We start from the raw sequence: 144,179 nt of genomic DNA on the forward strand, positions 1-144,179 counted from the left end.
GCCTGCCCCCGCATGACACCATGCACCGTCGCAATGAATAGTCCAGACCTTTTCTGTGGATGGGTCCGGCTGTGTTACTGGCCCAGTCCAGTCGACGACGAAGTCTGCCAGGACTTGCGATTTGATAGCTGTCCTGGGCTCGAAGATGATGTGGTAGCCGGAGAGTTCGGCTGCCCACTTGGCGATCCTCACCGATGCCTCCGGGTTCCTGGATAGTTCGTCGAGTCCCCTGTCTGAGGTGACTCGGACCTTGAATGCTTCAAAATAATGGCGCAGCTTGCGCGAGGACATAACAACTGCGTAGGCAACCTTCTCCAGCTCTGTCATGTTGCATTTGGATGGTGTCAGGACTTCGGAGACATAGTAGACAGGGCACTGTCTGACTGCGCCCTCGACTGTCTGCTCCTGTACCAGTGCCGCGCTGACCGCGTGCGGCGAAGCCGCGACATAGAGCAGTAAGGGGAGCGAGGAGTCGGGGCTTGTGAGGATGGCCAGCTCCGCCAGGTACTGTTTTAATGAGGCGAAGGCCGCTGCTTGCTCCGGTCCCCAAGCGAAGTCCTTCGCGCCGCGGAGTGTTTTGAGGAAGGGGAGACTTCGCTCGGCGGACCTGGAGATGAATCTGTTGAGAGCGGCCATCCTGCCTGTCAGGCGCTGGACGTCCCTGGCGGACTGTGGAGGTGACATATCGATGATGGCCTGGATCTTGGTTGGGTTGGCCTCGATGCCGCGGCGGGACACCAGGTAGCCCAATATCTTGCCCTGGCGAACACCGAAAACACACTTTTCCGGGTTTAGGCGGAGTCGTGCATCTCGCATGTTCGCGAATGTCTCCGCCAGGTCGGCGAGGTGGTCCTCCTTATTCTTGCTGGCGACGACGATGTCGTCCACATATGTGAATATATTTCTGCCGACCTGCCCTTCGAGCACTGTTTTGGTGAGTCTGGAGAAGGTGGATCCGGCATTCTTGAGACCCTCCGGCATTCTGACAAAGCAATAAGTGCCGAAGGGTGTTATAAAGCTGGTGCTAGCCTTGTCTTCCTCCTTCATGTATATCTGGTGATAGCCGGAGAAGCAGTCGAGGAGGGACATGACCTCGCATCCGGCCGCGCTATCGACTATTTTGTCGATCCGTGGCAACGGGAAATTGTCCTTTGGGCAGGACTTATTGAGACTGGTGAAGTCTATGCACATGCGCCATTTTCCGCTTTTCTTCTGCACCATCACAACATTGGAGAGCCACGTGGGGTAAGCCACTGGCTCGATGAATTTAGCCTCCAGGAGGCGATGCACCTCCGCCTTGGCGGCTTCTGTCTTTTCGTCTGACATCTTGCGAAGCTTCTGCTTTTTGGGTCGCACCGAAGGGTCAATCCCCAAGCTGTGCTCAATTATGGCTCGGCTGACTCCGACCAGATCGAGGGCAGACCAGGCGAAGACATCTTTATTCTTGGCCAGGCAGCAGAGAAGTTTCTCTTCTTCAAGTGAGGTGAGGTCTTCGCTGATAGTTACTGTCTGCTTGGGCGTGGCCTGATCGAGGGGGACAGTCTTGGTCCCGTCTTGGCACTGCAACTGTGCCTTGTCGTGCTGCTTGTCGGTTGGGCTGGCCGGCGTAGGGACTTCGCGCTGGGTCGTGAGACAGTGTACATTTCTCTGACCGGGCACGAAGTCCCGCTCTATGTTGCGCGCCGTCTGCTGGTTGCCGTAGATTGTGATGGCGCCTAGCGGGCCCGGTATCTTCATACATAGGTACAACCCGTGGATGGCGGCTTCGAATTTGTTGATGGAGCCCCGGCCCATGATGGCGTTGTATGGATATACCATGTCGACAATGTCGAAGGTTACTTGCTCGCTTCGGGCATTGGGTGCTACACCGAAGGAGAGGGGCAACTCTATCTTGCCAACTGGAAAGGTGCCCTTGCCGCCGAAACCATACAACGGGTTGTCCGAAGGCTTCAGCAAGCTGTGGCTTATACCCATGCGGTCGAAGGCGTGGAGGAAGATGATGTCCGCCTGACTGCCGTTGTCGACTAGGACTTTGTGTAAGTCCCAGCCTGCCACGCTGCAGTTGATGACCATTGCGTCGATGTGGGGGGCGCTGCGCAGGTCGACGTCTCGCGCGTCGAAGGTTAGCGGTATGTGGGACCACTTCGTCTGCACGACTGGGCCAGTGACGGCGACATGGTTGATGCTGCGGTAGTGGTCCCGCTTCTGCCGCTTGGTGTCGAAGTCAGTGCTCGACCCCCCTGTTATCATGTGAATGACTCCGCGATATGGTTGATCGGCGAAGTCTTCCTGCTTTGGGGCATGGGGGATGTTTTGGTGTTGCTGGTGTGGTGGTGGTTGTGGAGGAGGTACGATTTGTACTTCCTGATGGTGTTGGTAAGCGTGGTGCGGTGGATGCGGAGCGGGGGCGTGGATATATGGTGGAGGGGGTGGCTGGTAATTATGCGCGACAATTCTGGGATTGTCGGCTGGCTGCGCCCGCGCCATTCTGTCTCTGGTGGCCTTCGTCTTGGGGCAGTCTTTGGTCTGGTGGGCGCAGTCTTCGCCGTGGAAAAGGCAATAGAACCGGCGCGGCGGCTGCTGCGCCCGCCCTCGACCCCTGCCGCGAGTTCCATTTCCGCGGCCCTGGGGGGGATATTCCTGGCGGCGAGGGGGGTCAGTAGCAGGCTGTTGGTTGACGATGTTGTGGACTTGCTGCTGACTGCGGCCGTCTCGACCGGAGTCTGGCTGCGGAGGCCTTGTCCACGTGCGGCTGGACTGCGGAGTCTGACTGTTGGGTTTCCGTTGAGACTCGACCTTGCGCTGGTGGAGCTCTTCGGATTTGGCATATTTTTCGAATAGCTGATACAGCTCCTGCAAGCTCTTGGGTGGATCTCTGATACAATGGCTGTAGAGGACGCCGGCCCGAAGGCCACTGATGGCGTAGTGGATAGCGATCTGGTCGTCGACAGAGGGCAGCTGCGACTTGAGTGTTAAGAACTTGCGGTAATACTCCCGCAGAGTCTCCTTTTCCAGCTGTTTGCAAAGCGAGAGCTCGGCCAAAGCGTCGGTGTCTGGACGGTACCCTTGGAAGTTGAGGAGGAACTTGTCCCTGAGACTTCTCCACGAATCAATGGACAGCGGAGGCAATCTGGTGAACCAGGTGAGTGCTGGGCCTTCTAGGGCGATGATGAAAGACTTCGCCATTGTGGCGTCGTCCCCTCCGGCTGATGCAACGGCGACTTGATAACTCATGATGTATTGCGCCGGGTCGGTGCTGCCGTTGTACTTGGGGTATGCCCCCGCTCGAAAGTTAGCTGGCCAAGGCGTCACTTGCAGGTGCGGCGCCAGGGGACTTCGCTCGTCGAGGTAGTTGACCCCTTGGAATGGCGCGCTGTGCTGGGAGACGTAGTCATGCTGGGGGAAACGCGGGTTCTCCGGCTGCGCCCGGTGCTGCAGGGGTGGGCCATGCTGCCGGCCGAGGTGGCCTTCGCGCGTGTCCTCCGGTTGAGCGCGCTGTTGGAAGGGTGGCTCTTGCTGTAGACCGAGGTGGCCTTCGCGCTGCATCAGCGCGATCTCGCGCTCGAGGTCTTGGGCTTTCTGCTCCTCGTCGCGTATCATTTGCCGCACTTTGGCTAATGCGGACACACGCTGGCGCTTGGCCTCCAGTATCTCTTTCTGCCTCTGGAGATTGCGGTTCCTGAGGCGCAGGGCGCGCAGCTGCAGCTGTTCTTCTGTCGAGACGCCGAGGACCTCACCGTCCTCGGTGAGGTCCGCGCCTTCCAGTGGGGCGAAGCCTGGGGGCAGCTGCGACTGTCCTTCGGTTCCGCAGGTGCGGAAGGTGTCGTCTTCGCCGGTGTGGGGAACGTTGTCTTCGGTGGGCTCTTGGTGGGTGGATTGGGTGAGGACGAGGGCCTTGCCCTTTCTTGCGGCCAGCAGTGCTGCCTTCGCAGCCTCGTCAGCCTTGGGGTTAGCTCTCTTGGGTGCCATCGCGGGTGGTTTTGTCGTAGCACGAACGGTGGGCGCCAAATGTTGGAACTTGCTCTCAGCAGCAAGAAGGCCAACAAGGGTGAACAGTGGTGACAACAGGGTTACGTGCACGGGGGCAATAGCTCTGTTAATCTAGCCTCTCACGGGCACTGTGCGGGGGTATTTATAGGTATCTGAGTGCCCAGCGTCTTGTGTTAAGGACGCATGTGCCCTCAGACACCTATTTTATCCCCAGAATATTCCCATAAAGCAGGGTTACAAGCTGTAATTACAAGTATTCCTTTACAAGTTAGGCCCGTAATACAAAGGCAGCCACGCGGGGCCCGTTACAATGGGCCAGATTACACGTGGGCCTTGGGGCTGGACGAGGACGCGCCGTGGGAGGACGTCGCCGCAAGCCTTCGTCATAGTGCCGAGTCTTGCGAAGGGTGTCCCTGCCCGCTTTGTCTCTGTCGGACCAGCGGCTGCAGCGAAGGCCTCGAGCGAAGGGTGGCGTCTTTGCCTTCGCCCCAACACATAGCCGCACTAAACACATAGCCATTCGGTATCATTTTCTTAGGGATCACCAACAAAAGGGAGATATCGAGATTTCTTACATTAATACTAAAGATCAATTAGCTGATATCTTTACCAAGCCTCTTGATGAACAAACTTTTAACAAACTTAGGCATGAGCTAAATATCCTTGATTCTAGGAACTTCTTTTGTTGACTTGCACATATAGATCATTTATATACCTTTGATCATGTCTCTTTCATATGCTATGACTAATGTGTTTTTCAAGTCTATTTCAAACCAAGTCATAGGTGTATTGAAAGGGAATTGGAGTCTTCGGCGAAGACAAAGGCTTCCACTCCGTAACTCATCCTTCGCCGTCGCTCTATGCCACTCTCCATCTTTGGGGGAGAGAGCAAAAGGACTTCGTCTTTGGTATAATCTTAACTCATTTATTTATGACCAAAGGGGAAGAAAGTACTTCGAGGGCTCTAATGATTCCGTTTTTGGCGATTCATGCCAAAGGGGGAGAAAGTATGAGCCCAAAGCAAAAGGACCGCACCACCACCAATTTCAAAAACTTAGTTTTTCAAAGAGTATTTTCAATTGGTATCTTATTATGCTCAAAAGGGGGAGAAAATAGTATTTCAAAAATGATATATCAAAACCCTCTTGAACACTAAGAGGAGGATCTCATTTAGGGGGAGTTTTGTTTAGTCAAAAGAAAAGCATTTGAAACAGGGGGAGAAAATTTCAAATCTTAAAAATGCTTTGCAAAATCCTATTCATTTACCTTTGACTATTTGCAAAAGAACTTTAAAAATGATTTACAAAAGAGTTTGCAAAAACAAAACATATGGTGCAAGCATGGTCCAAAATGTTAAAAATAAAGAGACGATCCATGCATATCTTGTAAGTATTAATATTGGCTCAATTCCAAGCAACCTTTGCACTGACATTATGCAAACTAGTTCAATTATGCACTTCTCTATTTGCTTTGGTTTGTGTTGGCATCAATCACCAAAAAGGGGGAGATTGAAAGGGAATTAGGCTTACACCTAGTTCCTAAATAATTTTGGTGGTTGAATTGCCCAACACAAATAACTGGACTAACTAGTTTGCTCTAGTGTATAAGTTATATATGTGTAAAAGGTTCACACTTAGCCAATAAAAAGATCAAGTATTGGATTCAACAAAGGAGCAAAGGGGCAACCGAAGGCACCTCTGGTCTGGGAGCACCGGACTGTCCGGTGTACACCGGACAGTGTCCGGTGCACCACCGGACAGTGTCCGGTGCACCAGAGGACTCCAACTCAAACTTGCCACCTTCGGGAATTTCCAAAGGCACTCCGCTATAATTCACCGGACTGTCCGGTGTACACCGGACAGTGTCCGGTGCTCCAAGGAAGAGCGGCCTCCGGAACTCGCCTGCCTCGGGAAAACGCAGCGGCTGCTCCGCTATAATTCACCGGACATGTCTGGTGTACACCGGACTGTCCGGTGAACCAGCAGAGCAACGGCTACTTCGCGCCAACGGTCACTGCAGGCGCATTTAATGCGCGCCAGAAGCGCGCAGGAGTCAGGCACGCCCATACTGGCGCACCGGACATTGAACAGTACATGTCCGGTGTGCACCGGACATCCAGGCGGGCCCAGAAGACAGAAGCTCCAACGGTCAGAATCCAACGGCATTGGTGACGTGGCTGGCGCACCGGACATGTCCGGTGTGCACCGGACTGTCCGGTGCACCATACGACAGACAGCCTCCACCAACGGTCATGTTTGGTGGTTGTGGCTATAAATACCCCAACCACCCCCACATTCATGGCATCCAAGTTTTCCAGCTTCCAACCACTATACAAGAGCTAGCATTCATTGCAAAGCACAACAAAAGAGATCAAATCCTCTCCCAACTCCACACAAAGCCTTAGTGACTAGAGAGAGTGATTTGTAGTGTTCATTTGAGCTCTTGCGCTTGGATCGCTTCTTTTCTTTCACATTCTTTCTTGAGATCAAACACTCACTTGTAATTGAGGCAAGGGACACCAATTATGTGGTGGTCCTTGCGGGAAGTTTTGATTCCCAAGTGATTTGAGAAGAGAAGCTCACTCGGTCCGAGGGACCGTTTGAGAGAGGGAAGGGTTGAAAGAGACCCGGCCTTTGTGGCCTCCTCAACGGGGAGTAGGTTTGCGAGAACCGAACCTCGGTAAAACAAATCCGCGTGTCACACTCTTCATTTGCTTGCGATTTGTTTTTAACCCTCTCTCGCGGACTCGTTTATATTTCTAATGCTAACCCGGCTTGTAGTTGTGTTTATATTTGTAAATTTCAGTTTTGCCCTATTCACCCCCCCCCCCTCTAGGCGACTATCAAAAACGCTTAAGCCCCCTCCTCATCTTAGGATTAGGGCAGGTGCATTCCGCCACCTGGCCGGAGATTTCCCTATCCGACATTTGGCGCGCCACGTAGGGGGCTAGGCTTTAGGTTTTTGCTTGTTTTCTCGCTCAGCATGATGGTGCAAATCATTGAGCACCGTGCCGAGACTTCAATGGATTTCCTGGTGGAGGAAGAAGTTGTTTCTTCCACGCCACAGGTTCCCAACCACCCAGTGCCGGGCACTGCCGCTGTGCACGCTGCACGGCAGCATACAACTATGCAGACATCCCGGACTCCGTCAAGGGCGGCTCCGGGAGCATTGTCAGCAGCCAGGGAGTTGCTGCGTCACCCTCCAAGCTCCACGGCCTCACCGGGGGCCATGCAGCAATGGCGGGACGACGTCGACCGACTGCTCGGCATGGCACATTCTACCTCGACCAGGTCGAGGCCACGGTCATCCCGGCGCCAACATGAGGCGTCGGCGTCTGTGCGCTCACCCTCAATAAGGGGCGCACAGACCAATGACCTCTGGGCAGAACTCAACCGCAGGCGTGCGGGGGAGGATGCCCGGATCTCTTTAGAGATGGTGCGTGAGCGCCGGCAAAACATCGAGGGTCGCAACCTCAATCAAGACTTCGCTGCGATAGCACCGCAGGCCCCAATGGGCACTCGGTCCCAAGCGGGTGTCCCCTTGGCCAACGTGGGTTGTGCCGCTCTCGCAGATCATCTCCGCGCGGCGTCATGGCCACCCAAGTTCCGGCCGCACCTGCTGAAAAAGTACGACGGTACGTCAAACCCGTCGGAATTCCTGCAGGTGTACGTCACCGCTATCACAGCAGCAGGTGGAAACACCGCAGTGATGGCGACATATTTTCATGTCGCCTTGTCTGGGCCTGCCTGGACTTGGCTTATGAACCTCACCCCAGGGTCAATCTACTCCTAGGAAGAGCTCTGCGCGCAGTTCATTGCGAACTTCGCCAGCGCTTACCAGCAACACGGTGTGGAGGCTCACCTCCACGCAGTGAGGCAGGAGCCCGGGGAGACTCTCCGTACGTTCATCTCCCGCTTCACCAAGGTGCGATATACTATACCTCGCATTTCCGATACTTCCATCATCACGGCCTTCCGTCAGGGAGTACGTGATGAGAAAATGTTGGAGAAGTTGGCCACGCATGACGTGGAGATTGTCTCCACACTCTTCGCTCTGGCCGACAAGTGCGCCAGAGCCACCGAGGACCGTGCATGGCACTCGGCCCCGCAGACCGGGGTTACCCAGACGGGTGGCTCAGGCACCGTCCCTCGGGACAGTAAAAAGAAAAAGAAGAAGGACCGCGACCACCAGAAGCCGTGGTCCATCGCTCTAGTCGTCGCAGCCGTGACTGGTGGCGGACCAACCACAACAAACGCCCACGGCCGCAGAGGGGTAACAGCGGCCCATGCCCCGTGCACCCCAACGGTCGCCACAGCGCCGCGGAGTGTCGCGAGATCATCGACCTCGCGAAACGCGTCAGCGAGCGGCGCGAGCAGTCTTCCAAAGACGGCTCCCCACCTCGTCGTCGACCTGACAAGGAAAGGATCAACGACTGCGAGGTGGTCGCGGCTGAACGAGACCTCGGGTATCAGTCACCTGAGGGGGACCTGAAGGATGTCTTCGCCGGAGACTCCTACTCTGGTGGCGACAACTAGATGGACCTCGGAGGGACCCCGTACTCCCCGGTCTACGGGGCCGAAGTCTACCTCCCCCCGGAAACCCTTCTAGACTCGCCACGGGTTCAGGCTTCTGACAAATCCATGCAGAAATGGCTACAGCACGAGGACGAGGACTCTGTCATCAAACACAGATGGGAACCCAGGGTCGAGACCTAGTCCTACAGCAAGTACCAAACCAAGAAGGGCTCCGCAACTCTCCCCCAGCTGGGAAGGACCCTTCAAGGTGACGGGAATACGCTGACCCGGGGATGACTATCTTGCTACGATTGAAGGAGTACCTCTTCCTGACCACTAGAGCATCTCTGTAAGTTCTATCCATAGGAGTAAGTCTGAGGGGTCGAATCCTTCTCCCTTTTGTAACTAGGTAATGCATACGTGTATGCCAGCCCGGTGAGGTCCACCCTCATAAGCCCGGCCTGTTGGTCTGCACCCATGCATGACAGGTTATAAAGAAAAGATTTACCCCCTCAGATGTGCCTCTATGATAGTTTTATCCTACTGCTCCATGGTCTTACCTTGCAGTTTTCTGGATGTTATTTTATCTAACCCACCCAAACAGTTTCCATCCCATCAGACATGATGGCATCCGAATTGAACAGCCAGGCTTGCAGTTTAGGACCTCTCTGCGAAAGTAGGAGGGCCCGACAGCCTGGGGGCGGTTCTAAAGAACGGGAGCCCGTTCCATGGGAAGGTCCGGAGCCTGTGTGGCCGCTTAGCATTGTCCCGTACCCAAAAGCCTGCACACTCCACCACCCCGTGACAGGTACCCAAGTATTTGGAGCTATAAGTCCTGTGGGTCCGGCAACCTGGGGTCCGGAACTAGAGAATGGACACTTGTGTCCTGGGGCGGTCCGGAGCCGTGTAGCCGCTCAGCCTGGTCCCGTACCGTGGGCCTGCACGCTCCACCACTCTGTGACAGGTGTCCTAGTATCTAGAACCACCGTCCAGGGGGTCCGGACACACAACTTGGCTTCCCAGACTAGACCCTACAGGTCCCGAGCATGTATCAAAGGATGGCTAGTGTCAGATGGCGGGTCCTGCGGGTGTACTACTAATGCTCCCTAGCCAAAGTTGTGTGCAGTGCCAGGTCCCAGTCGAGGCTACCTCCTGGGGGCCATTGCCAACTCTTTCTTAGGTATGCTGGTTTGCAGCCTCGACAAATCGAGCCTACATCCCAAGGAGGCCAGGTACCAAGGAGGAATCGGTTACACCACACACAACAGGGTCAAGTGGTACACAGATAAGTGCTAATACTGCTTGATAAATAGTACTCAAAAGTACCTTACAAAAAGCAAAAGTATTACATCCGCCTTCAAGCGGAGTCCTAGCTCCATCTCTACTCTACAGGTATGAACTACCTCCACACCAGTAGGGTCGCGTGGGTAGCTAGCTCCGAGCGGCTCACCAGCGGCGGTGACCACCTCTGCACCGACGGCTCGCCAGTGGCGGCGGCCACCTCTGCTCTGATCGGCTCGCCAGCGGCGGCGGCCCACCTCTGCTCCGACGGCTCGCCAGCGGTGGCGGCCACCTCTGCTTCGAGTGGCTCGCCAGCGGCGGTGGCCACCTCTGCTCCGAGCGGCTCGCCAGCGGAGGCGACCACCTCTACGCCGGGCAGCCTCCCCAGCGGTGGTGACCACCTTAGCGTGCGCGTCATGGCGAAGAGGCCCTCACCCCCGCCCTCCTATGGGGGTGAGGACAAGACCATCCAAGCCATGGAGCTGGGAGCACAGCGGTAGGCGGTGCTTGCGGTCTGGCCGGGACCGCGTAGCCGAAGTTTGCCTCCTTCACAAGGCTAGTGATCATCCTTTTCCTCCGAATGCTGGAGGAAGAGGTGGGTCACCAGCCCATGTGGGAGGCAGAGCCGCGGCTCAGCTCGCTCTCCACCACCGCAAGGCTGATGAACATCCTTGAAGCCAAGCACCAGTGGAAGAGCGCCGCTCCCACAAGGCCGCGCACCGCCAGCAGAGGAAAGACAAGACCGACAGCACCAACCCGCTAGGGAGGACAAAAGGCACGAACTCTCCAGTGGCAAGTTCACCAGGGAAGAGGGTGCCAGCACAAATCCTTCCGCCAAACGCCGGCGCATCCCATCCAAGCAGGCGGTATACCATGTCGAGCACTCACTCAGTTTGGGCACGCTCGGGAGGAACTTTGTCACACCCGGGTTTCGGAGCACCAAGACCCGGGCACGAACATAAACACCAGGTGTGCTGGGACCAAGTCTCACACATATGATGCATAGTGGCACAGGATCGAATGTCACATCTTTACTATATATAACAGGAGTTCTGTACAAAAATAATTAAATAATTACATCATATGAGGAAACGATCCAGCAACCCAAAGTTGACTGGGAGACGACGGCCTAGATTTCTCACGAACACGCCACAGCATCCTCCAAGCGCCTCATCCTGCGGTACCTGTTCTTGACCTGGGGGGTGTGAGACAGCAAGAGTGAGCTCACATACGTTCATTGCTCAACAAGTTGTGGGGAATAATGTGCATGAACTCGCCAAAGGTGGGAGCTCACGTGAAGTGTAAGGCTTACCAAAGAGGATGGTTAGAGCTGAGCATTGCTTTTAAAGTTGGTCAAAATTTTATTAGCAATTACTAAGTATAAGTAAATACCAACCCAATTAAGTAGTAGAACAAAAGTAACAATCTCACCTGCGATGCAATGCATATGACAAATTGAGTTTAAGTTCCATAATTTAATCATGTGAGTGTCCGAGCCGCTCATGACCGTGAGCACGGCTAGTATACCAGTTTTACACTCTGCAGAGGTTGTGCATCTTTACCCACAAGTCGTGTTACCCATTTGCCACGGAGTTGATCAGACCCCATACACCTCTACCAAGGAAGCGAGGCAGGGTACCACTACGAGGCCTTTACAAAGTTCCACTAGCTTCAGACTACCCACTACAGTTTATAGGAAGCTCCAGTGCAGGAATCCCTTGCAGGACCGCCATCGCAGCAAAATCCTCCCGAGGGCCTCCCTACACTGACCACTCCCCTACTGCCCTTGCCCCTTTCGGGTAAGGTAGCCCTCCACTAGCTTTCCTAGTTAATCAGCCAAGGGCGTCCCATTAAACCCTTGTGGTAGCACTGTTTTCCCGGGTGGTTCTCCATGTTCCCATTAACATAATGATCTTATCATGAACATAAAATAATGAACAGATAATAGAAAGTGTAATCATGAGTCATAAATATCTTTATACCCAAATCCACATAAAGCAATAGCATGTACTACCCAAAAATTTAGTAGTAAAAACAGTGGTGAAACAAGGTATAAAGATAGTCAAATCTAGGGTAACCTATTGGGTCCCAGCAAAATTAACCTATGCAGATCATTATGATTAATAAGAACATGAATGGGTAAAAGAAGTGATCAAGGGCACAACTTGCCTGGCACTTGAGAATCCAGGTACCAACTTGCTTTTCAGATGACACGTGTCCTTGCTCTAGTCGTAGCAATACAAACAAACATTGTATAGGCAAAATTAACATTACACCAAGCATGTAAATAAAATACACAGTAATAATCTAGACATTAATATAAGATCATAGGAACTGGAATCACTAAATTTGGAGGTATAGATTTTAAGTTATGGATTTTCTAAGGTTTTATGCATTTAATATAGGGTTAAGTGAGAAATAAATTTTAATGTGTATTTCATGTACAGACAGTGGTACTATTTAATGGAGAATACTATTACAAAAATATAGTAACTGGAATCATTAAATTTGGAGTTCATATGCATTGTCTACAATTTAAACAAGTTTTAACATTTATTTATGCACTAAAAATTGATTTCTGATATTAATTTCTGATTTTCAAAGTTCTCTGGATTGGGTCTCAAATTCTAGAAAGCGCAGGGGGTTCTGGGTAAAACTCCTGCGACTCAGGGAACAGTGTAAAGGATGGCGGGTTGATTCCGCGGAAGTTTGGGGTCTCTTTAGTAAATAGTACCCGCGAAGGGGTATGGATCAATACTGGCCGCCCGATCCGAAACGGACGCGTGAGATTAGATCAGGCGCAAAACGAATCGGTATGCGCTATTGGCCGTTAGATCGAGATCTGATGGCACCGATTTTATGAAACCCAAATCAACCACAACCGCCCGATCGAACATCGACGGCTGCGATTCAACTGAGCGAAGGGGTAACTCCTATCTAATCAGAGCCATTCGACAATAGATCAACGGCCCAGGTGCGTCTTCTTCCACCTCTGTCCAAGCCGAGCGACGGCGCCAGGAGCTCCCCACGACGGAGCTGTCGCCGGAGATAGTCATCCCGCGCCCCGAGACCTTCCCACACTGCCCGACTAGCGCTACACGAACTGGAGGGCATGGCGAATCCAGAGAAGCAAATCTCACCGAGTTTGGAGGTGTGGAATTCCCTGCCCACGGAGAGGCGCGACCGTGGCAGACGCCCCCGCTCCGGCGAGCAATTCGTTGCGAGCCGCCCGCCGCTTGCGTTTGGTGAGTCCACACACACCCTCCTGCAGACGTGGCGCAGCACTCGGCCTACTCGATTGGGTCCGAACGGCGTCGTGGGGATGAAGACGACGGTGGTGAGGCATGGTACGAGGGCAGGGTGGTGACGGTCCTCGATTTTATAGCCCCGAGGTAAGTCCGCGTGGGCGCCAGGATTTCAGCCGGGGAGGTTGGAGGTCAGGTCGCGAGCGGGAGCGAGGATTGCGGGCGCCGTTCGACCGAGTCAAGCGCGATTTCTGCGCGCTTCCGTGCGAGTCCGTAGCGCGGCTGGGGAAGAAGATCTACAGATGCTGCATGAGACGCTGACGGATGGGCCCCATGCGTAAGTGACACCAGCGAAGAGAATTGAGCTGGGCCGCGCGATGGAGGTTGGAAAGTGGGCCAAAACACGCTGATTCCAGCCCAACAGTCCCATTTCCTTTTCTTTTTCTTTTACATTTTCTGTTCTATTTTCCCTTTTTATTTTTGAATTCCAAATTTCAAATTCGAATTTTTGTGGCAAGTTTGTTCTCAGATCAAATATGAAATTTTGAATATTCTAGTATGGGATGAATCCATTGTTTATAAATTTATTTTTTTTCATCGTTTAGTATTTTTTCCCTTCCTTTATACTATTTCCAATTTTCTAAGATTTGACTTAGGTTTTAATCCCTAATTCCCATTCTTAAAGTAACCCTATTAACATTATCATTATTATTAAATGCACAAACAATTAACTCCAGCATGATGCATGATTTATTTTATAGGTGGTTGGCTAATCAATCATTTTAAAGATGGTTGTTCACATGTTTTAAGAAATAGAGACATATCACATAAGAGGATTAATTCCTTTTATATGATTTACAAACTTGGGTATTACAAATCCTACCCCCCTTAACAAGAATCTCGTCCTCGAGATTTGTAAGAAAAGGGATATAGAAAGTCAAATGTTTGGTTGCAGTTTAGCTTCGAGTTTTTTTTCAAATGGTTTTAAGCACAAATGTTTTCTATATATATATTTTTTTAAGTCATTTAAATAAGGAGATGATTAGGAACACATGGTTAGGCAGAAGTAGAGAAGGTTTCGGTAATAAGGATTAGGGCAAAGAAAGATTTCATTGTGGATGGTGGGTCTTGACTCATCTGGTGATTCCGTTTTGCCCTTTGAAGACTTGAGTTGGTGCTTATCCTTCCTTGATGAGGTTGATCATCTTTGGTCTTTAATCTTGGAGTTATCATCTGAGTTTATAGACAAGTAGATAGATGTGGCCATGTGGGTAGGATAGGTTTTCTGAGATAGTTCAAAATCTCGGGCGTTTTTAATTTATGTTGATCTATACGGATTATGTATGTTAAATAGTGGTATATGGCCGAGTTGGTCTAGGACACCAATTTTGGATTAAATCATTATCATAGGAGTAGGGTCTAGTGTATTTCACCTGTATTAACCAATCCATTAAGTAACTCACATTAGATTAGATCATATTAGATTAGATAGGGTCTAGATTAGATCAATATAATTAGGTTAGACTAGATAATATCTAATTACTTTGGATTAGATCATGGTTGTTGCACTAGTGCGGGATAAATATGCTTATTGGGGTAAGATGAATCCATAAGGATAAGGTAGAATCTTTTGAGGTCAGATAGATCTATTAGGATAAGATAAATCTTTTCAAGATAAGATGAGAATCTATATTTTTTTAGGATAAGATGGATCTATGAGTGTAGGATAGACTTTTTCAAGATAAGATGGATTTTGTTAGGCTAGATTCTTTGATGAGGGATAACCTAGTTCATTTAGATATTTTTATAACCGTTTTTTCTATATGTATATGCAGATGTGATTGTGGGCATTACTCCACAACTAATCACACTCAATCAAAGATCCAAATCAAACAAGTATCATAAGAACAAACATTCAAGCATACAAATACCTATAAAAATAGTTTTGTTTTTGTTCCTAAGAGTAGGTCTCTTATTCCTAAAGGTCATTTTAGGCACAGGATTTCAAAGTGTGAAATCCACATTTGTCTTTAGAATGAAAAGGTAAGAATAATCAGAGTAAAGCAGAAATAGATGAGAAAAGATTAAGAAAAGTTTAGAAAAGAATCAGAGTAGCAAGGGTAAGTAAAGAATGGTTGTCCAGTTCTATCTAGGTTTCGTCCTACAGTCAACATTCCTCTGATACCACTTCTGTCACACCCGGGTTTCGGAGCACCAAGACCCGGGCACGAACATAAACACCAGGTGTGCTGGGACCAAGTCTCACACATATGATGCATAGTGGCACAGGATCGAATGTCACATCTTTACTATATATAACAGGAGTTCTGTACAAAAATAATTAAATAATTACATCATATGAGGAAACGATCCAGCAACCCAAAGTTGACTGGGAGACGACGGCCTAGATTTCTCACGAACACGCCACAGCATCCTCCAAGCGCCTCATCCTGCGGTACCTGTTCTTGACCTGGGGGGGGTGTGAGACAGCAAGAGTGAGCTCACATACGTTCATTGCTCAACAAGTTGTGGGGAATAATGTGCATGAACTCGCCAAAGGTGGGAGCTCACGTGAAGTGTAAGGCTTACCAAAGAGGATGGTTAGAGCTGAGCATTGCTTTTAAAGTTGGTCAAAATTTTATTAGCAATTACTAAGTATAAGTAAATACCAACCCAATTAAGTAGTAGAAAAAAAGTAACAATCTCACCTGCGATGCAATGCATATGACAAATTGAGTTTAAGTTCCATAATTTAATCATGTGAGTGTCCGAGCCGCTCATGACCGTGAGCACGGCTAGTATACCAGTTTTACACTCTGCAGAGGTTGCGCATCTTTACCCACAAGTCGTGTTACCCATTTGCCACGGAGTTGATCAGACCCCATACACCTCTACCAAGGAAGCGAGGCAGGGTACCACTACGAGGCCTTTACAAAGTTCCACTAGCTTCAGACTACCCGCTACAGTTTATAGGAAGCTCCAGTGCAGGAATCCCTTGCAGGACCGCCATCGCAGCAAAATCCTCCCGAGGGCCTCCCTACACTGACCACTCCCCTACTGCCCTTGCCCCTTTCGGGTAAGGTAGCCCTCCACTAGCTTTCCTAGTTAATCAGCCAAGGGCGTCCCATTAAACCCTTGTGGTAGCACTGTTTTCTCGGGTGGTTCTCCATGTTCCCATTAACATAATGATCTTATCATGAACATAAAATAATGAACAGATAATAGAAAGTGTAATCATGAGTCATAAATATCTTTATACCCAAATCCACATAAAGCAATAGCATGTACTACCCAAAAATTTAGTAGTAAAAACAGTGGTGAAACAAGGTATAAAGATAGTCAAATCTAGGGTAACCTATTGGGTCCCAGCAAAATTAACCTATGCAGATCATTATGATTAATAAGAACATGAATGGGTAAAAGAAGTGATCAAGGGCACAACTTGCCTGGCACTTGAGAATCTAGGTACCAACTTGCTTTTCAGATGACACGTGTCCTTGCTCTAGTCGTAGCAATACAAACAAACATTGTATAGGCAAAATTAACATTACACCAAGCATGTAAATAAAATACACAGTAATAATCTAGACATTAATATAAGATCATAGGAACTGGAATCACTAAATTTGGAGGTATAGATTTTAAGTTATGGATTTTCTAAGGTTTTATGCATTTAATATAGGGTTAAGTGAGAAATAAATTTTAATGTGTATTTCATGTACAGACAGTGGTACTATTTAATGGAGAATACTATTACAAAAATATAGTAACTGGAATCATTAAATTTGGAGTTCATATGCATTGTCTACAATTTAAACAAGTTTTAACATTTATTTATGCACTAAAAATTGATTTCTGATATTAATTTCTGATTTTCAAAGTTCTCTGGATTGGGTCTCAAATTCCAGAAAGCGCAGGGGGTTCTGGGTAAAACTCCTGCGACTCAGGGAACAATGTAAAGGATGGCGGGTTGATTCCGCGGAAGTTTGGGGTCTCTTTAGTAAATAGTACCCGCGAAGGAGTATGGATCAATACTGGCCGCCCGATCCGAAACGGATGCGTGAGATTAGATCAGGCGCAAAACGAATCGGTATGCGCTATTGGCCGTTAGATCGAGATCTGATGGCACCGATTTTATGAAACCCAAATCAACCACAACCGCCCGATCAAACATCGACGGCTGCGATTCAACTGAGCGAAGGGGTAACTCCTATCTAATCAGAGCCATTCGACAATAGATCAACGGCCCAGGTGCGTCTTCTTCCACCTCTGTCCAAGCCGAGCGACGGCGCCAGGAGCTCCCCACGACGGAGCTGTCGCCGGAGATAGTCATCCCGCGCCCCGAGACCTTCCCACACTGCCCGACTAGCGCTACACGAACTGGAGGGCATGGCGAATCCAGAGAAGCAAATCTCACCGAGTTTGGAGGTGTGGAATTCCCTGCCCACGGAGAGGCGCGACCGTGGCAGACGCCCCCGCTCCGGCGAGCAATTCGTTGCGAGCCGCCCGCCGCTTGCGTTTGGTGAGTCCACACACACCCTCCTGCAGACGTGGCGCAGCACTCGGCCTACTCGATTGGGTCCGAACGGCGTCGTGGGGATGAAGACGACGGTGGTGAGGCATGGTACGAGGGCAGGGTGGTGACGGTCCTCGATTTTATAGCCCCGAGGTAAGTCCGCGTGGGCGCCAGGATTTCAGCCGGGGAGGTTGGAGGTCAGGTCGCGAGCGGGAGCGAGGATTGCGGGCGCCGTTCGACCGAGTCAAGCGCGATTTCTGCGCGCTTCCGTGCGAGTCCGTAGCGCGGCTGGGGAAGAAGATCTACAGATGTTGCATGAGACGCTGACGGATGGGCCCCATGCGTAAGTGACACCAGCGAAGAGAATTGAGCTGGGCCGCGCGATGGAGGTTGGAAAGTGGGCCAAAACACGCTGATTCCAGCCCAACAGTCCCATTTCCTTTTCTTTTTCTTTTACATTTTCTGTTCTGTTTTCCCTTTTTATTTTTGAATTCCAAATTTCAAATTCGAATTTTTGTGGCAAGTTTGTTCTCAGATCAAATATGAAATTTTGAATATTCTAGTATGGGATGAATCCATTGTTTATAAATTTATTTTTTTTCATCGTTTAGTATTTTTTCCCTTCCTTTATACTATTTCCAATTTTCTAAGATTTGACTTAGGTTTTAATCCCTAATTCCCATTCTTAAAGTAACCCTATTAATATTATCATTATTATTAAATGCACAAACAATTAACTCCAGCATGATGCATGATTTATTTTATAGGTGGTTGGCTAATCAATCATTTTAAAGATGGTTGTTCACATGTTTTAAGAAATAGAGACATATCACATAAGAGGATTAATTCCTTTTATATGATTTACAAACTTGGGTATTACAAACTTACAAGGCCATGGCAAACTACGACAATGCAAAGCAGAAACCTTGAAGGCAAAGGGGCGCAGAGAGCTTGGAGGCGAGAGGACGCCGCGAATGGGAGAGAAGCAAGGCATGGCTGCTACTCGAGGGATGAACCCACCTTTTAAAGGCAGACTCCCCCGCTCCCGCCTCGAAACATCACGAGAAGTCTCCCCCAATGCACACCGGGGGTATCCATCCTATGACACGGGGGCCCAGTCCCACACTTAATACTGCTGGCGCGCTGGTCTTCGAGTGCGAAGAAGGCGAACCGTCGCACAAGGAGCGGGCTACCGCCCCGCGGTAGTGCGCCCCTTCATCTTCGCCACGACCAACGGTCAAGAAGGCGAACCGCCGCACAAGGAGCGTGCTACCGCCCCGCGGTAGTGCGCCCCCTCGTCTTCGCCGCAACCAGCGGTCCAACCCCTAGCATGGGGGCCCAGGTCCACATGTCATACACCTGGCGCGCCGGTTTCTATGTGTGGGGAAGGCGAACCGACGCGTGAAGAGCGCGCCACCTCCTGCGGTAGTGCACCTCTTCACCCCCGCCGAAACCGACAGATCAGTCTCTGGCACGGGGGCCTAGGCCCATGAGTCATCCTCCTTGGGCGTCAGTCCCTGCGTACAGAGAAGTCGAACCGCCGCTCGTGCCAATACCGCGCCTCCTCGGGGCTGCCACAGAAGACAGTGAAGGTGAAATTTCAAAATCAACGCAGCGGTACCAAGGCACCCCACGTGTGGTCCAGTAAAACCATCAAGTGCGGAGGTCACGGACCAGTTAGCCGCGGGAATAGGCATGGCGGTTGACGTGACTGAAGGCGGACTGACAGTAATTATCTCAGCAAGCGCACGAAAGCAGCGCACCAATCGCCGATCAAGCTTTGGCCCCACATGCAGGCTCGTACCCTCCCCTGAGGCGGGCCCGGGGGCCACTGTCGGTACCCTGAATCAGGGGTACCCCTTACTGCAGCATTAAAGACACGGTGCCCGCGCAACCATCTCTAGTCGCGCGGTAAACAACACCCAACCTTTCCGCATGGGCAGCTCCGGGGTCGCCGCGTGGCAGGAAAAGGTGGTATACTCCAGGATACCTTCAGTAGGTCCGGACCTCCTCGAGAAAGCGCCAGACCCCTATACTCACGACCCGGATCTCCGAGTATGGTCCAGGGCTCCCATGCAAGCAAGCCGGCCCCCTTGGGTGAGGTCCGGACCCCTTTGAGCGGGGTCTAGGGCACCCACAGCGAGGTCTCGGGACAGGGGATACCCTGGCCTAAGCAAGGGACCGGTACTGACACATGTCCAGGCTTTATCCTATGCTCTTGCGCTCCCCGCTCAGGCGGAGACCTGATGCTGCCACGTGGCTTGTTGCCCGTGACGTAAGCCAGCGGGCGGAGCCTGACGTAAGGCCTCTAGGCCGCGCGGTCTCTGCATTTATTGCGGAGAGGACGCGCCGCCTGCCCACTCTGCTGACAGGTGATGTGCTGCCTCAACATTTATTGTGACCTGTTGTCGGCGTTTCGAGACAGGGGGGGTCCCTAAGCCGACGAGTGAGTGTGCTGCGTGCCCCAGCCCAGATGGGTCGAGCGCGTGGGCGAGCGCGAAGGGGGGAGAGGCGAGGTGGCCGGAGTCGGGCGTGAGAGAGGTGGAAGTCCCGCGGCCTTCGTGTTCGTCCCGCGCCCAGGTCGGGTGCGCTTGCAGTAGGGGGGTTACAAGCGTCCACGCGGGTGAGGGAAGCGAGCGGCCCCAAGAGAGCGCCTGTCCCGTCCTCGGTCCCGCGCGGCCAACCTTCTCTAAGAAGGCCCTGGTCCTCCCTTTTATAGTCGTAAGGAGAGGATCCAGGTGTACAATGGGGGGTGTAGCAGGGTGCTACGTGTCTAGCGAAGGGAGAGCTAGTGCCCTAGGTACATGCCAATGTGGCAGCCGGAGAGGTCTTGGCACCTTGCTGGCGTGATGTCGTGGCTGTCGGAGGTGCGACGGAGCCTGGCGGAGGGACAGCTGTTGGAGCGGTCGAGTCCCTGCTGACGTCGCCCTGCTTCCGTAAGAGAGCTGGGGGCCGCCGTCGCCACAGAGCTTGTGGAGCGCCATCATTGCCCATCCGGCGGAGCTGGCCGGATGGGACGCAGGTCTTGTTCTCCGTGACCCGAGTCGATTCGGGGTAAGATGATGATGACGCTTCCTGTTGACGTGGCGGGCCTGTGCCCTAGGCAGGGTGACGTGGGGGCTCCTCCGAAGCTGAGGTTGAGTCTGTCTTCTGTTGCCGAGGCCGAGTCCGAGCCATTGGGTCGGGCGAGGCGGAGGTCGTTCGGCCGAGGCCAGGGCGGAGTCCGAGCCCTGGGGTCGGGCGAGGCGGAGTTTCGTCGTCTTCCGGGTCTTAGCCCGAGTCCGAGCCCTGGGGTCGGGCGGAGCGGAGTTCGCCGTCTTCCGGGTCTTAGCCCGAGTCCGAGCCCTGGGGTCGGGCGGAGCGGAGTTCGCCGTCTTCCGGGTCTTAGCCCGAGTCCGAGCCCTGGGGTCGGGCGGAGCGGAGTTCGCCGTCTTCCGGGTCTTAGCCCGAGTCTGAGCCCTGGGGTCGGGCGGAGCGGAGTTCGCCGTCTTCCGGGTCTTAGCCCGAGTCCGAGCCCTGGGGTCGGGTGGAGCGGAGTTCGCCGTCTTCCGGGTCTTAGCCCGAGTCCGAGCCCTGGGGTCGGGCGGAGCGGAGTTCGCTATGGCGCCTTTGGCAAGGCCTGACTGCCTGTCAGACTCACTCTGTCGAGTGGCACTGCAGTCGGAGTGGCGCAGGCGGCGCTGTCCTTCTGTCAGACTAGTCAGTGGAGCGGTGGAGTGACGACGGTCACTTCGGCTCTGCCGGGGGGGCGCGTGTCAGGATAAAGGTGTCAGGCCACCTTTGCGTTAAATGCTCCTGCAACTCGGTCAGTCGGTGTGGCGATTTAGTCAGGGTTGCTTCTGAGCGAAGCCAAGGCCTCGGGCGAGCCGGAGGTGTGTCCGCCGTAAAAAGGGGGGCCTCGGGCGAGACGGAGGTCTCTTTAGGCCGACTGCCCTTGGCCGAGGCTAGGCTCGGGTGAAGCGTGATCGAGTCACTCGTGTGGACTGATCCCTGACTTAATCGTACCCATCAGGCCTTTGCAGCTTTATGCTGATGGGGGTTACCAGCTGAGAATTAGGCGTCTTGAGGGTACCCCTAATTATGGTCCCCGACAGTAGCCCCCGAGCCTCGAAGGGAGTGTTAGCACTCGCTTGGAGGCTTTCGTCGCACTTTTTTGCAAGGGGACCAGCCTTTCTCGGTTGCATTTCGTTCCGGTGGGTGCGCGCGAGCGCACCCGCCGGGTGTAGCCCCCGAGGCCTCGGAGGAGTGGTTACACTCCTTCGAGGTCTTAGTGCCTTGCGTAACGCTTCGGCTGGTTTGGTTGTTCCCTCATGCGAACTGGCCGTAGCCCGGGTGCACGGTCGGGGCCCAAGCTCTCGGGCTGGTATGTTGACGCTGTCAACGGTTTGGCCGGAGCCAGGTTTTGCGAGAGCAGCCCCCGAGCCCCCACACAGGGCAAGAGGACGATCAGGGATAGCCTCGACTTTTTACATACGCCCCTACGTCGCCTTTCCGCAAGGAGGAGGGGGGAGAGCGCCATGTTACCCTCGATGGGCACCGAACATGGTGTCTCCGGTGAGCTGCAAGCGGGTAATCCGAGTGGACGTCCGTGCCCCGTTCGTTGGGGGTCGGCTAGGGGCCCAGAGGCACGCCCAAAAGTACCTGCGGGTGATTTGCCGGACCCGGTCCCCTGGCGACGGGGTCCGAGGGCTCGATGCCTCCCTCCGATGGGATTCCGTTACAAGATCGTTCCCGCTGGTCTCAGAAATGTCCTAGGGTACCTCGGGAGCGCAGCCCGAGCCTCGGTTATGTATCGAACGTACCCCTGGTCATCCCTCGCTCGGTGTCTGAGGCGACTGTGAACCCTTCGGGGGCCAGCCTTCGAACCCCTGATCAGTAATGGGCGCGGAGCCCGAGTAGCCTGAGGCGGCCATGGAACCCTTCGGGGGGCTGGCCTTCAAACCCCTGACCAGTAGTGGGTGTCGGGCCCACGCGATCTGAGGCGACTGTTGAACCCTTCGGAGGGCCAGTCTTCGAACCCCTGATCAGTAGGGGGGGCTCGAAGCCCGGTTCCTTCGCGGAGAAGGATCCTTTTCGGGGTATCCCCCTTTCCCGGTCCCTGTTGCAAGAGATAGAGAAAGAGGAAAAAGGAAAAGGATACGAAATCGAACGACGTGGCGTACCTCTTTTTTGACGCGGTTATTACGGCGAAAGCGAAGCGTCGCGCGCTTCTCCCGCCAGAGGCGCCGCGTGTCCCGCCGCGGAGTTAATGCGACGGGGCGAGTGGTTGGCGGGGCGGCCGTTACGCGTGCGCGAGCCGTTCGAGGAACGGGTCACGGGTGCACCGTCTTCACGCCGTGGGAGGAGGCTCTCTTGCTGTCCCAGGATGGGACGTGAGCCTGGCTGACGACGTGACTGCTGCGCCTGCCCGCCTGCCACCGCCATTACTGTCGGCCCACTTTCGGTCGCTTTGACCAACGCGCCAGGCTGGCGCTGCTGGGTCGTGCGCTGGGTCGCCTCGAGTCGCGGCATAGGCTCCACAACCGAAGAGGTGCGATGGTGGCACAAGTGGCGGTGCGGTTGCTTGCATGCAGCAACTGGCGCGCCGGTTGCTTGACGCGTGGGCCTGGGCTTCCAGGCTGGTGCGTCGGAAGTCGGAGAAGCGCGTCCACCTGGCGCGGTTGCATGCCGCCTGCATGGCTGCCCGCCCCTTCCGCCCGTTGGTCTGGGCAAAAGTGGGGGGTCGCTTGTAACCGCTGGGCGGTCGTACGCACCACGCGCGGCGGTTTGGCTTCTTCTGCCCTGAGCCGGTTTGCATGACATGCGGGACCCAGCCCCCGAGTCGCAGGGGAGGGCCTTGGAGCGTGTTGGAGAAGACTCAGCCCGTAGCTTCTGGGGGCGCACATAGGGAGAGTTGCCTTTAAAAGGAGGGAGACTCCTTTCAGAAGGCAACCATGTATTCTTCCTCCCTTATGCGTCGTGTCTTTCCATCTTTCAAGCCCCCGGATGGGGGGTATCCGCCGCCTTTCCGCCTCCTCGTTGGAGGAACGCAACTCCATGGGAGTTGGTACCTCTCAGCCATCGTTCGGCTTCAAGGATTTTCATCATGCAGCCCGGCTGCTCCCCTCCACCGGCGGTCACCCGAGATGGTGACCTCCGGCTTGATGGTGGGGGAAAGCGAGCCGGGCTGCGGCCTCTGCCCCTCCCTCAGCCTCAAGGATTTTCATCACCAAGGATGGGGAGGGGAGAGCGCCGAGTTGGGGTCGGCCCCTGCGCGGGCGGTGGTCCGCTCCTTCACTCAGTGATTGGAGGAAGGGCGGCCGTCGTCCGTGGCGCTGGCAGCTGCAGCGTGCCTGGCTTTCGGGCGCGAGTGGCTTCGGAGCCGCTCGCGGTGCCGGCATCCGCCACGGTAGCTTGAAGAGGTTCTGCTGCCGGCGAGATAGCCGGGGCCGGCCACGGACTGACCTCCAACTCTACGGCCTTCTGCCCGTCCTTGCCTCACGAGTTTTGTCGTGGGCGGGGGCCTCCTGGCAGCAGCATCCGCCCTGAGGTCAGTGCTGCCGCTGTTCGACCCCCCGGAGCAGAAGTCGTCGTCGTCGCCGCTGCTGGAGCAGGTGACGGTGCGCCGTTCGTCGGCCTTCCGTTGCTCCGCAGGCCTTCCCCCTCGGAGTGGGTTGTTCGTACCTGCGGAGGGGGAACCGGAGTTCCGTTTGTGATGGCATCTCGAATGCCAGTGTGTTTGTTCATTGTGGCTGTCGAGGCCTGAACATGTATGTAATTTTGGCACGGAGCCGTGTTTTTTCCTCATTTTCGAGCGCTAAGTCTCGCCTGTTGATTTTCTGAACCGCTTCACCAAGCGTGAGTCGCCCCGTGTCAAGGTGACGAGTGAGGTATCCGTATCCCGGAGGCGTAGGAATCCCTCGGCTCGATCGGCCTTGTTGTCTGGGGCTCCTCTAGCTTAGTTAAAGAGACCCCTCGGCCGCCCTTCGATGAGCCGAGGCCAGGGGTAGCGATATCAGTATGAACAGAGGCGGAGTTGGCTCGAGAATGGGAACCTGGTTGGCCGGAGCCTAGCCGGGTTGTCCGTCAGCGGAGCCGACGCCAAAGTCGATCAGCCGAGGCCTCGGGTCGGGCTGGCGCCCTTGGAAGCCGGTTGGCCGAGGCCCCAGGGGTAACCGGCCGAGCCGCCTGCTCGGGCCGGATTCCCGGAGGAGTCCCTGGACCGCGTCGCCGTCCGAGGTTGGGTCGGACTTTGCTGAAGACGTCGTCGATGCCGAGGGTGCTACGGCTCCCTTCAGCGTGAAGACCCGAGCCTGCAGGATCAGATCGTCTTGTAGCGTGTGCCTTCTGCGGCCGCCGAGGCCAGAAAACACACCCTCGCCGTGCTTGCGAAGCTGCGTCTTTTTTTTTCCTTTGTTTCGAGCATCTGGACTCTGTCGGTAACAGGGATGTTTGTGTGAGCGAGAGTTGCTTCTCGCGGAAGGGACGAGTGAGGTATCCGTATCCCAGAGGCGTGGGAATCCCTCAGCTCGGTCGGCCTTGCCGCTTACGCGTACTTTCGCCCGTTCATGAGGCCCTGTCCCCGACTTAGTCGAGAAAGCTTGAAGGACTGCTTCGGCAGGAGAGCTTCCGAACGTGAAGACTTGTTCGGTCCACGGAGTCGCTTTATCCGAGCGCGAGTTACTTATCGCAGAAGGTGATGAGTGAGGTATCCGTATCCCGGAGGCGTAGGAGTCCCTCGGCTCGGTCAGCCTTGGCTGCTTACGTGTACTCCGTCGTTTCCAGGATCCGCTTTCCGAAGTAGTCAAGAAGCACGAAAGAAATCCTGCTAAAAAGAGATCCTTTTTCGAGGAAAAATTCGACGCAGAGGGGGTCTCCCCCTTTAGCCCCCGAGGGAGGGTCGGGCTTTGCCGAGGCTAGGCCGACCCTTCCTTGACGACTAAACTTTGCGTAGGTGCGAGGTATATGAACAACTTGGAAACATCTTAAGGGTAGAAGCGACGTAGCTGTTTGATGTTCCAAGCGTTGCCGTAGATCTCGCCTTGATTGTTGGCCAGCTTGTATGTCCCGGGCTTCAGAACTTTGGCGATGACGAATGGCCCTTCCCAGGGGGGCGTGAGCTTGTGCCTCCCTCGGGCGTCTTGCCGCAGCCGAAGCACCAGATCGCCCACCTGGAGGTCTCGGGACCGGACCCCTCGGGCGTGGTAGCGTCGCAGGGACTGCTGGTACCGCGCCGAGTGTAGTAAGGCCCTGTCCCGAGCCTCCTCCAGCTGGTCCAGCGATTCCTCTCGGCTAGCTTGGTTGCTTTGATCGGTGTAGGCCCTTGTCCTCGGGGAGCCGTATTCCAGGTCAGTGGGCAAGATAGCTTCAGCCCCGTAGACCAGGAAAACGGCGTGAAACCCGTGGCACGACTCGGCGTCGTCCTTAGGCTCCAGACCACCGAGGGGAGTTCCTTCATCCACCGCTTGCCGAACTTGTTGAGGTCGTTGTAGATCCGAGGCTTGAGCCCTTGTAGAATCATGCCGTTGGCACGCTCTACTTGCCCATTCGACATGGGATGAGCCACGGCAGCCCAATCCACCCGGATATGGTGATCCTCGCAAAAATCCAAGAATTTTTTGCCGGTGAACTGGGTACCGTTGTCGGTGATGATGGAGTTTGGGACCCCGAAGCGATGGATGATGTTGGTGAAGAACGCCACCGCCTGCTCGGACCTGATGCTGTTCAGAGGTCGGACCTCGATCCACTTGGAGAATTTGTCGATGGCGACCAGCAGGTGCGTGTAGCCCCCGGGCGCCTTCTGCAAGGGACCGACGAGGTCCAGACCCCATACAGCGAAGGGCCAGGTGATGGGTATCGTTTGCAGAGCCTGAGCGGGCAGGTGGGTCTGCTTCGCATAGAATTGGCACCCTTTGCAGGTGCGGACAATTCTAGTGGCGTCAACCACCGCTGTTGGCCAGTAGAAGCCTTGCCATAAAGCATTCCCGACAAGGGCTCGGGGCGCTGCGTGATGGCCGCAAGCCCCCGAGTGTATTTCTTGTAGCAGTTCCCGACCTTCGGCGATGGAGATGCATCGCTGGAGGATGCCCGAGGGGCTGCGATGGTAGAGCTCCTCTTCATCGCCCAGCAAGACGAACGACCTGGCGCGTCGCGCTACCCGCCGAGCCTCGACTTGGTCGGGGGGTAGCTCTCCTCGACGGAGATATTGCAGGTACGGGGCCTGCCAATCTCGATCAGGTGTGGCCCCGCTCTGCTCTTCCTCGACGTCCAGTGCCTCGCCCTCGGGGGCCGAGGGTACCTCGGGCTGTGCCGAGGGTACCTCGGGCTCGGGAGCGTCGTCGATCTTGACAGAGGGTTGATGCAGATCCCGGGAGAAGACGTCCGGGGGGACCGTCGTTCGCCCCAAGGCTATTTTAGCCAGCTCGTCTGCGGTTTCGTTGTAGCGCCGAGCGATGTGGTTGAGCTCGAGCCCGAAGAACTTGTCTTCCAGGCGCCGAACCTCGTCGCAGTAGGCCTCCATCTTCGGGTCGCGGCAGTGGGAGTTCTTCATGACTTGGTCGATGACGAGCTGCGAATCACCGCGGGCGTCGAGGCGTCTGACCCCTAGCTCGATGGCGATCCGCAACCCGTTGACCAGAGCTTCGTACTCGGCCACATTGTTGGACGCCGGGAAATGGAGGCGCAGCACGTAGCGCAGGTGCTTTCCAAGGGGCGAGATGAAGAGCAGGCCCGCGCCGGCTCCTGTCTTCATCAGCGACCCGTCGAAAAACATGGTCCAGAGCTCCGGTTGGATCGGAGCCGTCGGCAACTGGGTGTCGACCCATTCGGCCACGAAGTCCGCCAACACCTGGGACTTGATGGCCTTCCGAGGGGCGAACGAGATCGTTTCGCCCATGATTTCCACCGCCCACTTTGCGATCCTGCCCGAGGCCTCTCGGCACTGGATGATCTCCCCCAGGGGGAAGGATGACACCACAGTTACCGGATGAGACTCGAAGTAGTGTCGTAACTTCCGCCTTGTCAGGATCACAGCATATAGCAGCTTTTGAACTTGTGGGTAGCGGATCTTGGTCTCGGACAGTACTTCGCTGACGAAGTAGACCGGCCTCTGAACGGGCAATGCATGCCCTTCCTCTTGCCTCTCGACCACAATCGCGGCGCTAACCACCTGAGTGGTCGCGGCGACGTAGACCAAGAGGGCTTCTCCATCCGCCGGGGGCACCAAGACAGGCGCCTTCGTAAGGAGCGCCTTCAGGTTGCCGAGGGCTTCCTCGGCCTCAGGGGTCCAAGCGAAACACTCGGCCTTCCTTAAGAGGCGGTACAGAGGCAGACCTCTTTCGCCGAGGCGTGAGATGAAGCGGCTCAGGGCCGCGAGGCATCCCATGACCCTCTGTACACCTTTTAAGTCCTTGATGGGTCCCATGCTGGTGATGGCCGCGATCTTCTCCGGGTTGGCTTCAATGCCTCGCTCGGAGACGATGAACCCTAGGAGCATGCCTCGGGGCACCCCGAAGACACACTTCTCAGGATTGAGCTTGACTCCTTTCGCCTTGAGACATCGGAATGTCACTTCAAGGTCGGAGAGGAGGTCGGAAACCTTCCTTGTCTTGACTACGATGTCATCGACGTAGGCCTCGACTGTGCGACCGATGTGTTCGCCGAACACATGGTTCATGCACCGCTGGTACGTTGCGCCTGCATTCCTCAAACCGAACGGCATGGTGACATAGCAGTACATGCCGAACGGCGTGATGAAAGAAGTCGCGAGCTGGTCGGACTCTTTCATCCGGATCTGGTGATACCCTGAGTAGGCATCGAGGAAGGACAGGGTTTCGCACCCAGCGGTGGAATCCACGATTTGATCGATGCAAGGCAGAGGGTAGGGAACCTTCGGACATGCTTTGTTGAGACCAGTGTAGTCTACACACATCCGCCATTTCCCCCCTTTCTTCCTCACAAGCACAGGGTTGGCAAGCCATTCGGGATGGAATACCTCTTTGATGAACCCTGCTGCCTTTAGCTTGTGGATCTCTTCGCCGATCACTCTGCGCTTCTCCTCGTCGAATCGGCGCAGAGGCTGCCTGACGGGCCGGGCTCCGGCCCGAATATCCAGCGAGTGCTCGGCGACATCCCTCGGTATGCCGGGCATGTCCGAGGGACTCCACGCAAAGACGTCGGCGTTTGCGCGGAGAAAGCCGACGAGCACTGCTTCCTATTTGGGGTCGAGCCCGGAACCGATCCGAATCTGCTTGGTGGTGTTGCCACTGGGGTCAAGAGGGACGGCCTTAACCGTCTCCGCTGGCTCGAAGTTGCCGGCATGGCGCTTCACGTCTGGCACCTCCTTGGAGAGGTTCTCCAGGTCGGCGATGAGGGCCTCGGACTCGGCGAGGGCCTCGGCGTACTCCACGCACTCCACGTCGCATTCGAACGCGTGTTTGTACGTGGGGCCGACGGTGATGACCCCGTTGGGGCCCGGCATCTTGAGCTTCAGGTAGGTGTAGTTTGGGACGGCCATGAACTTCGCGTAGCATGGCCTCCCTAGTACGGCGTGGTAGGTTCCTCGGAACCCGACCACCTCGAACGTCAGGGTCTCCCTTCGGAAGTTGGAGGGCGTCTCGAAGCAGACGGGGAGGTCAAGTCGCCCGAGGGGCTGGACGCGCTTCCCAGGGATGATCCCGTGGAAGGGCGCAACGCCTGCTCGGACGGAGGACAGATCGACACGCAGGAGCTTGAGGGTCTCGGCGTAGATGATGTTGAGGCAGCTGCCCCCATCCATCAGGACCTTGGTGAGCCTGACATCGCCGACAACGGGGTCGACGACGAGCGGGTATTTCCCCGGGCTCGGCACATGGTCGGGGTGGTCGGCCTGGTCGAAGGTGATGGGCTTGTCGGACCAGTCTAGATAGACTGGTGCCGCCACCTTCACCGAGCAGATCTCCCCGCGCTCTTGCTTGCGATGCCGAGCCGAGGCATTCGCCGCATGCCCTCCATAGATCATAAAGCAGTCGCGGACCTCGGGGAACTCTCCTGCTTGGTGATCTTCGTTCTTGTCGTCGTCGCGGACCCTGCCACCCTCGGCGGGTGGCCCGGCCCTGTGGAAGTGACGCCGAAGCATAACGCACTCCTCGAGGGTGTGCTTGACGGGCCCCTGATGGTAGGGGCACGGCTCCTTGAGCATCTTGTCGAAGAGGTTTGCACCTCCGGGGGGCTTCCGAGGGTTCTTGTACTCGGCGGCGGCGACAAGGTCCGCGTCAGCGGCGTCGCGTTTCGATTGCGACTTCTTCTTGCCTTTCTTCTTGGCGCCGCGCGGAGCAGACGCCTCGGGAGCCTCTTCCGATGGGCGGCCCTGGGGCTGCTTGTCCTTTCGGAAGATGGCCTCGACCGCCTCCTGGCCAGAGGCGAACTTGGTGGCGATGTCCATCAGCTCGCTCGCCCTGGTGGGGGTCTTGCGACCCAGCTTGCTCACCAGGTCGCGGCAAGTGGTGCCGGCGAGGAACGCGCCGATGACATCCGAGTCGGTGATGTTGGGCAGCTCGGTGCGCTGCTTCGAGAATCGCCGGATGTAGTCCCGGAGCGACTCCCCCGGCAGTTGCCGGCAGCTTCGAAGGTCCCAGGAATTCCCGGGGCGCACGTATGTGCCCTGGAAATTGCCAGCGAAGGCTTGGAACAAGTCGTCCCAGTTGGAGATCTGCCCCGGAGGCAGGTGCTCCAACCAGGCGCGAGCAGTGTCGGAGAGGAACAGGGGGAGGTTACGGATGATGAGGTTGTCGTCGTCCGTCCCACCCAGTTGGCAAGCAAGGCGGTAGTCCGCGAGCCACAGTTCCGGTCTCGTTTCCCCCGAGTACTTCGTGATAGTAGTCGGGGGTCGGAACCGGGTCGGGAATGGCGCCCGTCGGATGGCCCGACTGAAGGCCTGCGGACCGGGTGGTTCGGGCGAGGGACTCCGATCCTCCCCGCTGTTGTAACGCCCCCCACGTCTGGGGTGGTAGCCTCGGCGCACCCTTTCGTCGAGGTGAGCCCGACGATCGCGTCGGTGGTGCTCGTTGCCGAGGTGGCCCGGGGCCGCAGGCGCGGTGTTGCGCGTGCGCCCGATGTAGACCGAGGCTTCCCGCATGAATCGGGAAGTCGCGGCATGAGGTTCCGAGGGATATCCTTGCCTTCGGGAGGCAGTGCTTTCGGCCCGCCGGGCCGCAGCGCCTTCCAGGAGATTCTTGAGCTCTCCCTGGATTCGCCGACCCTCGGTGGTTGATGGCTCCGGCATCGCGCGGAGGAGCATCGCTGCGGCTGCCAGGTTCTGACCAACCCCGCTGGATGCGGGCGGCGGCCTGACCCTGGCATCGTTGGCGACGTGGTGCTGGAGACCTTGGGGCAGGTGACGTATTTCTCCGGCCAGGGGTTGGCCCGCCCATACCTGCCCGACGTCCCGACGGATCGGCTCAAGCGCTCCTGTTCCCTCGTCGAGCCTGGCCTGCGCCTCGCGGACTTGCTCGAGTTGTGGGTCGTAACCCCCCGCCGGAGCGGGGACCACAGCTAGCTCCCGTGGGATGTCGGCGCGAGGCACCGGCCTAGGAGGATCACCGTCCTCCGGCATGCCGAGATGGTTGCCTTCGGAGGGATCCCCTAGCTCGATGTGGAAACATTCGCGGCTTGGGCCGCAGCTCTCGTCGCCAAGGCTGCGGCTTCCGTCGGAACAGTCGGAGAGGCAGTAGTCACATGCGGTCATGAAGTCCCGCATGGCACTGGGGTTGCCAAGTCCGGAGAAATCCCAACAGATGCTGGGATCGTCATCTTCCTCGGACCCAGAGGGCCCGTAGGTCGAGACGTCCGTCAGTCGGTCCCAAGGCGACCGCATATGAAACCCCAGTGGGGTTGCACTCGCCTCAATGAGAGCGTCCGCCAAAGCGAGGTCGTTTGGCGGGTTGAGGCCGAGTCGAAATGACGTAAGATGGGAGTTAGTTGGTACCTTTTGGTCGACGAGGAGCGGCGTAGTCACATCGGGGACTGGTTGCACCGTCATCTCAGGTACGAGGGCGACGTCCTGCAGGCTTTCCGCGAGCGCGCCGACGTCGTCTTCTCGCTTGGGGTCAGCGCGTCGCGGGGGGACGGCGCTTGCCTTCGTCTCGAACGCGAGGTCGACATCCGGCGTGCCATCCGTCGGGGCGTCGGGGGCGTTGATTCGCTCGTCGGCCAAAGAAGCGCGGCCTCCCGCTTGGCCTTGATGGCCTCGCCTCCTCCTCCGTTGGCGGGGGAGAGAACGGAGCGAGCTCGAACGTTGTTCTTCCACCACGCGGGGAAGGTGTCGTCGATTCCGCCGCCGGCGGGCGGGTTGTCGGCCGCCATTGTCGTTGTCGCGCGGCGGTGGAAGAAGTATCATGTCGTAGCTGCCGTCGAAGGACATGAACTCCAGAGTCCCGAAACGAAGCACCGCCCCGGGCCGGAGAGGTTGCTGGAGACTGCCCATCTGGAGCTTGACGGGGAGCTGTTCGTCAGCACGCAGCAGGCCCCTACCTGGCGCGCCAACTGTCGGCGTTTCGAGATAGGGGGGTCCCTAAGCCGACGAGTGAGTGTGCTGCGTGCCCCAGCCCAGATGGGTCGAGCGCGTGGGCGAGCGCGAAGGGGGGAGAGGCGAGGTGGCCGGAGTCGGGCGTGAGAGAGGTGGAAGTCCCGCGGCCTTCGTGTTCGTCCCGCGCCCAGGTCGGGTGCGCTTGCAGTAGGGGGGTTACAAGCGTCCACGCGGGTGAGGGAAGCGAGCGGCCCCAAGAGAGCGCCTGTCCCGTCCTCGGTCCCGCGCGGCCAACCTTCTCTAAGAAGGCCCTGGTCCTCCCTTTTATAGTCGTAAGGAGAGGATCCAGGTGTACAATGGGGGGTGTAGCAGGGTGCTACGTGTCTAGCGGAGGGAGAGCTAGTGCCCTAGGTACATGCCAATGTGGCAGCCGGAGAGGTCTTGGCACCTTGCTGGCGTGATGTCGTGGCTGTCGGAGGTGCGACGGAGCCTGGCGGAGGGACAGCTGTTGGAGCGGTCGAGTCCCTGCTGACGTCGCCCTGCTTCCGTAAGAGAGCTGGGGGCCGCCGTCGTCACAGAGCTTGTGGAGCGCCATCATTGCCCATCCGGCGGAGCTGGCCGGATGGGACGCAGGTCTTGTTCTCCGTGACCCGAGTCGATTCGGGGTAGGATGATGATGGCGCTTCCTGTTGACGTGGCGGGCCTGTGCCCTAGGCAGGGTGACGTGGGGGCTCCTCCGAAGCTGAGGTTGAGTCTGTCTTCTGTTGCCGAGGCCGAGTCCGAGCCATTGGGTCGGGCGAGGCGGAGGTCGTTCGGCCGAGGCCAGGGCGGAGTCCGAGCCCTGGGGTCGGGCGAGGCGGAGTTTCGTCGTCTTCCGGGTCTTAGCCCGAGTCCGAGCCCTGGGGTCGGGCGGAGCGGAGTTCGCCGTCTTCCAGGTCTTAGCCCGAGTCCGAGCCCTGGGGTCGGGCGGAGCGGAGTTCGCCGTCTTCCGGGTCTTAGCCCGAGTCCGAGCCCTGGGGTCGGGCGGAGCGGAGTTCGCCGTCTTCCGGGTCTTAGCCCGAGTCCGAGCCCTGGGGTCGGGCGGAGCGGAGTTCGCTATGGCGCCTTTGGCAAGGCCTGACTGCCTGTCAGACTCACTCTGTCGAGTGGCACTGCAGTCGGAGTGGCGCAGGCGGCGCTGTCCTTCTGTCAGACTAGTCAGTGGAGCGGTGGAGTGACGACGGTCACTTCGGCTCTGCCGGGGGGGCGCGTGTCAGGATAAAGGTGTCAGGCCACCTTTGCGTTAAATGCTCCTGCAACTCGGTCAGTCGGTGTGGCGATTTAGTCAGGGTTGCTTCTGAGCGAAGCCAAGGCCTCGGGCGAGCCGGAGGTGTGTCCGCCGTAAAAAGGGGGGCCTCGGGCGAGACAGAGGTCTCTTGAGGCCGGCTGCCCTTGGCCGAGGCTAGGCTCGGGTGAAGCGTGATCGAGTCACTCGTGTGGACTGATCCCTGACTTAATCGTACCCATCAGGCCTTTGCAGCTTTATGCTGATGGGGGTTACCAGCTGAGAATTAGGCGTCTTGAGGGTACCCCTAATTATGGTCCCCGACACCTGTCCACTCAGCTGGCAGGCGGTGTCCATGCCATCCTGCAGGCGGTGTGCTTGTCCAGTCCATTGCCAAACAATATGCCCGTGCTGCAAGGTGCACTGTGTCCATCATCACTTATGCATTGCCAGGGAAGCTTCCCCTACACGCCAATACCACGCAGATCGCGGATGTCAGGGTACAAGAAGATTGCTCCAGCGACTCCAAGTATTACATCCATTATATTCCTCGGCCCACATGTTGGGGCTCAGCACCCTTGTACGCGTCCTCCTTGAGCTATATAAGGGGAGGCATGCAACGTTAGGAGAAAAAAGAAAAAAAGCACACTTAGACTTAGCTCAGGCTCACAAGTTCAAACAAGCTCAATGCATTACACAGCGGAGTAGGGTGTTACGCTCCGGCGGCCCGAACCACTCTAAACTCTTGCGTGTTCTTGAGTTCATCGTTCATCTACCAACAGGCAAAACGTTTAAGCCCCCTCATCATCTTAGGATTAGGGCGGGTGCATTCCGCCACCCGGCCGGAGATTTCCCTCTCCGACAAGGCCGTTGCCCCTATTTTTGAGTATAGGTGTAGTTTTACCCCTATTTTAAGACTTACATGTTTTTATGACAATCCAAATTATTTTTTCACAGCAATTCAAATTATTTTTGCAACGATTCAAACTATTTTACAATAATTTGAAATATTTTCAAAACTTTTAAAAATATTTTGACAATTTTTTTTTGTCAAAAAATATTTAAATTGTTGGTAAAATAATTTGTTAAAATATTTTTTATTTTAGAAATAATTTGAATTATTACAAAATAATTTAAATTGTTGTCAAAATAATTTGGAATGTTGTGGAAATAATTTGAATTGTCATAAAAATATGTGAAGTCTAAAAAATAGGTCAAAACTACAATTATACTATAAAACAGAGGCAAGGATCCAATTATCGTTGTTTTTTTATCAATATTTAACACCGTTAAGTATAACTAACGATATAGATACACCAGTTTGATTTAAAAAAACAGTATAAAATCTATCAAATAGAAATCAATATATAGTTACACTCTAAAACAGAGGCTTTAATTACTAAAAATAAAAATCAACACTTGCTTGCTCCCTCTCTTCTCCCCTTCGTCCAGGCGCCGGATCTGACACCTCTCCCACCACCAAGCTTGGCTGCGCTGCCGCGCCTCGCAGATCCCGATCTCCCCATGCCTCCTCGCCCCCGCTGACCCCACTGCGGCTGCCGACAGCCACGATGGCGTCGCGCCCGCCCCTCCGCACTACCTCCGTCGCCTCCGTCTTTTCCTCCACCGACTCCTCCACTTCCACCGGCCCCCCCGGTGGCGTCCCGCAGTCCATCACCGCGCTCCTCAACAACCCGCTCCCCTCCTCCGCCGCCTCCTCGTACTCCTGGTTGTCGTGGCCGCCCACCACCATAACGCTACCCGATGCGGCTCCACCGCCGCCGTCGCACCCCTGCGAGATCACCCGCGCCGACTTCGCACCCTACCTTGCCGCCGTCTCCGACCCCTTCGCGCGCTTCGCCGACATCCGCCTCCATGCCCACGCCGAGCTTGCCGCCTCTTCTGACGCCGAGGGCGCCCCCGCGGCCTCCTCCGGCCTCGCCGCCTGTCTCCGTGAGGTGCCCGCGCTCTTCTTTAAGGAGGACTTCGCGCTCGAAGACGGGCCCACCTTCCAGGCCGCCTGCCCGCTCGACGACGATGCGCTGCAGGAGCGCCTCGGACAGCACCTCGACGTCGTTGAGGCCCACCTTGTGCGGGAGATAGCACTCCGGTCTGAGTCCTTCTATGAGGCGCAGGGCCGGCTGCGCGGGCTTGATGGGGAGATCGTCACGGCGGTAGGGAGGATCCGCGAGCTCAGAGAGGTGGTCCAGGTTCTCACGGGGGACCTCGTCGGGGCAGCGAGGCAGGTGCAAGAGCTCAATGCTACCCGAGGCAACCTTGTGGCGCTGCAGCAGAAGCTCACTGTCATCCTCTATGTTAGCCAGGCGCTTACCGCGCTGAAGCTGGTCAGTGCATTACCAGACAACTTTGTCGTTCCTTGCATCTTGCTTATTGATCAGTCTAATGTAGTTGTTCGAAATGGTTTGTATATATTCACTACGCCATATATTTTCACGGTCTATTACAAATGTCAAAATGTAAAATGTAGTCTGACATGGAATTACACTAGTATATTCTGGAACTTGTTATATGAGGAAAACTTACAGATGTTTTTTTTTTGGTTGATGGACCATTGCCACACCTCGCAACTAAAATGGAAAGAACATTTCCACTCTTTGCTAGTTTGCTTATTTGTGGGCACTGTAAATGCTTATTGGAAGCGTATCATGACTTTGTTCGGGGGAGTTGATCTTGTGCATGTGCTTCATAAGCCCATGACTGCTTGAATTCTCAATACAAAGGGGCCTAAACATCAATGCTGCTTGCAATTCCATTGCGACATTGGAACAATGTAAAACAGCGATGGACAAATGGATTCTTGGCCCTAGTGCAAACAATGATACTATGTCTGTTAGATGCCTATGTATGTGTCCTTGTCGTATTCGGTCTCATATAGAGTCATTGTTATACACAATCTGTATCCTGTATTGGTGTATATATTCGGGCCTAGTGCCCTCATATTGAATATTTGTGCTATTCATAACATGGTTATGAGCAAAAAAATAGGGTTAGAATTATTCGTCTCTTTCCCTAATTGTTCCTCTCTCATGTCGCTTGGTGGCTCTGTCCCATCGCCTTGCGGCTCTGCACATTTTTGTAGTTGGCTCCTTTGGCCTAGCGGCGCTTATCTTCGCGACCGCTCAACAGAGTTCACTTGTCGGCTGGCTTGTCTGCCCGCCTCTCGCCCGTGTAGGCCACCACCCACACCGACGACTTTGCTCACCTGTGTCTGTTGCCTCTGCTTAGTCAAGCGCTGTGTGAGGCCTCCTGCGTTGCTCCTTCATCTATGAACTCGTCACATTCACAATTCCATGACCGTTAAGTCCTTAAAAAAGAAGTTCATTGCCTGCTTGTCTGAGATGTTGCCGTCTTCCTCCAACGGTGGTGTTCCCATCGCTATCCGCTGCTATTTGATGGGACCAACTATCATGCTTGGGTTCCTCGCAAGCGCTGGCACATGTGTGGCCTGTGCCTCCAAGAGTTCCTCACTGGCGAGCTTCCATGCCCACCTTGTCTCACGGCTCCTGTGCACCCTCAAATACTAGAAAAGGCAACTGATGAAAGGCAAGGCGAAACCTCTTGCTGATTTTGATGACCCCATTGCATCATACAAGTCTCAGTTCAGTGCTTACAAGTTATGGTTGAATGAGGATGCTCCTGTTGGTTCTATTCTTGCTGCTAGTGTGGAGGATCGGTTTGATGCAGAAATTGTTCACTTTGATTGGTCTCATCAGATGTGGTCTTCTCTTTGTGATCGCTGAGTGTACTGGTCACTCTATTTACCTTGCTGCTATTCGTTAGGATCAATTGAACATCAGGGAGATTACACAGTGGATGAGTTCTACAACTAGATGTCTGCAATTTGGCTTTAGCTCGATGCTCTTGGTCCGCAGTTGTCCCCTAGCACCTGTGAGTTTTGCCTTGATCAGTTGATTGACCTTCAGTCTCATCGGATATATGACTTCTTGACTCAACTTTGCAATGAGTTTGAGCCTATTCGTGCCCAACTGCTCCCTCGCTATCCTTCTGTTTCATTGATGGATGCTCTTGCAGATGTTCGTAATGAGGAGACTTGTCTTCGTGCAGCTGTTTTACTGCCATCTTCAGTGTTGGCTGCTCGTTCTGTGTTCTCTTGACCTGCTATTACTCCATCACCTTTACCTTCGTCAACACACCCTCCTACACATGGCGGGGGGCGGTGGTCTTCACTACAACTACCATGGTAAAGATGGTCATGTAAAAGCTTTTTGCTACAAAAAGTAGAAGGTGCATAAGGCTCAGACTCGTTCTTCACAACCTACTAGTAGTGCCAGTTTTAGAGGTTCTTAGGGGAGTTTTGCTGATTGTCACTAAGGAGATGCTGATGCTCCATCGCATTGCTGCCTCTTTACTGCCAGGTGCTGCTAGTTATGTGACCGTCTTTGACTCTATCAGGTTCTGCTGCTGCTTCTTAGTCTTCTACTAAGGGACCATTCGAGTACTTGTGCGTGGATTCTTGATTCTAGTGCTTCTTTTCACATGACCTCATTACATCGATCTTTCTTCTATGTGTCCTTCCTCGTTCCCTTATTGCTCATACAATTGATGGACCCTCTCTCTTTGTTGCTGGGTAGGACACTCTTTTGTTGAAATTTTTTCATGTTCCTAACGTTTCCTGTGTTCCAAACCTAACTTTAGGCTTATGTCCGCTAGTCAACTTATTGATCATGATTGTCGTGTGTTATTCTTGATCTTGATTCTTGGTCTAAATATGTTGGACATGAACTAAAGAATGAACTAACCTAATGAATAAGTTAATGGGCATGAGCGCGAGTACTCGGACTGGAAATTGGTATCCTCATCACTCTGTTCCCCTCACTTTTGGGCTGATACTGTCTCTACTGCCACGTATCTCACTAAGATTTAGCTTTCTTTGACTCTTTAGGGTGGTGTTCCTTTTGGGCATCTTTGTGGTAAGGTGCCGACTACTCCAACCTTTGTCTTTTTGGCTATGTGTGCTATGTGCCTCTTGCACCTTGTGAGCGCACTAAATTTACTACTTAGTCAGTTGAGTGTGTTTTCCTTGGGTATAGTGCTGAGCACAAGGGATACTGTGGTTGAGATCTGATTGCTCGACAGATGTGGATGTCTCGAGATATGATTTTTGATGAGTCTCGTCTTTTTGCCCTGTCCTTCTACTGTTTTCCCAACATCTCTTGTCGACCCACTTTGTTTATATCTGATGCTACTATGGCCTGTATGTCGAGTTCCCGCTCGACGCCTCTTGTCTTGCCTTCTTTTGTCTTCTTCGGAGTCTTCGACTGTGGTTTTGGATTACACTGTGAAGCCTCCTATGACATTGGTCTATACACGACGTCGTCTTTCGTTCTGCTCCGCTATCTTATAGTGTGCTCAATCCTTCTAATGCTTAGGCTTCTCCTGCTAGTTCATCTTCTCCAATGGAATCATCTTCTCCTGCTAAGCCATCCTCACCTAGTGATTCTTCACCTAAGCCGCTTCTTCGTCGTAGTCATTAATCTCATCAACCTATTGATCTGTACATCAAGGTTTTGTTGGTACTGTTCTTCTTGAACCGACTTTTTATCGTGACACTATTCTTCATCCAGAATGGCAACTTGCAATACATCAACATAACCTTTTAGTCCCTAGCAAGTTGGGGTAGGTTAGAGTTGAAACCCAACAAGAAGTCACCAAAAAGAGAGAGAGAAAGGAGAGGGAAAAAAGCTTTTGAGAGCACTAAAAGGGAAAATGCCTAATCACGGTTCAGGCACGTGGATAGCTTCTTTCCAAACACATCTATCCAAACACAACTCCATTGTGATATTCCATTCCTTCAAGTCCCTTTTGATTGCCTCCTCCCATGTCAAGTTTGGCCGTCCTCTACCTCTCTTCACATTATTGTCTCGTCTTATGATGCCTCTGTGCACCGGTGCATCTGGGGGTTTCCGGTAGACAAGGTTATTATGGCGTCGCCTAGGCGTCCAGGCGAGGCTGGGTTTAGGGCGTCGCTCTCGCCATGCCTGAGATGAGTATGGCGTCGCCAAATGCGCCTAGGCGTCGCCATGGCGTCCAGTTTCCTCCACGGACGCCACAAAAACGTTTTAGGGTTGGCGCCTTGGCGGCTTTGCGCGCGTAGAGGGTTTTAGGGTTTGCACTTTGCAGCGCGCGAATATAGTCGTGCGGCCTTTCCTGCAGTGCCGCGCCGCCTCTCCTCCACTCGTCGCGCCGCCTCCCCTCCACTCGGCGCGCCGCCTCTCCTCCAGCTGGTGCGCCGCGCCGCCTCCTCCTCCAGCCGGTGCACCGCGCCGCCTCCTCCTCCAGCCAAGCGCCTCCTCCATCCGCCTGCTCCATCCGGTGCTTTCCTCTGCTCCATCCGGTCCGGTGCTTTCCTCTGCTCTTCCTCTTCCTCAGTTCCTATGCTCTGCTGCTGCCTGCTGCTCTTCCTCAGTTCCTTGTGCCGTGCTTCAATGCTTCACTGTTTATGCACTTAATCCACTAGTCTTTTAAGCTTTTGATTGATCTATGTCGCTATGTCATTATGGGACTGGACTGGTACTAATTATGCCACTAAGACTAGCATATGTTGCTGCTGCTATTTTATTCCCACCAATGTATTGTGGGTTTAATTTGATATACATGTCTGCTGCTGCTATTTTTTGCATATCCTCTCCTAGGCGATGCTCATATGGCGTCGCCTCGCCGCACGCCTAACTCGCCTAGGCGTTTGGAAGGGGGTCGGTCGCCACGTCTCGCCTTAACGCCTTAATAACCTTGCCGGTGGACATGCCCAAACCATCTCAACCGACGTTGTAAGCTTTTCTTCAATTGTCATGTATGTCATCATTTCCCACTCGGTCCAATCTTGTGTGTCCACATATCCAACACAACATACGCATCTCTGCGACACTTAGTTGTTGGATATGCCGTCTCTTAGTAGGCCAACACTCAACCCCATATAACATAGCAGACCTAATTGTCGTCCTGTAGAACTTGCCTTTGAACTTCTGTGGCACTCTCTTGTTACATAGGACTCCTGATACTTGACGCCATTTCATGCACCCCGCTTTGACCTTATGGCTACCATCTCTCTGTAGCATCAATCCCAAATAACCGAAGATGTCCTTCTTTGGTACTACTTGGCCTCCCAAGCTTACATCTCCATCCTCACTAATTGTAGTACCAAAGTCACATCTCATATACTCGGTTTTGGTCATGCTAATTCTAAATCCTTTTGACTCCAGGGTCTGATGCCATAACTCTAGCTTTCTATTTACTCTTTCCCGACTTTCATCTACTAGAACTACATCGTTAGCGAAAAACATACACCAAGGGATATTTCCTTGTATATCCCTCGTGACCTCATCTATCACTAAGGCAAATAGATAAGGGCTCAAAGCTGAAACTTGATGTAGTCCTATGTTAATCGGGAAAACATTTGTATCACCATCAGTTGTTCGTACGCTAGTCACAACCTTGTCATACATGTCCTTGATGAGCGTAACATACTTTGTTGGGACTTTATGCTTATCCAATGCCCACCACATGAGATTCCTAGGTATTTTATCATAGGCCTTTTCCCAGTCGATAAAAGCCATGTGCAAGTCCTTCTGCTCCTTATACCGCTCCATGACCTGTCTTATTAAGAAAATTGCTTCCATGGTTGACCTTCCAGGCATGAATCTAAATTGGTTCATGGTGATATGTGTCATTCCTCTCAGGCGATGCTCAACAACTCTCTCCCATAGCTTCATAGTGTGGCTCATGAGCTTAATCCCTCAATAGTTGGTACAACTTTGAATATCTTCCTTGTTCTTGAAGATTGGTACTAATGTACTCCTCCAATCATCGACCATCTTGTTTGATCGAAAAATATGGTTGAACAACTTGGTTAGCCAAACAATAGCAATATCCCCAAGGCATTTCCACACCTCTATTTTGATACCATCCGGGCCCATCGCCTTGCCCCTTTCATGCTTTTTAAAGCTTCTTTGACCTCTGATTCTTGGATCCGACGTACAAAGCATCTATTTAAATCATCAAAGGAGTTATCCAATTGGTTGTCCATAGTCTCATTCTCACCATTGAAAAGATTCTTGGATTCTTTCACCAAAAGTTGATCCATCTCATCCTTAATGCATTTAACTTGGTTGAGGTCTTTCGTCTTCCCTTCCCGAATCCTAGTCATCTTATAGACATCCTTCTTCATTCCTTTGTACTTAGTCTTCGATAAAGATCATCATAGGCTCGACCCTTTGCCTCACTCGCAGCTCGCTTTGCAGTTTTCTTTGCCACCTTATATCTCTCTATGTTGAACGTGCTCCTGTCATGGAACAAGCTCCTGTAACATTCTTTCTTTTCCTTTATTGCCTTTTGAACTTCCTCGGTCCACCACCAAGTATCTTTAGGTTCACCTCTGCTCCCTTTGGTCACTCCAAACACCTCTGACGCCACCTTCCTAATACAAGTTGCCATCACCCACATGATGTTTGCATCTTCTTCGAACCACGCGCCCTCCACAAAAACTCTTTCCCTAAAAACTTCGGATGTCTCCCCTTTGAGTTCCACCACTTCGTCCTCGCAATTTTGGCTTGTTTATCCCTATGGGAACAGATCCGAAAACGAAAGTTAGTCGCCACAAGATTATGTTGGGGCATAACACTCTCTCCAGGTATCACCTTACAATCCAAAAATGCTTGTTTATCTTCTCTCATCGTGAGAACGAAGTCAATCTGGCTCGAACGATGGCCACTGCTAAAAGTCACCAAATGAGAATCTCTCTTTCTGAAGAAAGCGTTGGCTATCACTACAGCGAAGTCCAAAATATCCTTTCCTTCTTGATTCCTACTACCATAACCTAAACCTCCATGAGCCAGCTCATAACCTGCATTTGTTGAACCTACATGACCATTGAGATCTCCTATGAAAAGCTTCTCATTGGTGGGTACTGCTCTGACCATGCCATCTAAGTCTTTCCAGAATTTCCTCTTCTTGCTATCACTGAGACCAACCTGAGGGGCATATGCACTTATAATATTCAAGACTACATTCCCCAAAACTAGTTTGACTAGGATAATCCTATCTCCCTGCCTTTTGACATCCACCACTCCATCCTTGAGGGTGTTATCAATTAGGATACCTACTCCATTTTTGTTTGCCATTGTTCCTGAGTACCAAAGCTTGAAACCAGTGTTCTCCACCTCCTTCGCTTTTTGCCCCTTCCATTTTGTCTCATGGACAAATAGGATATTAACACGCCTCCTGCTCGCTGCATCGACTAACTCAGCTTACCTGTAAGGGACCCTACGTTCCAACTATCTACACGGATCCTAGTCGGCTCAACTAGCTTCCTTACCCCTCGCACCCGTTGAGACAAATGCGAAGACCCTTGCACATTGTCACTACACCCGTGCGCCGATGTAGCATGCCACTAAGGAAGCGACAACCCAATCCTTGCTCACATGACACTGCATCCAGATCACGACATGGCGCGCCACCAAGGGGGTGGCGGCCCGGCCCTTGCCCATTTAACACCATACCTGGGTTCCGATATGGCGCGTCGCTAAGAGGGTTACGCCCCAACGGTTTTCTATTGGGTTTCATCTCCATTTGGGTGGCTAAGTTTTTATAGTTGGCTCGCCACGCCTAACACAACCCTTCTCCTTGTACCTGGACTTGGGTCCATGCTATGCTGCACCAACATATGCTGAGACAACATAAGTGGAGTTAGAATGGCAACTTGCAATGGTTGATGAAATTGCTGCGATTGACCGTATTGGCATGTGGGATCTTGTTCCCCATCCTCCTTATATCCGTCCTATTACATGTAAATAGGTTTATAAGGTCAAGACCCGTCCTGACAGTTCTCTTAAGCGTTATAAATCTTGTCTTATTGCTTGTGGTTTTCAACAGGAGCATGGTTATGATTTTGCTCCTGTGGCTCATATGACCTTGATTCACTATTGCTATAGTCTTTGTTCCTAAGTGGTCCATCTCTCAACTTGATGTCAAGAATGCTTTTCTTAATGGCGAGTTGCTTTTGCTTGAGGTCTATATGCAACCACCTCCTAGGTATTCTGTTCTTATGGTTGTGGCCTCAAGGAGGCTCCTCAGGCTTGGTTTCAGCATTTTTCTTTTGTGATCACTGCTACTGTTTTTTTGTCAGTGGTCATGACCATGCTCTTTTCTGTTAGTGTCATAATCTTGTGGGTGGACTCCTCTTCTTTATGTTGATAATATGATTACCGCTGGTGATGAACCTCAGTATATTGCTTTTGTGAAGGCACGCCTGAGTGAGCAATTTCTTATGTCTGATCTTGCTCTCTTCGTTGTTTTCTTGGGATTGAGGTCTCCACGCCTGAGGGCTTCTATTTGTCTCAAGTACATTCATGGTCTTCTTACCTTTGAGACTCCCATGGAGCTCAATGTTCATCTTACTGCCACTGATGGTGAGACTATCTCCAACAACTTACCCATTCCCATCCCCATATTCAAACTCCACTATGCAAATAGTGCAGTCTATAGTGCAAAACAATGTTTTGGTAACCATATGGGTAAGCTGCTGGACATGGTTTGAGCCTTTTATTGATCCTACCCGCTATCATCACCTAGTTGGGAGTCTTGTTTATCTTTGTGTCACTTGTCCTGATATTTCTTTTTTTTTGTGCATATTCTTAGTCAATTTGTTTCGCCCCCCACTCAACTCCACTATAGTCACCTACTTCGTGTCTTACGTTATCTTTGTGGGAATATCTCGCGTCGTTTGTTCTTTCCACACACAAGTTCTTTACAACTCCAAGCCTACTGTGATGCTACTTGGGTTTGTAATTCTTCTGATCGCTGCATATTGTGTTTTCTTGGTGGTGGTGGCTCTCTTATTGCTTAGAAGACTAAGAAGTAGACAACAATTTCTCATTCAAGTATAAAGGCTGAGTTGCATGCTGTGGCTCTTGTGTCGACAGAGGTGAATTGGTTACGGTGGTTGCTTGCAGATTTTGATGTTTCTGTTTCTATCCGACTCCCCTTTTGACTGACAGTAGAAGTGTTATTAGTATTGCTCGTGATCCGGTCAAACATGACATGAGCTTACTAAGCATATAGGTGTTGATGCCTATTACATGCGTGCACATGTTCAGGATGATGTGATTGTCTTTGCTATATGCCTTCAGAGCTTTAGTTGTTTGCTTTCTTCACTAAGGTGCAGACCAGAGCTCAACATAGTTTTTACCTCTCCAAACTCAGTGTATTTGTTCTACCTTGAGTTTGAAGGGGGGAGGGGTGTTAGATGTCTATGCATATGTCCTTGTTTTCAGTCTCATACATAGTCCTTTTTGTAAATGGTCTCTGTCTTGTATATGTTTGGGCCTAGTGTCCTCATATTGAATATGTGTGCTATTCATATCAATATCCTGCTACCAAAACTGAACACCATCATTATCATCCATGCTAGTAAAATCACCAGTATGTGAATACGAGATCTTATAGAAATGTTTTTGGACTAGCAATCCAAAACTGTTTAGACTTGGGCTGCAACAAGGAAAATTGTTTGGGTACTAAATCTTGTAATTATAATGTGACAAACCTATTTTGTTTCCTCTACTTTCGCTTGTTAATCTTGTTCTACATTTGCAGCTTGTTGCAGCTGCAGATTGTGCTGGTGCACTCGATGTCATCGATAACTTGCAAAATCTGCTAGTAAGTTACCCAACTCGTTTACTATGATCTGATACAATGTACTGTTGATACATCAACAATTGGGGATTTCCAATGAATCAAACTATCTAATTGTTTTAATTGCCATATGCCTACAAATACTCTATCTACCATGGTCACTAACTTAGAAACATGCAAAATATGTGCCTTGTACTATGACAATCTATAAACATTTCTTGTCAATCAGGATACTGATGAACTTGCTGGGCTTTATTGCTTTCGGCATATTCGAGATCAGCTGGGAACATCACTAGATTCCGTGAACAGGTATTTTCTGATTAAATAACATAAATTTGCATACTCAACAGGAAGCACAATTTTAACATAGAAGCTAGAAGTTTTAGATCAAATGCGTATCTGCAGGCTACTCTTGATGTGGAAACATAGGTGCGAGTTCTGACTGAAACGTTGGCAATATTCTCTAGCCACAGAGATAAGCTGGCTTGTTTTAGAAAGGGCCAATAAGTGTTCCCTTTTTGTATTTCGTCCCAATGTGAAAATAATGCATTCCACCCTTTTCCTTTCCTAGAACTGTAGTTTATTTGGCTCAACTTTTATATGTTCGATTGTTCAATAGATTTAGCATTTAAATATGTGCATCACGTTTATGCTATGCAATGTTGATTCATACAACAACAAGGCCTTTTAGTCCTAAGCAAGTTGGGTAGTCTAGAGTTGAGACCCAACACAAACCACAAGTTTCAGGCACATGGATAGTTGTTTTCCATGCACTCCTATTCAATTCTAAATCTTTGGGTATAACCTTTCATGTCTTGTTTTATTCATGTAAACTTTGTCCTTCCCCTACCTCTCTTTTCATTGTATCGCTCCTTAGGATCTCACTACGCACCAGCGTCTCTGGAGATCTCCCTCGGACATATCCAAACCATTTCAACAAGTGTTGGACTATTGGACAAAATTTTCTTTAATTGGTGCTACCCCTAGCTTATCACGTATATCATCGTTCCGGACTCAATTCCTTCTTATTATGGCCACAAATCCAACACAACACACACTTATCTGACAAACAGGTCGTCTAGGTTAACATTTTGCACCATACGTCATATGAGGTATAATCTAGTCCTATAAAACTTGCCTTTTAGCTTTTGTGGTACCCTTTTTGTCATGTAGAACACCAAACGCTTGACGCCACATGATCCACCCTGCGTTGATTCTATGGCTAACATCTTCATCAATATCCATGTTTCTCTGTAGCATTGATTCTAAATACCGAAGGATATTCTTCCTGGACACTATTTGACCTTCCAAACTAACATCTCCTTCATGTCATCTTGTGTAGTAGTGCTGAAGTCATATCTCATATATTTGGTTTTAGTTGTACTGAGTCTAAAACCTTTGACTCTAGAGTCTTCTGCCACAACTCCAGTTTTCTATTTACTCCTGTCTAGCTTTCGTCAACTAGCAGTACATCGTCCGAAAAAACATACACCAAGAGATATCCCTGTGACCTCGGTGAGGGCGTCACAACTCTAGTTTCCTATTTACTCCTGTCCGGCTTTCTTTTACTCGCACTACATCATCTGCAAAAAGCGTACACTAAGGGATATCCCCTTGTGACCCGGTGAGGGCTCAAAGCCGACTCTTGATGTAGTTCTATCCTAATCGGGAAGTCATCTGTGTTTTCATTACTTGTTCGATCACTAGTCAATTTAGTCATAACATTGTTGTACATGTTCTTGTAAGTGCAATCAACCCTAACTGAGGGTTTTGGTGATTAAATGACAAAACAAACAGAGATTCTAACAAGTTTGCTCCTAGCATGTACACAGTTATTCTACAGACAGGAGAAGCATAGATCTTATGAGTATAAAAATGTAAAGCACAGTGGATTTAAAATCTACATCATATGGCGTGCTCCAAGTGCTTGGAAATAACGACAATATTCATTTTATAATTCTTGAGTTATAGGAATCACCGTTCAATTAAGAGGGATCCGCAATAAGTTAAGTAAGTTATGCAATGAGCTCAATTCAAATTCCTTCAAAATCAACTTAGAGAACATTTTTCTAGATCATGAATGCCTTTTGAAAAACCACTCTTACTCCCCACAAAAGTTCCACCTTGGTTCACTTCAGAATTTTCAAAACTTGCTCTTCAGCTTCAAAAACCAGTTCAACCGGACCTAAAACCGGTTCAACCGGTTTCTGGACTGTTTCTCTGCCACCTTTGCTCTGACCAGTCGAACAGTCAGAGCTGTCAGAAAAGTCGTATGCAGATATTTTTTAGAAACCGGTTCAACCGAATTTTTTCCCGGCTCAACCGGTTTTGAATCCGGTCGAGTCTCCGGCTGAGTAGATCAGTGAACCGAGATCTTCCTGGTGGAAACCGGTTCAACCGGTTTATAAACTGGTTCAACCGGTTTTCGGCTCTTTTCTCCCAACGGCTGCCAGCTTTTGGGGGATCCTTTAAATACCCCCCACACTCTCTCTACTTCTGCTCTCTCCACGATTTCTTAGTTGACCAAACTCCAAACAAGGGCATTCAATTCACATTTCACACCTAAAATCGCATCTCCTTCAATCGCTTGAAGGATCCTTGGTGTGAGGTGAAGTTGATCTAACACGCTGTCAATTTCATCTTGATTCTCCCATTCTCTTTGTTCTTAAGCTCATTGCAAACTTAACCTTGTGCGGATTTGTTACTCTTGGAGCCTTGTGTTCCTTGACGGTTAGAGGTTGCTTGGGAGTCTCCAAATTTGTGGACGACCCCAAGAAGTTTGTATTACCCGCTCTTTGAGCAAATTTGAGAAAAGATTGCCTTGACCTTGATGGTCGGCTTGTGGAGGATTAGGGTTGGAAAAGACTCGGCCCTTTGTGGGCTCCTCAACGAGTAGGACACCTTTGTGGTGGTTGCCGAACCTCGGGTTAAATCGCGTGTTCTTGTGCGTTCTTGTTAAGTGCCTTAAATTGTTGGTTGGTTCATATTCATCTATTTGAGTGGATTTTCTGTAGGGCAAGTCATTAGCAAAATCTTTCACTTTGTAAACAAAATCAACTGAACCGGTTTGCACCAGTGCAACTTTAATTTGACCTATCTCGAAGTTTTTAGTGAAAAATTTCAGGTGTAGCCTATTCACCCCCCTCTAGGCTACTTTCAGTTCTTAATGAGTCTAACATACTTTATTGAAACTTTATGTTTGTCTAAAGCCCACCACATATAACATTCCTTGATATTTGTCATAAGCTTTATCCAAGTCAATGAAAACCATGTGTAGGTTCTTCTTCTGGTCCTTATACTACTCTATCACTTGTCTTTTTAAGAAAATGACTTCTATGGTCGATCTTCCTGACATGAAACCAAATTGGTTCGTAGAGATCCTCGTTATTCCTTTCAGACGATGCTCGATAACTCACTCTCTCATAGTTGCATGGTATGGTTCATCATCTTAATTCTCTGATAATTAGTACAACTTTGAGTATCTCCCTTATTCTTGTAGATCGATACTGATATGCTTCTCCACTCGTCAAACATTGTGTTCGATCAGAAGATATGGTTGAACCTTGAATGAACTGGTTAGCCATACTATAGCTATGCCCTTGAGGCATCTCCATGCCTCAATTGGGATACCATCAAACCCATCGCCTTACCGTTTCATCCTTCTTAATGCCTCTCTAACCTTAGCTTCTTGGATTCTATGCACAAAGCGCTTATTGCTATCATCAAGAGTCATCCAACTGAAAGGTCGTGTCTCCATTCTTATTGAACAATTTGTCAAAATACTCTTGCCATCTATGTTTGATCTCATCCTCTTTCACCAACAGGTAATTTGTTTCATTCTTAATGTACTTACCTTGGTTGAAGTTCCTTGTCTTTCTCTCACGGATCCTAGCCATCCTATATGGTCTTTCTCTCTTTCCTCCATACTCAAACGTTGGTAAAGATCCTCTTACGCTCTACTCTTTGCCACACTTACAACTCGTTTTGTGGTCTTCTTTGCTACCTTGTACTTATCTATGTTGTTCACACTCCTGTCATGGCACAAACATCTATAACATTCTTAAAAACTCGGCTGGGAGGGAAAGATCGCCCTCTCGGTACCGGTATGATATTAAGAAGAGACCGAAACATGGTCCCGACCGAGAAAATCCCCGAACCCTGGCCTCCATCAGTAGCGGGCCGGAGGGTGGCATGCAGGACGTAACCTGGGAGTGGGCGGGGCATAACGAGAGGATTTTTTAACCAAGCCTGAAATTCGCCCCTGAGGGGGATCGAACTCGGAAGCCTTAACCATTACGCCAGAGACCCTTTTGCACATCTATAACATTCTTTCTTGTTCTTAATAGCTCTTTGGACTATAACACTATTTCTTCTTAATAGCTCTTTGGACTTTCTCGTTCCACCACGAAATATTGCTTTGGTTGCTCCACACCTTTGAGGCCACCTTCCGAATGCAGGTTACAATCTTCTCCCACGTATTGATTCATACACCTTTCTTTTAAATGGAATAGGCTGACAACAAATTTGGTGAGTTATTGTGGTCAGATCTATCAAGTGAATTGGGTGACAGTATTGCTTCATAGTTATCCAGCAAATCAATTATCTACTGTACCTTGAAATACTAGAAAAACTCGGCCGAGGAGGGAACGACCGCCCTCCCGGTATTATATTAAGAAGAGACCGAAACATGGTCTCGGTCGAGAAAATCCCTGAACTATGGCCCCCATCACTAGCAGGCCGTCACCGCCTACTCTGCAACGACCCAGCTGGAGGGTGGCACGCAAGACGTAACTCGGGAGCGGGCAGGGCACAACGAGGGGATTTTTTTTTTAACCAAGCCAGAAATTCGCCCCCGAGGAGGATCGAACCCGGGATCTGGAGGTGCTACTTGGAAGCCTTAACCATTACGCTAGAGGCTCTTATTTTAATATAGTGATTAGTTTAATAGTGATTTTAATATTGAAATTAAATAGTGATTATTTTAATAAACTGTATTCTTATTATTAATATAGCACCTTGAATTCCGTTCTGTTTGGCCATTAGAAAAGTGATACCCTTCACTCATACCTTCTATCATTAGTTAATTGTTGTTTAACCTGGTAATATTCATCCTTGTAGCATTCTTTCAGCAGAATTTGTGCATGCTGCTGTTCCTGATGGAAAAGCTGTAGATGCTATGATTTTATCAACTGTGAAAAGAAAGGCTTCGAGCCCATTGAATGGGACAGACCATGAGGTGTGTGCATTTTGAATCTTGCAGTTGTATAACTCAAGTTGGCCTATGGCTGTCAGGTTTACTGGATTGCAGATGCACTGGTGTCTTGTATTTGCCACAATAATTTGTAGCGATATGATTGTCTAAATAGCCTGTTTGTCACTTTGTGTGTATCCAGTATCCTCTTTAGGTTGTATTTTTTGATAGTCGAAGTTGATAATACTGATTCTGTATTTAGTGATTCTGTCAGCATACTTATTTTTGTTAATTTTTTTTGATAACAACAGATTGATGACATAGCATGTGTTTTTACCCTTGAGAGGTTCGTTAAAACGGGAAACTGGATTAGCTAAAAGTTATTCTTTCTTTTCCTACTTACCTTGTAGTTTCTTGAAATGAAAGGATAAGTTGTCTTCAACATGTGTCAAGTAGAAGCAAATAAAATTACGTGGTATTAGATGTTATGACCGGCATCAGCGCCAAGTTATCATTAGATAAAAAAGATAGCTATTAGATAGGAGCTAGTTAGATAGGATAAGATAAGAAGCAAGCTTTTAGATAGGAGTTAGTAAGATAGGATAAGATAAGAAGCTATTAGATAGGAGTTAGTTAGATAAAATAAGATGAGAGGAGGGACTATAAAACAACTCTGCACACCTCTATTTGGAATCTATTTGGAATCAAGTAGAAGCAACTTATTTGTTGCCGGCTTCACTCATGGAGCTGGGAATAAGGATGGCAATGGGTACGCGTATGGGTAAATAACCGCGGATAATTATCCATTGGATATGGGTATGGTGGAATTTGGTATCCGCGGTTACGGTTATGGTTATAATAAGGTATCCGCGAATAAGTTTTTCGCGGGTATGGATATCCAGTATCCATACCCGTTACCCAATGGATATATGACATATGGGTCATCCGGATTTAATATATTATCATAATTTATCATTTTTCAATTTTTATCCATGACATGTTGTTTGGTGCTAAAATTATCATTTGATGCTGCTGGAATGATATTTTTTTGAAATGTGACAAAATTGTTGTTTGGTGTTGAATGCTAAAATTGTAGTGGGCGGGCGGGTAACAGATAGCGGATACCCGACGGGTACGAGTATGGATACAGATCCATACTCACGAACGTTTATGGATACGGGTACGGGTTAAGTTTTGTCTCGCGGGTATGGATTCACGAACTATATATTTGTGTACTACACACCCGATTGCCATCCCTACCTGGGAACCCTAGCGGCCACCCCCTTATTCCTCCTCTCCCTTGCAACCTAATCCCGTGAACAGTACTCTTATTCGCCGAACAGTGCAATATACAATGGAAAACAGTGTTTTGAGTGACCATATGAGTAAACTGCTGGACACTTATGCTCTTTCAAATTTTCAATGTTTCTACCTACTGCAGGGTAACATAGACGAGGAGGAAAGTTTTATTCTCAGGGACCGGCTCCTCCCCCTCATTATTTGCCTACTGAGAACGGTTAGTTCTATCATTGTCTTATATTCTACTTACGTTTTTGTTGCCAAGGCCCGGGGGCACTTGCAGATGAGCCCTTGCCTGACATGTTTATTCATATGAGGCATCTCTTTGCTACCTTTTTTTTTGAAATTACTCTGGTATACAGAATTCCTGTTCCTTGATATATGGATGACTATAAGCATTTTCTGACTTATTTTTATTTTCAAGATGTACATAAAAATATGTATTTTTTTGAAGAACATCCGGTCTATGTCTAGGAAAGTTTGAACTTTGTACAAGTTACATCATAAGAGGAGTCACGATCAGGTCTTACCTGCTCATTCCAGTCAAAAACCAATCTGTTAGAAAAAAAAATGAATATGTAGAAACATATATACAAACCAGAGTATTGAAATTAAATGAATGGCAATTGATGAGACCCACTTTTTATTACAAACCAGTCTATTGATTTTGATAATTTTTTATTGGGTTAGAGATTCAGATGATATACATGATAGCCTAGAGGTAGCACTATGGGTGGTAATGGATCATGATCCAAATGTTTTTCACGATTCGTTTGGGCCCTTAATTAATTTTAGTTAAAAAATGAATATAAATAGAGCCCGATCCTAATATGATATGATCCTTAAATTTTATAGTGTAAAATTTAGATCCCATTACCACCCCTAGATAGCACCAATTGAAGAAAAACTTTTCCAACATCGGTTGAGATGGTTTGGATATGTTCAATGGAGACGTCCAGAGGCACCAACGCATAGTGGGATTCTAAAACGCGATAGCAATGGAATGAGAGGCACGGGAAGACTAACATTGACTTGGGAAGTGATATTGTGATAGTAAAAGAATACTTGAAAGGTCGAATATACCCAAAGATTTAGTCTTGAATAGGAGTGCAATGGAAATCAGCTATCTACGTGCAAGGTTATTAAGGCGTTAAGGCGAGACGTGGTGACCGACCCCCTTCCAAACGCCTAGGCGAGTTAGGCGTGCGGCGAGGCGACACCATATGAGCATCGCCTAGGCGAGGATATGCAAAAAATAGCAGCAGCAGACATGTATATCAAATTAAACCCACAATACATTGGTGGGAATAAAATAGCAGCAGCAACATATGCTAGTCTTAGTGGCATAATTAGTACCAGTCCAGCCCCATAATGACTTAGCGACATAGATCAATCAAAAGCTTAAAAGACTAGTGGATTAAGTGCATAAACAGTGAAGCACTGAAGCATGGCACAAGGAACTGAGGAAGAGCAGCAGGCAGCAGCAGAGCAGAGGAACTGAGGAAGAGGAAGAGCAGAGGAAAGCACCGGACCGGATGGAGCAGAGGAAAGCACCGGATGGAGCAGGCGGATGGAGGAGGCGCTTGGCTGGATGAGGCGGCGGCGCGGTGCACCGGCTGGAGGCGGCGGCAGCGCGGCGCACCGGCTGGAGGAGAGGCGGCGCACCGAGTGGAGGAGAGGCGGCGCGACGAGTGGAGGAGAGGCGGCGCGGCACTACAGGAAAGGCCGCACGACTATATTCGCGCGCTGCAAAGTGCAAACCCTAAAACCCTCTACGCGCGCAAAGCCGCCAAGGCGCCAACCCTAAAACGTTTCTGTGGCATCCGTGGAGGAAACTGGACGCCATGGCGACGCCATACTCATCTCAGGCGTGGCGAGAGCGACGCCCTAAACCCAGCCTCGCCTGGACGCCTAGGCGACGCCATAATAACCTTGTCTACGTGTGAACCTTGACTTGTGGTTTTTGTTGGGTTTCAATTTTAACCCCCCACCAGCTTGATTGGGACTAAAAGGCTTTGTTGTTGTTGTTAGAGATTCAGATGGAGATTGATATGAAAAGTGAGTGTTCAAACACATGCATTTTGTTGGTTGCCATAACATAATATTTAGGATTACCACAATCTGACAATCAATATTTGGACCTGTCCATATCATTCTCATAGTTTGCCATAACTCTTTCGGACAATTATGGCACTTCCATTTTTTGTGGTGGACAAAATGCCTGCCACAACCGAGGCAAGCTTTTGCATGGAAACGATTCATGTCAGATACAACCCACTGATGAAAAACTCTAGTATGCCAGGAGTATGCAGCAAATCAAACAAATTTTTTTTCTCGAAAGCGCAGGAGAGCTGCGCATCATTATATTAAGAAAGGAAAGGTCCAAAATGGACCGAAATTACAACACCAAGACCAAACCCTCAAGCCTCCCCCACAAGGGGAAGCCTGACGGGCCCTACGAGACCCTATTTAAAGCGACAATAATTCCCAAACTGTCTAAATGCTTCGCTCCCGCCTTACTCCAACTAATCAACTCATCTAGAAACAACCTCTTTGTCAAATTAATGGAAGGGCTCACTCCATCAAAAACAACCCTATTACGAGAGAGCCACAAGCACCAAGCTCCAAGGATAATGACACTATTGAAACCCCTCCTCTTGCACCTATGGACTCTTTTAGAGACCCTCTCCCACCATGCAACAAAGGACTGATCAGCAGCAATAGGAGTGAAGTTACCAAACCCGATGGACGACAAAATGAGATGCCAAAAATCCCTAGAAAAACTGCAGTTGCATAGAATATGCTGGATTGTTTCCTGCTCCTGATCACATAAGGGGCAACTCGCCGGGTAATGTAACCCTCTCCTCTGAAGTCTGTCCGCAGTCCAACATTTATTCCTTATAGCCAGCCAAAGAAAAAATTTGCATTTAGGGGGGGCCCAAGTCTTCCACAATCGTTTCCAAGGCTCAAAGAAAATGGACCCCATGAAGAAGGCATTATAGCAAGACTTTGAGGAAAACTGCCCAGAAGTCGTGTGTCTCCAAACAAGCCTGTCCGCCTCCTGTGAAAGAGTCACCTGTCCAATCTCATCCCATAATTTTAAGTACTGCTGCAGCCCAAGCATAGAAAGATGACTCCCAATATCCCTAACCCAACGCCAGTTGTCCAAAGCTTGAGCAACCGTCCGGGTCGAGCTGACTCTACTGTCCACCAGACAGACAACCTCTGGAGCAATATCAAAGATAGCCTTCCCATTCAACCATTTATCAAACCAAAAGAGAGTGCTAGTTCCATCTCCGACCACATGAAAGACCGAAAGATTGAAAAACTGTCTCACCTGCTGTTGAATAGGAAGACTCATTCCCTGCCAAGGTCTGGACGGATCGGTTCTTTGCAGCCATAACCATTTCACCTGTAGAGCCCAACTTTTGAATTGTAAATTAGAAACTCCAAGACCACCATACTTTAGAGGCCTAGTTACTATCTCCCAAGGAACAAGACAGCTTCCACCATTAACATTCTTCCTTCCTTTCCATAGAAAACCTCTCCTGAGTTTATCAATGGACTTGATCACCCATTTAGGAACACTCATGGCCATAAGGATATAAACTGGAATTGCCGAAAGCACATGCCTCACTAATGCTGTCCTACCAGCCAGACTCAGCAAACGAGCCTTCCAGTTGGGAAGCCGGTCAGCAATCTTATTAACCCACACCATAAAATCCCTTTTCCTCAGCTTTTTATCAGAGATAGGCAGCCCCAAATAGCTGCACGGAAAGGATCCCGAACTGCATTGCAAGATATTGCAGCCAGCCTGACTCTCCAGCCCTCCACATCTAATTGGAATAGCAAAACTTTTACGCAGATTTGTTACCAGCCCCGTTGCTTCACCGAAGCAATCCAAAATCAATTTAACACAATTCAGATCATCCACCAAAGGTTTAACAAAAAGCACCACATCATCAGCGTAGATCGAGAGCCTATTCCGAATCCCAGCTACCTCCAATCCTTGTAACAGCCCCCTGCTTTCAGCTGCCCTGAACAGACTATTAAGAACATCCATGACCATCACAAACAGCATAGGAGAAAGGGGATCACCCTGACGAAGGCCTCGCCGATGAGCAATACGAGCACCAGGCGAGCCATTAAGAAGTACTTGCGTAGAAGACGTGAACATTAGGGAGGAAATAAGATTCCGCCAGATTGGACCAAAGCCAAGATGGACAAGAATTTCAATAATGAAGGCCCATGACACGGAATCGAATGCCCTTGAAATATCTAATTTTAAGAATAGACCCGCAATCTTCCTCTTGTGCAGCGACTTAATAGACTGCTGCACCAGCATAAAATTATCATGAATTGATCTTCCTCTCACAAAAGCGCTCTGGTTGGCTGCCACCAACTCATGAAGATGAGGGCCCAACCTGTTGGCCAGCAGCTTGGTGACCAACTTAGCAAAACTGTGGATGAGACTAATGGGCCTATAATCGCATGCAGTCATAGCATCGGACCTCTTAGGGAGAAGAATAATATAGGCTGAATTCAACAGTCCAAGATTATGAGCATTTCCTTGGTGCAGAAAATTCAGGGCAGCCAGCAGATCTTCCTTAATAATACTCCAGCAGGTCTTGTAAAACCTCCCTGTAAACCCATCAGGCCCAGGAGCCTTGTCAGAAGGCAGGTCAGCAATCGCATCCCTCACCTCCTTCTCCGAGAAAGGGCTATCCAGCTCACTGAGATCCGCTGCAGGCCTATGACAGCCCAATAAATCAATAGTAACAGACCTTGGAAAATCAGTGCCTAGAAGGTTGGTAAAGAAACCGTCCAGAACTCCTTGAATATCCTCATGATTTGTGTACACCCTTCCATCCTCCTCTAGATTTGAAATGAACTTCCTTTTTTTACGGTAGACAGCCTGTTGGTGAAAGAAATTAGTATTGGCATCTCCTTCTTTTAAAAATTGAATTCTGGACCGCAAACGTGCAATAGTTCTTTGCAAAGACGCCAATACCAGACAATGCTGTTTCAGCTGCCCCCAAAGCCAAAGCTCCTCCCTGGATAAGGATCTGTTATCTTGCGCCATCTCCAGCCTATGCAAAACCTCACGGGCAAGACCCAACCGGGCATTGACATTCCCCACCTCTTTGTGACCCCAGGACTGCAAACACTTAGCTAATCTTTTAAACTTCAAAGATATCTTCTCAAATGGACAAAAATTCTGCAGAGGTAGATTCCACGAAGCAGCCACTACCTCCAAAAACCCCGGGATTTTTGGCCAAAAACTCTCAAAGTGAAATCTTCTCCTCCCCACGCCCCCCTCTCTAAATCTAAGAGTTAGGGGACAATGATCCGAGACAGTAGTAGCATTACTGTGAAGAGAACAATCTGGAAAAAAATCCTCCCAGTCCGCAGTGCAGAAAACATGATCTAATTTCACAAGAGTAGGCACCTCCCTCTGATTTGACCAAGTGAATCTTCTGCCAATCAAAGGAATCTCTTTCAGCTCCACATAATTGACAAACCCCCTGAAGCGACCCATCAATAGCCTATTAATGTTGGAATTATTCTTATCTTCTTCCCGGATGATCATATTAAAATCCCCACACAAAAACCATGGCCCCACACATTCATCACGAACCGTTCTCAATTCATGAATAAACTCCTGCTTAAAACTATCCTGGTGAGGTCCATACACACCTGTGAACCACCAGGAGGAACCAGACTCATCTTGAAACTGGACTGAGACAGAGAAATTCTTCACAACCGAAGCCACAGAAACAAAAGACCCATCACGCCAAGCAATTAGAACTCCTCCTCTAGTCCCCTGGGCGGGACTATACACAAAATTACTGAAACCAGTCCCAAGAATAGACAGCATGTCAAAGTCTGAGATAGCACACAATTTGGTTTCCTGTAGACATACAATGGAAGGCTTGATATCAAGGACCAGAGATTTAACCGAGTCCCTCCTGGCACGATCATTTAGACCCCTCACATTCCAAATAAGAAAACAGCCATTCTCCATTGGAAACAAATCAGATCGCCCCCACCTGAGGGACCTCCCAACCAAACAAAGCTGCCAAAGCAGCCACATGTGCACTCGAAAGCCCAGAATCAAATAACTTTGCATAATTGCAGGCATCATCAAGAGAAATATTCTCCATTTCATCACAAAAACCCAGATGTCTACATACATGTGCAGCCGCATTGGAACCAAGTTCTGGAGGGAATTTGGCCACCCTCCTACTTCTCCGTGGCCGAAAATCACTTGGCATTACTTTTTTCCTGCTTTTGGTCCTTCGGTGGGGAGGGGGTGGTAACAAGCCATCAGAAGGCTTAGTAACCGCAGACTTGAACTCCTCCAAAGGTGGAACCAGTTCCACCACAGATTGCAGTAAAAGGTCGTCCTGGACCACCTGAGCCTGAGATAATCTTCTTCTGGAATAAACTTTGAACACGGGTGGCTTTGATCTCCATCTATCAGCCCGGGAAGACTGACAAGACTCAAACCTCCGCACCCTGGCAGAGACAACAGCAGGAGAACCAACAGCCACCAATTGGGAGACCCCGGAACCGTGCTGCCCAGCAGTGACTGCCTCCTCCACATTAGCAGAAACACCATCGGTCAGCAAATAGGAGAACCCGGAACCATGCTGCCCAGCAGTGACAACCTCCGCCAGTCCGGTCATAAGGTCCCCCACCAAAGGATTGTCCAAGCAAGGCCTAGCCGGCGAGATAACAACATGCGAAGACCAGCCCTCCTGACAACTGAACTCCAAATCCTCTGCCAGATCCAACGCTAACACTGGAGGGTGACCAGGCGCCTCCAGCTCTGCAACCGAAACTTCCGGGAGAGCCAGGGCATCAACTGATCCCAAAACTGGAGGGTGACCAGGCGCCTCCCGCTCCTCAACCGAAACAATCGGGAGAGCCGGAGCATCAACTGATCCCCCCTCCACCAAATCCTGATGAACAGCCACAACAGACATATCATCCACCAGCCCAGAACGACTGCGCTGACCCAGACGCAAGTGAATTGGAACCCGAACAGAGGACGCAGGGCGCCCCGGCCGTTCCAAATGATGCTCATGATCACTATCTTCGTCGACAAAGCCCGAAGGGGATGGCGCAGGAGGATCCACACCGGAAGCTGAACTCCCATCAGAATGAAGCACCACCACAGAAACAGGGAACACCAACGTGCTAGGAACCCAGCTCCCATCCTCTCCACAGACCATCGGCTCTTCAGCAAGGAGATCCACCACCGCCGGCAGCAGCACAGGTGACCGGCACCAGACCTTCAGTCTGAGAACAGACATGTCTTCCTCCATGACCAAGCCAGGCAAAAAACCTTGAATCAAACAGAAAGCACCAAGAACAGCCTCAGCAGTCTCAATCCCCCAGAGATGCGCAGGAATTCCACGAAGTTCGACGTCAACGGGCACAAGCGGCTTTCCACCTCCAGAAGCAAAAGCCTGGCGAGACCACCTTCGGATATGCAACCTGAGCGGAGGGACATGAAGAGATTGCCCCTCCCCAATCACCCGATCAGCCACGGCAACCGAGGGGAAGAAGACTAGGAAAGAATTAGGCGCAGCACGACGTATGCGGAGCGACCCTGCTTCAAGGCAAAACCTTGAGGCGATCGCGTCACGCACCTCCACGGCGCAGCCAGAAACCTCCCTGCCTACAACACTGACGATCAGTGCACGACGGAGTTCCTCCTCAGCCCGATCAACTCTTCCACAGCGCCCGACAAAGCTCACCGGCTTATCCAGGCCGAAGGCAGGCGGAGAAGGCAACTGCACCCCAGCGCCCGACCTCCTCTTCCTCTGTCCACGGCGAGTTCTCTTCCTCGCGCCTTCACCAGTCGTTGTAACAGGTCCAGACTCGCCAGCCACAGCCGTATCTCGATCGCAGACATTCTTCTCCGAAGGTCTCATAGCCACAGGTCGCCACACCAAAGTGCGTCCAGGGATGGGAGGGTCCGTCCGCCGGCGCGGGCACACGCCCACACGGTGCCCCGGCAACCGGCAGAAAAAACACCGCACGCGATTACGGCACACAGCCGCACGGTGCTCAGACGAGAAACAATTGAAGCATCTTCCGCGCAAATCCACCGGGACAGGTCTGGGGAGGGACTTCAAGGTGTTCGGACGCCGACGAACCACCGTCACCCAACCATCAACGTCCCTGGACGCAGCAGGCCTGGGAGAAAACAGAGCCTCCCTATAGGATTTCTTCCCCACGTCACCCTGAACTAGTGACGCAGCAGAGGAGGCACAAGCACCACCGTCTTCCAGCCAGCGCTGTTCCTTCGATCTTCCGCCGCGCACAACACCAAGGGGATAATCCTCCGACGCCGGGGAGGGAAGTTGAGTGGTCGCCGGTCTTGGAGTAAGAGCCGGCGAGAGGCCAGAGGAAGGAGGACACGGCGCGTAGCGCAGCACCTCCGGACGTCCGCCGCGCTGGACACCAGGGGAAGGGTCCTGCGACGCCGGCGAGGGGAGAGGGGTGGTCGCCGGACCCGGAATAGGAGCCGGCGAGGGGCCAGTGGGGGGTGGAAACGAGGCGTCGGGAGGGGGAAGGCCAGAGGGCGGGAGCGGGAGCATGACCGTCATTTGAACTTGCAAATCAAACAATTGCCACAGCTGGTTGGATTTTCTTGCCTAAAGTTTAACAAACTGCGTGGATGAACAAAGCATGCCTGATTTTATTTTTAACTTGTGAGATGAGAGACTAAATCATCCATGTAACAGTATATATCATCTCAAAAGTTATTTGGGCAGAAAATGAAGCTGTCATTATAATATTTTATGTCCTACTTTACATCACTGATGTAATTAGCAGAAACTAGTTAATGTAGTACACATAAGCAAAAGTGATATTTATCGGTAATAAAATTTACATATAAGTGCAGTTTGAATTATTAGAAATCACAAAACTGAACAGTTGAGTTCAGGTCGTACCTTTTAAGTTGTTTTATATGATACTATATATTGCTAGAACTTTAGTATCGAGGCCACTAATACCACTATACTCGGGGTGTGTTTGTTTTTGGGATAGGAGGGATGGGATGTATCCATTCAGGACGCGATGGTTGCATCTCTGCATTTTGGTTGAGGGATGGAGATGTCCATGTTTTGCGTTTGGTATGCCTGACAGGGAGGGAGAGGATGTAGGACCGTTTTAGATCTGTTAGACAAATAGTTAGGTTGGCCCTAGATTTTATCCTCCTAGACCATCTTCTTCTTCATTAGCCACTGAGTTGGCATCCAGACTTCCTGATCGGCGCCCACCTCCGGTCGCCATCCATGGCTTTGGTGCTGGCCAACGTAGCCATGGCTGCAGGCTGCAGCCACCCCTGACATGACGCTGCCGCCTCCTCCCTGCCTGCCTGCACATCGATGTGGCCACCCCCAACACGACGCCACCGCCACTGGACACATCCGCTAGTCCCGGGCCTGACCCAACTACCACCCTCCTGCTTGTTGTGTTTGTTGATCACCCACTTGAGGCGGCCACCACTGTCTCATCCACCACCAACACTGGCCCTCGCTCAGCCATCTCCCCAGCGCGCTTGCACATTGCGGCCCTTACCTAGGCGCCCATGCCTCTGCCCATCAATGCCCGCCCTCGCACAGGCGTGGCCGTGGCCATCCACCGCCTGAGGCCCAACCATGACCTTTGCTGCGTGGCCGCCCCTGCTCCTACCAGCGCCTGGAAGAGAGAAGTGGTAAGCAGTGGGGGAACGACATCTGGGAGGACAAGTGCGTACCTCTCTTTTGGGGAGGTGGGGGTATCTTTGAATCTAGATGAATATTCCTCTCCTGGGATGACTCCATCCCTGGTGTCTCAAGTGGGATATCCCACTTCATCCCTGTCCCACCACAGAACTAAATACAACCTTAATATTTATTATGTAGAAGCAATAATGGCATGGTGATTTTTTTTTAAATTTTCAGGACAAATTTCCTGCAGTTCTCAGAATTTACCGGGATACACTTATAACTGTTATGAAAGCTTCAATCAAAGCAACAGTAGCGGAATTACTCCCTGTTTTAACTGCCAGACCAATAGATTCTGATTCAGTAACTGGAGGCAGAGCTACCGATGCTGACGGTATTAGTTGTACCCAGTCACTATCTCTTTTTTGAATTTTCTATTTTTTATGTTAACCTTCCTTTGCCTTTTGACTTTTTAACATATACTGCAGCTGGAGGCCAGTCCTTGGCAAATAAGTTGCGGAGTCTTTCATCTGAAGGATTTGTTCAACTTTTATCTGCCATTTTCAGGATAGTACAGGTAAATTAGCTCTTAATAAGATTTTTTTTTTCTCGAAAGCGTAGGAGAACTGCGCGATAATATATTAAAGAAGAGGAACAAATACAAGAAACAAACTAGGGGCCCCTACGGCAGGCATACATAATTCCATCCATGTCTAAAAAGCTAACAGAAACTACCATAGTGCTAGCTAATTAGCAGGGAGGTCCGGAATGGGGGCGGTAAGCAAAGACAACTTCTTTGCACCAGCCATCTCCCAAAGGTCAACCTCCAACCCAACTCTTCTAATAGCATCATTTATACTGGGGCTCTTGTTGTCAAAAACACAACCATTGCGCTGCTTCCATAAGGTCCAAACACCTAGGATGACTAGAGAATTGAGGCTGTCCCTTGCAATTCCAGAGACCTTAGTACATAGCACTCTCCACCATTCAAGGAAGGCACTATCCTCGGATTGGGGGGCAAGAAGCTGAAGGTTCACTTGATGAAGTAGTTTGAACCAAAATTCTCGAGCGAAAACACATCCAATCAACATATGGTCCAAGGTTTCTTTTTTTTTCTTGAACGCGCAGGAGAGCTGCGCATCATTATATTAAGAGAAGAAAAGGGTCCAAAATGGACCAAAGTACAAAGCCCAAAAGGCAGAACAAACAGACCCACCAACCTCCTGCTGTGCACAGTGCCCCAACCTCCAGCAAAAGGAGGCAAACAACAAACGTGCCAACAGGCCCCCCACACACACCTGCATTACTCACCCAGAAAACTCCCTGGACCTAATAATGGCAGCACCTAGGCCTAAGCCCTCAAGATGCTTGGCACCGGCTAGACCCCAACACTCTAACTCTTCCAAGAAAACTTTTTTAATTCTGCTTATGGAAGGACTGACACCCTCGAAAACTGCCTTATTACGATGAATCCATAAACACCAAGCTCCCATGATGATGACGCTGTTAATGCCTCTTCTTTTGGATTTGTGCACTTGCTTACACACCTTCCTCCACCACTCAGCAAAAGATATCTCAATAGAAGCAGGAGAAAGATTAGCAAGCCCCAACGGTGCAAGAATGCAATGCCAAAACTGTCTAGCAAAGATGCAACTGCAAAGGAGATGTTGGATATTCTCCGGCTCCTGATCACATAGAGGACAGACCTCAGGATGATCCAGCCCTCTCTTCTGAAGTCTATCAGCTGTCCAACATTTATTCCTTATTGCCAACCATAGGAAGAATTTGCATTTGGGTGGAGCCCAAGATTTCCATAACCTCTTCCAAGGTTCAAAGGTAATCGAACCCATGAAAAAAGCCTTATAGCATGATCTAGAAGAGAACTGCCCAGAGGAAGAATGAATCCACACATGTCTATTAGCCTCTTGTGTGAGCACCACTCCTCTTAAAGCGTCCCAAAGCTGTAGGTACTGCTGCAACCCAATCAAATTAAGAGGGGTTTCTAAGTCGCTGACCCACTGCCAGTTCTCAAGAGCATGGGCCACCGTTCTGGAAGAACTAGCCCTTTTCCCAACACAAGCAACTACATCAGGGGCAAGATCCTGGATACAAGACCCATCCAACCACCTATCTGTCCAGAATAAAGTAGTAGACCCGTCTCCAACCAAGGTAATAATTGAAGAAGCAAAGAATCTCCTGACATGCTGCTGAATAGGGAAATTCAGCCCAACCCAAGGCCTATTTGGATCTGTTTTTTCCAACCATAACCATTTAGTCTGCAGCGCCCAGCTTTGGTAAAGTAAGTTAGAAATCCCAAGGCCACCAAGATATAAAGGCCTTGTAATTATATCCCAAGAGACAAGACAACAACCTCCAGTTACCTCCTTTCTTCCTTTCCAAAGAAATCCTCTTCGAATCTTATCTATAGAATTAATCACCCACTTGGGAATATTCATGGCAATGAGAAGGTATACCGGGATGGCCGAAAGCACGAAGCGCACTATAGCTGTCCTGCCAGCCAGATTAAGCAGCCGGGCCTTCCAATTAGGAAGCCGATCAGCAATTTTGTCGACCCAAACCATGAGATCATTCCTTCTGAGCTTCTTGTCTGATATCGGCAAACCCAAATAAGTGCAAGGGAAAGATGAAGAAGAGCACTGAAGAATATTGCAGCCCACCTGCACCGCTTGCTGATTACACTTAATTGGAATAACATAGCTTTTTTGCAAGTTAGACACCAACCCAGAGGCTGAACCAAAGCAATCCAAAATTGTTCTGACGCAGTGAAGATCTTCCTCAACAGGTTGAACAAAAAGGACTACATCATCAGCATAAATGGACAGCCTGTTTCGAATATTATCGCCCTCCAATCTATGCAGCAGCCCCCTGTTTTCAGCCAGCAAGAATAAACTGTTGAGCACATCCATAACCAAGACGAACAACATAGGAGAAAGAGGATCCCCCTGGCGAAGCCCTCTCCGGTGTTTAATAGGAATACCAGGAGACCCATTCAAAAGCACCTGAGTGGAGGACGAGATCAGCAAATTTGAAATCATACTTCGCCACACAGGACCAAAACCAAGATGTGAAAGCACTTCAGTCAAAAAAGCCCAAGAAACTGAATCAAAGGCTTTGGAGATATCCAACTTCAAGAACAAACTAGAGACTTTCTTCTTGTGGAGGGATTTAGTTGAATGCTGTACCAACATGAAGTTGTCATGAATCGATCTTCCTCTAACAAAAGCACTTTGGTTAGCAGCCACCAACTCCTGTAGGTGAGGACCCAACCTATTAGCAAGCATTTTGGTGACCAACTTAGCAAAACTATGAATTAAGCTAATTGGTCTAAAGTCCCTTGCTGTCAAGGCATCAATTTTCTTAGGAAGAAGAGCTATAAAAGCAGAATTCAGCAGCCCCAACTTGTAAGCATTTCCTTGATGAAGTGAATTTATAGCTGCCAACAAATCTGACTTAATAATATGCCAACAACGCTTATAAAACCTCCCTGTAAACCCATCAGGACCAGGAGCCTTATCAGAGGGGAGAGCTCCAACCGTGTCTTGAACCTCCTTTTCCGAGAAAGGAGCCTCCAGGAGACTCAAATCAATAGCATCTCTATGGCAACTAGCCAGATCAAGAGTAAAAGGCCTCTGGACAATAGAACCCACAAGATTGGAAAAGTAATCATCCAGAACTTCCTGCATCTGATCATGGCTGGTGACTAACCTTCCCTCATCCTCCAAATGAGAGATAAAATTCCTCTTCTTGCGGTGGCGAGCCTGCAAGTGGAAAAATTTTGTGTTGGCATCTCCTTCCCTCAAATAATGGACCCGGGACCTTAACCGTGCAACTGTCCTTTCCAAAGAAGCAAGGACAAGGCAATGCTGCTTCAATTTGCGCAGCAGCCACACCTCCTCATACGACAACACCCTGCTGTCTTGAGCCATCTCCATCCTGTGCAGCACCTCACGAGCCACCCCCAGCTGAGAACTGACATTGCCGACCGCGTTATGCCCCCAAGATTGCAATCTTCTCGCTAATCTTTTAAACTTTATCGACACCCTCTCAAAAGGGCAAGAAGCCTGAACCGGCTGGTCCCAAGAAGCAGCAACCTCTTCCATAAAACCCGGGAGTTTAGGCCAAAAGCTCTCGAAATGAAATCTACGCTTCCCTTTAAGATCCAAACTGAGTTTAAGGATTAGAGGACAATGATCAGAAGTTTCAGATGCACTGCTGTAAAGAAAGCAATCGGGGAAAGCCTCCTCCCAACAGGTAGAACAGAAAACATGATCCAACTTAACAAGAGTGGGATTTTCCCTCTGGTTTGACCAAGTAAATCTCCTACCATTCAAAGGAATCTCCTTCAGATCCAAAGAGTTGATCAAATCTCTGAAATTGCCCAACAAAGCCCTATTGACATTTGAATTATTCTTGTCCTCTGACTTGTAAATCTGATTGAAGTCACCAGCAATGATCCACGGGCCTACACAGGCATTCCTGATGTCTCTCAACTCTTGAAGAAAGGCAGGCTTTAAGCTATCTTGATGGGGCCCATAAACCCCAGTGAACCACCAAAGAGGACCAGAAACGCTCTTCAACTGAACCGAGACAGAATTATCCTTGATCACTGAGGCCACTGATGCAAAAGATCCATCATGCCAAGCAACTAGTAAACCCCCTCTAGACCCATGAGCAGGGCCATAAACAAAATTACTGTATCCTGACCCAAGAATAGAAAGAATGTCAAAATCTGAAACGGAGCACATTTTGGTTTCCTGAAGACAAATGACAGCAGGTTTGAGGCTTACAACCAGCGACTTAACAGAGTCTCTTTTAGCACGATTATTGAGACCCCTCACATTCCAAATCAAAAAACAGCCAGATTCCATGGAAAACAAAAAAGGAGGCTACCAAACCGACCACAGCAACCAGCTCAGATCTGCTCCACATGGGGCACCTCCCAGCCAAACAGAGCCGCTAGGGCAGCAACATGATCCCTGGACAGAGTTGAATGAAACAGCCTAGCATAATTACTAGCATCTCGGAAAGAAATATTTTCATGCTCATCACAGAAACCCAAATGCCTGCAGACTTTAGCAGCAGCGTCAGATCCCAACTCAGGGGGAAACTTTGCCACCCTCCTGCTACGCCGAGGCTTGAAATTGCTAGGCATCATCTTTCTTCGCTTGACAATCAGAGCAGGAGGGGGCAACAGCTCATCAGTCGGCTTTGTAAGACCATCTTTGAATTCTTGCAATGGGGTAGACAGCATCCGCTCCTCAACCACAATAGCCTTCTTCCTTCTAGAATATACTTTGAAACAAGGTGGCCAAAGGCATAGCTGGCCCCATAGGCAGATCAAAGATAGAACTCAATGCCTTTAAACTGCAATCACCCTGAAAACCCAACTCAACATCAACAGCCCTTGAGCCCGCAGAAGAAAACTGAGAGCCAGCAGCGGGGAGCCCATTCAAACTGTGGTCTTGCAAGCCAGCAGAGGGCAGCGAGGTAGACACCAAACTCCTTTCATCCAAACTGACAGGTACATCCTGGGCGTGAGAGCCAACAGCACGCGATGCCTCCTCCACCTGGGGAGGAACCGCCGGAGAAGCGTCCAAGCAAGGTGGGGGTGGCCCAGGCGCCGCCAACTCTACGACCGAGGTGATCGGGAGAGTAGCGGCCTCAACTGGTGCCCCCAACATCTGAACCGAGGAAACCAGCGGACTGGAAGACACAGGCGCCGTCAACTCTTCACCCGAAGCAGACGGGAGAATTGCGGCATCAACTGGTCCACCAGCCACCGAAGACGAAGGGGCACGCGGGCCCAGCCGCGAGTGTACCGAGGTCCGAAACGAGGAAGCCGAGGGGCCATGCTGAAGCAGCCGCCGCCTCTGATGATCTTGATCATGGTCTTCGTCGACATCACCAGGAGGTGATGGCGGAGGCGGAGGCAAGCTCCCCTCCGGCCTAACACCGGAACGGGTAACCTTCACTGTAATAGGATAAACCAAAGAGCGAGGGAAAATGGCACCATCTCCCTCCTCAACAAGAGGCTCTTGAACATGAAGATCCAAAACAGCAGGCAAACAATCCGGATCAAAACTCCACGCCCTTAGCTTGAGAACGGACATATCAATGCCCTCCACTGATTCTGGGTGCAGTTCCTGAATCAGACAAAACCCATTCAAAAGAACTTCAGCAGTACCAAGCTCCCAGAGGTGGGCAGGAATCCCCCTCAGCTCGATATCCAGCAGCAGAGGCAGGGCGCTTCCACCAGAGGTCAAGGCCTGACGAGACCAAGGCTTGAGGTGCAACCTGACAGGAGGAATGAAAAGTGACTGCCCACCATTGAAGACACGAGTAGCATGATCCTCTGTGGGGAAGAAGACCAGAAAAGAGTTCGACACAGCACGCTGAAGATGGAGCGCATCAGCTTCAAAAGAAAACCTTGAGGCGAGCGCATCCAGAACAATAGCGGCGCTATCAGAACTCATGTGGCCAAGAACTGTGACGATCAGCGCCCGACGAAGGTCAGCCTCGGCCCGATCAACCTCCCTGGAGCGCCCGATGATCCTTACATGTCGAGCGGGGCTCACAGGCGTGGGTGGAGGCGCCACCAGAACAGGATGCCCTCCCTCAGGACCAGTCTTCCTCCTTCTCTGACCACGACGAGTGCGTTTCTTCAAGCCTCCAGAAGGGCCAGCCATGCCGGCCAACGAGCATCCCTCCATGTCACCGGCAGGAGAATCTGTCGAAGGGGGCTTCCTGGAGACCGGGCGCCACACCAGAGCACGCCGCGGAGGGGGCAAGGCCGTCCGCCGGCAGGGGCACACGATCGCTCGGTGCCCAGGCCGCCGGCAGAAGAAGCAACGAACCAGGCTCCGACACACAGCTGCACGATGGGAAGGCGAGAAACAATTGAAGCACTTCCCGCGCAAATCGACAGGGACAGGCCTGGGAAGGGGCTTCGAACGGTTAGAAGCTCGACGTCGAGCCTGGCGACCTTCAACTCTCACCCAGCCATCATCAGCATCAACACCGCCAGCACCACCAGGGGCAGGAGGCTTCACGGCCAACAGCACATCCTTGAAGGAGCGCTGGACCTCACTGCGATCCTGCGCAACAGCAGAAGACGAACCGCCTTCCTCTCTCCACCGCTGAGCTTTCGAACGTCCACCGGGCAAGGAACCTGGGGAGCGGGAGGGGATAGGGGAAGCAGCCGACGCCGGGGAGGGAAGGGTAGTGGCCGCCGGCCTTGGAGTAAGAATCGGCGTGAGGCTGTGGGATGAAGGGGCTGAGGCGCCGGCCAGAGGAGGGAGACGAAGGGGTGGAGGAGGGAGGCCAAGAGGCGGGAGGGGAAGCGCCATCTGGCCTTGTCCAAGGTTTCTTGATCGTGATCACATAATGGACATCTCTCCGGATGGTCCAAGCCTCTTTTTTGTAGCCTATCTGCAGTCCAAACCTTCCTTTGTGCGACCAGCCACATACAAAGCTTGGTTTTTGGAGGAGCCCGAGTTTTCCATATTCTATTAATAAGAATTACATTTTCCTATTTTGGGACAAAGATCTTGGGCAAAGTTTGATCCGGGGCAAATTAGCTGTTGTGTTCAGGCATAAAGTATACTTGGATAAACCTTGTACTGTTTTTATCTCTTATTGAGGCTTACTTGGTTCTGCTAAACAATCCTTATGTTGGCCTGTGTAGTCTATGTCCTGATTGTTTAATTTGTTTTCATGACATGTGACTTTGTATTAAATGGGTGCACATCAAATATAAAGTGGCTACTATGTATCATATGTTAATAAAAAGGTTAAAACCTCCCAAAAAATAATGGCTTCAACATCTTTATGATGTCAGGTACATTTACAGCAAGCAGCTGAAGTGAAAAGAATAGTTGAGTGGATCATGGGAAACCTTGATGAAACATTAAGTATTGATGCTAGTAATCCTACATTACAACATGGTGGTTCAGTTATTTATGATACCCAAGAGAATGACTCTTCACGGGGCTCTAATACTCTTGCACGGAGTACTTCCAAGATCCCATTTGTCCAAGGAAAAATAAATGATTTTTCCATTATAAGTTCAATAAAGAATGTTCGGTAAGCTAAGCTGCAACTTGCCCTCTATTGTCTATTCCATGTGAAGATGCAGATTAAGTTCATTTCTGATGTCATGGTATGTCTGTGATCAGTTATCATAACAGATTAGCACATTGAATAACCCAAACTTTTGTTTGTTGTAACTTGTATATCTAAGCTATTTATATCAGTGTTATGACCGTCGACACATATAGGCGTGAGGGCCGCACAAGTGGCTAGGCCACGCGGGTAATTATATGTGAAATACTATGATTTTCCTTCCCTAGATATTTTACATTATTTCTATGAAAAATAGGATCATGATTGATTCTTGTTATGAGGTTTCCATAAAAATAATTATTATGGATTGTTTGCTTAGGTCTCAAGTAAGCCTCTCTATGTAAGGAGAGATGTATCGGTCTAATCAAGCAAGGCATATCTAGTCTGCTCTCTAGGGCCATCTCCCATGTCTCTTTTTCTTGCTCGCATGCTCCCTATATGCGACCATGATTTCTGTGTATTGCTGGGGGTACATATGACCTGACCATCGATCTACTGCCCGTACGACCTACATAGCCGTTGTAGGACCCAGATCCTATCAATCTTTTGGCAAGACCGTTGGGTCCACGGAAAGAATATTGAAGACCTTGCTCCTCGACTGCTTGCAGCTGTGCCAAAAAAGATTAGGAACAACAGAACTGTGCTTGAGGCCTTGAGAGACAGAAATGGTTAACTGATATTAAAGGGGCCTTGACAGTAGGTGTCTTTGCCGACCTCCTTGATCTTTGGGATGAACTTCAAACTGTTCAGCTTCATCCAGACATGGAGGACAAGCATATTTTCAGGTTTGCTACTGATGGAATTTATTCAGCTAAAGCAGCTTATGATGGCCTCTTCATCAGGTCGATCAAGGCTCAGTATTGAGAATTAATTTGGAAAACTTGTTCTCCTCCCAAATGTAAATTCTTTCCATGGCTTGCTGATCTTGGAAGATGTTGGACAGCAGACCGTCTGCACAAGAGAGGTTTAAGCCATCCTGACAAATGTGTTATGTGTGACCAAGATCAAGAAACCATAGACCACATTTTGGTGGGTTGTGCTAGGAGCTTTTGATTTCAGCTGCTGGGACAGGTCAACCTGTCTGGCTTTGCTCCTCAGTTGGGAGAAGTTAAAACTATGGAATGGTGGAGCAAAATCAGTGAGCAGCTATGGGATTGCTAAAAAAGGGCTTAATTCCTTGATTACCGTTGGGCTATGGACTCTCTGGAACCATAGAAATGGGTGCGTTTTTGACAGAGTAAAACCCAGTCTAGAGGGAGCTATTAGAAGAGCCGAAGAAGAAATTGTTGTATGGAAGTTCGCGGGGGCCAAACACCTTGCCCTTATTACATCTCCCATTCCAGGTGTCCTTCAGGGATCTGGTAGAGGGATTAGTCGCTAGCTCCATAAAGGAAGTCTTTTGTGTCTGGGGCTGGACTGGTGCTTTGGGTCTGTGGTTGTGGTGACCTTTTAGGTGGTCATCTTGTTTTGATGTGGCCGGATGGCCATGATTATTTTTCTTCTTTCTTTCTTTCTTTTCTTTTCTTTTTTGTGTTTGTATTTGGTCTATTTTTAGACCCTCCTTTTCTTAATTCAATGATACGCAGCTCTCCTGCGTGTTCGAAAAAAAGACATGACTTCGAGAAACAACTGTTGATCCAACCATCGTCGACCACCGCCATCAACCACCGTTGGCCACCGCCATCACCGCTAAAGCCCTTGCAGACATTGCCACGCAACTGGCCAATCTCTTCCCTTGCACGTCGTCCTTGGAGCACTAGTAGACGTTCTCCTCTGCGGTCGCCATGCACTAGAGTTTCCCCTCTGGGATGCTGAGGTATAGGGCAACGATGTCCTGTCCTTCTCCGTTGCCACCGTTGTGCTGTCCTCCAACACCTTGGCCACCACGTCGCTTACCACCCTCATGTAAAACCGCAACGACCGCCGCTGCCCTGTCCGCCCCCTTCCTATCCACCAAATCAACTCTCTCTTTGCCATCCTTGCTGCCAACGTTTTTGCAAGGGTTGCCTTTCTCATCTACGGGGCACCCACCATTGTAGGCGTGTTCACCTGCTTGGGTGTTTCTTGCTTCAACAAGCTCGACTTCTCTACTTATGATGGCAAGGACCCCAGAACTAGCTCAACCATTGCGAGCAGTTCTTCCGTGGGCAATGTACGCTCGCCTTGGATCGGATCTGGCTTGCTTCGTACCACCTCGCAGACCTAGCCCGGACATGGTACTATGCCCTGGAGCAAGATGAGGGCATGTCATTGTGGGAGTAGTTCAAGGATCTTTGCCATTTGCGGTTCGACCTAGCCATTCCCAGTCATTGTCTCGCCGAACTCGCGAGGCTGCCCATCCACACCACGATCCAGGGCTGTCAGGAGCACTTCAACACACTAGTGTGCACATGCTGAATCTTCTTCCAATCTAGAAGGCTGTCCTCTTCGCCGGGGGTCTTCCAAAGCACATTTTGGTTGATGTTGAGCTCTAGGAACCCCAGGACCTGTAGACATACATGCATCTGGCGCGGGCCTAAGAGCGCCACGTCGCAGCCACCATACCAACCCTAGTGTAGTGGGTGTTTCGGCCTCCCTAGCGCTTGCTGTTGGTGCTACCTTTCCCGTCGTGTGCAACTGTTGGTCGTGCCTGTGTTGCTCGCACCACCTCTAATAGCGGCACTACCTGCTCCTAGGGATGAAAACGAGTATCCGAATTGTTAGGACAAATTTAATATTTTAAGATAGTATGTATGAAATTTGATGTAAATCTTTTCTTATGTTATCAAGCACATTATTATAAATACGAATAAAATTTTGCATAATTTTTTATACATTATTTGCTACCAACAACAAAAAGGTGAAAAAGTATCCGTATCAGTATCGGATTGTATCCGAATTTTATATCTATCATTTCAAAGATATATGATAAATTTGAGGTTTACCTTTTATGAATCTTTACAAGCTCAATGCTAAAAACAAAAATATGAATTTGCATAGCTGATTCTATATCCTATTTGTTCACAATAAATGAAAAAACAAAAAATTGATATCCGAATAAGTATTCATTTTCATCCCTACCTACTCCCTTGCGCTAGTTTCGCCGCCTCACACCGAATGAGCATCCTCACTAAGGGTTGTGTTACAACTATGACAACTGTACGTGCGTGGCCACCAGTGCCAGCGTTTGTTCTATCTTGAGGCCATCGACTGCCTACACAACACAACAGCAAGCCACTCGCCGGTGAACAGGAAATCGGGCCATCGAGGACTAGGGACTTGGGGAGAACTGGAGAAGAGGACAATGGTCACCTGCAGCAGCTAGGAGTCGCCATGCTAGGGATCGAGGGGGCGCTAGTCGCCTGTTGTCGCCCGTGTGCTCTGGTGAGTATGGTCTAGGGTTCGAGGGTGAGTGGGCGACTGTGTGTTCTGAGTGCGTGGCGGCGTTGCCGTTGCCTCTTGTGGTCTGCTGCTCTCGTGACGGTTTAGTGGGTTGTGTGTCCGTGCGTGGGCTGCAGTGGCTAGTGGACCGAAACAAAAACGAAGTGGGCCAAACTGATCGTCCGCGATCTGATCGGACGATTAGGTTTCCGATCGGTCTGATCGCGTCACTGCTGCTTATCGTGTGCGCAATAGCGATCAGTCGATTAATTACGACTAATCGGACAATCTTTTTTTTTCTCGAACGCGCAGGAGGACTGCACGTCATTATATTAAGAGAGGAAAAGGTCCAAGAGGACCAAAGTACAATGCCCGTAGGGCAAACTGAACACTTGACCACACTCTAGACCCTACTCATAATAGCAGGAAGACCAAAACTTGCTAGCTGCTTAGCCCCAGCCCTATCCCAGCAACTTAACTCATTCAGAAATAAGCTTTTAACAAAACACAAGGAAGGGTTTACACCATCAAAAACACCTTTGTTTCTAGTCAGCCATAGGCACCAAGACCCCAAAATAATGAGACTGTTGAAGCCTTTCTTTCTGATTTTGGGCACCTTCTTAATCACCTTCCTCCGCCAATCAGCAAATGAGATTTCATCAACAGCAGGAATGAGATCCCCAAGACAGAAGGGAACAAGAATAGCATGCCAAAATTGCCTGGCAAAACTGCAAATACACAGAAGATGTTGCACTGTTTCCTGCTCTTGGTCACAAAGAACACAAACAACCGGGTGTTGCAGCCCTCTCCTCCTTAGTCTATCAGCAGTCCAACACTTAGTCCTTATCGCCAACCAGAGGAAGAACTTGCATTTTGGGGGAGCCCAGGATTTCCACAAACGTTTACATGGCTCAAACGAAATTGAACCCATGAAAAAAGCCTTATAGCAAGACTTTGAGGAGAACATCCCAGAAGAAGAGTGCATCCAAACATGTTTGTCAGCATCATGAGAAAGCCTAACTTCCCCCAAAGTATCCCATAACAACAGATATTGCTGCAACTCTCTCAAGGAAAGAGGACCACGAATGTCACTGACCCAAAGCCAATTATCCAGAGCCTGTGCCACCGTTCTGGAAGAATACGCCTTGCGGCCAACCATACCCACTACCTCAGGGGCAATGTCATGGATAGTATTCCCATGAATCCATCTATCCGACCAGAAGAGAGTAGTAGCCCCATTCCCTAAAATGGTAAAAACCGACAAGTCAAAAAACTGTCTAACCTGACGCTGCACTGGGAGGGACAGCCCACGCCAAGGTCTGCTCAGATCCGTCTTTTCCAACCATAACCATTTTGCCTGCAACGCCCAGCTTTTGAACTTAAGGTTAGGGATCCCAAGCCCACCAAGCTTCAGAGGCCTCGTGACAACTTCCCATGGAACAAGACAGCTACCACAATTAACCTCCTTTCTTCCTCTCCAAAGAAATTCTCGCCGAATTTTATCAATTGATTTAATAACCCACTGAGGGACATTGATTGCAATAAGAAGATAAGTCGGAATGGCCAATAGAACAAACTTCACCAGCGCAGTCCGCCCAGCCAGGTTGAGCAGCCGAGCCTTCCAGTTAGGCAGACGGTCTGCAATCTTCTCAATCCATAACTTAAGGTCACATTTCCTCAATTTTTTATCAGAGATGGGCAGCCCCAGATACCTGCAAGGAAACGCAGCAGGAAACGCAGCGGGACTGCAATGCAGCACACTGCAGCCAGCAAGCACCTGCTGATCATCACATCTAATTGGAATAGCACTGCTCTTGAGCATATTGGTTACCAGACCGGAAGCCGAACCAAAACAGTGTGCTCATTGGCCTGATCCAGGCTATGCGGCATGGGCAGTCGTACCTCTGGGGTTGCCGCTTCCTCATCTGCATCGACCACTATAGCCTCAAGTTCTTCTTGGACTAGCGACCGACGATTGTTTCCTAGCCATGAGTGGATCAACAAGATGTTCGACTTCAATTTTGTGGTGGAGTACCACCTCTGGCGCCTCAACTCGGTGACGGACGCCCTCTTGCGCTGTGACACCGACACCTCCATGAATTCCACAATGCTGCACTCCCTCTTGGGGCCCTCGTTCTGCCTACTTGACGGGATCAGCGCTGCAACCGCGGATGATGATGAGGGGGAGTCTGCCTCCACTAGTAACTTCAGGATGCGTCCCTTGGGTTGCCATGGCAGACAACCGACAACTTCCTGCTCTACGATAAGCGCGTCTTCATGCCACCGCATCTTGACTTGCATTGGCCCATATCGTCGCCATGTACCTCCGTTATGCCATGTGAGAACGTCTGCGCGCCTAGGTCGACTAGTTTTCTTGGGCGAAGTATTGCTATAATACTTTGTTCCACATGGCATTTCACACCATGCTGTTCCAGGTGGTGTACGACTGACCCTGCCGCCTCTACTTCTACACGTCGCAAGGGCAACTTAAACGGAGGCGGTGGATGCCCTCTTGTGAGACAGCGACGCCTTCCCCGTGGTTGTTCGCGAGTGTATTCTCTGGGGCTCAGCAGTATGCTAAGCGCTAATGCGGTAGCCGCTTATCACCTTTAGCTTCCAAAGGGTGCTCGTCTCCTCGATGCGTTCCACGTGGGCTTGTTCCATTACGTGGGGACCCTCCGATGACTCCACCGCCCATGTAGCCCGGAGAAGACGTCTGACTACTGCCCACCCTAGAGCGGGTGTTGCACGTCCAACTAGGTCAGGGCGTTTGACGTATCCTCGTTCAATGGTGTGGCTTGCCTAATGGCGACACCACTTCAGAGCCACTTCAACAATTCAAGGACCTCTACCTTGACATCTAACTTGCGGATGAGCTACTAGAAGAAGCGGGTGAGATGTTATGACCAACGTCACCTATAGGCGTTAGGGCCACACAGGCAGTTAAGGGTGAAATCCCTAGGATTTTCCTTTCTTAAGTATTCTGCATTGTTTCCATAAAAAATAGGATCATGATTGATTCTTGCAAGGAGGTTTCCATAAAATTAAGAATTGCTTGCTTCGGGTCAAGTTTCTCTATAAGAAGAGATGTATCAAATCTAATCAAGCAAGGCAAATATCTTGCCTGCCCTTAAGGGTCAACTCCCACTTCTCTCTCTCTCGTTCGCCTACTCCATGTGCGCAACCATGGCTTCTGTGCGTTGTCGGAGGTATATGGCCCAACCATCGATCTCCTACCTGTACAACCTATGCAGCCATGGTAGGATCTTAGATTCATCAACCAGTGAAGGAGATATAAGTGGTGTCATTGGATAGATGTATTGTATTAAGACCTTATGCGGTTTATATAGAGTACATGACTTAGGAGATAAGGCAACCCACATACATATGGCAGTCTACGAGACAATATCTAAACTTCCAAATATACTAACATATATGGCAGTCTATGAGACACAATATCTAAACTACCAAATCTACTCTAGCACCCCCTCGCATTCATAGAGGGAGCATCGTAGACGGTTAGGCTGAAGACGAGGAGCCAAAGGCTAACATTCCCCTGCACTTATAGCGACATTGCAAATGCTGCGACTGGAGTAAAAACCAACAAGGAGCTCATGCAGATGATATCCCTTTGTGCCGATGTTGAGGTAGCCAAGTACGAGGACAGACATTCGTTATTGATATGTCGTGCGAAGGATAGCCATGGTCGATGGAAGTTGTCGAGGTCACTAGAAAGTAGGCGCCACACAAGTTGCGGGCGAGCTAGGGCGCCGTGGTGATGGTGGTGCACAAGAGGAAGCGCCATAGACGAAGATGGCGACGCAATTGATGCAATCAATGAAGAAGATGCTCGATGCCAAAGTCGACATTGTCGAACCATCATGGCCTAGGCGTGCGCCAGGTTTGCTAAACCCGAGAATGTGTTGGGGACGAAGGCACGCACCGGTGTTGCCAGCATCGGACATACAAGGTAGAGGGCCCAACCACACGTCAGTGTCTGAAGGGAGTTAGGAACTAGTAGAGAAGTCCTCCACAGCGATTGCAATGCGCAAAAGAACAACAAGGAAGGTGTCGATGCAGCCCGCGGTTGTTGGAGTGGACGAAGTAGATGAGGACAAGGGGCAACAATGACGTGAGTTTGTGTTGGACAAAGTTGAAGAAGTAGATAAGTGACGCATCGAGGCTCCTGGAGTGGCAGCGGTGAGAGAGTCGCACCACACAAGGAGAGCTGCGATGGTGTTGGAGTGTCGCGTTAGCGGTGCTCGAAGAAGGTGACGAAGAGCATGAATAGTTGGGAGACCATGTGCGAGAGGCGCACAACGACATAGTCAATAGCAATTTAGGGGCTGGCGCTGCCACCCGAGTAGGCGGCGCAATGCCCGCCCTTTTACTTGGAGAGGTGCACGATAAACAATTTACGTCACAGGAGGATGATGGCAGGCGACAGTGGCACTAGCGCGATTTGATTGTGGCACAGGAAGTTGCACCCCAAGCGGGCGAGAGCTAGCATCGTAGAGGTCCGGTCACGGTGCAGGAGCTCGCACCCTAGCGGACAAAGGCTGGCGACAGTGCAGGCGCCCACGCCCCATCGCACGGAGGCTGGTGATGGCATAGGAGCATACGCCCCATCGAGCGAAGGCCGATGGCGCATGGGGTCTGTGCCTCGTGGTGGAGGGGGCGCTCGCCATGTGTGGCCAGGCGGCGACGTAGTGGCCTGCCACCACCCACAGTTGTGATGGAGCTGCGCCCTCCTGGCAAGGCTAGGTGGCGTAGATCTAGGGGTCGGGGTGACAGAGCCTGTGGCCCCAAGCTACCTCTCCACAGCCGTCACCACAACGGTGCGTGGAGGGGAGGCATGGATGTCGTGCCCCCCTAGCCGTCAGCACTAAGGTGAGTGCCTGATCTGTTGAATCTTTATGACACGATGACGACCATGGACATGACAGATCCGAAGGGTCGGCTGCACATCAACTACGGGAGCGCAGCCCCTCGGCGGAGATCGATCTCCTCGAGGGCGGCAGCAGCGGAAGGGGAAGCCTAGGTCGTAATCTAAACTAGTGACAAGGAGAATAGAATTAATGTAATTGGATGGATGTATTGCATTTAACCGTTAGGCGGTTTATATATAGTACATGATTTAGGAGATGAGACAATCCACGGATACATTTGGTAGTCTAGGAGACACAATTTCTAAACTACCAAATATACTCTAATACATATGGCAGTCTATGAGATGATATCTGAACTTCTAAATATACTCTAACAATCAGTACCATATAAAAAGAAGGTGCATGACTGTTTGTATTTGATGCAGGGCTGATGTCTTGAGAGAAAACACTGAAGCAGTTTTCGCGGCTTGTGATGCTGCCCATGGACGATGGGCTAAGCTACTAGGTGTTCGTGCTGGATTACATCCCAGGTTAAGGCTTGAAGAATTCTTGATCATCTACAGCATAACAGAAGAATTTATAGCTGCTACAGAAAAGGTTACATCTTCTTGTTTGGAATAAATACACAAAATCAGCTGCATTAATTGCATATAAGCAAGTTGTAATGTTATCTTAGCCTCTTATTCTTGTAGATTGGAGGCAGGTTGGGTTACAACATTCGTGGAATCCTACAACAACAATCAAAGCAATTTGTTGATTATCAGCATAATGTTCGGGTCAGTAAAACAATGTTACAGTTCTATTGTCGAAGTTAAACCCTATTATTCAAATTTCACCTATTTGATTAGAAGCTTCCAAAATAATCATTGATCATCATTATTGGAAGGAACAAAAAGCACCCAACTTTCCCTTCTTAATTAGGGATGACTGGTTGTCCACCAAGCTGAATACAGCACATATGTTCAATTCAAGTATAACTTTGTACCCTTTTTTTACATTAACAGTAGTTGATCTTTACTGAAACTCCCCCTATTACAAATTATGAGTCATTCTAATTTTATAGGTATATAGTTTTGTTATTCTTCTAGATATATACTATGTCTAGATACTACTACCTCCGTCTTGAATATTTGTCGCCCTCTAATTTATTTTTGAACTAAAACGCGACAAATAAAAAAGAACTGAGGGAGTAGTTTTTATTATGTATCTAGAAAAGCCAGAATGACTTATGACTTATAATTTGGAACAAATGGAGTGTTTCTGAGATCAAAATGGTGGTGGAATGAAAGATTTTAATTAATGAAGTTCATCTTCTCTAGATACTCAAATTATGTGAGTTTTGGATTATCCAAGGTTGCGAAAGGGCCTCCAGCCGAGTTGGTTAGGTGGTCTGAGTAACACTCCTTAGGTCCTGGGTTCGACTCCCCGTAGGAGCGAATTTCAGGTTGCGGTTAAAAAATCCCCTCGTCTGTCCCACGCCAAAGCACAGGTCTAAGTCTCAGCCCCGGTCGCGGTCGTTCTCACATGGGCTTCGATGCCGCAGTGTATGGGTGAGACAGGGGTTCGGGGGTCCTTCGATCTGTGTGAGAAGGTCTTCTTCTTAATACAATACTCGGGGGCTGTCTTACCCCCCGCAGTTTTTTTGGATTATCCAAGGTGCTTGATAGTTAGGGCTAGTTAAACTAAATTGTGTTTCCCCTATTGTTTCAAACTGAAACCTTTTTTTTTCAAGATGACAAAAATCAAGGCAGTTCTTGACCAAGAGACGTGGGTTGCTGTGGATGTTCCTGAAGAGTTTCAAGCAATCGTTCTTTCACTTTCATCCACTTACTCTTCTGTTAATGGCATGGAGATGCCTAGCACTGATGATAACTCAAAGTTCAGTGATCATCAGCCTACAAGTCAAGAACTGACATATTCTGCTGAAAATAATGCTGATAATGGCAAAGTAACATCCGGGACTGGTGAAAACCAGGTTGAATCCACTTCTCAGAGTGCAAATAATGTTGCCGGGAATCTGAAATCCACCTTGCAAACAATTGTACATGGAGGTGTTGGCTATCATATGGTAAACTGGTTAGTCATCTATATTTACCTTCCAATAATTTGAAACTTGGTCTCTACTTATGAATTTTGCACTGCTGAAATGAAATGTGTTCAGTAGCCATCAATCTGTAAATTTAGTTTAAATAAAATAAATGTAGTATTTGATGCAGCCATGTCTTTTATTGATTTGTTCTTGTTATTTTTAGAGTTCATTATTCTAAGTTATTACATTAATATAAAGCATATTTATTCTTTTGGAATCCATGCCTCTCTCTTACAATGCTTTATTGGTTCTGCAGCGGTTTGATACTGTTGAAGATGTTATCTGAATATGTTGACATCAGTAAATGTTTACCATCACTATCTTTGGAGGTGGTCCAACGTGTTGTGGAAATATTGAAGCTTTTCAACACTAGGACTTGCCAACTTGTTCTCGGTGCAGGGGCCATGCAGGTACATTAGCATGCCATTTCAGTTATTATCAATGCCTCTTTATTTCATTGGCAACTGTATGCAAATGTTTAATGTGATTTTCACTTGATGTTAGTAATGTTTGCTTGCATTTTTAAAGAACCTGAGCTGCATACATTGATTGAACCACATGCATCAGTGCATGAAGCAACTGTTTGCAAAATAAGCTGTTCCTATATGGACACTATTTTAATCATTTTTTTCTCGAACGCGCAGGAGAGCTGCACATCATTTACTTAAGAGGAGAAAAAGGTCCAAAATGGACCTAGATACAAAGCCTACAAAAGGCAATAGAAAGCACACCCACTCACAGTCTGGCCTGCAACTATACTGCAGCACCACTACTAGATGGTTACAGCGAAAAAACTGCAGGCAGACCCCCAAACACTACAAACACTACGCCCCGACTCTATTAAGGGCGACCTCTAGGTCTAAAATCTCAAGATGTTTAGCTCCAGCCTTACTCCAACATACCAACTCATCTAAGAAAATCCATCGAACTGTGGTTAAAGAAGAGTTCTCTCCATTAAAGACTGCCTTGTTACGGTGAGTCCAAAGGCACCCGGCCCCTAGAATGATGACGCCACTCAATCCCTTTCTCTTGCTTTTGTGCACCTTCTTACATACCTTTCTCCACCATTCTGCAAAAGAGATCTCATCCCCAGACGGAGAGAGATTGCCAAATCAAGAGTAAAAGGTCTCTAACTTCAGAACCCAAAAGATTGGAAAAGAAACCATCCAACACCTCCTGCATTTGCTCATGATTGGTGACAATCCTCCCATCATCTTCTAATTTAGAAATAAAATTCCTCTTCTTGCGGAGACAAGCCTGCATGTGAAAGAATTTTGTGTTGGCGTCATCATCCTTCAAATAATGAACCCGCGGCCTCAAGCGTGCAACTGGTCCAAAGAAACAAGGACAAGGCAGTGCTGCTTCAGCTTTCTCAGTAACCAACCTTCCTCTACAGACAATACCCTGCTGTCTTGAGCTATCTCCAATTTATGTAGCACCTCACGAGCTAATCCCAATTGGAACCCAATATTGCCTACCAGTTTGTGCCCCAAGACTGCAGCCTTCTGGATAATCTTTTAAGCTTCAAAGACACATCCTCAAGAGGGCAGGAGCCTTGAATCGGCTGGTTCCAAGAGGCAGCAACCTCTTCCAAGAACCCAGGGAACTTGGGCCAGAAACTTTCGAAATGGAATCTGCGCTCCCCCCTGAGATCCACTCTGAGCTTGAGGATCAGAGGACAGTGGCCAGAGATTTCAGTTGCACTGCTACAAAACATACAGTCAGGAAAGAAATCTTCCCAGCTGCTAGTACAGAAAATATGGTCCAGCTTAACAAGAGTGGGATCCTCCCTGTTAGCGTATCTGTGTATATGGGCCTGGCCCACTAGGGTTCTATATACTTGTACCCCTGTAGCTGCTAGGGTTTCATTGTATTATACTCTATCACACTCCCTTTGATCAACCTCAAGAGCTTATTTCATTTAGAAGCCCAGTATTCTTTCTTGCAATAGTTCTAACTTGTTGGCATTTTTTTTTTCTGTTTTGCTTCTCAGGTGTCTGGACTTAAATCAATTACATCTAAGCATTTAGCTCTGGCGAGTCAAATCATTAGTTTTATACATTCTTTAATTCCAGGTAAACATTTGTTTTAATCTTCTACAAATTACCATTTCTTACACCCCTGAAGTGATGCTTAGCTACTGGAGTTTTAAAGGCCATTTGTATTTTCATACAAGTCTACTGCCTAACCGATTACTTTTTAGCATATTGTCCAAACTGTAAATTACCCCAAGAGCTTGTCATGTTTTGCTTTTGCTGCACCGAATTGCTTATGCTGGGAACGAAACATGCACTATATTGGTTTGCTCTTTCTGGATCCTCCTTCCATAAAATTTTGATATGCTAGTTCTTTTTCACAATGTTCATACTCCATAGTTACAATACACATAAACCGAAGGAGAACCAAGTCCCATACAAAACTGAGAAATAACCACACATGCCCATAGCTTCATATTAATCACATGATACAATTGCGTCTCTTTCATATTAAAAGGTTGAAACACTATTATAACCAATACTAGCTACCATCTGTTAGACTACTTGTATGTGTTTGTGTTATGGGCCTAGAGCCCAACCCATCAGGGGTACCATATATGTAATACTTGTAATACTGTAGCCCATCTATCAGCCCCCATGGCCGGCGCTCCTCTTGGCTCCCCTCCTCTCCTCCCTTCTCTCCCACGCCGCCGCTGGGCTTTTGTGGCTGCAACCCCTCCTCTTGCTGGAGCACATGTGTCATTTTCTTAGCTAGGGATGAAAGTGGATATCTGAATTGCTAGGACAAATTTAATATTTTAAAATATATATGATGGAATTATGCACTGATCTTTTCTTATGTTATTAAGCACATTATTATAAACAAGAATAAAAGTTTGCATAATTTTTTTATGCATTATTTTCTCCCTACAACAAAAAGATGAAAAATATCCGAATCCATATCTATATCCCAATTTTATATCTATGATTTGAGAAGATATATGAAAAATTTGAAGTTTACCTTTTATGAATCTTTATAAACTCATTGCTAAAAACAAGAATACGAATTTGCATGACAGATTTTATATCCTATTTGTTTGCAATCAAAGAAAAAAGACTAAAAAATTTGTATCTGGATAAGTATCCGTTTTCATCCCTATTCTTAGCCATCAGCCCAAATGGTGCGCATGACACGGTGACGACTCCAACGATGGGAGCAAACGATCTCGTCTCAACATGGGTGGCAATTATAGCTCCACATCACTAGATAGTGTCAAGCCAACACACCCTATTGTCCGCGATAGGGCAAGAGCGAAACACAAAGGGAATGGTCTAGCAACGAGTAGCGACGAGTCCCCTAGTATGAAGAAGAGCATGGTGAACAAGATCGATGAGGCTAGCTAGAGGATAACTCAATCAAAATTGTTTAAGCACTTGGTGTGATAAGTCCATCTATGATATGATGATGCCATGAAAACTGCACATGGGCTAGCTATAAAAGAACTTGACGAAGCAATTAAAACTAGATCAGGAAGAGAATGTGAAGGAAGTGGAGGATGATGATGATGATTAGTATTGTATTGTTTTTTGAACTATGTAATTTTTATTTTTTTATTTGACATTTTATTTATATTGTTTGAATGTATTTTTTTCTTAACTACGTGGTTGGATGGTTTTTTTTGAAACAAAACACCGTGTTTCGTTTTAAATAGTCCGTAAAAGAAAGTTGATGTGACGCTGAGGTGCCTGTAGTGGTAAAGGTTGTGCACTGAAGCGTTGTGGTACATAAAGGCTAGCATAAGGCCACTGTGGCTGCTACTTGGCAGCAGGTACGGGTTACAACCTCGCCTTGGACCACAGATGCGCCGTGGCGGATGCTCTCAGTTAACAGTTTGACGAGGCTGAGTGTCATCTATTAGCTCTCTTTGCCTCGATGCTCACCACAGTACCCAATGGTTGAGCCCCTTTGGCATATGATGCCACCATCATCGCCAACCTCCGCACCCAGGCGACAGGTGTTGAGAACATTTGCTCTATGGTTTCTGTCCTCCTTGATCCAATTTCCTCCACCTACGCCTGCTGGCACAACTTTGTCTTCCTCACACTGTATCACTAGTCCTTGACGACCACGTCCTCACCGACAAGGCATCCCTTCCCTCTTGGTAGCAGATGGATAGCGTTGTCCTCTCTTGGATCCTCAGGACGACCACTATTGAGCTACAGGTCATCGTTCGCGAGCGTGGTGGCACACTGGCACTGCTGTTAGGCCTGGTTTGCCATCGAGTAGTTCCTCAGCAACCGTGAGGCTCATGCTCTCCACCTCGACAACGTCTTTAGGACTATTAAGTTGCATGCACCAACCAATTCAACCCAAAAGCTTAAGCTGATGGAAGAGGTGGACAATTCACCTATATTATATTCCAACACTCCCCCTCACGTCGAGCCTCTTTTGGGTCTTAGTCGTGGAATAGGAGCGAACAACAATTATTTTTTAATTGCGCTAACCAGGATTCGAACTCATGACCTCTGGCTCTGATACCATATTAAGTTGCATGCACCAACCAATTCAACCTAAAAGCTTAAGCTGATGGGAAGAGGTGGACAATTCACTTATATTATATTCCAACAAGGACCTTTGTCAAGGGGGATCTCTCGTCTATCGTGTACTGCTGCCAGTTGAAGGGAATATCAGCCTCCCTTTGTGACCTTGGGGAGTCTGTCTCCGTCGTGCGCTCGTCCTCCACCTACTGCTTCTGCTCCTTCATTGACCTTGTCCTCGCCGCACCCACATGCACTGATTACTACCACTACATCAACACTTGGCATCGTCAACTTGGTCATCCTAGCCTTGACGTGTTGTCCAAGGTGTGTAGTAGTTTAGCCATCTCTTGTACTAGGGGTAATTTTGAACATTTATGCTATGCCTGTTAGCTCGGTTGTCATGTTCGACTTCCTTTCCCTAGCTCGTCATAGGCTGTGCACAATTTTGATCTTATACACTGTGATATGCAGACCTCTCTTATTCTCAGTGTTTCCACTTATAAGTATTATCTAGTGATTCTTCATGATTGCTCTCATTATTTGGTGACTTTTCCCTTGCGTTTGAAGTTTGATACATTTCTGACTCTCTTCACTTTGCTTGGGTTTTCACTCAGGCTGGTCGTACCATTAAGGCCATCCACTGCAACAACGACCATGAGTTCGACAACTCTCGATCGTTCTCCTCCTCCCATGGTATATAGCTCCAGATGTCATGTTCGTACACTTTCCCTCCAAAATGGCAAGGTTGAGCATTTGATTCACACTACTAACAATATCATGCGCTTCTTGCTCTTCCAGACCTCTATTCCTGCTCGCTACTAGGCTAAGAGCGTCCACACCGCCACCTACCTCCTTCATCGCCTTCTCACCAAGGCGATTAGCGCTCCCACACCCCACTTTGCTCTCTTTGACACCTCTCCATCCTATGACCATCTTCACGTCTTTGGGTGTGTGTGCTACGTCCATTGTTTAAAAGGCGTCGCCTAGGCGACGCCTAGGCGTCCAGGCGTCAAATGTTGCTAGGCGTCCGCGCCGCCCAGGGAAGATCGAGTATGGCGTCCGCCTAGGCGCGGTAGGCGTCCGCCTAGGCGTGGTAGGCGTCTGGGCGACGCCTTTCTCCCCCTGGGCGACGCCTCACCTAGGGTTTTTTTGGCGCTGGATTTTGGTGCTTGCCTGTAAATTGGCGCACGTTCTCCTGTGCGCGCGGCTGGCGGCTGTTCCTGTGCGCGCGGCTATTCTCTCCCCTTTCTTCCTGTGCGCGCGGCTCTTCCTCCCTGCGCGCGCCCTGCACGCGGCTGCTCCTCCCTGCGCGCGTCCTGCACGCGGCTGCTGCTCGCGGCACGCCAAAGCTGCTCGCCGCTCACGGCTGCTCCTCGCTTGCTCGCGGCTGCTGCTCGCTGGGCGCGCGGCTGGCCGGCTGCTCCCCTTCCCTGGCGCCCCTCACTGGTAGGTCCTCCCCTGCTTCCTCTCAGGTGTCAACACCCAAAAATGATGTTCATCTTCCCCTGCTTTCCCTGGTTTGGTTGCTTGGTATTTTGTAACAGCTGTTTGTAACAGCTACTAAGGCATCGCCTAGGCGCCCGCCTAAGTCGCCTAGGCGGTTAGGCGGTGGCTGGGCGCCTAGTTCCGCCTTTTAAACCATGGCTACGTCAACCTTTCTACCACCTCTCCCCATAAGCTTGCCCGTTCATCTCGCGGTGTGTTTTCCTTGGTTAATCCGCGGGAATTAGGGACAATTTTATGGCAGGCGTAAAAATCGTATTCATCGTCGTAACAATCATCACTGGAATGCATAAATAGTCTAAATAGAAGGCATAAAATATAATCATCGATGGCATAAACATGGATCAGATAGTTCGTCGCCGGAGGACGACCCCGAGGCCGCTAGACCAAAGGACGTCGTCGAAGCCACCGGATCGGAGGAGTTAGTCATCGAAGGACGCCTGAGAGAACCCACGCCACGCCGGAGACGACCGCGCCTCGCGCGACCGTCGGATCGACCCTCGTCTCCCGTGGCCACCACTGCCGCTGTCGAAGCCTATCGTGCAACCGCCGTCACCACCGAGTCTGGGTTGCGCCGCCGCCGCTTGCCTGCCCGCCTCGAGAGCATTGCCGTCTCTCGATGGGGGAGCGCCGTCGCCGGTCGCCCACCTCAGGGCGGCACCGCCGCTGGCCCTGGGTTCGCCGCCGCTCACGCCCTAGGGAACCGCCGCCGCTCGCACGCCCGAGGGAACCGCTGCTAAAACCTAATCACTTGTGGCCTAGGGATGTTTTTATAGCCGCTCGAACCTGGTTCGGCTGAACCGGATGACAACGTTGGGCCAGGGCTTCCTCTACTTATTGGAAGCGCAGGGCTTGTAATATATATATATATATATATATATATATATATATATATATATATATATATATATATATATATATGGCAGATCTATTCATCACCTCGGCTGATTGACCCAATGGTCCATCACTTGGACCCGGCCGGTACGTCTGCCCGACCGAGCCCGCGCCCGCCCTTGAGCCAAGCCGCCTCACCCACGCGCGATCGATGCACCCGTCCCCCATCCGAGCCAGCGCGGCCGATCTAGAGCCAAGCTACCTCATTCGCGCATGAAAAATGACTGAAAAACAAAGAATGACTTAATGTAGCCTTGGATTTGGATTTACTGAAAAAGAACAGAAATGACTGGAAAAACACGGAGAATGACTGAAAAACAAAAAAATGACTTAATGTTTTCTGAAAAAAATGTCTTAATATTTACTAGAATGACTTAATGTTGATTGGAATGACTTAACGTTGTCTGAATGCCTGAATGACTTTGCTTGGATTCTAAAATGACTTAATGTTGTCTAGACACTAGAATGACTTAATATTGCCTAGAATAACTGAACCAATAACAAGGAATGTCTGAGATACCTGAAAGACAAAATGACAATGTATGCTGGAATTCTTGGTGTTTGGACCCTTTGGAAGCATCGCAATGGCTGCGTTTTTGACAATAAGAGTCCTAGTGTTGCTGTTGCTATTAAAAGTGTTGGTTTGGAGATTGATCTTTTGGTTATGGCTGGTGCAAAGAAGCTGTCCTTGCTTACTGCCCCCATCCCAGGTCTCCCTGTTAGCTAGATAGTTGTAGTGCTGTTTTGGTAGCAGTGTTTTTGTCATGGATGGTTTCATTTATGCTTGTTATTGGCCGCCGTAGGGCAGCCTTTTTTGTACCATGTATCTTGGGGTCCTTTTGGACCTTTATCTCCTTCTTAATATATTTTCGCGCAGCTCTCTTGCGCTTTGGGAGTGGGGCAAAGACAATGTATGCTGGAATATCTAAAACAGAAGGGAAATGACTTAATAGGCGCGCGCCTAGAGCCGACGCGTGGCTAAGAAACGAGCCATGCGGGGGACGGAGCCACGCGAGCCGCGCGTGGGAGTGGGGCACGGTCGAGCAGCCGCGGGGTGGGCGCGCCAGGTGGTTCAGGTGATGGACCTTTGGGCCCATCACCCTCGGTGATGAATAGAGTATATATATATATATTGTATAACACTATATAAGTATATATTGATATTATAACACTGTATATAACAGTATATACTACATACTTGTATAGTATAGATATAGAATATACTTAGATAATAGATAGAAGTTAGAATATAGAGTAGAGACCAGCATAGTAGTAGTAATGCAGTATGAAACTATGATTTATGAAAATGCAAAACAGAAATCACCAGCAACAACATAGTAGCAGTATGAAACTATGAATTATGAAAATGCAAAACAGAAATCACTAGCAACAAGTCTATATTCTGAAATGAAAGTTTGAAATAGCAAGTCTACAACTTGCAGGACCATAGGTCCATAACCATGGATTTCAGATCGCCTGATCACTAACTGTAACCACCACCTATATGAGATCATTGTCTAGCCTGAAACGATCACCAGCAGCTCCAGCTTCTTATGCAGCATCCTTCTCATTTCTAGTTGGCTCAGTTTTTGACAGATAGGCGATGGAGGGTGACAGACCAGAGAACAGAGAAGAGTGAAGAACAGGAGAAGATAATGGAAGTAGAAGATATGCTGCTGTTGTTGAGACTGGGCATCCAATAGTAGTCCAATTGTCATGAACGCAGAGACTGGGCGTCCTTTGGAGTCCCAGACCGCATTTAAGCCTAAAATGGCTTTTGGAGCCCAGACTGCATTTGAAGAGATTGGGTGTCCTTTGGAGTCCCAGACATCATTTAAGCCTAAAATAGCTTTTGGACTGCCCAGAACGCATTTAAGCCGATCGGCTAATCGCCCAAAAGGTCGATTCTATATATCACGATTAGGCGGACGATAAGGATGATCAGGGTAGCTGATCGAATCGATACCTCTAATCGAGCACTAACAACCGATCAGACCAACTAATCGTGACTAATTGCGATTAGTCGGACGATATGTAATCACTGGTAGCTAGCCTACCAACTTTGTTGCCCCTACACACTCTGCCATGATCTGTAAACTCATCAAGTCCCTCTACGGCCTAAACCAGGCCCCCAGACCCCCAGTGTTTGGTATAACAATTTTTTCCGCTTATTTGCTCTCGTTGGGATTTGCTGAGGCTAATTTAGGCACCTCTATGTTCATCTACCGGCGTGGCAGTGACACCATGTACCTCCTTATGTATGTTGATGACATTGTGCTCACCACCTCTTTCTCGGGTCATTTCCGCCCTTCAGCATGAGTTCCACGATGAAGGTTAGGTCCTCTTCACCACTTTGTTGAGCGTCACCTGGATGACCTATTTCTTTAGCAGCATTGGTACACCCTGGATATCCTCGAGCACGCTGATATGCTAGACTGCAAGCCATGTGCGGACCCGATGGACGTGCAGGCGAAGCTCTCTAGTGCTAGTGCCCTTGTCAGCGATCACATTGCCTACTGGAGCCTTGCTGGTGCTCTTCAGTATCAAACCTTCACCATGCTCGACATTGCCTATGCGATCCAGTAGGTTTATCCCTACATGCAGGATCTTCAGGAGCTGCACCTAAGTGTGGTCAAGTTGATCCTCCGGTACCTTCATGTACTGTTGACTACGGGCTTCTTTGTCGCTCCTCCACATGGTACTGCTGATATGCTAGTTGTCTACACCGACGCTGACTGGGCCGGGTCCCTGGACACTCGTCGCTCTACTCCCGGCTATGCGGTGACGTGGTGTTCATTGGGGACAACACCTCATTTTTTGTTGAACACAATGGCAGGAGCTTTGCCTTTCATTAAGAGGGGAAAAGAAATGTACAATAGAAGGGAGTTTGACAAGCTCCCGAGGTGAAAATACACACGGACGAGGGTCCGGGAAAAAACATCCCTATCATGATCTCATAGAACTGTTTGCACCCCTAAAGAGCGATAGGTTCTCCTTAACTCGCCTTGCCACCTGGGGCGAAGAAAGAGAACTTTTGTTCGTATATACTTCGATTTCGTTCTTTCCAAATGTTCCACATTATGTAGATGGCAACACCGTTGAAATTCTTCCTGCGACTTTATGGGAAGTGGGCCTCCGTCCTCTCCCACCAATCACCCTGATCTGTGGCGCTCCGAGGATCGTCCTGTTGCGGTAGACATGTTCTCCTAGGTGAGGGCGCGGTTCCAAACCTCTTGTGCGAAAGGGCAAGTCAGACATAAATAAAATCTGGATTTCATAGGTCTGTTGCATAGGGTGCAAGGCGTCTGATGATGCTAGCTGCGCTGCGTGAGGTTATCCGCCGTGAGGAACTTGTTTTCGATGAGAATCCAAGCGAATACTTTGCATTTATTTTCGGCTTTGGCACACTAAATGAGATCAAGTTTGTGGCAACAGTAGATGTTGTCTGACGTCCATTTTCATGTAATGGCATCTTCAACATCCTGTTGTAGCTGGATTTGCTGTAGCCTAATCCAGAGCCCGACGAATTCCTCAATTTGCACACTTGTTGTGATTTTCCTTCTTAGCGGGTTGATCCTGGCGTCGCTTCTTAATTTTTGCAGTACCGACCTATTTTTCCTTGTGACCAAAGTAAAGAGGTGGGGCGCTAGGTTGTAAGGAGCTTCGCCATCTAGGCAACTATATCCTTCCAGAACTTAGCTTTGGCATTGTTACCGACAGTTATGGATGTGGAGGCTTGGAAAAACAAGCGATCAAGTTTGTTGCATGGAACCTGCAGGCCTTGCCAAGGTTTTGAGTCATCCGTCCAATCCTACCAAAGCCAGCGGAGCCTGAGCGCACGTCCAAACTTCTCAAGGTCGAGGACCCCAAGTTCGCCCAAGTCTTTAGGTCTACTCACCGTTGTCCAATTGACCAGGTCATGGTTATTAAGGCATCGCTAAAGCGACGCTAAAGAGGTAAGGCGAGCCTCAGCACGTTAGGGCAGAGGGCGCAGCGGCAGCGGCGGCGACGCGCATGGAGCTGCGGCGAGGGTGTGCGGCCCTAGCTGGTCAGTCAGAGGAGGAAGGAGACCTGCAGGGAGTGAGAGAGAAGGGGTTGTGGGGAGGGAGAGAGATGGACTGTTGAGCTGGGCTAGCTGGGCCTTTGGGCTTGTAGATTTTTTTTCTTTTTCTTTTTTTCTATTTCTCTCTTCTACTAGACTGAAATAGACCTACTAGGCCTTATAGTAGTGCTAGCTTACTTATTAATTTTGAATTATAGTTATATAAATCATATGCGGTCTAATATTTTATATTACTATATAATGAAAGTGTTATATTACTAATTAAGGCGTCGCCTTGCCTTACGCTTTACCTCCTAAAAGGTAAAAAGGGGGTCGGTCGCCTTACTGCCTTAATAACTATGGACCAGGTAGTGGCCTCCATTCGCATTGTCTTCCCTTTCCAAAGGAAGGACTGACGAATCTTATCGATTTGCTTCCTATCCCATTTTGCAATGGGGAAGATGGACAACACCTCATTTCTTGATCCTCCAAGTGTCTGCACGTGGTCTTCTGTTGCAGTGCTGAGGCTGAGTACTGGGCTATCGCTATTGGGGTGACTGAGGCGAGCTGGTTGCACTAGCTTGTCTAGGAGCTTCACAACTCCCCTCTCTAGGAGTTACCTCTCCATCAACCCCGTGTAGAACCAGCACACGAAACATGTTGACATCAATCTTCACTTCATTTGTGAGCGCATGGCTATCGGGGACGTTCGTGTTCATCATGTCGTGGCGAGCTCACAGTTTGCCGACATCTTCACTAAATGTCTTCTCTCCTTGTGCTCGGACTTTTGGTACAGTCTTAACATTTGTAGTGGCTAGAGTTTCGCCTGCGGGGGTGTTAGACTATTTGTATGTGTGTTATATAGGTCTAGGCCTCTAAGGCCCAGCCTATTAGGAGTACCATATATGTAATACTTACAATATTGTAGCCCATGCGGCCCATCTATCAGATTAGGGTTTTACTTTCACCAACACAATCTTGTACAAAAATGTTGGCAAAGTGATGGGATATATACTGCAAAATGCTGTGAGTGTGATATTTGCTTTCCAGTTTTTATAAGTTTTTTTTTGAAACTGCAGATATCAGACGAGTGCTTTTCCTGAAAATACCTGAAGCACGCAAACAGTTGCTAATGTCTGAGCTGGATAGAGTGGCTCAGGTTCAATTCTAATTTTTATGCTGACATTTATGAGTTATTGTGACCCATGAGTCCTGAGTGCAACTATCCTTTCTTGTCCTTTCATGTATGCAATTCCATATAAGTTTTTTTAATGAAATAACAGGACTACAAGATCCATCGCGATGAGATTCACAGTAAACTTGTCCAGATCATGAGAGAGAGGCTGCTTGCAAATCTTAGAAAATTACCCCAAATTGTGGAAGGCTGGAATGCCCCACAGGATAATGATGTGCAGCCGAGTCAATTTGCTAAAGCTGTTACAAAGGTACTAATGTTTATCTGATTATCAATGGCAATTTATCTTGTTTTAGTTTATTTACAAATTCCTACCTGTGCTTATTTGAAGTTATGAAACATAGTTGTTTTAAATGTCATTTATTTTGTTGCTTGGTTACGAAGTTGTAGTCTTTGGTCTCTTTAACAAGATCATTGTTAGCATCATTTATCCCTCAGAACTCAAGCAAGGGATATGTTTTCATTAGTTTAGGATTTTAGGTGTTTACTTTCTTGAGTTAATTGTTCTGAGATTTGTATGCAAATAATTTGCAGGAAGTTACCTATTTGCACCGTATCCTTTCTCAAACACTGCTTGAGGTTGAGGTGCAAACAATATTCAGGTAAAAAGTTTTCTCTTCTAACCACTTATTTGCTTTTTTATGTACATCTGCAAACTATTTTTTTTTTCTCGAATATGCAGGAGAGCTGCATATCATTATATTTAGGAAGAAAAAAGTCGGGCCGAAGCCCTTACAAACCATAACACTGAGGTTTAAACTCCTCAAAAAACAAATAAAAAACAACAAACCCTTGAACAGAAATTAGCCGTGAGGAAGGTTAGCTGCTAGGAAAATAAGCCCCTTAGCCCCTGCCATCTCCCACAACCTTCGCTCTTCTCCAACCTGCTCCAGAACAACAGCAACACTCGGACTGTCGCCCTCGAAGACACACTGATTGCGGTGCTTCCATAAGATCCATGCACCAAGCAAAACAAGGGAGTTAATCCCCATCTTCATTTGTCCAGCTGCCATTTCACTTATTGTCCTCCACCCGTCCAGGAAACTGTCATTTTCTGGTTGAGGGGACAGAGTATGCAGTCCAAATTGTCTCAACAAAAGGAACCAGCACTCCCTTGAGAAAACACAAGAGACTAGAAGATGGTCTATTGTTTCACTTTCTTGTTCACAAAGAGGGCAACTATCAGGGTGATCCAATCCTCTTTTTGCAAGACGATCAGCTGTCCAACACCTTTTTTGAGCAACTAACCACATAAAAAACCGACATTTAGGAGGCGCCCAGGTTTTCCATATCCTCTCGTACGGTTCAAAAGGAATCGAGCCAATGAATAACCCCTCAGGCAGATTTCGCTGAATATTTTCCATTGGCAGCCAGCCTAAAAATGTGCTTATCTTCAACATTCGGCCTTAATTCAGCAGTTAACAATAAGTTCCAAAGGTGAAGATAATCAACAATTGCCCCCACAGATAGGGCCCCTCGAATATCCGACATCCATGCTCTTCCAGTAATAGCTTCTTGCACTGTCCTTGTATTGATTTTTCTTTTCGGAACAACTTGAAGAAGTCTTGGCGCAATATCTGCCACCCTCTGTCCTTGAATCCATCGATCCTTCCAAAAAAGAGTATTAGCACCATTCCCAACTTCCGTTTGCATCGCCATACTGAAGAAGGCCTGGACCTTGTCCGGAACTCGGATAGTCAAGGATGACCAAGGTCGGTTAGGCTCCGTTTTTTGCAGCCATAACCAACGCATCTGCAGCGCCCAACTCAGCTCCTTAATGCTTGAAATACCAAGACCACCCAAATCAAGAGGCTGGCAAACTTTGCTCCAAGAGACAAGGCAATGCCCCCCATTTCTCTCTTTGCGACCTCTCCAAAGAAAGCCTCTTTGGATTTTATCGATTGCTTTTGTGATATAAGTTGGGAGATCAATTGCCATTGCTAAGTAGATGAGCATCCCAGTAAGCACAAACTGCACTTGAACTGTTCTCCCAGCCCTTGTCATCAAGTCTGCCTTCCATCCAGGAAGCTGATTTGCAAATTTGTCGATAATTGGCTGCGCCTGATCCTTGGTTATCTTTCGCAGCGTTAATGGAAGTCCAAGATATTTACAGGGGAAGGACGAAATTCCACATGGCAGCAAACCTTGCACAACTGCAATGTCACTCTCGTCGCAACGAATGGGATATACATTAGATTTCTGGACATTATTATGTAGCCCAGAAGCCTCGCCGAATAGGTGAAGAATATCCACTATGGTTGCTATATCTTCGGCAGCTGGTCGCAAGAAGAGGACTACATCATCAGCATACATAGAGACTCGGTGATGCACAGATCTTGTAGCAAGGGGTTGAAGAAGTCCTGCCCCTTCAGCTGCAGTGACCATTCGCCCAAGCACATCCATGACTAGAATGAAGAGCATCGGTGAGAGGGGGTCACCCTGTCGTAGTCCTTGACGATGAACAATATGTTTGCCCGGAAACCCATTTACTATCACTTGAGTGGAAGAGGTTGCAAGCAGCCCACATAGAATATCCCTCCAAATCTGTCCAAATCCCATCCTTTGTAATACCTCTATGAGAAAAGGCCAGGAGACAGAATCAAAGGCTTTTGTGATGTCCAATTTCAGAAGCAAATGGGCCTGTCTTCGTCGATGGAGGAACCTTGCAGTTTGCTGAACTAACATGTAGTTATCCTGAATAAAACGGCCTTTTATAAAAGCACTTTGAATGGGTGAAATCATCTCATTTAACCTTCTAGCTAGGCGATTAGCTAGCAGCTTGGTGATCAATTTTGCGAAGCTATGTACCAGGCTAATTGGTCTGAAGTCTTTTACTTGATCAGCCCCCTCCTTCTTTGGGATCAATGTGATGTACGCTGTGTTCAGCCTATTGAACTGCGCAAATCTCCTGCTCCAAACTGCTGAAACTGCTGCTATTTTCTCCCCGTGAGAATCTGGTGACTTTCAGCTACGAGTGACTCACTTTTGCAGAGCATGCCTTGGAAAAAATACTTAACCTTAAAATGGTTAAAATAGTTGAATACTGTAACCTTAAAATGGGGGCTGGGAATATATTTATACGGGGAATAGTTGGGCCTAGGCCCATTACAGAGGAACCCGGACCGGTAGGCCCATTACAGTTCTAACAAAAATATCAAAATTCTTATACACGAGAACAACAAATTGCAAAATATTATCATTTTGCTACTTGTCTTACCATCTTCCTGACTTAATTGCGCCACATTTTCCATCCACATTTGGTGAATTGCAAGATGCTCAGGTAGAAATATCTCAATCATGTCATGACCTGCATGTAGTTGATCCACTTGCTCACGATGCCTAGAACATACAGAGGTAAGACACCTCTAGGCATTACATTTAGAAGGTCTTCTCACGCTGGTCGAAAAAAGCCTTGAACCTCTGTCCCACTCATACGCAGCGGCACCGTAGTCCATGTGAGAATGACTGTGACCAGGGCCGGCCTTAGATCTGTGCTTTGGCGTGCGACAGACGAAGGGATTTTTTTAACTTCAGCCTGAAATTTGCTTGTATGGGGAGTTAAACTCAGGACCTGAATAGTGCTACTTAGACCAACTAACCAACTTAGCTAGAGGTTCTTTTGCCTAATTTTATTATTATAAAAATCAGTGTCTGTATATTCAGTTGTATGTATGCTGCATTGTAATTAATTGGCTGGAAGTTATCCATGTTTTCCTTTACTTCTCGATGTTTTTATCTAAAATGGTTTATTGTAAGTTGTCTCCAGGCTGCTTATTTATTTTCTCTTGTGCGATCAGGCAAGTGGTTCAAATATTTCATTCACATATTACAGAAGCATTTACAAAATTGGAAGTCAGTACTCCTCAGGCAAAGGATAGGTATGCTGATCTGTGCATTCTTTTTACCAAGGAAGAACAAAGGGATCACAAGACACCGTTGCATTCTCATTTTCTTAAAACAAATTTTATTGCATCTTTTTGAACTATATGCTATTTTTGTGACCCAGATTATGCCGAGATGTTCAGCATATTCTTGCATGCATCCGGAAGTTGCCAGCTGACAACTTCAGTTCAGAAACTATTCCAAATTATGGTCTTCTTGACGAATTCTTGGCTGAGAACTTTGGGACGAAAGTTGGTGAATGATTGACTGTACATTAGGAACTGACTCATGTCTATAAATGTTCAATGGTGGAAACTGGAAACTATGTTGATTGGGACGTGGTCCAAGATGTTGCCGTTTTTGGCGTGAATTCTGTGCAGGTAACTGTTTTGGCTATTTCTTCTGATTGTTGGTTGTTGCCTTCATTCTTCATAGGAATTTTTTGGGTCACTTATGTTAATATCTGCATTTATTTACATTGCATTCTTATTGTTTGTTTCATTGTAGCATCAACAACATCAATATGGCCTTTTAGTCCCAAACAAGTTGGCTTAGGTTAGAGTTGAAACCCAACAAGTCACCAAAATGAGAAAGAGAAAGCGGAGGGGAAAAAGCTTTTGAGAGCACTAAAAGGGAAAAGCCTAATCACGGTTTGGGTACGTGGATAGCTCTTTTCAAGCACTTCTATCTAAACACAACTCCTTTGAAATATTCCATTCCTTCAAGTCCCTTTTGATTGCCTCCTCCCATGTCAGGTTTGGCCGCCCCCTACCTCTCTTCACATTGTGCACCGGTGCCGGTCTCTGGTGGACATATCCAAACCATCTCAATCGTTGTTGAATAATCTTTTCTTCAATTGACGCTACTTCTAGCCGATCTTCTCACTCGGTCCAATCTTGTGTGCCCACATATCCACGCAACATACACATCTATGCGACACTTAGTTGTTGGATATGTCATTATGTCGTCTCTTAGTAGGCCAACACTCAGCCCCATATAACATAGCATGCCTAATCGCCGTCCTGTAAAACTTGTCTTTCAACTTCTGTGGCACTCTCTTGCCACAAAGAACTCTCGATGTTTGACGCCATTTCATCCACCCCGCTTTGATCGAATGACTAACATCTTCATCAATATCACTATCTCTCTGTAGCATCGATCCAAATAATGGAAGGTGTTCCTTCTTTGGTACTACCTGGCTTCCCAAACTTACATCTCCATCCTCACTAATTTTAGTACCAAAGTCACATCTCATATAATTTCTAAATCCTTTTGACTCTAGGGTCTGACACTATAACTCTAGCTTTCTATTTACTCCTTCCCGGCTTCATATTTCTATGGGGTTGTTGGTTGTTGAATCAAACCAACTGTGCATTCAGGTTTAGATATCCAAAGAAGGGCCATCAGATGAGCTACTAGTACTTAATTTGTACAGTACTTGATTTAAGTTAACATAGATAATTGAATAGTAATGATCTGATGAATGTTCAGTTGCATATGGAACACTGTAGTAGTGGTTGAGTAGCAAACAAAAACACAAGTACTCATTTGTCATGTTTCATGCTGGAAGCTTAAGTAGGAAGCACTGGTAGTGGTAGATAGAGTGATTATGATACAGCCCAACTAAAAAATGGCTGCCTGAGTGTAGTATCTAGCGGTTTTTAAAATACTGGCTCCAAGCAAACATATTCTGAACTCGACAAATTCTTCGATGCAGGTATTGCTGTGCGGGTTTGTGAAAAAAAAATCAGCTGCTCTGATGTTCAACAAACTAACATGCTGATCCTCACACTTCCCGAGATGAATTTTTGGGTCCACAGCTTTGCCATTTCAGGCAATTTTTTGTTTTTATTTTGATTCAATAGTAATTTGATTCCCGTTTGGCAAGCTGATATCGGTTAGATGCTGGTATAGAGGAAACCTGAGTTTTGGCAGCACGACCTAATCTTTGCATGGTGCTTCATGCTGTTAGGTCCACTGTATCGAACATGCCGTTGAGATGGCAACCCATGTATTTTATCCCTGTAATGTTTGTAATTATTCTTCCTGGTGCGAAAGTAATCAATTGTTAAATGCTAATGTAGGCAGAACTTCAAGCTCCGTCAGTGTCTATTCACTACCGGAATTCGGGCCTTTGCCGAGTGCCGGCGGCTTTGCCGAGTGCTTTTTATTAGGCACTCGGCAAAGAAGACTTTGTCGAGCGCCGCACTCGGCAAAGTACTGCGCTTAGGGCTGGGCAAAAAACCCGTAACCCGAAACCCGAACCCGGAATACCCGAACTCGAAATATTCGAAACCCGAATTTTGTTCGGGAATTTCGGGTAGCAACTTGCAAAACCCGAAATTATTTCGGGTATCACAATCGGGTACCCGAAATACCCGAATTATCATGTACTCATGTCATGCTTAATTATTAATTTGTACATCTATAATTATGTGTAAGTATGCATAACTTGTGATTGTAGATTTCTTGTGTTTTATATGTCCATGTATATCATTATTCAAACTATATTTTTATACTAATTTAATAGGGTGTATGTGTTTTTATGAAGCCAACACAATAGTTCGGGTAGTTCGGGAATAACCGAACCCGAAATTCTGGGTACCCGAATTTTCGGGTATTGAAAAACCCGTTGTAATTTCGGGTATCGATTCTCAAAACCCGAAATTTTAAAAACCCGAATTACCCGACCCGAAAATTTCGGGTAACCCGAACGTCCACCCCTAACTGCGCTCGGTAAAAAGCTTGTTTACCGAGTGCAGGACACGCAGCACAGCGAAGCACTCGGCAAAGACTTCTTTGCCAGCGAAGCACTCGGCAAAGACTTCTTTGCCGAGCGGCAAACATTCGGCAAAGAAGGCGCTCGGCAAAGAGCCGTTAGTGGCCGTCTACAGTTGATGTTCGTCCGACTTTGTCGAGGGCCTTCAGTGGACACTCGGCAAAGCATATTTTAATTTTTTTATTTTGGCCACCAAACTTTTTGTGGTATGTTCCTACACTATGTAGACCTACATGTACCATTTTGGGACAATTATAACAGTGTTTTCAATAGCTAGTAGATTTAGTTCGTTTATTTGAATTTCTTCGGAAAATTCAGATTTGAACTGCAGGTCACTCGAAACTTGGAAAACCGTGCATTCAAAAATAATATCCATGTTATTTAGCACAAGTTACGACCGATTTCAGGAGCGGACCGGAAACTTCGAGCACCATGCTCACTCAACATGGCAGTGAACTTGTCATCCAGTTGTTTAAAAATTGTATAAAACACAAAGTCAGAAAATCATGAAACCTGTCCACGTGTCATGATATCATATGTAGAGGCTGTGATAAAAATTTGATAAAGTTTCGAGAAAGCTGTGACGTACTATGTGTACAAAACTAAGAGATCCACATTGAAACTCAATGATTTCATGTGTAGTTCTCTTAGGTTTCTACACATAGTTCGTCTCAACTTTTTTGAAACTTTCTCAAATTTTTATCACAACATCTATATATGATATCATGACACGTGGACAAGTTTCATGATTTTCTGACTTTGTTTGTATTTTATACAATTTTTAAACATGTGGATGACAAGTTTACGGACATGTTTAGTGAGCATGTTGCTCGAAGTTTCCGTTCCGCTCCTGAAATCGGTCGTAATTTATGCTAAATAGCATTGATATCATTTTTGCATGCACGGTTTTTCATGTTTCGAGGGACCTGCAGTTCAAATCTGAATTTTCCGAAGAAATTCAAATAAACGAACTAAATCTACTAGCTATTGAAAACACTGTTATAATTGTCCCAAAATAGTACATGTAGGTCTACATAGTGTAGGAACATGTCACAAAAAGTTTGGTTGAAAAAATAAAAAAAATTAAAATATGCTTTGCCGAGTGTCAAAAGAAGACACTCGGTAAACAAGGCTTTGTCGAGTGCCAGCCGTGTGACACTCGGCATAGGTTTTCTAAAAAACCCTAAATAAAGACTTTGTCGAGTGCCTGTCTGTTGGCACTCGGCAAAGAAGTCTTTGTCGTGTGCCAGATCCGGGGCACTCGGCAAAGTAAATATTTTAATTTTTAAAAAATCTTTGCCGAGTGCCACATCGCGGGCACTCGGCAAAGAAGTGAAAATAGCGTACCAGAGACTTCTTCTCCACTCACTCTCTCACACCGAACCGCCCCGCGCCTTCGCTCGCCCCGCGCGCCGCCGCCGCCTGCGAGCGCCCCCGGCCCCGCGCCCTGCTACCCTGGAGCACCGCCGCGCCGCCGCCGCTCGCGCCCTGCCACCCCGGAGCGCCGTCGCTTGCAACCCGCGCGCCACCTCCCCTACGCGCCCCATCCCCCGTGCGCGCCATCGGTAAAGTAACCCGGCACACCGCCACCCGCGTGCGCCGCCGCCGCCGCCCGCGCAAGCCGCCACCCCTACGCGCGGCAATTCACCGGCGATCCTCCCCGTCGCGCCATCTCCATCAACCACCGTCGCTCCGGCCATCTCCGAACACCCCGCCATCCTCCTCGACTAAGGTATACATTTGTAATATATACATATGGTTGGTATATAGGAAATTAAATGCGATTGATTACATGTGATTAAACGTAGTTTGCATGTGATTGGTCTATAGGAAATTACATTTCTAATATATGTGTATGATTGGTCTATAGGAATTAAATGTAGTTTGCATGTCGCTATGGTTATATGTGATTGCCGGCCATCGTGCCGTTGAATTATGCGTGGATGTCAGCCATCGTGCTGATACTTTTATTTACAGGATTTCGAAACCTCCCCGTGCAGCGGTGGTGCTGCCGAAATTTTCTGTTGCTAGGCTTTTGTTAGAGGATGGAGGACCGTGAGTGGATGTACACGGGCCGTAGAGGAAGGAACGATGTCACCACTGAATGGATTAGAAAGACCGATGATTTCGTGGAACGGGCATATGACGAAGATGCTAAAGGAGCGAGTCTAGTGTCATGCCCGTGCAGCAAATGTGCCAACCGGAAAAAAACCCAAAGAAGGCCATGGTAGAACATATTTGGAAGAATGGATTTACGCTGGGCTATACTCGGTGGATATTTCATGGTGAAGCGCATCGTACGAGAGAGGAGGTGCTGAGACAATGTGTCGCAGATTATGATGCCGATGCGGTGGTAGCGGATATGTTGAACGACTATCAGGATGCACAGTACACGAGAGGATGTATGGATGACGAGCCAGAGCCGACTGCAAAGGCGTTCTATGACATGTTCGACGCGGCACAGAAGCCCCTTCATGGCCAGACAAAGGTTTCTCAACTGGATGCCATTGGGCGTGTAATGGCGTTCAAGTCGCAGTACAACATGAGTAGAGACGCATTCGATGGCTTGTTGACGGTTATTGGGAGCCTGCTTTCGGATGATCACGTTCTGCCAAAGAGCATGTACGAGGCACAAAAACTCCTTCGTGCACTCAAGATGGCGTATGAGCAGATTCATGCTTGTCCGAAGGGCTGTATGCTATTTAGGAAAGAATACGCGGAGGCAAAGTACTGTCCCAAGTGTAAATTGTCTAGGTTCATGGAGGTAGACTCTGGTGATGGACAGAAGAGGCAGCTCGACATCCCCTTGACAATCCTACGGCACCTTCCGTTCATACTGAGGATCCAGCGTCTGTACATGACAGAGGAATCCGCGAAACAGATGACATGGCACAAAAATGGAGAACGATACAATCCTGACAAGATGGTGCACGCATCCGATGGTGAAGCATGGAAACACTTTGATGCCATTCACCGTGAGAAAGCCGAAGAGGCTCGTAATGTACGTGTTGCGTTGGCCATAGATGGGTTCAATCCCTATGGAATGAGTGCTGCCTCGTACACATGTTGGCCCGTGTTTGTTATCCCAATCAACCCCCCCTGGTGTGTGCTTTCAAAGGCAGAATATATTCGTGTCGTTGATAATTCCCGGACACCCGGGGAATAAAATGGGCGTGTACATGGAGCCTTTGATCGATGAATTGGTATGTGTCTGGGAGGAAGGGGTATGGACGTATGACCGAGCTACGAAGACAAACTTTAGAATGCATGTTTGGTACCAGTACTCCATGCATGACTTACCGACGTATGGGCTATTCTGCGCCTGGTGTGTTCACGGTAAGTTCCCATGCCCAGTTTGCAAGGAAGCTCTCAGGTTCATTTGGTTGAAAAAGGGTGGCAAATATTTGTCCTTCAATAAACATTGACAACTTCTCCCTCCTGACCATCCATTCCGCCTAGACATCAAGAACTTTACGAAAGGTGTCGTAGTGACAGACTGCCCACCTGCAACGATGACTGGTGTCGAAATTCGTCAACAGATAGATGGGCTCGTGGCCAATACAGAAGGTGGTTTTGTGGGATATGGTGAGCAGCATATGTGGATACATAAGTCTGGCTTGACTCGGCTCCCCTATTATGACGACCTGCTCCTTCCACACAACATTGACGTGATGCACACTGAAAAGAATGTTGCCGAGGCACTATGGGCAACAATTATGGACATTCCTGATAAGTCAAAGGATAACATAAAGGCAAGGGTGGATCTTGCAGCGTTATGTGATAGACCAAACCTAGAGATGAAGCCGCCAAGTGGCGGAAAGACGTGGAGAAGGCCTAAGGCCGATTTCATCCTAAGCAGGGCCTAGAGGAAGGAAGTACTTCAGTGGATCAATATGTTGATGTTCCCTGATGGGTATGTAGCTAATCTGAGTAGGGGGGGTGAACTTATCTACTATGCGAGTCTTAGGGATGAAGAATCATGACTTTCACATATGGATTGAACGGATTCTTCCTGCGATGGTTCGAGGCTATGTCCCTAAGCATGTCTGGCTAGCGCTTTCAGAGTTGAGCTATTTCTTCCGTCAGCTTTGTGCAAAAGAGTTATCTCGGACTGTGGTTGCAGACTTGGAAAGATTGGCACCCGTGTTACTGTGTAAGCTTGAGAAGATATTTCCACCCGGCTTCTTCAATCCAATGCAGCATTTGATTCTTCATATCCCCTATGAGGCACGAATGGGGGGGGGGCGTGCAGGGATGTTGGTGCTATCCAATCGAGAGATGTCTAAAGACTATTCGAAAGAAATGTAGAAATAAATGCAAAATCGAGGCTTCCATTGCAGAGGCATACATTCTAGAGGAGGTCTCAAACTTCACAACAACTTATTATGGTGACAAACTGCCAAGCGTGCATAATCCACCCCCTCGTATAATGATGGCGACAATGAATCGAACCTTAGCATATTTCGAGGCCAACTCTGAAGCGCAAGTGGCTCGACCACCAAGACCCTGACACATGAAGAGTGGCGGCATATCATGCTATATGTATTGACCAACCTTGAAGAGGTGACGCCATACATGGAACAATTTCTTCATGAATTCTGGCGTCGATCAAGGGACCCCACTCCACAGGAATATGACACTCTTCTTAGAAAGGGTGCGAGAAATGGGTTGCCCGATTTCATTTCCTGGTTCAAACGTAAGGTACATGCTTAGTTTTTAAAAGAGATACATCTTTGAACTCAATTTAGCGTCTTTTAACTTGCGAATACTTGCAGGGCCAAAGGGATCCGTCTATGAGTGCCGAGTTGAGACAAGTAGCCAACGACTTTGCTTATAGGGTCAAGAAATATTATGGGTATGACGTCAATGGATACCGTTTTCGCACAACAAACTACGACAAAAGTCGGCCCAATCGAAAAACAACGTGTTCTAGAGTCTTTACTCCCGGCCTTGACGATGTCAATTATTTTGGACGTGATAGTCGCCTAGAGGGGGGGGGGTGAATAGGCAAATCTGAAATTTATGAAGTTTAAGCATAACTACAAGCTGGGGTTAGCGTTAGAAATAAAGGCGAGTCCGAAAGAGAGGGCGAAAACAAATCACAAGCGAATAAGAGCGAATGACACAGTGATTTGTTTTACCGAGGTTCAGTTCTTGGAATCCTACTCCCCATTGAGGTGGTCACAAAGACCAGGTCTCTTTCAACCCTTTCCCTCTCTCAAACGGTCACCTAGACCGAGTGAGCTTTTCTCTTCAATCAAACGGGACACTTAGTCCACTACAAGGACCACCACAACTTGGTGTCTCTTGCTTTGATTACAATGATCTTGAGAACAAGAGAGGAGGAAGAAGAAAAGCGATCCAAGTGCAAGAGCTCAAAAGAACACAAAAGTCTCTCTCTCTAGTCACTAATTTGTTTGGAGTGATTCCGGACTTGGGAGAGGATTTGATCTCTTTGTTTATGTCTTGGAATGAAGTCTAGAGCTCTTGTATGAGGTTTGATGGCTGAAAACTTGGAAGCATTGAAGTGTGGTGGTTGGGGGGTATTTATAGCCCCAACCACCAAAATGGCCGTTGGGGAAGGCTGCTGTCGTATGGCGCACCGGACAGTCCGGTGCGCCAGCCACGTCACCCAACCGTTAAGGTTCGACCGTTGGAGCTTCTAACATGTGGGTCACCGGACAGTCCGGTGGTGCACCGGATAGGTCCTGTTCACTGTCCGGTGCGCCATCTGACGCCTGCTCTGACTCTACGCGCGCAGTCGGCACTGTTCACTGTTCACTGTAGCCGTTGCAGACGACCGTTAGCGTGGGTAGCCGTTGCTCTGCATGGCACACCGGACAGTCCAGTGCTACATCGGACAGTCCGGTGAATTATAGCGGAGTGGCTCCCAGAATTCCCGAAGCTGAGCAGTTCAGAGTGATTCTCCCTGGTGCACCGGACACTGTCCGGTGGCACACCGAACAGTCTGGTGCGCCAGACCAGGGCAGCCTTCGGTTGCTTTGCTCCTCTCTTTTTAAACCCTTTTTTGAACTTTGTATTGGTTTATTGTGAACCTTTGGCACCTGTAGAACTTATAATCTAGAGCAAACTAGTTAGTACAATTATTTGTGTTGGGCAATTCAACCACCAAAATCATTTAGGAAAAGGTGTAAGCCTATTTCCCTTTCAATCTCCCCCTTTTTGGTGATTAATGCCAATATAAACTAAAGCAAATATATAAGTGCAGAATTGAACTAGTTTGCATAATGTAAGTGCAAAGGTTACTTAGAATTAAACCAATATACATTTCATAAGATATGCATGGATGCTTTCTTCATTTTTAACATTTTGGACCACTCTTGCACCACTTGTTTTGTTTTTGTAAATTCTTTTCAAAGTCTTTTTGCAAATAGTCAAAAGTAAATGAATAAGATTTTGAGAAGCATTTTCAAGATTTGAATTTTTTCCCCCTGTTTCAAATGCTTTTCCTTTGACTAAAAAAAACTCCCCCTCAATGAAATTCTCCTCTTAGTGTTCAAGAGGATTTTAGATATTAATTTTGAAAGGGATTATACCAATTTGAAAATTCTATCAAAAATAAGATATCAATTAAAAAACCTTCTTTTAATACAAATTTGAAATTGAAAGACTACATTTTTGAAATTGGTGGTGGTGCGGTCCTTTTGCTTTGGGCTAATACTTTCTCCCCCTTTGGCATGAATCGCCAAAAACGGATACTTGTGAGTGAAATATAAGCCCTTTTTCAAACTTTCTCCCCCTTTGGTAAATAATGTAGGAGTGAAGATTATACCAAAGTTGAAGAGCGATGCGGAGTGATGACGAAGGATGAATAATTCGATGGAGTGGAGTGGAAGCCTTGTCGTCGCCGAAGACTCCATTTCCCTTTCAATCTATGACTTAGCATGTAATACACTTGAAAATCACATTAGTCATAGCATATGAAAGAGAGATGATCAAAGGTATATAAATGAGCTATGTGTGCAAAAATATCAATCAAAGTTTCTAGAATCAAGAATGTTTAGCTCATGCCTAAGTTTGGTAAAAGTTTTCTCATCTAGTGGTTTGGTAAAGATATCGGCTAATTGTTCTTTGGTGCTAACATATGCAATTTCGATATCCCCCTTTGTTGGTGATCCCTCAAAAAGTGATATCGAATGACTATGTGCTTAGTGCGGCTGTGCTCAACGGGATTACCCGCCATGCGAATTGCACTCTCATTATCACATAGAAGAGGAACTTTGGTCAATTTGTAACCATAGTCACTAAGGGTTTGCCTCATCCAAAGCAATTGCGCGCAACAATGGCCTGCGGCAATGTACTCGGCTTCGGCGGTAGAAAGAGCTACATAATTTTGTTTCTTAGAAGCCCAAGACACCAGAGATCTTTCCAAGAACTAGCAAGTCCCTAATGTGCTCTTTCTATCAATCTTACACTCTGCCCAATCAGCATCTGAATATCCAATTAAATCAAAAGTGGATCCCCTAGGGTACCAAAGGCCAAACTTAGGAGTACAAACTAAATATCTCAAGATTCGTTTTACGGCCCTAAGGTGAACTTCTGAACTTCCTTAGGATCGGCTTGGAATCTTGCACACATGCATACAGAAAGCATTATATTCGGTCGAGATGCACATAAATAAAGTAGAGATCCTATCATCGACCGGTATACCTTTTGATCTACGGATTTACCTCCCGTGTCGAGGTCGAGATGCTCATTAGTTCCCATGGGTGTCTTGATGGGCTTGGCATCCTTCATCCCAAACTCGGTGAGTATGTCTTGAATGTACTTCGTTTGGCTGATGAAGGTGCCCTCTTGAAGTTGCTTGACTTGAAATCCTAAGAAATACTTTAACTCCCCCATCATAGACATCTCGAATTTTTGAATCATGATCCTACTAAACTCTTCACAAGTAGATTTGTTAGAAGACCCAAATATGATATCATCAACATAAATTTGGCATACAAACAAATCATTTGCAATTGTTTTAGTGAAAAGAGTATAATCGACTTTTCCGAATTTGAAGCCATTAGCTATAAGAAAATCTCTTAGGCATTCATACCATGCTCTTGGGGCTTGCTTGAGCGCATAAAGCGCCTTAGAGAGTTTATACACATGGTTAGGGTACTCACTATCTTCAAAGCCGGGAGGTTGCTCAACATAGACCTCCTCCTTGATTGGTCCATTGAGGAAGGCACTCTTCACGTCCATTTGATAAAGCTTGAAGCCATGGTAAGTAGCATAGGCAAGTAATATACGAATTGACTCAAGCCTAACTATGGGTGCATAGGTTTCACCGAAATCCAAACCTTCGACTTTTGAATAACCCTTGGCCACAAGTCGGGCTTTGTTCCTTGTCACCACACCATGCTCATCTTGTTTGTTGTGGAAGACCCACTTGGTTCCTACAACATTTTGGTTAGGATGTGGAACTAAATGTCATACCTCATTCCTTGTGAAGTTGTTGAGTTCCTCTTGCATCGCCAACACCCAATCTGAATCCCTTAATGCATCTTCTACCCTGTATGGCTCAATAGAAGACACAAAGTAGTAATGTTCACAAAAATGAGCAACACAAGATCGAGTGGTTACCCCCTTATGAATATCGCCGAGGATGGCGTTCACGGGGTGATCTCGTTGTATTGCTTGGTGGACTCTTGGGTGAGGCGGTCTTGGACCGTCATCATCTTCCTTGTCTTGATCATGGGCATCTCCCCCTTCTTGAGGTGGCTCATCTTTTTGATCTTCATTTTCATCCTCTTGAGCTTGATCCTCATCTTGAGTTGGTGGAGATGCTTGCATGGAGGAAGATGGTTGATCTTGTGCTTGTGGAGGCTCTTCGGATTCCTTAGGACATACATCCCCAATGGACATGTTCCTTAGAGCGATGCACGGAGCCTCTTCATCATCTAGCTCATCAAGATCAACTTGCTCTACTTGAGAGTCGTTAGTCTCATCAAACATGTTGGGGGCCTTCGGCTTCCGAAGGTCCTCAAAAACGTGATTTGACAATGTTTCTGGAGTATAATACATGAGCAGGTACCTTCGGACATGAACCCTTTGGACAAGTCAAAATTGATGTATGAAGAAACATAAAGAGAACGAAGGATGGAATAGAGCCGAAGCTGTGCGCAAAGAAGCTTCGTCATGATGGCAGAAAAGAGGAAACCGACTTAAAGAGGAAAAGACTATTTAGACCCCGATAGATTACTATAGAGTTATTATCAAAAGCAAAGGGCCTGGATGTAATCTTACATGGGCTGCGACCCGTGCCTATAAATAGGTGAACAGTACTCTCGTACTGTTCACGCTGACTTGGCACTTGCTTTTGCATCACGCTTGTACTTTTACCTTCTTTCAAGTCAAAGGTATATTTGTAACCCTATATCACTTTTATCCTTCTACAGCAATAAAATAAAGATGAGTTGATAATAATACATAACTATTCATGTTATCTTTTATATTTTATGTAATCCCCTTTTCATTATGATATGTAATGTTTATGAAGGTATGTCCTTCATAACCTTCGTCCGAAAATCATTATATCTCAAGGGAAATAATGCTTCGAAGGACGAAGGACTTTAACGTTTAACAAATTTTGTGTTGCCTTGTTCTTAACTCTTAGCATTTGAGAACAAGTCCCCAACATTGGCGCCCACCTTCGGTGAACTCACTTCCACTTTTTGAGTTTCGAACACCTTCGGCAAGCATCGACCTTCGTCATGCCGCCAAAGAAAGCTTCAGCGACAGGGGCCGCAGCTCTGCAGCCGCTGGACCCGAACCAGGAGACCCTTTCTCTTCGAGAGGCCCGAAGCCAGAAGAGGAAGGCCACCAGTCCAACGCCCCAGGAGGACGACTTGGACCAAGAGATCAGGAATATGGAGATGCTCCATCAGCAAGTACAAAGGAAGAAGGAAAAGATGGCTCGACTAGCTGATCTGCAAAGGCAGATAGATGAAGCTTCTGAAGAAGTCTGTCATCTAGCTCAAGATGAGCAGAACCGAAGGCCTCAGCACAGAGAGCTTCATCAAGAGGGCTTCTTCAACGAGGATGACTGGTATGAGGATTTCCATCATGGAAATTTTGCTTTTGATGATGTTTCTCATCTGTCAGCAGAACTGCAGGCTACACCTTGGCCCCCGTCTTACAAGCCACCCTAGCTTCCCATGTACGACGGACACTCAGACCCGAAGCAGTTTTTGATGAGCTACGAAGCAATCATATCTTCGTATGGTGGCAATACTGCAGTCATGGCGAAGTCTTTCGTCATGGCTGTCAAGAATGTTGCACAAACCTGGTACTCCTCTCTTCAGCCAGAAACAATCACGTCATGGCAGAAGCTGAAGGACATGCTGATTACCAGTTTCCAAGGGTTTCAAACGAAGCCGGTCACCGCTCAAGCTTTATTCCAGTGCACCCAGGATCACGAAGAATACCTTCAGGCGTATGTCCGAAGGTTCTTGCGTCTGAGGGCACAGGCACCAACGGTGCCCAATGAAATTGTCATTGAGGCCATGATAAAGGGGCTTCGGCCAGAACCTATGACCCAATACTTCGCCAGGAAACCCCCTCAGACCCTGGAAAACTGCTCCAAAAGATGGATGAATACATCCGCGCTGATAATGATTTTTGTCAAAGAAGAGAGGAAGCTTACAGGTTCTCCGAAATGACCAGGGGCTTCGGAGGGAGAATCCACCCAAGACATGTAAGATCAATCCATTCCACTCAAAATGTTGACAGAGGAAGTCAGCAACAGCGGCCACAATACTCCTCTCAGGCTTCGGGGCAACAACAGAGCTATTCTCGGCCGCCAGCTCCAAGGGGCAGAGGTGCCAGGGGCTTTGGAGGAAGATTTGGGGACCAGCCCAGGAAAATTTGTTGCTTATTCTGCGGTGAGGACAAGGGCCATACTACCAGGATGTGCCATGTCACCATCCAGAAACAGAAAGAGATAGCAGAAGCTGCAGCCCAACAGAGCCAGCAGAAGCAAGTTATGCATACTGCTTCATATCACTCACCATACATTCCAGATTATGTGGGTAACCATCCTGCAGCTTCTGTTGCTTCGGCAAGCCAACCTCAGGCGTCTTGGCAACAGCCTCCACCTCCACCACCAATGCAACGAGGCCAGCAGCCAGAAGGGAGCCAACACACTCATCAGCAACGAGACTTCAGAGAGGAGTCCGAAGCTCGCACAGTCAACAGTACTGTGCTAGAGTCGAAGCACATCAACTAGAAGATATCCTACCTCGGCAACAATTCTTGCATTCGTTTTCATTTTTCGTTTAAATAAGAAACAATCATTAAAGCTTAAGTTTTTCTTCTTATTTTCAATTTCTTGTAACAGCTTCGTTTTTTACCATAGTGAAAATATATCTTCTCCATAGATTTACGGAGTCAGAAAAATTGTCGAAGCACGAAAGCTCGGTCTTTAGAGCTCGTGATTACAGAAAATATCTCCGAAGATACAAAAAAGTCGTTTTACGGAACGCAGCGTAAGTTGCCAAAGTTACAAAAAGTCGTTCCTAAGGGAGCGCAGCGTAAGTTTTCTGCTCAAAAGTCGTTCCAAAGGGAATGCAGAGCTTACAGCGAAAAATAAACGCTAATTCCGCCGAAATAGAAGGCGAAGAAGCTCCTAAGGGAGGCTTACAACGAAAAATAAACGCTGATTCCGCTGAAATAGAAGGCGAAGAAGCTCCTAAGGGAGGCTTACAGCGAAAAATAAACGCTGATTCCACTGAAATAGAAGGCGAAGAAGCTTCTAAGGGAGGTTTACAGCGAAAAATAAACGCTGATTCCGCCGAAATAGAAGGCGAAGAAGCTCCTAAGGGAGGCTTGCAGCGAAAAGTCAGCACTGATCTTCGGCACAAATATCATTTTGCATAACATCACATCATCACATCATTTGCATAGCATAACATCATACATCATATTGCATCAATGATGCAAGAAGGGGGTTCAATATTGATCTTCGGAGATTGTTTCGAAGAAGCAGTGCCAAGGTACAAAATAATTATTGAAGAAGCATACCTTCGTCAAACTCTAAAATGAAAAGACCTATGGCTTACGAGGCACAATATTTTTTTACGAGGATTGGATGTTTTTATGAAATATGGATATTCTTCACGAAGCATGAAAAGAAGGGAAGGTGTTTTTTCGCCGAAAGCTCAAAAATGGTATGTACGTAAAGTCTCATGCATCGTAAAGAATTGAGTTACAAGCAACTTATATATTACATTCAAGGTTATAAAAATATTACACACTTTGTCCAGCAAATATTACATTCTCAATGTCTTTACAATAGCAGCTAATCTTCTCTTAAGACTACTTCCGCAGCTTCGTTTAGTAGTTGATCAACAACCTTATCCATAATAGCTTCGGCCATTTTTCTAATTTCGTCATCCCCCTTTGCGTTGGGGTCCGCCAATGGCTCGGCGGGCTCTGGGGGAGAAGATAGTGCGGCTGTGTTACAAAGTGGAAATAAGTCCGAAATCATATAATTACAACTTAAAGTCAGAACTTAGTAGTCAATACCTATTCGCCTCTCGAGATCTGCACTTTTCTCAGCGGCCTCTGCTACATTTCTAGCGTCGTGAATACCTTTTTCATTTTTCCTTATAATTTCTTGAGCCATCTCCCGACCACCATTTTCTCAGATGTCGGTAAAAAATTTACCACCAACCAAGCTTGCTTCGGCCAAGGGGTCTTTTATATCTTCAGAAGATAAGGCGGCCTCGGCTTGTGCCAAGGATTTCACATGATCGCAGCCTCTACTCTCCAAAATAGTGGCAATCCCCCTAGCACCCGAGAAGGCGCATATGTCTCCGCGGCCATTCAAAACTTCCTCAAAAGCTTCGGCTTCGTGGCTGGTCCATTCAATTGGGCCCTCGGGGTCGCCCTTTACAAAATTTTCCTCGCTTGAATAAGCGCCGACGTTGGCGAAGCTAGTCTTTATTTTCTTAACACACTCTAGACTTTTCATAACACCTTTCCTTGGATGCACGAAGTTCTTCAACGTTTTTCTCTAAATGATTTGCCCATTGTTCACTGATTTCTCGTTTAGCTTCTGCAATTGCGCATTTTTCTTTAGCTTCGGCTAGCTGTTTCCGAAGATCCTCAATTTCGCGCTTCTGGGCCTCAGCTTGAGCTTTGGAAGCAGCTTCGTCTTCTTTTATTTTATTCACCAATGAATGTAATATTTTATCTTTCTCAAGACCTTCGTTCCTTAGCTCAATTACTTCGGAATGAAGGTTGTTTAAAGCCATGGCACACCCTTCATCTTCGGCACTTTTTTGCGCTCTGAGGGCATTGCTGAGAATAAGGCCCTGCAAAAGGAATTTGATATTAAGAAATAAACACACGAATTTTTAACCACACAAAAAGTGTATTTTCTCACCTTTAAGCTGTTATATGCTAAGTTGTCGGCCAATTCATCTTTTGACAAAACTGAAAGCCCATCTTCTAGAGTTGGGAATCCGAAGTTTCTTGCCATCTCCCGGCAGACAGAGATCTCCTTGCTGTCTGGGAGGCAATACAAGAAGTCTTCTTCTCCGCTGCCATTGAATATCAACGCCCCTTTTGGATATTTCAATTTTTGCGCATAGAACTGAGCTTCTCGCTTTTCTTTTTCCGTCAGATTTTTACCCGAAGCATGGCGTAAGACATAGTTGGGAGCTTCGGAAGATGCTTCGGGAGTGGGGATGGCGGTTTTCTCAGATAAAATTTCTTCTGCATATTCTTTTTCTGTTTCTTTTCCAATTTCCAAGAATTCCCTCTTGGCAGGCTCTGAAAGCCCAGTTTCGGTTTCCACTTGGCTTTTGGCAGCTTCGGCCTCAATTTCTGTTTTTGGAGCTTCGACAGCTATCTTCGAAATAGAGCTTGAAGATTTTATTGTTTCTAGCACATCTAGCACGTTAACCATTCTCTTTCTCTTGGGAGTTGTTGTAAGGTCCTTTTGTGCCTTCAGCGTTGGCATTGGCACCCCAACTCTTGCTGAAGGACTTAAAACTTCCGATGTCTTTGTCTCTTCAACCCTCGGTTCTTCCATTTTTTCCGTCTCCGGCATTGCAGCCAGCTCTTCAAAATTCTGCAGATGAGTAGGCTCTTTGGCTTCAGTGGCCGAAGAGGTTTCACCGACAAACTCAGGCACTGTGGCCGGCTCAATATAGCGTGGCCGGTGCGTAAGAACTTTCATCTTTTTTCGCTTCGTCGCTGGCTCACTAGGAGCGGCCGAAGCAACTTCCTTCACAGAAGCTGTACCTTTTCTTTTTTGGCCCCGTATTGGGTAGCGGTAGTCAGGATAGACGAACCCAATGGCATCAAAAACTCGGTTGAGTCTTTTCTTCTTCCGGCCTCCGAAGGCCGCAGATAGTGTAGTATCTTCTGCCTTCGAGTATGGCCCAAGCAGTTCATCGCTTGTAGCTTCAACACATTTCAACCAATCGTCGTCTCGCTCGATAAATTGGTCTACGAACCTGAAGGTATATTTTAGTCGAACCAGGTCACCTTCGTGTGGGTTATTGATGGTTTCCTTCGGCATTTCCCAGTTAGCTACCAATGGCCATATCCTGTAGGCCACGTGCTCTTGAACAAAGTCCCTAGTCCCGATGAAAGAGCAGACTATGCCGAAGGCCCTCTGGCACTCTTTAGCTGCTTCATCCATTTCCACCTTCGGTTTCCGAAGGCCAAAACGCTGCCAGATAGGACACATGATGATATCTTTAATATCTTCTCGTGCCTTCAAATCGTTTTTCACATAGAACCATTCCTTCATCCAGTCTCTGGGCCATCTCTTTCGAAAGGTTGGCACGAGACAGCTTGACCCAAATCGAGCACCGAAGCTATAGCAGCCAAAATTGTTATGATATTGTTCTTTACCCCAGGGTTTCGTCTCATATAATAGCTCATGCATATTGCAGAAACTTTTTGCATTTGGCTCCAAACCTTGGCTCTTCACGGCCCATACAAAGATTCCCATCCTTATGATTGCTTCGGGAGTAATTTGATGAAGGCAGATTTCAAATATCTTCAAAACTTCAATAACGAAATTGCTTAGAGGAAACCGAAGCCCAGCCTTGAAGAAGCTTCGGAAGATCACGACTTCATTTTCCTCGGGAGTAGGACAAGTTTTCTCTCCTTCGTCAGCCCTCACAATAGACAAATCCCAAAAATATCTACCTCTCATATTGGCAAGATGTCTTTGTTTAATGGTTGATTTTCCAAAAACTGCATGGCGTGGCCGCCATGGTCGATCTTCCGAGTCTTCCCCCCCACTTTCGGCATCATAACTGTCACTATCACTAGTATCTTCAGATAAACCTTCCAAAATTTCCCTTGTAATCTTTTCTGTATTTGTCTTTGACATTGATTCAAGAAAGCCAAGATTCTTCTCCTCAAGAAGGCTCAGCTTTGTTTCAGCAACAACTTTCTTATCTTCAGGCATCTTCGGAAATGCTGAAAACCGCTTTTAAAAGCCGAAGCTTAAAAAACTTACAAATTAAGCAAGTCTTGTTGTGCAGGAGCTAAAAACTGAGTAAGCAAGAGCAGATGGCAAAGAAAGCGTACCAAATGACATTGCGATGTGCTCTTATTTATACATCTGGCGCATTGAGAACAGGAGGGCCCCACTTGACATTGACTGTTGCTATTCTAGCAAGAGGAAGGTGTTTTTTCGGACCTTCGTCTTAGGGCCTTTGTCCATATCGCAATCTGAATTTATTATTCTAACAAATTAATATTGCGAGGGGCAACTGTTGGGGGCCTTCGGCTTCCGAAGGTCCTCAAAAACGTGATTTGACAATGTTTCTGGAGTATAATACATGAGCAGGTACCTTCGGACACGAACCCTTCGGACAAGTAAAAATTGTTGTATGAAGAAACATAAAGAGAACGAAGGATGGAACAGAGCCGAAGTTGTGCGCAAAGAAGCTTCGACATGATGGCAGAAAAGAGGAAACCGACTTAAAGAGGAAAAGACTATTTAGACCCCGATAGATTACTATAGAGTTATTATCAAAAGCAAAGGGCCTGGATGTAATCTTACATGGGCTGCGACCCGTGCCTATAAATAGGTGAACAGTACTCTCGTACTGTTCACGCTGACTTGACACTTGCTTTTGCATCACGCTTGTACTTTTACCTTCTTTCAAGTCAAAGGTATATTTGTAACCCTATTGGGGGCCTTCGGCTTCCGAAGGTCCTCAAAAACATGATTTAACGATGTTTCTGGAGTATAATGTGTGAACAGGTATCTTCGGACTCGAATCAGTACCACAGTGGGAGAAGCCCAAAGAATACGAAGGTTGACACAGCGCCGAAGGTGTGAGCAGGAAAGCTTCGGCGTGATAGCAGAAAAGGAAACCGACTTAAAGATGAAAAGGCTATTTAGACCTTGGTGGATTACTATAGAATTACTACCAAATGTAAAGGGCATGGGTGTAATTTTACATGGGCTGTGTCCCGCGCCTATAAATAGGTGAACAGTGCCCCCGTACTGTTCACGCTGACTTGGCATTTGCTTTTGCATCACGCTTGTACTATTACCTTCTTTTAAGCCGAAGGTACATTTGTAATTTGATCTCATTTCTATTTTTCCATAGTAATAATATAGAAATGAGTTAATAATAATATATAATTGTTTACGTTATCCTTTACATTTCATATGTCTTCTTCTTCATTATTATATGTTGTGTTTATGAAGGTATGTCCTTCATAACCTTCGTCTGAAAATCATTATATCCTCAAGGGAAATAATGCTTCGAAGGACGAATGACTTTAATGTTTAACATTTTTTGTGTTGCCTTGTTCTTAACTCATAGCATTTGAGAACAAGTCCCCAACAAACCCTATATCACTTTTATCCTTCTACAGCAATAAAATAAAGATGAGTTGATAATAATACATAACTATTCATGTTATCTTTTATATTTTATGTAATCCCCTTTTCATTATGATATGTAATGTTTATGAAGGTATGTCCTTCATAACCTTCGTCCAAAAATCATTATATCTCAAGGGAAATAATGCTTCGAAGGACGAAGGACTTTAACGTTTAACATTTTTTGTGTTGCCTTGTTCTTAACTCTTAGCATTTGAGAACAAGTCCCCAACAAAACACAATGTCACAAGAAACTTCAACTAGTCCAGTGGACTTGTTAAAGACTCTATATGCCCTTGTTTGAATCATAACCAAGTAAAAAAGCCTTCTACAGCCTTAGGAGCAAATTTGGATTTTCTACCTCTTTTAACAAGAATAAAACATTTGCTACCAAAGACTCTAAAATATGAAACATTGGGCTTTTTACCAGTTAGGAGTTCATATGATATCTTCTTCAGGATTCGGTGAAGGTAGAGACGGTTGATGGCGTAGCAGGCGGTGTTGATTGCTTCCGCCCAAAACCGATCCGAAGCCTTGTACTCATCAAGCATGGTCCTTGCCATGTCAAGTAGAGTTCTATTCTTCCTCTCCACTACACCATTTTGTTGTGGTGTGTAGGGAGAAGAGAACTCATGCTTGATGCCCTCATCCTCAAGAAAGCCTTCAATTTGAGAGTTCTTGAACTCCGTCCCATTGTCGCTTCTAATCTTTTTGATCCTTAAGCCGAACTCATTTTGAGCTCGTCTCAAGAATCCCTTTAAGGTCTCTTGGGTTTGAGATTTTTCCTGCAAAAAGAACACCCAACTGAAGCGAGAAAAATCATCCACAATAACAAGACAATACTTACTCCCGCCGATGCTTATGTAAGCAATCGGGCCGAATAGGTCCATGTGGAGTAACTCAAGCGGCCTGTCGGTCGTCATGATGTTCTTGTGTGGATGATGAACACCAACTTGCTTCCCTGCTTGACTTGCGCTACAAACCCTATCTTTCTCAAAATGAACATTGGTTAGTCCCAAAATGTGCTCTCCCTTTAGAAGCTTATGAAGATTCTACATCCCAACATGGGCTAGTCGGCGGTGCCAGAGCCAACCCATGTTAGTCTTAGCAATTAAGCAAGTGTCGAGTTCAGGTCTATTCAAATCAACTAAGTATAGCTGACCCTCTAACACTCCCTTAAATGCTACTGAATCATCACTTCTTCTAAAGACAGTAACACCTATATTCGTAAAAAGACAGTTGTAGCCCATTTTACATAATTGAGAAACGGAAAGCAAATTGTAATCTAAAGAGTCTACAAGAAAAACATTGGAAATAGAATGGTCAGATGATATAGTAATTTTACCAAGTCCTTTGACCAAACCTTGATTTCCATCCCCGAATGTGATAGCTCTTTGGGAATCATGGTTTTTCTCGTAGGAGAAGAACATCCTTTTCTCCCCTGTCATGTGGTTTGTGCATATCGATGATCCAACTTGAGCCCCCGGATGCATAAACCTATAAAACAAGTTTAGGCCTTGTTCTTAGGTACCCAAACGGTCTTGGGTCCTTTTACATTAGAAACAAGCACCTTGGGTACCCAAACACAAGTCTTTGAGCCCTTGTGTTTGGCCCCAACATATTTGGCAACTACTTTGCCTGATTGATTAGTTAAAACATATGATGCATCAAAGGTCTTAAATGAAATGTTAGGTTCATTTGATGCAATAGGAGTTTTCTTCTTAGGCAATTTAGTATGGGTTGATTGCCTAGAACTAGATGCCTCACTCTTATACATAAAAGCATGATGAGAGCCAGAGTGAGACTTCCTAGAATGAATTCTCCTAATTTTGTGCTCGGGATAACCGGCAGGGTATAAAATGTAACCCTCGTTATACTGAGGCATGGGAGCTTTGCCCTTAACAAAGTTAGACAATCTTTTAGGGGCATTAAGCTTGACATTGTCTCCCTTTTGGAAGCCAATGCCATCCTTAATACCAGGGCGTCTCCCACTATAGAGCATGCTTGTAGCAAATTTAAATTTTTCATTTTCTAAGTCATGCTCATTAATTTTGGCACTAAGTTGAGCTATGCGATCATTTTGTTGTTTAATTAAAGCTAGGTGATCATGAATAGCATCAACATTAATGTCTCTACATCTAGTGCAAATAGTAACATGCTCAACGGTAGATGTAGAGGGTTTGCAAGTATTTAATTCCACAATCTTAGCATGTAAAATAGCATTCTTATCTCTAAGATTGGAAACAGAAGCATTGCAAACATTTAAATCTTTAGCCTTAGCAATTAATTTTTCATTCTCAATTTTAAGGCTAGAGAGGGATGCATTCAATTTGTCAATCTTAGCAATCAAATTAGCATTATCATTTCTAAGGTTGACAATAGAATCATCACTAACATTTAATTTCTCAACCTTAGCAATCAATTTATCATTTTCAAATCTAAGGTTGGAAATAGTGTCATGGCAAGTGCTTAGCTCACTAGTTAATTTTTCACATTTTTCCATCTCCTGAGCATAGACATTTTTAATTTTAATATGCTTTTTATTTTCTTTAATAAGGAAGTCCTCTTGGCTATCCAAGAGTTCATCCTTCTCATGAATAGCACTAATCAATTCATTCAATTTTTCTTTTTGTTGCATGTTTAAGTTGGCAAAAAGGGTGAGCAAATTATACTCATCATCACTAGAGTTTTCCTCATCACTAGATGTTGCGTATTTAGTGGAGGCTCTAGATTTTATCTTCTTTTTGCCGTCCCTTGCCATGAGGCACTTGTGGCCGACGTTGGGGAAGAGAAGCCCTTTGGTGATGATGATGTTTGCGGCATCCTCGTCGGGGGAGGAGTCGGTGGAGCTCTCGTCGGAGTCCCACTCCCGGCAAACATGGGCATCACCGCCCTTCTTCTTGTAATACTTTTTCTTTTCTCTTCTCTTTCCCTTCTTGTTGTCGCCCCTGTCACTATCACTAGATAAAGGATATTTAGCAATAAAATGACCGGGCTTACCACATTTGTAGCACACCTTCTTGGAACGGGGCTTGTAATCTCTCCCCTTCCTTTGCTTGAGGATTTGGCGAAAGCTTTTGATGATTAAAGCCATCTCCTCGTTGTCGAGCTTAGAGGTGTTGATGGGAAGCCTACTTGGTGTAGACTCTTCCTTCTTCTCCTCCGTCGCTTTGAAGGCGACGGGTTGTACCTTGGGTGTGGAGGTGGCGCCTCGCTCAATGATTTGTTTGGAGCCTTTGATCAAGAGTTCAAAGCTCACAAACTTTCCTATCACTTCCTTGGGAGACATTAGTTTATATCTTGGATCACCACGAATTAATTGAACTTGAGTAGGGTAAAGAAAAACGAGTGATCTAAGAATAACCTTGACCATTTCATGGTCATCCCATTTGGTGCTCTCGAGGTTGCGCACTTGGTTCACCAAGGTTTTGAGCCGGCTGTACATGGCTTGTGGCTCCTCTCCTTGGTGAAGCATGAAGCGGCTGAGCTCCCCCTCGTTCGTTTCCTGCTTGGTGATCTTGGTTACCTCATCTCCTTCGTGCGCGGTCTTGAGCACGTCCCAAATCTCTTTGGCACTCTTCAACCCTTGCACCTTATTATACTCCTCTCGACTTAGAGAGGCGAGGAGTATAGTAGTGGCTTGGGAGTTGAAGTGTTGGATTTGTTCGACATCCTCCGAATCATAATACTTGTCCCCCTTCTTTGGTACCTGCGCTCCATACTCAACAATATCCCATATGCTTTTGTGGAGTGAGGTTAGGTGATGCCTCATTTTATCACTCCACATAGAATAATCTTCACCTTCAAACATAGGTGGTTTGCCTAATGGGACGGAAAGTAATGGAGTGCGTTTTGAAATACGAGGATAGCGAAGGGGCATCTTACTATACTTCTTGCGCTCATGGCGTTTAAAAGTGGCGGATGCCGATTCCGAGCCGGAGGTGGAGGGTGACGAAGAGTCGGTCTCATAGTAGACCACTTTTTTCATCTTCTTATTCTTGTCACCCTTCCGTTGGGACTTGATGGAGGAAGAGGATTCCTCCTTGTGCTTGTGGGTGGACTCCCTTGAATGCATTCTCCCCGAGCTTGCGGACTTGTCGCCGGTCCCGATCTCCCTCATGGCGGATGCTCCCGACATCACTTCGAGCGGTTAGGCTCTAATGAAGTATCGGGCTTTGATACCAATTGATAGTCACCTAGAGGGGGGTGAATAGGCAAATCTGAAATTTATGAAGTTTAAGCACAACTACAAGCCGGGGTTAGCGTTAGAAATAAAGGCGAGTCTGAAAGAGCGGGCGAAAACAAATCACAACCGAATAAGAGCGAATGACATGGTGATTTGTTTTACCGAGGTTCGGTTCTTGCAAACCTACTCCCCGTTGAGGTGGTCACAAAGACCGGGTCTCTTTCAATCCTTTCCCTCTCTCAAACGGTCACCTAGACCGAGTGAGCTTTTCTCTTCAATCAAACGGGACACTTAGTCACTACAAGGACCACCACAACTTGGTGTCTCTTGCTTTGATTACAATGATCTTGAGAACAAGAGAGGAGGAAGAAGAAAAGCGATCCAAGCGCAAGAGCTCAAAAGAACACAAAAGTCTCTCTCTCTAGTCACTAATTTGTTTGGAGTGATTTCAGACTTGGGAGAGGATTTGATCTCTTTGTTTGTGTCTTGGAATGAAGTCTAGAGCTCTTGTATGAGGTTTGATGGCTGAAAACTTGGAAGCATTGAAGTGTGGTGGTTGGGGGGTATTTATAGCCCCAACCACCAAAATGGTCATTGGGGAAGGCTGCTGTCGTATGGCACACCGGACAGTCCGATGCGCCACCGGACACTGTCTGGTGTGCCAGCCACGTCACCCAACCGTTAGGGTTCGACCGTTGGAGCTTCTGAGATGTGGGTCACCGGACAGTCCGGTGGTGCAACGGACAAGTCCTGTTAACTGTCCGGTGCGCCATCTGACGCCTACTCTGACTCTGCGCGCGCAGTCGGCACTGTTCACTGTTTACTGTAGCCGTTGCAGACGATCGTTGGCGCGGGTAGCCGTTGCTCTGCATGGCACACCGGATAGTCGAAATTTGACAAGATTCCACCTTACCAGGAGACGATGTCTATATCGTGGCCCAATAGGCCACACAAGTGTATTATCTCCCATATGCGTGCCAAACGAAAGAACATCTTAAGGGTTGGGATGTTGTGTATAAGGTATCGCCGCACGGGAGGTTACCTATTCCTAACAATGAAGATTACAACTTAGACCCGGACACATATGATGGAGAGTTCTTCCAAGAAGATGGGCTAGAAGGGCGATTTGAGATAGACTTAACTGAAGCTATTGGAATGGACGTAGATATTGAAATGGTTGTTGATGAGGAGGATGATGAGGTGCAAAATGATAATGACTTAGTAATCCTTGAAGGCAATGACATTAATGACGAGGTTGCGTCTTTCGATGGTGTTGAGATTGAAATGGTTGATAGTGATGATGAGAGTTATAATCCGGCTAACCCCGACACATATGAAGATTGTTTTTAATCGATGTAATGCTATATGACTTTTTATTTCGCACCTATTTTTAAATACATATTTTTATATGTGCTTATTTGTTTACTCTTAATTGCAGGTTTTTGGACAAATATGGTCGACAGTAATTGGCTGAGGAGGAGGAGGGGAGGAGGAGTAGGACGGCGGACGAGGCAGAGCAGGCGGCGCAGCAGGACGACCTTGTCCAGCAGCAGGCGGCGCCTCAGGACAACGACGACCAGCAGCAGGACGACGACGACCAGCAGCAGGACGCCTTAGGTTCTGGCGCCTCAGGTTCGAGGAGAATCTATCTGCGAGGTCCCACGAGTCTCCCTCAACGTCCCATACTTCGGGACAGGCGACCGCTGATTCGGCCGGATGGGGAGAGGTATGTAACTTTTTGTTCTTCATTCTTGTTCATATTATGTGTTCAAAATCATAATATAAACTAATACTTTTTATTTATCACTTGGACAGGTCTTGGACGATTGTGGATTATGCTGGGGGTCATCATCACCTCCCCAATGGCATCCTCGGCCTGCTGTGCAGGGAACACTTCCCTGGACTGGTTGAGTACACCGGAGTGACGGGCCCAGCCTACACCTTCGACCACTACGCCGTCGCCCCCGATGCAGTAGACCGGGACGACCAGGAATACAATAACAAGGCGGAGCAGGTGAAGCAAGAGCTGTGGGTAAGTCTTAGTATAATGTAAAATATGTCGCATTCGTTGCAAATTCTTGAAATAATGTATGGATACATCATTTTTGTATGCAAGATTTCTTCAGATGTGAGGTTAGATACGAGGCTAGGGCAGATGTGGTGGCCACCACGAGCTGTAAGAAGCTCGTCGTGGACATGCACTATGAGGCCCGAATCCAGGCCATCGTCAGCTACCACGGCTCCGTCCTTGGGGAGAGGGTGTCCAAGCAGCAAGCCCGAACCATGTCGTTGACTAGGGACCAGTACCTGCAGGTAAAGTCATGCATGTTTGGTATCTGTACTCCATGCATGAATTTTATTTTATCTTCTGATATGCACTTTACGTCTTTACTTTGTAGATGATTCCACATTGGTGCGTCGCACATCCTCTGTGCTGGGAGCAGATGGTGGATAGGTGGTGTTCGGCTGAGTGGGACGAGGCGCACAACGCTAGCCGGGAACGACGTATGATGATGCAAGGTCCCTCCCACCACCAAGGCAGCCGGAGCCTGGGCCAATATGCAGAAGCATGGGTACGCCCTCTTTTTTATTTAGGTATATAGCACTGGATTAGATATTATTTCTAACTATCTTGTTGGTTTTCTTGCAGTCGGCGTCACATGGTGGCCGGCCTTGCTCCACCTTCTCGGCCTATGCTATGGCCCATAAGGGCAAGGCGACGTCCGATGTCACCTACAACCCGGATGACGGGCCCAAGGCCTACACCAACCCCGCCGTCTACAGCCGCCTTCATGACTACACCGCCATGGCGCAGGAGGTCCATGGCCCAGACTATGATCCGAGCACCGAGCCGATCGACCCTGATGTGCTCATGAGGGTCGGAGGAGGCAAGAGACATGGGTGGTACTGGATTGCCGACAGGGCAATCGACTCGTCCTCCACTCCCACTTTGTCTCAGGTGAGAGCAAGGAGCACGGGCTCGAGTCCAGCCATACGACCTCGGCACGACAGCTCACAACATCGCATACAACAACTCGAGGTTAGTGCTTCTGTAACTCGTCCTTCCTTAAGTTATATATCTTCTCTTCGAGTTACTATAACGTTGGCTTGTAATATTACAGACCCAACTGGAAGAAGAGAGGAGGGAACGTCAAGATATGGAGGCGAGGATAATGGCGGAGCGGGAGGCTCGCCTGGCGGCTGATCAGAGGATGGCGGAGATGTTCCAGTACATGCAGAGCCTTGGCGCCGCACAGGGTTTCGCTCCGCCACCTCCATTGTTCCCTGCAGTTGACCCTGCTGAGTTCCATACTCCTGTGAGTATCAAAATTGTAGTTACATGTTGGTAATGCATCTGGTATAACACATACAATCTTTTCTCTGTGCAGGACCAATCTGGGGCGGCATCCAACAACCCTCATGAAGGGTTCAGCCCAACGCAGCACCAGTCGAACCGCCCACCTCCATGAGTGTTATGTTTTTAGTGTTTAGACTTCAGAACTTGTGTTGAATACTTATGTTTGTGTTGGATACTTATGTCAGAGCTTGAGACTTATGAGACTTATGTATGTGTTGGATACTTGTGTTGAATACTTATGTTTGTGATGGATATTTATGTTTGTGTTGGATATTTATGTTTGTGATGATATCTGTGATGTATATATGTGATATATGTGATGTATATGTGGTATCTTTTGTTTGTTTGGATGAAATATAAAAAACAAATAAAAAGGTGTATACTGGTTACTTTGCCGAGTGTCAGGGGCATAGCAATCGGCAAATAACCAAGACCTGGGCACCGGTATAGGTTCTTTGCCGAGTGTAGTGGCTCTGACACTCGGCAAAGAACCACGCTTTGCCGAGTGCCATACCAGGCACTCGGCAAAGTACCTGACAGGGGGACCCCTCTAGTGGGTTCTTTGCCGAGTGCTGTCAGGCAGACACTCGGCAAAGCGAACTGCTTTGCCGAGTGTCGCTCGGGACACTCGGCAAAGACTCTGTCTCCGTCACCCGTCGCCGTAACGGCTGCTTTTCTTTGCCGAGTGCTCTCTGGCACTCGGCAAACCACTTTGCCGAGTGCCCGAGAAAAAGTACTCGACAAAGACGGCTTTGCCGATGCACTGTATGCCGAGCCCTCTTTGCCGAGTGCGACACTCGGTAAAGAGTTTGCCGAGTGGTTTTAAAGCTTTGCCAAGTGCTTCGGGCACTCGGCAAAGCCTGCGATTCTGGTAGTGATTATCCAAATTATAAGTCAATCTAGCTTGTCTGGGTACAAGTAAAAGATATCTATCTAGATGCATGCAAAAGCTATGTATCTAAAAGCCAGAACGACAAGTTTGGAATGGAGGGGGTGAGTCAAATCTCTAGTCAATGTTGCATATATGATTATTTTTAATTGCACGTAGCTTTCTGTCAACGATTATTTCGATAGTGAATTTATGGGGTAGCTTATGAAACAGATAACTAAAGGTAAATGTTCAAGGAGATATGACAATTTAGATAGGTTTGAGCTCGACGCCATGTAATATACATGTATTGATGGCTATTGATTATGATCTGATGGCCTGCTCTCTTAAGGACGCTTGATCCTCTTATAGTCCAATGGGAGGGGTTGAGTATATATTTAGGTTGGTTATAGATTTTGTATCAGGGTCAGTTATCAGCTATGGATAATCGTCCAACTGAACTAAGCCTATCTCTATCCTTACCATCGGATTATTTCTTAATTTACTAGATATCAATTCGACTGTCTAATTTGGATCTTTATCTGGCTTGTGGGTCAAGCCTCCACATCTCAACTGAGCTCAATAGGATAACTTCGATATATATTTTTAACTAGTTAGTTGCTCATGCATCGCTATGTTTTCTATATATCATATATGGTTTGTGCTTAGAGATAAGTGCTTTCTTCCTAGATACATTGGATTGAATCTCAATGAGCGCGCCTTTTTGATATTTCCCTTGAGGGCGTGGGAAGCTCTAGCAACACGTTGATGTATGAAGGGAGAAACTCTCGCTTTATGTTAGTAGAGATATAGATAGTAGCCTTTGAGGATTATTTGAGTCTTGTACTTGGGCATAGAAGACTCTTCACTTATCATTGCATGAATATCCCGGTTTTGACGTGGTGATACAATTTAGTTTTATGGTAGTCTTCGGCCTGACCAAGCAGTTGTCTAGTCTATGGATTTAGGCTTTCATTGTCCATGGATACCACTTCACTGGACTAGCACTTCTGAATTTGAGAGTTTTGCTTCTCTAGATTCTTTATTAGTTATGTAACTTTTAGTGCTTTAGAATCACTCCTTATTAGTTATATAATTTTTTAATGTTTTAGACTCATAATGTGACGCTTCAGTTTCCACAACGATTATAAATAGGTCTCCCGGTGGTCTTTGATCACCACTTGGCCACTTGTCAGCATACTAGTTTTAGCATGCCTTTGCAACCACTACTTATCTCCTGGCATCTTTGATGTTCACAATGAAGGATTTGAAGACATTAAGGGCAGCAGGGATACTTCAGGAGGAAAATATCATTCAATAAAAACTTCCACATAAGGAACCATTTCCTATGCCTAATGTAGATCAAATCGTCATCTTTTCCTACTTGTTTCATGGGTTCAGCCTCCGAGCCTTGAAATTTGTAACACCCTAGCTACTCCTTGACCAGCCAAGATATCACAATTCACCTAGGCCAGGATATCACGATTCACCCCTCTCTTAGAAGACTGACGTCCTCGCCGATCAACATTAAGCTAGAAACTTCACATCTTGGCCATGTCTTTATGTCTAGTATTGTCATATGCCATGACATATGACCACTCTAGGTCCACATGTGTCATGTGCCATATGCTCGAATCTCTAGCCCACACACGCTCGTGAAAACCCGTGAGGGTTCTATATAGGGATGGCAACGGGGAATTCCCCGTCGGGGAATAGCTCCCCATCCCCGTCCTCGTGACGAAATTTTTTCCCTCAGGATCCCCACGAATGCTTGCGGGGAATATTTCTTCTCCATCCATGTTTCCTATGGGGATAAATCCCCAACGGGGATCCCCATCTCCGTTTAAATTATAACTAAGACACACTTTCTTTGTTATTAATGTTAAACATTGTCACTTATACACATTGTCATATGTAAGAAATCATTATGCATACATCAAAATAAACACATTTGTACAATTAGTGGTCTCTTGACAAGGTAATTATTTATTTTTATCGTTAACTAATACACAAAAACATAGTCACATACAAGTTTAACGGGTCCCCCATCCCCATTTACTAGTCGGGGGATAAATTTTCCCCGTTTATATCCCCGTGGGGGAGTTTCTTTCACATCCCCATCCCCTAATGGAGGAATTCCCCGCGGGGAATCGGGGATTGGGTCCCCATTGCCATTTCTAGTTCTATAAGCATAATTGTTGTTGAGCACTCTTTATCGAGCGGTAGTGCCATGTGTAGAGCGACATTGCTACTGATCAGTAGTGTTGAGCTGGTTTTTAATATCAAATTTGAGTTTTATTTTATACATGCCTATTCACTCTCCTAGGCGACCACAAAGCCCTTTCACTATTAGACATTCCCATTTTATCCTTAGATATTTATGTCGAACCACTAGTCCTAGGGACAAAATGGCCCAACTTTAGATTGGTGCATCTAACAGTCACAAGCACTTTAGTACTTTGCTTCATCTTGATGCAAGCTTCACGATGACGTCACATGCCACCTTTAGTTCCCGCTAAAACTACAAATAGATTATATGTCCCAAACCAAAAAAATCTATCGCCGATTTTGAAATCTTAACCACCAGACCCTCATAAATAGTGTATCTGATACACTCCCTCCATGATATCAACATGTTTCATCGTCAGTTCTTGATCAATTGGTCACCAAATTCTCCAACAACCCCATTGGACTTGATTAACCATCATTTGACTTGGTCGAGATGGCCAGCCTTTTGGAATCTCTTGTCCCTCAGTCTATGCCTGGACATTCGTCCTTGATCATTCCTAGTCCATCATCGTTGATTGTCTCCAAGCTCCACACTTGCGCATCAAAAGCCAAAGGATATGTTGAACAATTCTACACTCACACTAAGGTTACTCTACATACTTCAACCATACGCAATCATCTCCTTTACGATCACTCATCATACTTGAACATGAAAGATACATCTTAAACATATGTTCACAAGTGAATATTATGGTAGATCTTGAAAGGAACACAAACACCTACGAGGGGGTGAATTAGGACTTCTAAAATGTCGCTCTAAACTAAGCCACAAATAAATCCCTAGAACAAAACCTATGCAAATTGATAAACTAGATTGTGAATTAGGAGTTTTGTGACCTAAGTTCCAAGTCTAAATAATCTAACCATATGTTCGCACTTTGATTTTGAGATCAAGAGTGCAAATTATTTATAATCCAGACTTTGGCACATATAATTCAAAAATGACACCAATTGAAAGATATTACTTCAGAAACAAACAATAGTGTCATCTATCTAGAAATTTTGATTAAGCTATGTGGCGTGCTTTATTACACATTTTAAAACATGCAGATTTGCTCAACAAGTATAAATTAAAGACGAGCATTCCTATCATTTGATATACCTAGCATGTATGCCATGAGTAATACCAACTAAAAATTGCAAAAAGATACTAAATGAAAGCAATACTAGGCATGAAAGGTAAACTAGATACCAAAAGAAATTAGATACGCATGTCTAAAAACAAGGAAATACAGTAAATTCTACTTACCTTAGTCATGGGTGGGAAATGTAGGTTTAAAGTATTCACTAACCCACTTAGCAATAGTCTTCATGTGACGTGATGCATTGTAGCATCCCAGTTTTTGATTCCGAGGTTAGAAGCCTTAAACTCCTAACCCCCCTTATTCTTTCTCTTAAAGCCTAATCTCATAAGTATTTCATTTCTCATATGCATAAACCATGATTGCTAGTAGCACTTCACACATAGAATTTCATTTTGGCACTTAGAAAACTATCATGAATAATTAAATATTTGTATAGAGGAAAAAATTAATTAAAAGGAAGAAAAAGAGAGATAGAAAAGAAAAAAAGAAAATCCCCTCCTCCCCAGCTGGGCCGACATTGGCCCACGCCCTTCCTTCCCCCCCCCTCGCGCCTGCCTCCCTCGCTCCCTCGGCCTAATCCTGGGCCCATCACCGCACGGAAGCCCGTCCACTCCCGCGCTCACTCCCTCCCACTGACCGCTTGGCCCCGCTCATCAGCTGCTCTCTCTCGTTTCCTCGCGCCAACTCTACCTCTACCAAGTGGGCCTCAGATGTTAGCTCTCTCCCCCTCACCGTGCACAGCATCGACGCGATCCCCGCCGGCCACCATCCTCCCCCGCTCCGCCATTACTCCTGCACCAGTGAAGTTAGGCACTGCTTCACCCCCCTATCCACTGTGCTTGCACCCTCACATGGCATCCCGCCTCGAGCCGTCTCATCCCCGGCGCTGTGCGCCATTAGCGCCGTCGCTATGCACCTCACCAGCACTAGCTGGCTTCGGCCGTTTCCCTCCCCGGGTGCCTATAAAAGGGCTGCCCCGAGCTCCACTTCTCCTCGCACCGACCTTGGCCACTCTCCCTCCCCTCCCCTAGATTCAATCGAGCTTGGCGCCGCCGCCTTCCTTCGCTCTGGTGAGCTCTCCATCTTCTCTCCAGTAGCTTAGAGTCAAATTAAAGTGGTTCACAAACTTCACCACTTCACCATGGGCACAGTGCACCATTCTTTTTCCCCTATCGCGCCCAGTGGCCTCGCCGGCGATCTCGCTGCCGCGGAAGCCCGCCACCTCACTAAGGACAGGCCGTCCTGAGCCTCCACTGGCCAAATTGACCCCACCACTGTGACCGCCCGCCCCTGCTCGTACTGGACCACTTACCCGATCGTCAGGAACCTGATCACCGGCGGGGAATCGCCGTCAAACCACCGACGGTCGGTTCCTCCTTCCCCGTGGGCGGACCGTCGTTCCCCCTTGATGTCGTTTCCCCCTCCCTCACTGGCACGTGGGCCCGCGCCCACAGCGCCGTCTCCGCGCCGTGCCCCGTTGGTGGTCCAAGCCGGGCCGGCTGCCCGCGCGTCCGCGCTCGGCTGGGCCAAATTCTCCCCCAGGCCCAATTAACCGAAGATCTCTTCTCTTTTTCCTTTTCTCTTTTTCCTTTTCCCATTTATATATATATATATACATGTTGATATTTTATGCACCAAAAATAGTCCAAACACTCTTTAAGTCACAAAATAATGATGCTTAGAAACTTGACACACTTTATTAGCAAACATTGTTTGATGTATTGTTTATTGCCTGTTTTTGCAAGGCGAAGAGGGGTCCAACCCTCCGGAAAACGTAGCTCCGGAAGAAGGGCAGGAGCCCGACATCCCGGAATTAGAGCTTTCATGCCAAGAAAGCTTCGACGAAGGCAAGTTCATTCTACCCTTGATGCATAAATTACCTATTCTTTCTACCACTACCTAAGCCGAGATATGGAATGGGTTCTATGCATTGTGAGTCGAGTGATGGCCTGCATTAAAGAATACCTTTTTGGTACAAAACATGTGGGATGGGACAATGGTTTTTCAAAAAGAGAAATGTTTTTAAAAAGGGTATGATGAAGGGTATTTATCATTATCACCAGCTGAGTGGGATGATCAAGGACTCCCTGGTTTAGGGGAGGGCCTAAGGTGTTGGCTCAGCCGGGTTAGGTGTGAGCATGAAGGATTGTCCCTTCGTTTAAGGACCGGTTTGTCATACTTCACTACCTGTACTCATGATAAGTACAACCACTTGAGACTGTATGGGCAGTCACTCAATCTGAACTTGCACGGTCCGAACCCCAGGATTATGACGGCTGGGGAGCACTGGGAGGATAAGGAAGGAGAATGTTTTGCCCGGTTTGGGCATGGTGGTGGCCTTGTTCCTTTCGGTATAATCGCTAAGGTAAGGATGTGCAAGGAAAGAAAAAGCTTCGGTGTCGGATCTCATGGCAGTGAGATCGCAGAGCCGGACTAGTGGGTAAAGTGTACCCCTCTGCGCAGAGTTTGAAATCTATTCGAATAGTCCGTGTCCACTGGTATGGACGAGTCTGGTGTGGTATTACAATTAGTGTTTTTGTCTTCATAAAAAGGGAAGGTGTGTGGGGATTTTTGGAAATAAAAGTGATGCCACGGGAGCAGGAAGCTCAGTGGTGGTTGAGTGTGAAAATGTGCTACTCCTCTCTTTTGGGTAAAACATCAAGTACCGCCTTTCTCTGAAAATAAAAGATTGACTTCAACTCCACCATATCAAGCATGTACCGTATAGGTCTCTCCCTCTTTATGGGTGGGATGGGCTTGTGGAATACGTAATGTATTCACCTAGATTTATTTATGTTTTTCAGTTACTGAAGACTTCCTTTCTGCTATGTTCGACTAGAAGGGGGCTGTGTCTACACCCAGTCTTCCTGTGGCTTGGGCTAGATTTTCTTGCACTGTGCTATGGTTCCAGGCACGCTAGAGCTTGCATTTTGGTATTGTAATAACTATTAAAAACTTTGTACTATTTGAAGAAATGAATGTGTTTACTAGCCTCCTGGGACTAGTAATTGTATCACATTTGAGTCCCAAAGGATCGGGACGCTTCATGCATACCATGATATACATCCCAAATTGCCAAGTCTCCAAATTATTTAAAGTCCTTCGGACTTCTCATTTCCCTCTCGGGACCTAAACCTTCTTGGTTCATGCTGCGATAATTTCCTTGGCCCCCTTTCCTTGTTGGCTTGCTTGTTGGCCTTGATGGTTATCACATTTCATTTGTCTTTTTTTTAATTAAGTTTGGTGTAGCATACTTCTTATCCACATTGTTGATATAGGTGTTGGAAATCTTGCTTGTTGGATTTTCTTTTGCTTCTTACTAATCTTCACCTTACATTGGTAAGACTTGTGGCCTTCCTTGTGATAGAGCCAACAAACCATTGTTTCTCCCTCCACAGGTTTGTTCACTCCTGTGGTGTTATCCTGAGAAGGTTGGGTTTATTTGGCTTTGCCCTTCTTGTTATACAAAGCCTTACCAAGGCGAGCCACCTCTTGCTTCAACAATTTGTTTTCCAAAGCAACCTCATCGAAAAATATTTCTATAACAACTTTTGGTGTCTGGACCCGAGGGCCTAACTAACTAGTGAAATAATGATGCGTGTCCCTAACCCAGATGGGTGCTGTAAGATGACATAAGTCTTTATCCTAGTTCGGGCAAGAGAAGGCCCTACTTCCTGCAGAGGAGGGATGAGACTTATATTGCTTGCACCTAAGTGCTTGCAGTAGGGAATAAAAGCTGAGCGAGAGAGGAAGGATCCCAAGTCCTTGGGGTTGATTGAGGCTAGTGCCAATATCGTGATGGAGGAGAAAACCGTGAAGTGTTCGCCTCCCCTTCTGATGCCATAGACTATCCTATTTATAGCCTCAAGAGGGGCTGCCTGGAGTATTGGAGTTGGCTACGTACTGTGAGGATGCGTCGTCGTGCCCTGTAGACCGTATGGTCTGGAGTATGGTCTTGTACTTGTTGTTGACTTGTGCCCACTTGATTTCTGCTAAGAGCTGAGGCCAGGGCCGAGGGCTCGGTCACGTACCCGAGCCCCCCTGGCGAGGGGGATGCCCAAATCGTAGTGGTTGACTCAGTACTAAGTATGGGAAAATCCCTTAAGTAGTCTGTCAGCTCTGCGGTATCCGATGACGTTGGGCGCCTTTTCGTTGCGGATATCAAGGTCGGGGCCAGGCTCGGGTGAGGTAGAGGTCACGACCGAGCCCGTTCTGGGATTCGAAGACGTGCACGCCATAGTTGAAGGAGTGGCCTCCTGTGGGATTTGTGGGGAGCAGGTAGCCGAGGTCGGGCTTGGGCGAGGCAGAGTTTATCCCAAGGCCGAGTTTTACTTCGGGTGAGGTAGAGTTTGCGCCCGAGGGCTTGCCTATACTCTTGTCGTATTGTACGTCCCATCGGGAGTTGGTAGACGGCATGTGGGAACAGTGGTCACATGCGTAAACATAGTTGGTGAAGCTTGACATGACCACGATCTTGTTGCTCCTGTACACCTACAACCCTGCGTGGGGTAGGTATGCACATTGAATGCTACTGTCCTCGGAGAACTTCGGCTGAGTCTTGCCCTCAGTTTGTCTTGCTTACCCGAGATGGGCTCGGGCGAGGAGGAGACCTCCATTCTGGGGAGAGGGGACCTCGGTCGGGACAAGGATTCTGCCGAGAGCACATCCTGTCCGAGGGCAAGCTCAGGCGAGGCAGAGTTATAATGACCTCTGTGGGGGGCCTCAGGCTAAGCGTGACTTATGATCCATTTTCTTTGGGGAACGTGCTTTGATGGTGGTCTATGGGTCAAGCGTGCTTTATGGGTGTAATCTAGGTACCCCTAATTACTATACCTAACAGTAGCCCCTGAGTTTGTTTTGTCACTTGTTTGGAGGCTCTTCTATTCTCCATGCGGGTATGCTACTTAACCCTAAGAAGTGGAAGATTTGTTTTCGATGGGTGCGCGTGGACCCTACCGTGGGCTTAATCTTCGAACCCCTGAACAGTATGTGACCTCTCCCTTCTTCCTTCGCGAGGAAGGAAGTCCGAGGGGGCGTCCTCTTCCTGCTGACTGTGGATTAATGGAAAAAGGGAGAGAGAAACACACACACCTTTTGACGGCCATACCCGGGGAGGGGAAGCGACGCTTGCTGTCATACGGCAGCCAGACAGGAAATGTGACCCGCATGCAGGAATTTAATGCGACATGATGCGACGGCCCGCGGGCCGACCGTTACAGCGCCCGTGCGTGTGGAATTTGAAGAGACCCAACCCACTCCCGGATTTGACTCGAGGAGGCTCGGCCCAAACCTTGGTGAGTCCGCCCAGTCCCCATAAATTTTCCTGAGAAGGGTTGCCTCAGTTCCTTACCTTGTTCTTGCCTCCCAGCTCTAGCCGCCTTTGTCTTAGTCGCAGAAAGCGCTTGAGCCCTCTGCTTCGTCTTCTTCCTCAGTAGCAATGGCTGAGAAGCTGAGCGTTCTCCCTACCCGTGATTCGTGGCCCATCTCCTCTGTCACCGACGAGGACCTACTAGCCTTGGTGGATGCCAGACTGCTCTGCCCTCGCTCCTATGAGCCACAACCCAAGTGGTACGCACCGAGGGACGAGCATGAGCCAGACCCGCTTGCAGGACACATGGTGACCTTCACATCCTTCCACGAGCGAGGGTTCAGGGTGCCCACGAGCCATTTCATGCGGGCGCTCCCACACTACTACTAGGTGGAGCTCCACAATTTCAATCCCAACTCCATCGCCCATGTGGCCTTCTTCGACGCGGTCTATGAGGGGTACCTGGGGATTGAGCCCCATTGGGACTTGTGGCTTCACCTATTCCGGGTGGAGCCATTCTCCCTCTCCATGGACGTGAAGAAGGTGCGCCAAGAGGTGAGGGCCGGTGGTTGCACGCTCCTGCTGCGCTCGGATCGAGTGTAGCTCTACATCCCTGCCACTCTCACCTCGTCGAAGAAAGGGTGGCAGGGTCGCTGGTTCTACCTCCGCGACAACGATGAGTGTTGGGGCGAATGCTGACTGCCCCACTCGCATGGTTCATTTATAACGTGAACATGTTATTTCACGACGGAGGGAAAGCGAAGTCTACTTCAACCAAGTGAAGGCCTTCAGACGTAGGGATCGGTAAGGACAGGCGAAGGTCTTGTCAGCTCCCGAAGACTCAGTGCCCTAAGACGGAGGCTGTTGTGTCACACCCGGTTTTGAGAAGACAAACCGAATGCGAACCATGTACGTGCCAGGATCAGAAACTCATGTACACAGCGATTACATAATTGGACATCATCACACATTGCTCAAAGTAAATAGCAGAAAGGTACTTTATTACATCACGATGTCCAAGACATCCACAAAGCGATCGAGAGCGTCGTGGAAGTGACACCCACGAGCGGCGTCACGAGTGATGGGTCTAGTGATCCATCCCTTCGGCTCTTGCTCCTCCAAGAGCTCCATGTTGTGGCTCAAACTTCCAACGTCGTCGTCATCTCCGTCTCTGTCTCTGTCAGGGTCTCCTCTATCAGCCGGGATGCCCTGTGGTGGTGTAGGGGGCATCTCTGGCTGAGGTGTAGGGGAAGGCTGCCTCCCAGACTCCACCTCCCACTGAGTCGAGGGGGAAGAGTCCTGCTGCTCCTGCTCCTGGCGTCGGCGCTCCTGCTCCTCGTGCAGGCGACGATGCAGTCTCTCCAGATGGCTAGACTGACCTGTCACCATGCGGCGCAGTGGGCGCTCTGCAAGGCGAGAGGGCAAAAAGGGAATCACTGACTTACGTGTAGTGCATCTAATATGGGCCATCTATAAAAGACATTGTAAGCACAAGAGTGAGAGTAAAACTATATGACCAGCAAGTAAACAGAAAGCAAAGTGAGATAAAATTTTGTAAGATGAGTATATAGATAGTAATATAACATAGAATTTGTCAAGATGACCAACTTTTGAAGTGACACCAAAGGCCAAGGTAAGGGGAGGGGTCTATAGTCCTTAGGTCGACCATTCTAGTCTAGGTTAGCGGTTCTACAGTCAGCAAGGCTTTGATACCACTTATGTCACACCCGGTTTTGAGAAGGCAAACTGAATGCGAACCATGTACATGCCAGGATCAGAAACTCTCGTACACAGCGATTACATAATTGGACATCATCACACATTGCTCAAAGTAAATAGCAGAAAGATACTTTATTACATCACGATGTCCAAGACATCCACAGTTTCATTACTTAGCATAGTCATTAACGTTATCAAAGTGCGGAATACGAAACGTAGCAGATAAGGCCTTCACAGTCAGCTGACTGGGGGTTTGCCACTAACATAAATAGAACTCGTCGTAGTCCTAAAACTCCTCAAAGTCCTTTATGTTGCCTGCATCTCCTCCTGACCACTGAATACAGTGGGGACAACCTGGGTGGGGGTGGTTTTTAAAGCAAGGGTGAGTACACATCAACGTACTCAGCAAATGTCCCGTTTGGCTAAAGTGGACTATCTAGATGTGGAGTTAAGGTTAAGCAGATACTTTTAGTTGGTCAAAATTTATTATTAAAAGTAAAGCCAAGTTTTAGTAATAAAACCAGTTATTAACCAAAAGTACTCCCTCCAAGAGGAAATACCAGAGATCAGAATTATAACCATCATCAATAACCATAATCATAAGAGAGTATCCAAAGTTCTTCTAATCAAAGAGGATCCCAAGGCTGCTCTTAACCATGAGCACGACTGATATACCAGTTTCTAACACTTTGTAGAGGTTGCACACTTTACCCACGAGTTGTGATTCCCGTTCTACCTAGAGATCATGACTCCCCATTGATTACTACCAAGGTGACCTGGCAGGGTCTCACTACGTAGCCTTTACAAAGATTCCTCAGAGGTCATAGTCGCCCGTTAGGTTTCTCCAGTTTGATAAACACAGTACTTCTCCCCACAAGAAGGGTGACTAACAAAACCAAATCAAAAGAACCTCGGCAACCAGCCTCGGCAGAGCAAGTACTATGCCCGGACCCCATTGACGGCCCTATGGCGAAGCCAACTACACCTCAAGTTCATCTATCAGCTAAGGGCTTCCCATTCCAACCTCATGGTTGTACTGTTATCCCGGGTGGTCACTCAACGAACAGGTCCTTACGGAGAGGTACTCAGGAAACAGCCTGAGTCCCCTAAAGTATCACACGATTATCATCAGGATAACATCATCGTATCATAAATATTTACATCATGTTCGTTGATTAAGGTAAAGCAATAACATAAAGCTAACTATGATAACCCAAAAGGTAAACAAGGATAAGGTAAATACAGACTAGTCAATCCTTAGGTTTCAATAAAGTAATGTGGGACTGTGAATTATAAAGTAGTACGGCATAATAGGTTAGATGACACTTGCCTTCACCAGGTTGTTGCTCAGGAAGGTCTTCGGCAACACACTCAGGAACCACAGACTGCTCGTTGTCTAAACAAAGCGATCATGCATTCAATACATTTGGATAAAGAGAAAGGAACAATACACCAAACATATGCAATCAAGTTAACACAAGTTTGACAGAGCAGTATAAACGTAAAAGGTAAACCTAAGTGTTAGGGTGAACTGGTACACTTAGAGATTTGTGATTTCCTAAACATTATCTATCTCCATGGATTACATAGTTTAGTTCCACTAATTTTAGTGAGACACAAAATTATACTAGGGATAAATTCATACACTACATATTATTAATCTCATAAGGTTAAACATCTAATTACCATTAGGTCTCGTTTGTTTCCTTTCATTTTGAGGAATTAGAATCTTACTAATGGAATAGGCTATTTTTTTAGAATGTGACATTCCACCACTTTCCAAAGTTATCATATAAGACTATCTCAAATTCATGGGGTGAGAGATGGAAATTGATTCTATAGTTTTACATGCTATTTTTCCGATGTACAATTTATAGCACACTCTTCTACTTCTTTTGCTATAACATAAATGCAGTATATAACTATCTCTCTCATATGATTTAGGATAATATACAAATATATTACATATATAAATATATGAACTTAATTAGTTTTGTCTAAATTATAATTATTAAAATGGAATTGAATTCCAACGAAACAAATGGGACCTTAGGGTTTCCCTTTTATTTTCTCCTTTAATCCACAAACTATTACATATACTAACCTATAGTCTAGGCATAAAATTAACATGCGTAGACAGTGAATGATCATAATTTATTTGGACAGAGAATAATCCGATGAACATTTTGCAATTTGAATCACTCAATTTGGAGTTCATATGCAAAATATATGAAATAAACAAGTTTTGAAGTTTAGAATACAAAATTAGACCTAAATCTGGGATTAGAATATTAGATATAAGCTCAGGGTCCTTTCTGCAATAACTCACGGGCATGGCTGAGAGATCAAAGGACTGTGGGTTCCATTCTCAGGAAACCGAGGGGGTCTTAAGCAAATGGACCACAGCGAAAGGGTATATGGGATTCTCGGCCATCCTATCGGGAACGGATGCCCGAGATTAGAAGTGGGCGTGCGGGATCGGGCGCGAAGAATGACCGACAGGTCCCATGCATCAGCGGCCCAGCATCCTCGGTGCGGGGCGCAAGAGCGGGCGCGTTCTGGCGGGCGGGGCTAACGAGTCGGCAACTCGGGCAACGGGAGGGGGAAAGCGGCGGGGGCCTGACAGGCGGGGTCACGGAAAGGCCAGGCCCGCTGGTCAGCGACGGAGGGCAGGCGCAGGCGTGGACCCGCGGACACACGCTGATAGACGGTGCCCTCTAGTTAGTGGCACAAAGGAGAGAAAGGGGAGAAGTCAGCGCGGGAGACTGCCAGTGGGTCCCGGATGTCGGGGTCCACGTCTTCCCTGGCGCGAAACAGAGTACCGACTGTTGGTCACGGCCAATGGCGGCGCGTGGATGTTGGCGGTTGGCCGGAGACCACGGCATGACGGCGAAGCACCGCCGTCGACCCTCACCAGCGAATTGTGCAATAACTGAGAGAGATACAGGGATAGAGCAAAAGAAGGGGCGTCGGTGATCCTCACCTCGGGCGGAGCTCAGGCGAGGTGGAGTTCGGGACGTCGGCATGTTCCGGGCGTGGATGCAATGGTGATACCGGACAAGGCGGAAACGGGCACTGGCGCGGGCGTGACGGAGCTCGTCTCGGCGCGGCACGACGGAGCTCGGGCATGGGCGCGACAGGGCGAGTGAGCGAACGGGGGGAGTTGAGTGAGGCCAGAGAGTGCGCGGAGGGGGAAAAAGGGTGAGGCGCCTCGGACCAGGGACGTGGGGGGTGAGGCCGGTTTTCTCGAGACGTGGGCGAGTGCGGAGCTCCGCGAGATGGCCGGACGGTTGAAGGGGGAGGGATGACAAGCGGGTCCCACTCGGCAGCGAGAGCGAGGAGGCGCGCGCGGTCGCGGTCGCGGTCGCGCCGACAAGACGAGCCCAGTTGACAGCGAGAGCGGGGGGGTGGGGGAAGGAGAGAGGCGGACACGCTCGTGGGCTAGATGGGCCGAAAGGCCGGGAAAAGGTGGCGACTCGGCTGCTTTCCTTTTTCCTATTTTATGAAATTTCAATGTCTTTTCTATTTTATTTTCTCTAGGGGTTTCAAATCAAATTCAAACACCAATTCAAATTCAAATAATTTCAAACATGTGCATCAAACAAAAGAATAATTTAGGTTCAACATGATGCAACAATTCATGACTCACATAGTTTTGCCAAAATAAATAATTAATCCCTCACTTAATTAACCTAATTCTACTCAATAGAAAATGAGAGAGAGAGACTAGAGAGAGGGACAAAGGGTAACACCTGAATTTGGTAGGCATTTAGAGAAGAAATTTTGTACCCTCAAATTCAGGGTGTTACATGTTGTCACCACTCGGGTCGGCAAGGACAAGTGAAGGCCTTGCCGGCTCTCGAAGACCCGGTACCCTAAGATGTAGGCCTTGTAGAACCGTCCTGGACCACCTGACCCCACTTGTTAGCCATAGCACACAGGTTGTACTTAACCACACTGTAATGACCTGTAATAACCCTTGAGGGGGGAATATTTCGAGGATAATGTAGGTAACCAGGGGCATAATTGTATTTACAAGGGTGCGACTGTCCCCTAGTTACCTACAAATACCCCCGCACTGTGCCCTGATGGGACAGGCAGAAAAACTTTGTTGCTCTAATCCATCGTGTTGTTAAGCATCAAAGCATTCCCATTTTCCCACTGCTTGGACCCACTCGGCCATGTGTCAGTGAGTTCCAACATTTGGCGCCCACCATTCGTGCTCTGAAAAATCATTCCCGCGAAGGCTCCTAAGAAACCAACTTCGAAGGCTACCACCTCCATCAACTACGCAGCGAAGGCGGGCCTTGCTAAGAAGAAGGGCAATGCAACCCTTGTTGGCGACGTCCCTCATGAGGCCCTCGACGATGGGACAGTAAATAGCAAGAAACATCGCCAAGAGAACTCGCCCACCTCAGAGGGCACCGTTCGCACATGCAGCTCTGAGGGACTACCTCAGGCACCTCTGCCAGGCTTCACCCCACCAGAGGCTGATGACATCATCAAAGACGGTGAAGTCCTAGGCATCTCAGTCGAGGACTAGCTCAAGTTGCGAGCACTTTGCATCAAGAACAGTCACCTACAGAAGCAAAAGGAAATACTCGCAGCCAAACGCCAGCGCATCACCATGCAGGCCAAGGTCAGGCAGATGATACTAGATGATGAACAGAAAGCCAAAGAGCTAGACAACAAATCGCAGATATGCAAGGCGAAGACCCCCACCACCTGCAGCAGAACCCTCTCCACGTACTAGTCCTGGCCCCAGCTACTTTTTAGGGACTAAACTAACTTGATGAACGAAGCCCTCTCGCTCCACAATTCCAAGCCTCACCTTGGCCCAACAACTTCAGGGCAGCTACCTACCCCAAATACAATGGCAGTACCGATCCAACACAGTATATTATGAGCTACCAAGTTGCGGTCGCATCATCTAGAGGAGACGATGCTACCATGACCAAATCCTTCATCATAGCCCTCGAAGGCCCAGCCCTCACATGGTATACAAGATTGTCGCCATTATCAATCGACTCATGGAAAGAACTTCGCAACAAGTTCTTGTTAAAGTTTCAAGGGTACATGCCAGACACAGATACCCTGGCAGAATTATCACTCTGCTGGCAGCAGGAGAAAGAGACCCTTCGAGAGTACTATAAGAAATTCCTCCTGTTAAAGTCGCAACTACCTTCGATTGATGACCATATAGCTATCCACTATACAATCTGTGGCCTTCGCGCAGGTGTTTATACAGCCATTGCATAAGAGACCCACCCAAAAACTTGCAGGAGTTATATCCGCTGTTCGAAAAGTATGCCCAGTCAGAAGAGCTCCACCAAAGGAAAATTGAGTCACAGCGAAAGCCCAAGGACACTTCGCAGTCCAACAGGACATGGGTCAGGCCTTCGTAACCGGACTCAGGCTGGCAAAACCGCGCCCAGTCCCAGGTGCACAACATCGCCAATCAGCAGCAGACTAGGGACACCGCTCGTCGTCACGAATACCCTCCGCAGCAAGGTCACAACAGTAACACAACCAGAGGCAGGGGCAGGTGAAAGGGAATTAGGCTTACACCTAGTTCCTATATAATTTTGGTGGTTGAATTGCCCAACACAAATCTTTGGACTAACTAGTTTGCTCTAGTGCATAAGTTATACAGGTGTAAAAGGTTCACACTTAGCCAATAAAAAGACCAAGTTTTGGATTCAACAAAAGAGCAAAGGGCCAACCGAAGGCCCTCTGGTCTGGAGGCACCGGACTGTCCGGTGCACCACCGGACAGTGTCCGGTGCACCAGAGGACTCCAACTCGAACTCGCCACCTTCGGGAATTTACAGAGGCACTCGCGCTATAATTCACCGGACTGTCCGGTGTACACCGGACAGTGTCCGGTGCGCCAAGGAGTAGCGGCCTCAGGAACTCGCCAGCTTCGGGAAACTCCAACGGCTAGTCCGCTATAATTCACCGGACTGTCCGGTGTGCACCGGACTGTCCGGTGCAACTCCGGAGCAACGGCTATCTCCGCGCCAATGGCTACCTGCGGCGCATTAAATGCGCGCGCAGCGCGCGCAGAAGTCAGGCGCGCCCATACTGGCACACCGGACAGCAAACAGTACCTGTCCGGTGTGCACCGGACACCCAGGCGGGCCCACAAGACAGAAGCTCCAACGGTCAGAATCCAACGGCAGTGATGACGTGGCGGGGGCACCGGACATGTCCGGTGTGCACCGGACTGTCCGGTGCGCCATCGAACAGACAGCCTCCCAACGGCCACATTTGGTGGTTGGGCCTATAAATACCCCAACCACCCCCCCATTCATTGCATCCAAGTTTTCCACTTCCCAACTACTACAAGAGCTCTAGCATTCAATTCTAGACACACCAAAGAGATCAAATCCTCTCCAAATTCCACACAACGCCATAGTGATTAGAGAGAGTGATTTGCTTGTGTTCTTTCGAGCTCTTGCGCTTGGATTGCTTTCTTCTTTCTTGATCCTTTCTTTGCAATCAAAGTCACTTGTAATTGAGGCAAGAGACACCAAACTTGTGGTGGTCCTTGTAGGAACTTTGTGTTCCAAGTGATTGAGAAGAGAAAGCTCACTCGATCCGTGGATCGTGTGAGAGAGGGAAGGGTTGAAAGAGACCCGACCTTTGTGGCCTCCTCAACGGGGAGTAGGTTTGCAAGAACCGAACCTCGGTAAAACAAATCTCCGTGTCTCACTTGCTTATTCGCTTGGGATTTGTTTTGCGCCCTCTCTCGCGGACTCATTTCTTTATTACTAACGCTAACCCGGCTTGTAGTTGTGTTTATATTTGTAAATTTCAGTTTTGCCCTATTCACCCCCCCTCTAGGCGACTATCAATTGGTATCAGAGCCCGGTGCTTCATTAGAGCCTAACCGCTCGAAGTGATGTCGGGAGATCACGCCAAGAAGGAGATGGAGACCGGCGAAAAGCCCACTACAAGCCACGGGAGCACTTCATCGGAAGAGTCCCGCACCAAGAGGAAGGAGAAGAAGAAGATCTCCTCCAACAAAGGGAAGGAGAAGAAATCTTCTTCTCACCACAAAGAGAAGAAGGAAAAATCTTCTTCCCACAAGCCGCGTCGGAGTGGGGACAAGCAAAAGAGGATGAGGAAAGTGGTCTACTACGAGACCGACACTTCATCAACATCGACCTCCGGCTCCGATGCACCCTCCGTAACCTCTAAACGCCAAGAGCGTAAGAAGTTTAGTAAGATCCCCCTACACTACTCTCGCATTTCTAAACATGCACCTTTACTTTCCGTCCCATTAGGCAAACCACCAACTTTTGATGGTGAAGATTATGCTAGGTGGAGTGATTTAATGCGATTTCATCTAACCTCACTCCACAAAAGTATATGGGATGTTGTTGAGTTTGGTGCACAGGTACCGTCCGTAGGGGACAAGGATTATGATGAGGATGAGGTGGCCCAAATCGAGCACTTCAACTCTCAAGCGACAACAATACTCCTCGCCTCTTTAAGTAGAGAGGAGTATAACAAAGTTCAAGGGTTGAAGAGCGCCAAAGAGGTTTGGGATGTGCTCAAAACCGCGCACGAGGGAGACGAGCTCACAAAGATCACCAAGCGGGAAACGATCGAGGGGGAGCTCGGTCGGTTCCGGCTTCGCAAAGGGGAGGAGCCACAACACATGTACAACCGGCTCAAGACCTTGGTGAACCAAGTGCGCAACCTCGAGAGCGTAAAATGGGATGACCATGAAATGGTTAAGGTTATTCTAAGATCTCTTATTTTCCTTAACCCTACTCAAGTTCAATTAATTCGTGGTAATCCTAGATATACTAAAATGACCCCCGAGGAAGTAATCGGGCATTTTGTAAGTTTTGAGTGCATGATCGAAGGCTCGAGGAAGATCAACGAGCTTGATGATCCATCTACATCCGAGGCTCAACCCGTCGCATTCAAGGCAACGGAGGACAAGAAGGAGGAGTCTACACCAAGTCGACAACCAATAGACGCCTCCAAGCTCGACAATGAGGAAATGGCGCTCGTCATCAAGAGCTTCCGCCAAATCCTCAAGCAAAGGAGAGGGAAAGACTACAAGTCCCGCTCCAAGAAGGTTTGCTACAAGTGTGGCAAGCCCGGTCATTTTATTGCTAAATGTCCTATATCTAGTGACAGTGACCGAGGCGACGACAAGAAGGGGAGAAGAAAGGAAAAGAAGAGGTATTACAAGAAGAAGGGCGGCGATGCCCATGTTTGTCGGGAGTGGGATTCCGACGAAAGCTCAAGCGACTCCTCCGACGACGAGGACGCCGCCAACATCGCCGTCACCAAGGGACTTCTCTTCCCCAACGTCGGCCATAAGTGCCTCATGGCAAAGGACGGCAAACGGAAGAAGGTTAAATCTAACTCCTCCACTAAATATGAGTCTTCTAGTGATGAAAATGATAGTGATGAGGAGGATAATTTGCGTGTTCTCTTTGCAAATCTTAACATGGAGCAAAAAGAAAAATTAAATGAATTGATTAGTGCTATTCATGAAAAGGATGACCTTTTGGACTCCCAAGAGGATTGTCTAATTAAAGAAAACAAGAAACATGTTAAGGTTAAAAAGGCTTATGCACTAGAAATTGAGAAATGTGAAAAACTATCTAGTGAGCTAAGCACTTGCCGTGAGATGATTGACAACCTTAGGAATGAAAATACTAGTTTAAATGCTAAGGTTGATTCACATGTTTGCAATGTTTCAACCTCAAATCCTAGAGATGATAATGTTGATTTATTTGCTAGGATTGATGAGTTGAATGCTTCCCTAGCTAGCCTTAAAATTGAAAATGAAAAATTGCTTGCTAAGGCTAAAGATCTTGATGTTTGCAATGCTACTATTTCCGACCTTAGAACTAAGAATGACATGTTACAAGCTAAGGTTGTAGAATTAAAATCTTGCAAACCCTCTACATCTATCGTTGAGCATGTATCTATTTGCACTAGATGTAGAGATGTTAACATTGATGCTATTCATGATCATATGGCTTTAATTAAACAACAAAATGATCATATAGCAAAATTAGATGCTAAAATTGCCGAGCATAACTTGGAAAATGAAAATTTTAAATTTGCTAGAAGTATGCTCTATAGTGGGAGACGCCCGGGCATCAAGGACGGCATTGGCTTTCAAAGGGGAGACAATGTCAAACTTAGTGCCCCTCCTAAAAGATTGTCCAATTTTGTTAAGGGCAAGGCTCCCATGCCTCAGGATAACGAGGGTTACATTTTATACCCTGCCGGTTATCCTGAGAGCAAAATTAGGAAAATTCATTCTAGGAAGTCTCACTCTGGACCCAATCATGCTTTTATGTATAAGGGTGAGACATCTAGTTCTAGGCAACCAACCCGTGCTAAGTTGCCTAAGAAAATTCCTATTGCATCAAATGAACATAGCATTTCATTTAAGACTTTTGATGCATCTTATGTGTTGACTAACAAATCCGGCAAAGTAGTTGCCAAATATGTTGGGGGCAAGCACAAGGGCTCCAAGACTTGTGTTTGGGTACCCAAAGTTCTTGTGTCTAATGCCAAAGGACCCAAAACCATTTGGCTACCTAAAGTCAAGAACTAAACTTGTTTTGTAGGTTTATGCATCCGGGGGCTCAAGTTGGATCATCGACAGCGGGTGCACAAACCACATGACAGGGGAGAAGAAAATGTTCTCCTCCTATGAGAAAAACCAAGATCCCCAACGAGCTATCACATTCGGGGATGGAAATCAAGGTTTGGTCAAAGGTCTTGGTAAAATAGCTATATCTCCTGACCATTCTATTTCCAATGTTTTTCTTGTAGATTCTTTAGATTACAATTTGCTTTCTGTATCTCAATTATGCAAAATGGGCTACAACTGTCTCTTTACTGATGTAGGTGTCACTGTCTTTAGAAGAAGTGATGATTCAATAGCATTTAAGGGTGTGTTAGAGGGTGAGCTATACTTAGTAGATTTTGATAAAGCTGAACTCGACACATGCTTAATTGCTAAGACTAACATGGGC

At 48.0% G+C, this 144,179-nt stretch overlaps 1 protein-coding gene across 1 annotated transcript; it reads left to right on the forward strand.

The window, feature by feature from the left end:
* The first annotated feature begins 34,661 nt into the window (after positions 1 to 34,661).
* LOC100192923 (vacuolar protein sorting-associated protein 54, chloroplastic) lies at positions 34,662 to 97,790 on the forward strand. The gene is made up of 19 exons (XM_020544869.2): positions 34,662 to 35,637; positions 44,921 to 44,983; positions 45,189 to 45,268; positions 50,078 to 50,195; positions 51,592 to 51,666; positions 61,415 to 61,571; positions 61,666 to 61,754; positions 69,036 to 69,280; positions 77,994 to 78,165; positions 78,261 to 78,344; positions 79,301 to 79,644; positions 79,914 to 80,067; positions 81,651 to 81,732; positions 91,693 to 91,772; positions 91,897 to 92,058; positions 92,343 to 92,410; positions 95,606 to 95,686; positions 95,815 to 96,070; positions 97,408 to 97,790. Exons 1-18 carry the CDS (start codon positions 34,864 to 34,866, stop codon positions 95,951 to 95,953), a joined length of 2,967 nt encoding a protein of 988 aa, XP_020400458.1. The 5' UTR covers positions 34,662 to 34,863; the 3' UTR covers positions 95,954 to 96,070; positions 97,408 to 97,790.
* The last annotated feature ends 46,389 nt before the right edge of the window (positions 97,791 to 144,179 follow it).

This window comes from Zea mays, chromosome 10 (assembly GCF_902167145.1).
Source record: "Zea mays cultivar B73 chromosome 10, Zm-B73-REFERENCE-NAM-5.0, whole genome shotgun sequence".
NCBI classification, from domain to species: domain Eukaryota; kingdom Viridiplantae; phylum Streptophyta; class Magnoliopsida; order Poales; family Poaceae; genus Zea; species Zea mays.

Bases quoted from the DNA above. Each gene is read 5' to 3' on its own strand.
- LOC100192923 (XM_020544869.2), top strand. From the start codon at position 34,864: ATGGCGTCGCGCCCGCCCCTCCGCACTACCTCCGTCGCCTCCGTCTTT. The intron at 78,345-79,300 runs GTCAGTAAAACA...TTTTTTTTCAAG, and splicing joins ATTATCAGCATAATGTTCGG to ATGACAAAAATCAAGGCAGT. The intron at 81,733-91,692 runs GTAAACATTTGT...TTGAAACTGCAG, and splicing joins TATACATTCTTTAATTCCAG to ATATCAGACGAGTGCTTTTC.